Source organism: Polypterus senegalus, chromosome 2 (genome assembly GCF_016835505.1).
Source record: "Polypterus senegalus isolate Bchr_013 chromosome 2, ASM1683550v1, whole genome shotgun sequence".
Lineage (NCBI taxonomy): Eukaryota > Metazoa > Chordata > Cladistia > Polypteriformes > Polypteridae > Polypterus > Polypterus senegalus.
Window position 1 is genome coordinate 295,427,972 of NC_053155.1, and position 133,841 is coordinate 295,561,812.

At 38.9% G+C, this 133,841-nt stretch overlaps 1 protein-coding gene across 2 annotated transcripts; it reads right to left on the bottom strand.

The window, feature by feature from the left end:
• Positions 1–13,008: 13,008 nt before the first annotated feature.
• Positions 13,009–103,739, bottom strand: smad9 (SMAD family member 9). Of its 2 annotated transcripts, none has more exons than XM_039745810.1 (7): positions 103,622–103,739; positions 56,748–57,290; positions 43,924–44,181; positions 43,507–43,611; positions 39,329–39,550; positions 37,678–37,934; positions 13,009–18,340 (listed from the first exon to the last, which is right to left on the bottom strand). In XM_039745810.1, the coding sequence occupies exons 2-7, from the start codon at positions 57,157–57,159 to the stop codon at positions 18,197–18,199; spliced, it is 1,398 nt and encodes a 465-aa protein (XP_039601744.1). In that variant the 5' UTR covers positions 57,160–57,290; positions 103,622–103,739; the 3' UTR covers positions 13,009–18,196. The 2 variants fall into 2 exon arrangements, with proteins under 2 accessions (XP_039601744.1, XP_039601745.1); XM_039745811.1 differs by lacking the exon at positions 103,622–103,739 and adding an exon at positions 74,820–74,840.
• Positions 103,740–133,841: the final 30,102 nt, after the last annotated feature.

Below are 133,841 nucleotides of genomic sequence, written 5' to 3' on the forward strand. Positions count from 1 at the left end.
TGGCCCTTTTTCAAGTCCACTGCAATCCCCCCTGGCATACTGTCAATCGACTTCTGGACCAAATCCTGGCTGATGGCACCCCATTCTTACATAATGCTGTGTGCTGTCTGTCACAAATCACTCCTGACACTTCTCCATCCATTCCACCCTGCCTGCACTCTTTTTTTTTCTTTTTTTTTTCCCCCCCACATTTTCCACAATCCCTATTACTCTGTACTGTTGATCCCAAGTATTTAAACTCCTCCACCTTCGCCAACTCTATTCCCTGCATCCTCACCATTCCACAGACCTCCCTCTCATTTACACACATGTATTCTGTCTTGTTCCAACTGACCTTCATTCCTCTCTTCTCTGCAGTATATCTCCACCTCACCAAGGTCTCTTCAACCTGCTCCCTACTATCGCTACAGATTACAATGTCATTGGCAAACATCATAGTTCATGGGGATTCCTGTCTAATCTCCTCTGTCAACATGCCCATCACCATTGCAAATAAAGGGCTCAGAGAAGATCCCTGATGTAATTCTCCATGTTGAATGCATCCGTCACTCCTACCGCAGTCATCACCACTGTCACACTTCGCTCACATATATCCTGTACAACTCTTACATACGTCTCTGCCACTCCCCACTTCCTCATATAATACCACTGCTCCTCACGAGGCACCCTGTCATATGCTTTCTCCAGGTCCACAAAGACGAAATGCAACTCCTTCTGGCCTTCTCTATACTTCATCAACACCCTCCGAGCAAACATTGCATCTGTTGTGCTCTTACTTGGCATGAAACCATACTGCTGCTCACTTATCACCTCCCTTCTTAACGTAGCTTCCACTACTCTTTCCAATAACTTCATGCTGTGGCTCATCAGTTTTTTTCCTCTGTAGTTACTACAGCACTGCGCGTGCACACACACACACACCTTTCTTAAAAATCGGTACCAGTACACTTCTCCACTCCTCAGACATCCTCTCACTTTCCAAGATTCCATTAAACAATCTGGTTAAAAACTTCACTGCTATCTCTCCTAACCTGCTGCACATCTTTCCCAGCTTGGTCCCTTTGTCTAGCCAATCGGTACAGGTCCTTTTCTCCCTCCTTAGTGTCCAACCTCTAATACAACTCATCATACGCCTTTTCTTTAGCCTTCGCCACCTCTCTCTTCACCTTGCGCCTTATCTCCTTGTACTCTTGTGTACTTTCTGCATCTCTCTGACTATCCCACTTCTTCTTCACCATCCTCTTCCTCTATATACTATCCTGTACTTCCCCATTCCACCACCAGGTTTCCTTTTCCTCCTTCCTCTGTCCAGATGTCACACCAAAAATCCTACTTGCTGTCACCCTTACTACTTCTGCTGTAGTTGCCCAGGTGTCTGGTAATTCTTCACTGCCACCCAGTGCCTGTCTCACCTTCTCACTAAACTCAACCTTGCAGTCTTCCTTTCTCAACTTCCAGCATTTGATCCTTGGCTCTGCTCTCATTCTCTTCCTCTTCTTGATCTCCAATGTCATCCTACAGAACCCCATCCTATGCTGTCTAACTGCACTTTCCCCTGCCACCACTTTGCAGTCTTTAATTTCCTTCAAATTGACTCTTCTCCATGTGATGTAATCTACCTGTGTGCATTTTCCTCCACTCTTCCCGTCACCCTATGTCCCTCCCTATTCTTAAAATTTGTATTCACTACAGACATGCCAATCCTTTTTGCAAAATCCACTATCATCTGAACACCTTCATTTCTCTCCTTGACACCATACCTACCCATTGTCTCCTCATATTGATTTGGCAAAATTTTACACCGAATGCCCTTCCTGACATAACCCTCCCCATTTTTCCGGGCTTGTACAAAGAAACACACTGGTTTGTGCAACCCCTGTGGCTGGGTTTACTGTTCAAAATAATAATGGACATTATTTAATTGTTTCTACCTTCAGAAGGGGTGTTTATTTTATACATACAGTTGAATCAGAAAGAATTCAGATCCCTTCACTTCCTGCACAGCCCATCAATCTATTGTTAATAACCCCTAATGACAAAATAAAAATCTTGTTTTCAGAAAGATTTGCAAATGTATTAATATGAATAAAAGATTTTTTTTCTTTTTGATTTTTAAGTATTTGGAGCCTTTGCTCTGGCACTCCCAAATTGTGGTTGGGTGCATCCTGTTGGCTTTAATTCTCCTTGAAATGTTTATAGAACTTTATTGGAGTCCACCTGCGGCAAACTGACCTGTCTGGACATTGTTTAGAAAATTGTATATGATGAAGTCTCACAATTTACTCTGCATGTCAGGACAACAACCAAGGCATGAAGTTCAAGGGACTCCCTGTAGACCTCTGCGATCAAATTGTGGTGAGTAAATGATTGGCACCACAGCATTTTGCCACTACAGTCCTCACGAGGAACAATGGATGTGTAGGAAAGAAAAGAGAATACAGCAGACTAAAAATTTTCCATTTCAAACAATTTCTGAATTAGGAGGCATCTTTTATTAAAACTTTTCAATTATTAGATTTCTAGCTTAGCACTCTTTCAGTTATGCCATATCACTCAGTTTAAATTTTACTTCTTGCTTTGAAGCACAGTGGAGTTGTCAGCTTCTAATGCCACACAACAGGAGAGTCTTGGGTTCAAAACCCAGTCTAGGCCTCATCAGTGTACCGTCCGCACATTCTCCCAATTTACTTATGTCCATCTATCCATCCATTTTTCTAACCTGCATATCCAGGACAAGATCACAGGGGAGCTGGAGCCAATCATAGTAAACATTAAGTGTAAAGCAGGAACAATCCCCGGACAGGGCGCCAGTCCATCGTACAATGAACAAAAACACCCATTTAGCAATGCTAGTTCTTCATCACTTCATCTTCATATCTTTGGAAATATGGAGAACAAGCAAACTCCACACAGGGAGAAACGGGGATGTGAACCATGGTCTCTTAATTGCAATGCAGCAGTGCTACCTCTGCACAACCATGCCACCAGGTGTAGTTATGTTTTCTTTAACTTCTGTAATTCTATGTCACATGCCAGAACCATGTAGAATAATTTCATTAGTGACTCTGAACGGACCCATTGTAAGTGAGTGTGCACTGTGATGGACTGGTGCACAATTTAGTGTTACGCCATACTTATACCTGGCACTATCTGCACAGACCCTGTGCTGGAGTAAGCCAGCTTAGAGAATGATTCAAAGACATTCAGAAAGATGCTAATCACAGTCTCAATTATTGGAGTCCAGGAGCCTCATGTATAGTGGCGTATGTGAAATTCACATTAAAACATGGCGTATAGACAAGTGTTGAAATGTGTGTATGCACACAAAAAAAGTCAGATGCATAAAACCTTGTGTAAGCCAACTTACACGTACTTCTGCTCCATAAATTCCGGTCAGCGTGAAATGTAACACATGTGCACGTGCCTACCGCCCACCCCTCCCCCTCCCAGAATTACACCCCTTTGAATATGTAAATCAATATAAATAGCCCTTACATTCAGTGTTTTGTGAAAAGGCAATGGCAAAAGCACAGGTAAAAAAAAATTTCAGCAAATGCATAGTGGAGGCAAGGCAAAATATACTATTAGTTGGCTTAAGCAGTGGTATAAACAACAAAGGAAGTTGATCAAGTGATACTGAGTGGCGGAGACACTCGAAAGTTTAACTTCAGAAAGTTGCACAGTTTTCAAAATAAAAAAAGAAGTGGTCAGGTATCAAGTTCGCCATGAAAAGGCAATTCGTAGCCCCACTGTCTTGAGTGTTTTCTTACAGAAGTGTATTAGGATACAGGGAAAACAAAAACAAATAGAGACACGTGAAGAAAAAGAGGTCAAAATGTCATCTAATCCTAACCTTAATCTCGAAATTTCCACTTTAACAGGCGGAAAAATAAAACTATGAGATTATTGTACACCATCATGTATATGCATCTGTGGATCTGGAGAACTGTGATCGCTAACAATGTAATTGAAAAAAGAATGCTATATTAACTTTCCCTCACTCAACATACAACTTAACCGGAAAAAGCATCAGTAAAGCGGTTATTCATCTGTGCAGTGCGGAATAATAACAGCTTCTGATATGCTGGGGAAATTACTACAGGATATGAGATGAAGCTCTTATTAGTCTTTAATTAAGGATATATAAGCTGAAGTATGGAATATTGAAAGACATGATGTGTCTCACTTAAGCAACCTCAGGTCATTACAAAGTGAAATTATTTTAGTCTTTCACAATGCACAGAGATCAATAACCACTTCATTGATGCTTTAAAAGTGTTCTTAAGATGAAAAGAAGTTGTTTTTAAGTTACATAACATTATGTGATTCGTTGGTAACACTTTAGGTACTGCAAAAATGCATCTCATACTAATTAACTCTTGTTAATTGTGTGACAAGACCTTTACAAAGGTGTCTTTTGCTCTTCATCACACTTATCACACATCAGTGGATTGTTTATTCATCTCTGTGCTGTGCGCCATATTGACATGGTGGTAAAATGACTTGCTAATATGAAGGATTCACAGGTCTTATACTAAACATGTAATATCAAGAGAAATGTGTCTCAGATAAGCCCGCTCTGACCACACAAGAGTGAAGTTTTGTTAGTAGGTCACATTGCAGAGATGAAGAAACACATTACTGATGATTAGTAAATGTGATGAAGACCAACATGGCTTGCTACTCCACCTGCGGGCATGGAGAATACTGAAATGAACAGTCTGAGCTGAAGGTAACGATTGTCGCAATGACCACTGCAAAAAGTACCACACTCGGGGGAGACATAATTGAGAAAAAAAGTAATATAAAGAAGATTACAAAGGATGTAAGCATGAAAAATCAGAAGCTAATACAGGATATAAAAGACTATGAGAAACATTTAAGTAATTGCATTTAGGCAACCTTTAAAAGTATGTTGGAAAAAATGTAATGAAAAATACAGGAAATTGCAAGTAAGTTTGAAAATAAATTTAGAGCTCTTGGTGCTCAGCTTAATGATGTTAAGCAAATGCTCACAACTTGTATTGAAATAGTTGAACAATTGGCTTCCACTGCTGATGAAAATCCAAATGCAAAGTGCATGGAGACAGACAAGCTGCACTGGAAAATGGATTTAGAAGAAATAATATAAGAATTGAAGTTCTCCCTGAAAACCATGAAAGCCCAAAACCAGTGAATTACATTGCTGAACTATTTTCTCAAATAATTGGACAGGACTTCAAAACAGAAACTTGGATATCGCCAGCTTCCTGCATACATGGATTGAACACCTTAAAACCTAGAAGCCTTATTTATTGTACATTTTAACAAATTACAATCTAAAGTAAATCTGATGTCACTTCTCACACTGAAACAAGAAATTACGGTGTATCCACAAAGTATTCACAGCGCATCACTTTTTTCACATTTTGTTATGTTACAGCCTTATTCCAAAATTGATTAAATTCATTTTTTTCCCCCAGAATTCTACACACAACACCCTATAATGACAATGTGAAAAAAGTTTACTTGAGATTTTTGCAAATTTATTAAATATAAAAAAATTGAGAAATTACATGTACATAAGTATTTACAGCCTTTGCCATGAAGCTCAAAATTGAGCTCAGGTGCATCCTGTTTCCCCTGATCATCCTTGAGATGTTTCTGCAGCTTAATTGGAGTCAACCTGTGGCAAATTCAGTTGATTGGACATGATTTGGAAAGGCACACACCTGTCTATATAAGGTCCCACAGTTGACAGTTCATGTCAGAGCACAAACCAAGCATGAAGTCAAAGGAATTGTCTGTAGACCTCCAAGACAGGATTGTCTCGAGGTACAAATCTGGGGAAGGTTACAGAAAAATTTCTGCTGCTTTGAAGGTCCCAATGAGCACAGTGGCCTCCATCATCCGTAAGTGGAAGAAGTTCGAAACCACCAGGACTTTTCCTAGAGCTGGCTAGCCATCTAAACTGAGCGATCGGGGGAGAAGGGCCTTAGTCAGGGAGGTGACCAAGAACCCAATGGTCACTCTGTCAGAGCTCCAGAGGTCCTCTGTGGAGAGAGAACCTTCCAGAAGGACAACCATCTCTGCAGCAATCCACCAATCAGGCCTGTATGGTAGAGTGGCCAGACGGAAGCCACCCCTTAGTAAAAGGCACATGGCAGCCCAGCTGGAGTTTGCCAAAAGGCACCTGAAGGACTTTAAGAGCATGAAAAACAAAATTCTCTGGTCTGATGAGACAAAGATTGAACTCTTTGGTGTGAATGCCCGGCATCACATTTGGAGGAAACCAGACACTGCTCATCACCAGGCCAATACCATCCCTACAGTGAAGCATGGTGGTGGCAGCATCATGCTGTGGGGATGTTTTTCAGTGGCAGGAACTGGGAGACTAGTCAGGATAAAGGGAAAGATGACTGCAGCAATGTACAGAGACATCCTGGATGAAAACCTGCTCCAGCGCGCTCTTGACCTCAGACTGGGGCGACGGTTCATCTTTCAGCAGGACAACGACCCTAAGCACACAGCCAAGATATCAAAGGAGTGGCTTCAGGAAAACTCTGTGAATGTCCTTGAGTGGCCCAGCCAGAGCCCAGACTTGAATCCGATTGAACATCTCTGAAGAGATCTTAAAATGGCTCTGCACCGACGCTTCCCACCCAACCTGATGGAGCTTGAGAGGTGCTGCAAAGAGGAATGGGCGAAACTGGCCAAGGATAGGTGTGCCAAGCTTGTAGCATCATATTCAAAAAGACTTGAGGCTGTAATTGCTGCCAAAGGTGCATCGACAAAGTATTGAGCAAAGGCTGTGAATACTTATGTACATGTGATTTCTCAGTTTTTTAATTTTTAATAAATTTGCAAAAACCTCAAGTAAACTTTTTCATGTTGTCATTATGGGGTGTTGTGTGTAGAATTCTGAGGAAAAAAATGAATTTAATCCATTTTGGAATAAGGCTGTAACATAACAAAATGTGGAAAAAGTGATGCGCTGTGAATACTTTCCAGATGCACTGTATATTTGAAAATCACATTTTCCCTGATTTTTTCACCTTCCACGGCTGCTAAACGTGTTGCATTTTACAGCATTAAAGAGTGCTTACACCAAAGCCAAATTCAGATAAAGCCTCTTGTATCCTGCTAAATTGAGAGTGGACATTCAAGGCAAGTTTTACATTTTTAGTTCTCTGGTAAAGCAGAAAAAAAGTTAAAAATATAGATCCTGACACTTTTTGAAATACTATTGTGAGTCACATCGTCACCGGGTAAGGCAAAGAAGATTTTACCTGCAATTTGGCCTATTTGCAAAGAGATTTTTGCCGTAATTATACATTCTATTTCCTTCCCTGTTACTTTAATGTTTTAATTACAATTATAATTGTAAGTATATGTATATGTGTATGTACAGTATACATATATATACACATACTGCTCAAAAAAATTAAAGGAACACTTTGAAATCACATTAGATCTCAATGGACTGGTTAATGTGTTAGGAATGAAAGGAGACCACATCGTTGTCTGGAAATGAAAATTATCAATCTACAGAGGGCTGAATTCAAAGACACCCCAAAAATCAAAGTGAAAAAATGATGCGGCAGGCTCGTCCATTTTGCCGAAATTTCATTGCAGCAACTCAAAATCACACTCACTAGTTTGTATGGCCCCCACGTGCTTGTATGCATGCCTCTGTAGGGTCCAGGTATCGCCTCATGCTACCAGTAGTGACACTGACCATAGCCAAATGCAAAGCGAGTACATCAGCTACATGAGTGTGTTCAGCACTACAATCAACTGGGAACTGATCAGCTGATGCAAATACCTAACTTTCATTTTAGATTTCCAGATAATTTGCATTAAAATTGGAGTTTGATAAGTGACCGTGTAGTCTTCCCAGGTGAACGATGCCATAGGAATGTCAGCTGGTGACTGATCAGATGATGCAGTCACCTGACTTTCGTTTTCGATTTACAGATCAGTTGCATCAAAATCAGAGTTTGATAAGTCAGAGTCCAATTCAAAAAGAATACTAAATAAATAAATAAAATGCATGGCGCATTTTGCTTGGCGCATTCACTTTGCTCTCTCACCTGATGTTGATGCCATTCTAGACGTTGTTCACTCTGCGCTATGTACCCAGTCAGGGATTCTACACGAAGAGGGTCAATTCATAACATATTGGTATTTAGAGCTTTTATTGCCCTCTGCCTCTGGATGTCGACTTTAGTCGTTATCTTCCCTCATCTCCTTGTGTCTACGGCAGTCGACATTCACCCCAAAAGAGTTAATAAGAGCAGATACTGAAAATGGACGAAATGGACATTGGAATTAAGATTCTTTCTTTAATTTGCATATATTTTAGGCACAAAGTCCTGAACTTCATTTTAAATATTAAAAAGGTTGAAGAGTGTAATTGAAAGCTCCACCCTCATTAATTGAATCACACAATTGTTAAACTAGATCTTAAATATGGTGAGTAATTTTGATTAGGAGAAAACCAGAATTACACTTCAGTTACCGCTTTGATTTGGCAGGTAAATGGTCTGCGTGGAGGCCACACTAATACATCCAACAGAAAAAAGGAATCCAACTCGTACCTGTGCAGTGTGCTGTTCAAAAACTGGTAAAGCTGGAAAGAAAATCCAAGACAAAGTGCTGTTGCTCCGACTGATGTTGGATTGTGTCTTTCACCGTGCTTTAAGATTTACACAGAAAGGACTCATTTTAAGATTACATAATGTTTTGGTATTAGTATTTCATATTTTTATTTTTATTTATTCTTTTGAGATTTAATTAATTTCATGCCAAAAAAGCTAAGCTTTTTACATTATTTTTTGGAATAAAAGCCAATGCCAAGGAGATTAATGGTGTACAATAATGGGGTGGGATTTGTGTTTTTGTTACAGTAGATTAGTACACAAAACTAAATCTTGGCTGGTTGGAACAAAGAGCACCCCCTACCATATCCATAATACTTAAATGTTGACCTCTAAAATCCCTATGGCAAAAGCCATTTTAGCATTGTACTGTATATGGCATTCAAGTTTATTACTAATGCATGTGGCTTGTAGACTTGGTGATGAGCACAGCTGAAGGGGTTTAAACAGACACAACTATTTGACAGTAGGTTAATCTGGTCAACCTACTCTTGCTGCTCCTAATTTAACAGTTGTCTATGTGTAATCCAGCTGTTATTATATCCTTGAGCATGGATTTTAGAGCAACCTCTAGCAGGACAATATGTACATCTACAAGCTCACTGCTACCATAGGTGGCATGCTGGCAATTTCTCACCAATGTACTTATGCTTTGCTAAAATGTCCCTGGTGGATACAAGCTCTATATACACACAGTATTTTCCCTCCCTTCCAAAATGCATGCATCCTCTCAGGGAACCAACAGCCAGATAAAGAATGGGCAATCTGACCACCTCTGCTATGCTACTAGCAATTGGACAGACTGACTTTATACAGTCATGCATCAAAGTCAATAGTAACAACTGTAAATCCCACCCTTTGTCAGGTGCCACTGTAATAAGACAACGTTGTTCACTTCAACTAAAATTGTTTTTTGTGTAGTGGATGATCAATGTATATGCTCTTTACTTTTTCTGTTTTTATTTTATATAAATATATTTACTACAGAAATATTCTTGAAACAGTCAGTTATCGGACAATGAAACAGTTCCATTCCTGCAGTTAGCCTGTTTGGGTTTGCAAGTTCAAAGGTCTAATTGGGAAAATTATCAATTTTATTTAATTTTTTTTTTTTTAGAATGTAGAGCAATATTTAACAGTAATTTTAGTTTAAATCCCACAGTTTAAATTGTGGGCATGTATGTTAATTTGACAGATTATCAGGATATTTGTTGCAGCACCGAATTTATTTGGAAAAGCCAGAATGATGCCTTAATTCACTGAGGACTGGGAGACACTTACGGTCTCTGCTGGGAAATTATTGCAGATGTTGTTTCCGCATTATGGTAGCTTTACTGCTGGAGATATCACAGTTGGGCTGGTTACTTAGGATGCTGGAAATTACAAGCCATGGGTTCTACTGTTCAGCTAAACATCCAGCTGCATATTGTGCTTACCCCCGATACAGTCAGTGTTGTGTCTAAATAAAAGCACAAAATGACGGAAACTGGTGACCAAGGTAATACTGCATTACACTGTGGTGTAACTGACAGCTGAAATGCATTAATCTGTGTAAAACTGTTAGCTGGTTATGGTAGTATCTAGAAAATCTTTAGATGAATTTCAACTATTTTCCTGTATTTTCAGTTTGGAAAAAGATGTTGCTTGAAGGTAAAAAAGCAGCAGGAGAGAGTGTAGAGATGACAGAAGGCCAAGGACTTGGTAATTAAAGCGAAGTAACACAAAATGAGAAGATAGAGTTAAACGTCTGTTTATAACAACTGGGTTTTCTAATTCAAGTGAACATTTATAATTGGGAGAGCATTTTGCAACCAAAGCGGAACAAAGGTGTAAGCTGTCTCCATGCTCTGGTGGAAACTGCTGTCATGCAGCATTATGGCAGACATGTGGAAGGATGTCATCTTGAACAGAAGTTTCCTTACAATGGATATCCTTCAATGAATCATTAAAATTACTGCTATGTTTTCTGAATAAAACACCCACAGTTAGGGGATCACTTTAAATGCTATGAGTCTGAAGGAAGGTTGTGAGCAGGATGAGTAAAGTGCAAACAAATGAAGTTAGAAACAAAGTAATAAATCTGCAGAACATAGGAAAAGTGTACCAAACAGAATTCATATGTTTAGATCAGGGGTCTCCAACACGTTGCTAGTGAGCTACCAGTAGCTCACCAAAGGGTTAATGAATCCTACATAAATTTGAAAACTTGATTAGTCAAATTAGGGGTGGGAGATCTTTCCAAAAAATTATATCATGATCCTTTTAACAGAAAATCACGATTCCCAATCTGAATTGCAATCTATCTTTTCTATATGGCATACACTTAAGAGAATATCCGGACTCAAACTCATCAAGACCTAAGTAACACTTTATTTTAAATAACAAACAAAATTGAATTCAATTATTCTCCCGTTTGCTAGCTAAGCAGAGATAATGAACACACCCCGAAGCTGGTGAGTGATTGAGGAAATCCTCTCCCCTTGGCCCGCTGCATGTTTCTCGGATTCATGCAAATAAATCGGTACCGCAAGCGAACTATGGTACATAGCGAAAATGAGAGAAGTCGCAAAATCAACTAGAATGTTCAAGGAAATTATAGAAAAAACCAGATCTGTTCTCTTGTGAAAAACAGACAGACATACAGACAGAGAGACACTGGATTTTATATATTATATATCAAAATAATGTGCAGTTAAAGTCTTAACAGCATTCTTGGCATTTCTGAAGCTTAGTAGACCCACATAACTATAAGAATCTTCACTAAGCAGCTCTAAAAATGTCTGCTTTGTTTGGGTCTCCATACCTCTGCCTTTTCTGACATGAATGTCATGAAATCAAAGTTCAGAACAAGACTGACAGATGAACATTTAAATGACTCCATAAGAGTGAACCTTAGTGGCTCCAGTTCACTGTACACCTGCCTCTCTTGTTGACTCCATGCAGTGCCAGTCACCTCACTAACTACCTAAATAACACACCACACAGGCAACTGGACCTGTGAATAAAGTGAAACAGTGACATGTAACAAAATGACAAATAAATAAGTCATATCTGTGTATTTGGAATTGCATTGTTTTGTTTTGACATCATTCAAGTTTTAATTTAATAGTGTGAGATACACTAGAAAATTCATACAGACATACAAAATGCACTTGCAGGTGAACTAAATATTTTTTGTGATATTTTAATGCAAAATGTGAGTTGTGGACACCAACATTGTTCAGGCAAAATAAGCTTATTCAGTCTTTTTGGGTTGAAATAAGCTATGAGAATAAATGTTAGAAAACATGAGTAGCTCTCGGCCATTTTCATTTTGTAAAAGTAACTCTCAGGGAGAAAAAGGTTGGAGACCCCTGGTTTAGATGCTAATGCCTGAGCCACATTTAGTATAATAGGATCAGTATTGCTTAAGTTTCAGTGCAAGAAGACTGTGGGATGGCAATTAATGCATTACTGAATTTGGAGCTATACTTGCTGAATTAATATGCACTTAAGGATAAGATCAGTATTTTTCCAAATCAAAATTATATTTTCACAATTATGGTGTACATTAAATTTCTACAGGAAACTTAAGTGAAGCATTAATCATTTTTTAAAAGGCTGTGCCTATTCTTGCAGCTTAAGATGAGGTCTATGAAGCAACTACCCTTAAAACTCATGTCCAGTTTGAATACTTCAGTCTCCATTCTAATCTGCCCGGAAGAGGGAATGCCTTTTCCATGGATGAGAAATCTGATTCATGCTCACTGATTCTGTGGACTGAAGAGTATTAAGGAACTCAGCTAGGATGAAGAATATTTTAAGTATTTTTCCTTTAAATACATCACATTAGTGAACATGATGTTTGGTTGTATCTCTTCCTGTAGTCCACTGCACATATACTAGGCAAATTTAGAGAGGGCAAATGAGAGGCACATTTTGGAAATTCATTGAGGAGAGATACATGTGGATGCTAGCAGAACATATAAAGCCCATGCAAACGCTGGCCAGATTGAGATCTGATCTTCGTGGAGCTGGAAATGCTACTGGCCTTAGTGCTACCACAATAAAGAACCAGGCCTAAATATTTAACAATTAGCTGAAAAGATCAAATTACATCCATGCTACTGTTTTCCTTAAAAAAAAGAAAAAGCCTTTTAAAATGATCTTTGTTCACAATAGTGTGTTCATATCATTTATGAAGGAATCTACATATACTAACATTTCCAAAAAAGCATGATTTAGGTTTTGCCTACACTGGTAATGTATGCATTGGCCACAAAAATCTTTTCTATATGGCATAAACTTAAGAAAATATCCAGACTCAAACTCATCAAGACCTAAGTAACACTTTATTTTAAATAACAAACACAATTGAATTCAATTATTCTCTCGTTTGCTAGCTAAGCGGAGTTAATGAACACGCCCCGAAGCTGGTGAGTGAGTGAGGAAATCACCTCCCCTCGGCCCGTTGCGTGATTCTCGGATTCATACAAATAAGAGGGCAAATAATTTAGAGAGGGCAAATAACTTAACAGGCACATATTGGAAATTCATTGAGGAGAGATACATATAGATGCTAGCAGAACATATAAAGCCCATGCAAACACTGACCAGATTGAGATCTGATCTTCGTGGAGCTGGGAATGCTACTGGCCTTAGTGCTACCACAATAAAGAACCAGGCCTAAATATTTAACAATTAGCTGAAAAGATCAAATTACATCCATGCTACTGTTTTCCTTAAAAAAAAAAAAGAAAAAGCCCTTTAAAATGATCTTTGTTCATAATAGTGTGTTCATATCATTATTACACTGGTAATGTATGCATTGACCACAAAAATCCTTAAAGTTATGGTAACACTGCCAACCATGGGATTTATCATAAAACCTATAGTGGCCAGTAAATTATTTTCCCTTTGTGCAAGTATGCAGTATTAAGACTGTACAAAATGAAATTTAGATGCATAAAGGTAAGCGCCATGGACAGCAACTTTGCTGTTTCACACTGTTAGAAAACAGCTTTGTTCTGTCAAGGGTGACCAATCCGTGAATAAGAAATAGCAATGACAAGGGAAGGCTACTTGATAAGCACAAACAAATCAGGGCATGAATAGAGTTTGTGTTTTTTAGAAGTCTACATTTTTACCCATCTACATTGCAATGGCAAGCTGACGTTTTCTGGAGCACAAGGCTATGAGAGCATTTTCATTGTTTCCTTTGTTGGGGTTAAAAGCGCAAGCTAGTGTGAATGAAGGGTCAAAAACAGACAAATGTCTGCGTTTTTATACAAAAATAAAGAGGTGAGGACATGACCTGCGGTTCTCATGTTAGAAAAGTTGCTACATTGTTTCAAACATTTCACGAATAGTAGAACCTGGACTTGCATTCTCCCTTTAAAGCGCATGCTTATTCTTCCATACACAATCTACAGGATTATGGGATTCAGCATCATTCTTATGACCGAGCATGATAAACTGTGCCATGAGAGTGTTGATGAACCAAATCTCCATTTAGAGTGATTGTTCCACTGCTCACTGTCTAAGTTACTGGATGAATGATATTGTTGATATAAAGTAAGAGCTACTGACATGTAAATCTTGTGTATTAATGAGTATGTTTTTTTAAAAGAATTTTTATTTGCATTTACAGTATAAGTGGTCAGTACATTTGTTAGTTTAATGTTTACATATTTTTATAAAAATCCTTAAGGTACATACATGTCTGTCTACTTTCATGCAAATTGTTTTTTAGAAGTTATCATAGTTATGCGTGTATACACATGCAGTTCTTTGTTATTCAGAAAGTCAGTCATGCAAACATTATAAAAGAATAAGCACTAAACATAAAATAAGAATCGATAAAATGCATATAAGTATTAGATACAAAATTACATTTTAATCAAAATGCAAATGACTGTGAATTCAGAAGGAATTTGTTTAAGCTGATATTTTTATATCACAATTAATACAATCACAAAGCACTATATACAAACATAGGAACATACAGAAGCAGCAAAGCCATTATATGGGCAGACATTGAAAGGATAGGTGAATGGAGGCAGAATGGTCAGTCAGCATTCATGCTCTGTCAAATTTTACCCAAATTGTGTATGAATTAAAATAAAGCATCACACGTTTAAGGAAGTACTATAATCAATGGAGTTGTCAGGTCATACTCCACCACTGACTTGGTGTGTTACCCAAGTAATCTCATTTAACACACCACTATGTCAGGGGCAGGAATAAAGGACATGAACTCACATACCTGTAAACATGTCTTCAGACGGTGCCCACTTTGTTAAAATAACATTTGCTTGGAGATTACCTACCCAATGATTCAGTTCATTTCTACACACACAAAGTTATCATTTCTAGGGAGAACACCCGTGCTGCTCAAGATCTGAGAAAAAAAAAGGAGTTCTGTTTATAGGAAAAGTACAACACCTTTTGGACAAAAGCTCCAATTTTAATAATGCAACAACTGTCTGGCATTTGTTTACAATGAAATAAGATCATTCCGGTTTTTGTTTTAGCTTAATATGGGCAATTCGATGTTTTTTGACAAGGCAGTTCACTTGCACTTTCTTTTAATTCTAAATTATTTGTATAGCAACATCAAAGCATATGAAGAATAACGTGAGAAGCTGGCATTAGAACAACTCACATAATTCAGCTTTCTGATATGCCAGCAGATGGTATCTGAGCACTGTGGGTTACTGCTATAAAATACAAGCTCAAATATGCATGCTTAATGTAAAGGACATTTGTTTTTTGGTTTTCTGCATTTAGCACAGATTTTTGTCAGGACGATTGCCATTTTAATTATTTTGGCAGTGTGATGGTATTTAGATTTGGTGTTTTCAATAGAGAGCTCTTCTAATTGTTCTGTGTGATTGACTTCCATAAGGCCAAATGTTCCCTGGCAAATGCAAGGATGAGGCTTAGCTTATCTGTTAAAAATGCCGCTGTCTTTCATCTCCTGCGTTTTTCAGGTGTTTTGTTAGGCATACACACATTCTCAATCTACTGACTAGCAAGACTTTTTCCACTTGCAAGTTATTCTTATACAGTATAGTGTATTTAAATTAAACAGGCTCAGAGCACTGTATTCATTTACAAATGTACAGATTAAATAAAACATGCAATATGTACAAACAAATATACATATACAGTAAGTGTCATCTTATGGCTCCTAACACTGGTAATGAGAGTATAGGATAATACAGCGTAAAGTATTCAAGTAAGCAATGCCAAGGGTAGATGGTCATCTTAAAAGTATTATAAATACTAATAAGTTTTTATTAATGTATACTAACATCTGTTTCACAACACGTCTTCTTTAAGATATGTAGTGGACCTTTTAATGTCAGGTTTATTTGAAAATTATTTCAGATAAGCAAAAGTATAGTAGATTGATTTGAAAAGTGTCTTGAAATAGTGGGATCAATACTGTGATGTACTTTTGAATTAGCTATGGTGAGAAGGTTATGGGACAGTACAGTGGCACAGTACTTAGGGCTTCTGCCTCTTGCACTACTAACCTAGGCACAGATCCCAGCCTGGTCCCTGTCCCTGTCCTCAGATACTATGGTTTCTTTGATGTGCAGGTGTGGGGTCTCTAAAACAGACTGGCACCCATCTATGACTGATTGGCAGCAACATCGTTGTTACAATATGTGCCCAGCCACACAGTCATACTAAACTAGTTTGTGTCACCAATCTACATGCACGTGTAACACAGAAAAGCTGTGCTTATGGATTAAAATGAACCCAGATTCTTGGCACAATGAGGCAACAATATGGGGCCATTCAGTAACTATTTTAATATTCTCAATAATTAGGGAAAATGTATGATATCGGATAAGACGAGATATGCTTTTACTAATCCTGTGTGTCTCTTCATTTTGAGATAAATAACATTTATTTAAAGAACATAACAATTGCTAACTAAGTTCCCAGCATAATTCATCAAGAATGCGAACACTGATAATGTCTTTGATTATAAATCTGTCTTCCCAGTAAAGAATGAAGCCATACATTACATCTTGGAAAATTAAAATCATTTGTGTAGTTAACATCCAGCACATAAGGATCCCTGCCGCTGTGACTTTTATATTCATTACTGTACCTGGGCACACAAAATATCAATTTTAAGTTACTTGACAGAAATGGTTACTTTCACTTAATTATATTTACAATCTTTGTTTGGGATGTAAGCAGACATGAACATATATAACATATAACCAAATGTGTGACAAAGGGAGACAAAATATAGGAAGGCCATCAAGTATGTCTAGACCAGCTGCTCATCCCATTAAAACTCCCTCGTATCTCCTACAGACCCCCGTCACTAGTGAAATGTAGGAGTGGGCTAGAGCACAGCTGCTGAGTGTGTCCAGCACCCCACCGACTTGAAGTCCCATCTTTGAACCCCTAGCATAAGCAGTGTAAAGCAATAGTGTCAGACAAACCTCACCACAGTACATAACATATACCAATATGATTAAGATTTGTATAGCTTACAATAACTATTAAGAATATACTATAATGCTAATGCCAAGTGTGGCAAAATATATCAAGAGTAATAATAGTTGAGTGACTTTTTGGCAAATTTTTACAACTCAAAAACACTATATTAAACTCGTATAACATATACAAGTAACAATGAACATATTCTGTTTTTTGCTGTTGATTTCTTCTTTCTGAATAACAGAACTTTTTATCATTCACATATTTGCCCAACACCTTTATCCAAGGTAAATTATAAATATTTGAGATACAACAAGTTACATTTCTTTTGTTTTTCTAATTTAAGCACAAGCAGGTAAAGTGACATGCTCATGGTCATACAGTGTCAGTTGCAGGATTTGAAGTCCGAAGCCTTATCCTCTATACTATGAAGAACAGACAAGTGATTATTTGCACGTACCGCTCAGTTCACTGCAGACACATACATTATGTTTACTAGTGAATAAATTAAAGATGGGAGATTTGGTCACAGGAAATTCTCACATTTCCTTATGCATTAACCAAATATTGTATATATCACATACAAATTTTAAAAAGTAAGAAGGAATACTGTTTCTGTCTAGTGAGTGTTACGTTGAATAAAAAAATGAAAATGTTAATTTAAAAAAAAATGCTATTGAGTTCTTTTTGATGTTCTAAAACGTACATTTTGAAAAAAGGTAAAAACCTTGCAAGTATCCCATTGTCAACCACAATTTCCAAGCAACATAGATTCTGTAACTGAAAATAATTACACATGTCATCATCAAGTATAGGTCTGATTACCTCAACCAATATATTTACATTGTAACATTCTGTAGCATATTTAAATTTTTTTCATTGTTTTTTGTTTACATTCTTAGTGTAAAAGCAACTCCCTTCAAATGCAAATAATTGAAATTGCTAAAAAGCATATCTATAGCTTTCCAATTTTTTTTTTAAATGACACACATAGAGACATTACACACTGACTAACAAACTGACTCTAATGCTAAACATGTGTTATTGCTTGTCCTATAAGCCACTGCCTGCAATAGCATTTTATAGGTAAGTCTTGCGTATTTCTTCTTTCAAGAGACTGATGAGATGGGGTTATGAGGAGAGCCCATCTGAGTAAGCACTTTGTCCAGCCATTGAAGAGGTCCATGGAGGTGGATCTCAATCCAGCACGGAGTGCTCGTCACATCCTGCCGATGGTATTCTGCACCCCAGCCCTACAGGAAAACACAAGATTTTTAGATATTTTAGTTTTCAAATATGATTCCACATAGAAACTTTCATAGTGATGACAGATTTCTTGAAAATGTAAATAAAATGATTACAAATAGCTACATTGTAAGGACATTATCGATTTTATCATTCGGTAAATCTCCCAGATGTTTTTTCTTTTTTATATACTAGTTTTTGCCCCTACTAGCATGTAACATGATTCATTAAAAGTGCATGACCCCTGTATTGAATTTTGTGTGTTTTTCTTTTTTTTCAATCATCCTAAAAGAACATTTCTTAATGAAACAATGTTGTTGATGGGGGTAATGCAAGCTGGCATTGCAGTCTAATGTGCACTTATTAGCTGCTGCCTAATGCCAGCTTGGACCCCCTTTTGTCTCAGAAAAGCCTGAATTGTTCAAGACATGTCTTCAACAACCTGATAAAAACATTCTTTAGGGACTCTGGTTGATATTGACTTCAGTACCTCACACATTTATTTTCGATTATAAACTGCTCAAAAAAATTAAAGGAACACTTTGAAAACACATCAGATCTCAATGGGAAAAAGAAATCCTCCTGGATATCTATACTGATATAGACTGGGTAATGTGTTAGGAACGAAAGGATGCCACATCGTTTGATGGAAATGAAAATGATCAACCTACAGAGCCCTGAATTCAAAGACGCCCCAAAAATCAGAGTGAAAAAATTATGTGGCAGGCTAGTCCATTTTGCCAAAATTTAATTGCAGCAACTCAAAATTGTACGCAGCACTTTGTATGGCCCCTGTGTTCTTGTATACATGCCTGACAACATCGGTGCATGCTTCTAATGAGATGACAGATGGTGTTGTGGGGGATCTCCTCCCAGATCTGGACCAGGGCATCACTGAGCTCCTGGACAGTCTGAGGTGCAACCTGGTGGCATTGGATGGACCAAAACATAATGTCCCAGAGGTGTTCTATTGGATTTAGGTCAGGAAAGAATGGTGGCCAGTCAATGGTATCAATTCCTTCATCCTCCAGGAACTCCCTGCATACTCTCACCACATGAGGCCAGGAATTGTCGTGCACCAGGAGCCACTGTACCAGCATAGGGTCTGACAATGGGTCCAAGGGTTTCATCCTGATACCTAATGGCAGCCAAGTTGCCTTTGTCAAGCCTGTAGCGGTCTGTGTGACCCTCCATGGATATGCCTCCCCAGACAATCATTAACCCACCACCAAACCAGTCATGCTGAATGATGTTACAGGCAGCATAATGTTCTCCATGGCTTCTCCAGACCCTTTCACTTCTGTCACGTGCTCAGGGTGAACCTGCTCTCATCTGTTAAAAGCACAGGGCACCAGTGGTGCATCTGCCAATTCTGGTATTCTATGGCAAATGCCAATCGAGCTGCATGCTGCTGGGCAGTGAGCTCAGGGCCCATTAGAGGACATGGGGCCCTTGGGTCACCCTCATGAAGTCTTTCTGGTTGTTTGGTCAGAGACATTCACACCAGTGGCCTGCTGGAGGTCATTTTGTAGGGCTCTGGCAGTGCTCATCCTGTTCCTCCTTGCCCAAAGGAGCAGATACTGGTCCTGCTGATGGGTTATGGACCTTCTATGGCCCTCTCCAGCTCTCCTAGAGTAACTGCTTGTCTCCTAGAATCTCCTCCATGCCCTTGAGACTGTGCAGGGAGACACAGCAAACCTTCTGGCAATGACACGTATTGATGTGCCATCCTGGAGAAGTTGGACTACCTGTGCAACCTCTGTAGGGTCCAGGTATCGCCTCGTGCTACCAGTAGTGACACTGACTGTAGCCAAATGCAAAACTAGTGAAGAAACAGTCAGAAAAGATGAGGAGGGAAAAATGTCAGTGGCCTCCACCTGTTAAACCATTCCTGTTTTGGGGGTCATCTCATTGTTGCCCCTCTAGTGCATCTGTTGTTAATTTCATTAACACCACAGCAGCTGAAACTGATTAACAACCCCCTCTGCTACTTAACTGACCAGATTAATATCCCATAAGTTTCATTGACTTTATGCTATACTCTGATTAAAAAGTGTTCCTTTAATTCTTTTGAGCAGTATAGTATGTTGTCATATTTTCATGCTGCAAACTTCCTATTCTACCTTATACCTAAAGCTCTATACAGGATTGGGATCTGGGGATTTTCTTAGGCCATTCAAGTTAACTGTAACATGTTTGTGGTACTACCTTCAGATAATGTGCGCTACAAGAGTTGGCATATGATCACGCTGGAAGTATCCATTTGATAAAGGGTAGACTATAGCTTTAAAAAGATGCAAATAATCAGGAATAATGATCTGTGGCATACAAATGACATTCAACTAATATTAAGAGGTCTAATGTGTCCCAAGAAAACATTCCCTACACCATTACATTTTCTGAACCTACCATCTGGTTGTCATTGCAGAATTGAAATCTTTTAAACCTAAAAAAATATCCCAAGTCATCCAGTTTTGGTGAACATATACCTACCAAAACTTCATTTTCCTGTCAAAGCTGACGAGAATGGAACCCAGAATGGTCATCAGCTACTGAAGTCCACCCACCTGAAGGTCGGACAGTTCATATTCAAAGGTGGCCTACTGCCAACCACCATTGTAAAAAAATACTATTATTTGAGTATCTGTTTATTTTTAGTATTCTCCTCTGACCTATCCAGTGAAGAAGGTGCTTTCTAACACAGGACTGCTGCTCAAAGATATATTTTTTTAATTTCACCAATCTCTGTAAAATCTATAGGTTGCATTATGCAAACACTACCGGATGGCAGCTATTCCTGAAATGATGCAACCACTATATCTGGTACCAATAAACATTGGATGCTGCTTTGTTCACAAGTCTCATCCATTCTAACATTTGGCTGAATATCAAAGAAACCTTTTGATAATGTCTGCATATAGTATAATTAAGTTGTGGTCCTATGATTGACAATTAGGCGTAGCAGGCTGTTTCAGTCAATAAGCATGTGTACGGAATAAATAAAAATAATAAATTAAAAATACTTTTTAAAAACCATGCTTATATTAAGTTAAAAAGTGAACTAAAAAGTAAAAAATAACTCTCTTATACATCACTCCTAAAATAAAAGGAGGGAGCTTTTGCTAAGATTTTAAGAAGTGTGTTTTGAACGTTGATTGATGAAAAGCGCCCACGCTTTTATTTTACGAGTGATGTATGACAGAGTTATTTTTTACTTTTTAGTTCACTTTTAAACTTAATATAAGCATGGTTTTTAAAAAGTATTTTTCAAATATATATATTATTTTCAACTTTTTAGTCTTGGGTTTGTTTTAGTATAATTTTGCAATCGATATTTTAATACTTTCTTTGACATTGATATGCACACATCTTCATACAATATGCAAAAAGGACAGACCACATGGTCTATCTGTGGACTTTACCTTTATATTGCTATCAGTTACTAGCGCCATCTATTGGTGAAATCTTGAACTATTCTTCATATGAAAATTTCATTTCTTAACATGGATTAACTGATCAATTGGTGAAACTGATTATTGACTCATGTATCGTCATCCGAAGGTAATAAGAGTGCAAAATTTCAAGTAATTTGGACAATAGGAAGTGGGTTAAATATTGATTACAAGACTTGTACCAGACAATGTGGTAATAATGAGTATATACTGTAACAGCTGACTAATGTCAATAGTGTTAAGTCTACCGTCTGTCTCATTACATTACTTACGCTTGAGAGTTTAATAACATCACGTTGTTGACAAAATGTTCAAACAATGATTCACAAGTAAATAGTTTAGTTTAGTAGGTAAATGGGATGAAGTTAAAGTACATATAATATACTGTTAGCTTTTTAACAATATGGAATAAATCACACAAAACTATCAAATACAGAAGTATTAATTAAATACTATAATTTTTTGCTGTGTATGAATTACAATGTAATGTAACGTGGTACAGTGGTGCAGTGGTTAGTGCTACTGTGCTTTAGTTCTAATGAGTTCAAATCTCAGCTTGACCACCATCAGTGCAGTTTTGTGTCTTCTCACTTCAGAAATAGTTTCCTCCATCATTGCATAGATATACAGATTAGGTTGACTGGCATCTCTAAACTGATACTGTGATGGATAGGCACTCCAAAAGGAGTTGGCTATATCTTGCAGAAGCACTGTTTTGATAGGCATCAACAACCTATATCCCTGTTTTGAAAATAATTATTGAATGTCTTTCCATATGTATGTGCTTGTTTAGATTAATAAACAAAATCCAGCTTCTGAGGCCAAGGGTATACTTACTTTTTCCCGAGCAAATCATTACATCTGTTAATATTTTTGTTTAATAAATGATTTAAAAGGAAAATTTTCAATGTGTTTTTATTCAAATGTATCACATTTAGGCACTATTTGCATTAAGATCTGTTGCTTGCTAGTGCACATAAGTTCAAAAAGTCAACAATTTCCATAGGGTCAGCTTTTTAACACAACTGTATACATACATATAGCTGAGTGATTGTATAATGGGAATTAAATGTTTCAGTAGAAATACAGTTATATAAATTAAAATAATGTGTTATCCGGTTTATACATCAGTATGCTTACAAAAAAAATTGGATTATTTTATGACTGTTGTGTTTTCCTGCAACATGCATTGGTTAATTGATATTGCATATGGTACCCTGTTGCATATATTGTATGGCCGAGTGGTGGCTCTAAGGCTAGGGATCTACACTGGCAATTGAAAAGGTTGCCTGTTCGAATCCTGTAAATGCCAAAAGGGACTCTGCTCTGTTGGGCCCTTGAGCAAGGCCCTTAACCTGCAATTGCTGAGTGCTTTGAGTAGTGAGAAAAGTGCAGTATAAATGCAAAGAATTATTATTATCGTCTTTCATTAGTCATGTCCTACTTGTCGTTATTCTATTTTAGGGCCACAATGAGCCCAAGTATATCCTCACTTAATTGGGTGCAGTGCAGGACAACCCTGAAGGATACATTGGTCCTATTAGGGTACACTCAGCCCTCCGACACCTGGCTACGTCGGGCTCCAGCCGGACCGAGACTTGGGTTCCTTCCCCCAGCGGCCAGGACGCTCACACTGGGGCTCTACACACCCAAAGCCTCCACAACTGCCGCTGCCTTCTTGGCCTTACGCAGCGAGCCGTTCATGATCCTGATCACTCCTGCTCCTCTGAAAAGCTCAGCAGGAGTGACCCAATCCATCCTCTCTGAGTCTCGGACAAACATTCCCTCAGGGCTCTCCTTCCAGCTGCCTGCCTCTGTTCAAGTGAGCCTGCTGTTGCTTGCTCGTTCGCTCGCACCGGCTCCCCACTTCTCCAACCTTCTCCTCTCTCTTCCATCCATTTCTTTCTCTCATTTTTTTTCATTGTTTTATTTTCCGTCCCCCCTAGCCGCCTTGTGCTTCTGTTTATTACGGGGACGTGGATCAGATGTGGCAATTAACAGCTGCCGGTGCCAATTACAGATGCGGACAACTCCTCACCTGTGCACTTAAGTGAGGACCGTCCACATCGCGAATCACACGGGAACTGCTCCGGCCACACATACCACGCCCCCTCTCTAAGCCGCAAGTGCGGCGATTATTTATTTTAAAAAGTGGCCTTTTTGACATGAGCTGTGGACCCGCTACACCACACTATTCAAATAGAAATTGTCAGCAGGAGTGATGGGCAGAGTGCACAAAGACAAGCATTGACCAACACAGTGGGTGGATGAGTGAAGAGAGGAAGTTTCTCAAGACAGAAGCAGAAAGAGGATCAGGTGTGGCAGGTGAGTGAGCTGTGGAGTTGAAGTAGAAATGGACACAGAATCAGATAGTAGGCAGCGGTGAACAATAGCACTATGCAAAGTTTGAGTTGCTTCACCAAGTGCCAGTGAGAAGCAGAGGAGTAATCAATGTGTATTAGTCCAAAAAATACTAGAAAAGGCTACATCCTTTAGTCAGCTAAATGCTAGTTAAAAGCAGCTTCCACAGCCAGAATAGTGGAGAGTGTACAGTACATAGTTCACAACATTATTTCTTTTAATCTGCACTTTTCCAGCGCCATTCTTATTTCACTCCCGTTTTGAACCTCACACCCTAATAAACTGTTCTTTTCTCGGTTGGCAATATTTGTTGTCTCATGTTTCTTACTTTCCTTTGTTCACAAAGAGGTCACTAGAGTATATAGATTTATTCCTATGTAGTTTAGCTGGATTGGTTTAATTGATGCCAGGTTCAATACACCTGCCATTAAAATGCGTCTCAAGTCCAGACAGAGATCATATGGACTCCCCACATACGCACAGCAATGCTGGATCCAGTGCTTGCTGGCATTTACTTGTGTACCGCTGCACCCCACACCTAGTAAGCTGTTGCTAGAATGGAAATAGTCTACTCATATTTTGGTTACAGGTTATTATTTATTTTATAATTAAGAAAATCAGGCAGTAGTAAAAATAACTTAATTAATTAAAAAACATTTTTAATGGCCATTAAATTTTTTATTATGTTGTAACAAACTGGGGCAATGCAACAGCACTAACAGCCAATGTGTTTTTGCTAATAAAAATAAATTCAAAAACAAGCACAAATATCAGGGTCTGTGGAGATGAGTCTTCACCTGTTCTTCTGGTATACTGGGAGACCTTAGAGCAGTGGTTCTCAGTAATCTAACATGTATGTTTCTTAACAAAGAAAGTTGTAGGGATTATTTTAAGATATTCCACTAGATGGTGCCCTATGGTATTGCGAAAAAGGAATCAAAATTCAGCCTTAGCTGCATATTTTGTACCGTAAGTGTAATCTGAATGGCACTCTTATTTTATATACATATGTTTATTAGCCGGCCGTTTCGTATTTTGGCGGCGAGGTGTGGCCAAAGTCCGAATTACTAGAAATGACCAGCATATATGCTACTTTGGTCGGCCGTTTCGCGAAGTGGCAAGAACTTCTTGGCCAAAATCCGATATGCTAATGTAAGACTGTACGGGTGCAACGATGCTTAAAAACTTTCAGATGCAGATTCAGAAGTGAGTTTTCCATTCTGCCCGAGAAACTGCTCAAGGCAAGTCTTGTTCAGAAAACGGACACCACTTGAGACAGCCTTCCCCTCGCCTAAACACTAACCTTAAGGTCAATAAAATAGGTCCCTAATGTTAAGTCACTATTTTAGGGCTAAAATGATAACAGAAATGTGAAGCCTACTTATATACCTAATCTTAATTATTGTGAAACAACCCAGTGGAAATTGCTTCAGAACATCTGCATTTTATAACCTACTAGAAAAATACTCACGCTTCGCAGCAGAGAAGTAGTGTGTTAAAGAAGTTATGAAAAAGAAAAGGAAACATTTAAAAAAAAACGTAACATGATTGTCAATGTAATTGTTTTGTCACTGTTATGAGTGTTGCTGTCATATATATATATATATATATATATATACTGTATATGGCAAAATACCCGAGCTTCGCAGCAATGTCGTGTGTTAAAGAAGTTATGAAAAAGAAAAGGAAACATTTTAAAAATAACGTAACATGACTGTCAAAGTAATTGTTTTTGTGTATTTGGCCGCAGCGTCACAAAGTTGTTTTCGTCTAGCTGCATCAGAAAATGTACCACGACGTCTGACACGCCTCCTTTTTAGTGCTTTCTCACAGCTTGGATTGCTGCTGTTATAATCAGTTTGAGTCTACATATATATATATATATATATATATATATATATATATATATATATATATATATATATATTGTGGACTGGGACCCGGACACAGGCAGACAGACAACATAGTTTCACCACACACCGTTTATTTACACAAATTATTTACAAATAGTGCTCACGTGCACCCCCAGTGCCTCTTGCACCGTTCCCCCAAATGTCCAGGCCTCACAAGTCTAATGCCTCTCTTTTGGCAGCCTCCCGTCCTCTCTCCAGCTCTGTCCTCTTCCACCCGACATCCACTGCTGATTGGAGGGAGACGGCCCCTTATATGGGAACCCGGATGGGCTCCAGTTGCTTCCCGGCAATCAGTCCTAGGAAGTGCCAGTTGCTTCCCGGCAATCAGTCCGGCGGAAGTGCCGGCTGCGCACCTGGAAGCCGTCCGGGTGTCCCCTGTCGTCTTCCCCCCCAGCACTTCCTGGTGTGGCGGAAGTGCTGGGCTCCAGGGATATGCAGGCATTGAGGCTCCGCCTGGCGGTGGCCACAAGTCCCTACAGGGCTGGGCTTCCAAGCCCTGTACCGGAGGCCCCCAACATAACCAGGACGGACGCCACCTCGCGGTCTGGAGGAGGCACAAGCCCTCCTCTGGTCCTCCTGGGAGCCCGGCTGGGGACCACATACATATATATACACATACATATCTTCATATCTATATATATATACATATCTACTGTATATACATATCTACATATACACACATATATATACTGCTCAAAAGAATTAAAGGAACACTTTTTAATCAGAGTATAGCATTAAGTCAATGAAACTTATGGGATATTAATCTGGTCAGTTAAGTAGAAGAGGGGGTTGTTAATCAGTTTCAGCTGCTGTGGTGTTAATGAAATTAACAACAGATGCACTAGAGGGGCAACAATGAGATGACCCCCAAAACAGGAATGGTTTAACAGGTGGAGGCCACTGACATTTTTCCCTCCTCATCTTTTCTGACTGTTTCTTCACTAGTTTTGCATTTGGCTACAGTCAGTGTCACTCCTGGTAGCACGAGGTGATACCTGGACCCTACAGAGGTTGCACAGGTAGTCCAACTTCTCCAGGATGGCACATCAATACGTGTCATTGCCAGAAGGTTTGCTGTGTCTCCCTGCACAGTCTCAAGGGCATGGAGGAGATTCTAGGAGACAAGCAGTTACTCTAGGAGAGCTGGAGAGGGCCATAGAAGGTCCATAACCCATCAGCAGGACCAGTATCTGCTCCTTTGGGCAAGGAGGAACAGGATGAGCACTGCAAGAGCCCTACAAAATGACCTCCAGCAGGCCACTGGTGTGAATGTCTCTGACCAAACAATCAGAAACAGACTTCATGAGGGTTGCCTGAGGGCCCAAATGTCTACTGCGCCCTGTGCTCACTGCACAGCACCAGGGAGCTCAATTGGCATTTGCCATAGAATACCAGAATTGGCAGGTCCACCACTGGCGTCCTGTGCTTTTCACAGATGAGAGCAGGTTCACCCTGAGTATATGTGAAAGACGTGAAAGGGTCAGGAGAAGCCGTGGAGAATATTATGCTGCCTGTAACATCGTTTAGCATGACTGGTTTGGTGGTGGGTCAGTGATGATCTTGGAGGCATATCCATGGAGCGACTCACAGACTTCTACAGGCTAGACAACGGCATCTTGACTGCCATTAGGTATCAGGATGAAATCCTTGGACCCATTGTCAGACCCTACGCTGGTGCAGTAGGTCCTGGTTTCCTCCTAATGCACGACAATGCCCGGCCTCATGTGGCAAGAGTATGCAGGCAGTACCTGGAGGATGAAGGAATTGAAACAATTGAATGGCCTTCACGATCCCCTGACTTAAACCCAATAGAACATCTGTGGGACATTATGTTTCGGTCCATTAGGCGCCGCCAGGTTGCTCCTCAGACTGTACAACAGCTCAGGGATGCCCTCATACAGATCTGGGAGGAAATGCCACAAGACACCATCCGTCGTCTCATTAGGAGCATGCCCGACGTTGTCAAGCATGCATACAAGCTCGTGGGAGCCACACAAGATACTGAAAAGCATTTTGAGTAGCAGAAATTAAGTTTTTGAAAAAATGGACTAGCCTGCCACATCTTCATTTCACTCTGATTTTAGGGTGTCTACACAATTGAGCCCTCTGTAGGCAGAAAACTTTTATTTCCATTAAAAGACTTGGCATCCTTTTGTTCCTAAGACATTGCCCTGTCGTTATTTGTATAGATATCCAACTTCATATTGAGATCTGATGTATCTAATGTGTTTCTTTAAAGTGTTCCTTTAATTTTTGTGAGCAGTTTATATACATACCTATCTACATCATATATACACACATATACATACATACATACATAAATACACACAAATTATATATATGTGTGTGTGTGTGTGTGTGTGTATGTATGTATGTATGTATGTGTGTGTGTGTATATATACAATGTAGATAGGTGTGTGTGTGTGTATATATATATATATACATACATACAAACATACACACAGGTATATATAGGTGTATATATATGTATGTGTCTATATGTGTGTGTATAGCTTTGGTAACTGAGTGCAAGGGAAAAATAATTAAATGTAGTCTATAAGTTATTAAACAGTAAAACATTAACGTTTTAAGAAGTACAGGTACATTGAGCACTACTGGAGTGGTTATGGGTAAACTACATTTTAAAGACGGTGTAACAGAACAGGTAAGTAGTACTAACAGCAGCTAAAATGTATATGGATCATCTCTCGGTAGTTGATCCCTTTTGAAAGGCGCTACACGACGGCTGTGGTATAGAAATTACATTTTCTATGTGAACGTCCAAATTTCTGCCTCTGGTAATGTGCCTTACCGGCATTACCAGCAATTAAAGAAAATTAGTTTTGTGTCCTCTGCAGTGTTAAGAGAGAAAGGCTTTGGTTTGGGATAAAAAGAAAAAGGTGTAAAGAAAGGAAAGTTGCCTTTTTCTTTTATATAGTATAGAGAGATGTGTTCACTGACGATATGAGCGCCTTTTGGGGACAGTCGCGGTGGGTCTTGTGTAGACTGGTGAGACGCCCCTGCCGTTAATCGGCTGTGATGGCACTGTCAGTCCTCCACTCCTGTGCGTGTCGTCATAATCCGAGCTGACGACCTCATAATTGTATACGTGCAAAAGAAAGTGCGAATAACGCCTTAATATTAGTTTGCCGTGGTGTAGAAAAGGGGTCCCGTGTTTGCACTTGTCTGGACTATAGCGCAGGGGGAGGATGAAAAAAATTAAAAGTGCTCACTTTGACTTAAGGCAGAAGCGCACTCAGCGTCTCAAAGGCTGGCACAGCTATGCGCGCGCACCAGCTGCTCGACTTTCGCTGGGCAGGAGACCCCACTTTTTGCAGACATGTTCACGTGATCAAAAGTCTCCGCTCTCTTTGAAGGTCATTCATATATATATATATATATATATATATATATATATATATATATATATATATATATATATATATATATATATATAAATATAGCCTAGCGGAGAAGTAGTGTGTTAAAGAAGTAATGAAAAAGAAAAGGAAACATTTTAATAATAACGTAACATGATTGACATTGTCATGAGTGTTGCTGTCATATATATGCCTGCCTAAATAAGTCACCCTCACTTGGCTCTTACTTTTTAACCGTTCATTTAAACATGGCTATGTGGTGATATGGGTCCACAGCTCTTTGAGAAAAGGCCATTCATTTTAAATAAATAATCGATGTGCTCGCGGCTTAGTGAGGGGACGTTGGGCCATAGTGGGCCACGGGACGATCCGTAGGGTGTGGGCGTTTCTCACCTAGTGCACAGGTGAGGAACTGCCCACATTCATGATTGTCCCGTGGCTAATGCTGCAGCTGCTGTGGCCCTCGTCATTTTAAAAAGAAGCGCGAGTCGGTTTTAAAGGGGAGAAAAGCGTTCGGGAGAAACGATCGGAGAGTGAAAGGAAATGAGAGGACGGAGGTTATCGGGAGCAGTAGAGGAAGCAGGTCGGTGAGAGAGAGCCGCGAAGAGCGAGCGGACGGCGGCGAATGGCGCTTCGTGGGCAGCTGCGCAGAAGCTGGGTGTTAGGCCGACACCCACGTGTTTGTGTTGATGTCGCTCCGCTGGCGATCAGGTAGCGGAGTGACCAGGGAAGGCGACTGGCGCAGAGAGGCCATTGAAAGGCAGCGGAAGTCGGGAGACTTGGTGGTGGGAATCCCCAACGTGAGCGACCTGGCCGTTGTGGGAAACCAAGTTCTCCGGGACTGGGATGAGTGCCATACCGGAGCCAGGGATCGGGAGGTCTCCAGTCTCGAGCGTGTGATGTAGGAGGGCAGCTGCAGAGAGCGTCTTGCCTGCTGCTAAGCCCATACAGGATAAGCAGGTGAGACGCATACAGAAATTAGGCACCGGATTTGTTAGTGTTTTAAGACTGCTTCCATAAGAAGATTTAACCTCACGTTTTAAAGGATTGTGTTTTTTCTATTGATTTTTAACCTCCACGTGTTCTTTTTATGGGTTATTTATTTAACGAACTATGAAGAACTGCACTATTTATGGAACACTGTTTTTGTTTTGTTGATTTTTAATAAAAGCACTGTTGCACTTTTTGCACCACCCCTTGCTCAAGTGTTTATTTGCCTCCATTGACTAGCTAACTCGGTAACATTATCGACGGTGTTGGGTTCAAGGGTTCCCAAACAGCCAAAGGAGCGTGGAGCCAGAACCCACATCGTCACAGGCTAGTGCCGGAAAAATTATAAAATGGAAGGAGGATTACACTGAGTATGGCTTTACCAAAACAATTATTGATGGCGAATCGATTATTCATAAAGCTTAAATTGGTGATCTGTTTTTCTGTGTTAACCTCATATTTTTTCATACTTCTGCTCAAACCAAGGGGGTGCGAGGGTAAAATGAATCGAGAAGCGCTGATCAATGTAATCGGTGTACCAGGAAATCATGCATTGACAAAAGTTCCCCTTTGCTTGCAATGCAAAGTGTGATTAAATGCATTATTTTTTAACGCGTTATGGAGCACATGCATCGAAGCTTCTCAGCTGTGCTTGTGCTAAGAAAAAAGGAAACATTTTAAAAATAACGTAACACGATTGTCAATGTAACCTTTTGTAAATAGTGCCTGGAGGATTCAGTGTGGAGAAACTCTAGAGACAGCATGTGTATTAACTTGTGGATTTTTCTGTGAGTATTTGGTGGCAGTGTGACGAAGTTGCTTCGGAAGACGGCGTTAGCCGGAGCTCAGCTCAGAGCGAAATGAGGTGAATGGGAGGGGAGATGATGACGTCACTCCTCCACCTGCCTTAACTGTCAATCCCCCCACAAACACAGTCTCTCGGAATTTGCATAAGCACAGCCTTTGACCAGCAATTTGAACTTAGTTAGAAAGTGATCAAAACTGTCATTTATATCCTGCATCCTCTCATTAAACTTGTATCCCGCATTAGCCGTGGGCATGACAAATGCCAGCGGCAGCCTGTCTATGAACTTAATTTAAACTTTAGGTTTACACCATGCTTTGTTTCCGAAGTAGCTGCAGGCATGAATATGCTTGTACAGTACTGTATGTGTCACTCACTCGCTTCTTATTGTTTCGCTGCCTTCTCAATTGTATAATGCATGTTTTCTTTAGCGCTTTTTGGAGCTCTTCCTGGTTTTCTACGTAATGCGTTGACAGTCAGTTCACGTGATTACGTGGGAGGTGTGATGATGTCACACGAAACTCCGCCCCCCACAGCCATCGAGCTCAACTCCATTACATTAAATGGAGAAAAATGGCTTCCAGTTATGACCATTACGCGTAGAATTTCGAAATGAAACCTGCCCAACTTTTGTAAGTAAGCTGTAAGGAATGAGCCTGCCAAATTTCAGCCTTCCACCCACACGGGAAGTTGGAGAATTAGTGATGAGTCATTGAGTGAGTGAGTGAGTGAGTGAGTGAGTCAGTGAGGGCTTTGCCTTTTATTAGTATAGATTAATTGTTCCCTAACTTAACCTAAACTTTAAATTTAAACTTCTGACAGTTTACTGCTTACCTTTTTGCCACTATAGGTCTTTCTTTGCATTTCAACAGGGTAAAATTGAAGAAAAACTGGATTAAGCCGTTATAAAACTTTTGGCCAGAAGTGAATATATGTAGCCTATATATATTTTTAACACAACAAGCAATGCAAATACTCCTGGGGAGCCAGTGCCTAGACTAGTAGTATTTGACACAAAGCAGGAACCAAGTCTAGATGGAGTGCTGCTTTATCTCAGGACACACTCATGTACATGCCCATGGCCACACATACAGGGCCAATTTTAGAGTTTTCCATTAATCTAACACAGGATTCTGGAGCTGTGAGGCAGAAGTGCATTGTGTGATTCTGAGATGTCTAGAACTGACTCCTTTTACTGCCCAAAGACGTTATGTGCAATAAGCATTCTCTCCAAATATTAAAAAAATGAAGCTCCCCTTATCTATCCATGTTCTCAAGCTGCATTTTTCATTATATAGTCATGGAAAGCTGAAGGGGTACCCAAGCACGACCCAGCCCTGAATACAGTGACAGTCCATTACAGGGTGCACTGGGCCAAATTTCAGTTAATAATTCCCTAGCATGTACATCTTTAGGATGTGCAAAGAAACCAGCACAAACATTTAAGCCGTGTCTAGACTGGAATTCAAAATTGCATCGTAGAAACTAGAAACTTTCAACACTAAACACTTTGCAACCATGATGCCCATACAGTGTTTAGATTTACTACATGAGGAACACACTTTTTCTGCTTTAGAGTTGCATGCTTTGAATGCTTTGATCTTTTGAGCATTGGAAGAAGGCCTTGAGAAAGATTAATAAACTGTATATATTCCATCAAATTGTAGTATTTTTTGGCTGATAATAACTTGTTTATTCAACATTTGGTGAAGGTACCTATGTTGCTTCCACTCCTATTTTTTAGATAACTGTGTGCTCAGATGTTGCTAATTGTTTTGCACTTCATAGTACACATTCATTTGTATATGTCCTGCTTCTGATCACTAAGATTTTAAATGCATCAGCCTTTCTTTTTCCCATCTCAAAATGTCTCGCAGCCTATAAAAGGTCAGTCAACTGTATTAGACACTACTGGAATGTTTAAACATGTCACACTGTTAATATCCAAACAGTAATCAATGAGGATTCTAAGGAATCATGATATGTTAGTTCATTTGACTTAACACGTTTGCTAATCATTTCAGTGTGAAGCAGGTCAGGTCATGAACACCAATTATGCAGGAGTTACAACAACTTTCATAAAATAACTGTAGTGAAATGTCAAGTAAAATGACACCTTTTATCTATACTAATAAAAGGCAAAGCCGTCACTCACTCACTCATTCACTCACTGACTCACTTACTCACTCACTGACTCATCACTAATTCTCCAACTTCCCGTGTGGGTGGAAGGCTGAGATTTGGCAGGTTTATTCCTTACAGCTTCCTTACAAAAGTTGGGCAGGTTTTATATCGAAATTCTACGAGTAATGGTCATAACTGGAAGCTGTTTTTCTCCATTTACTGTAATGGAGATGAGCTTGAACGCCGTGGGGGCGGAGTTTCGTGTGACATCATCACGCCTCCCACGTAATCACGCAGTACATAGAAAACCAGGAAGACCTCCAAAAAGCACTGAAGAAAACATGCATTATATAATTGAGAAGGCAGCGAAACAATAAGAAGCGAGCGAGTGACATATACAACCATGTTCATGAGTTATGCTACTGAAACAAAGCACGATGTAAACCTACACTTTAAATTAAGTTCATAGACAGGCTGCCGCTGGCGTTTGTAATTTAGTGCCTGCCCATATAAGGCCGTCCGTCAGCGGCAATCCAATAGCAAACTACCACTAAATATTCACGGGTGAAGGACTGTGCTTATGGAGAGGAAGATGAGATGGTCAGGGTGGTGTTTGACACAAACTCAGCGAAACTGCGAGAGAAAGTTTTAAGTGCCAGGACTAAGGTAACATTAAATACAGCCATGGACATAGCACGAGATGGCACCAGCACAGCTGGGAACCTTCGATGCATGTACACCGAGCGGCTCACGTGAACTGACGCAGTGCACAGATAAAAGCAACAGTTCCAAAAGCTGAACAAAACCGAATTACACAATTGAAAAGGCAGCAAAAATATGAAGCGTCTGATAAGCATATTCATAAATCCAGCTACTGCGGAAACAAAGCACACGGTGGAAAAAGTCAATGTCCCGCTAAAGGAAGACAGTGTAAAAAAACCCGTGCATGCAGTGTGTCAGGTCTCAGATAAAGAAGAAGACGAGCTGTTTATTGATGCAGTAAGAAACGAATCGATGAAAGAAACCTGTCATCTTTACAGCGATTGACAAACACGGAATGTAACTTGAACACAACACATCCTACAAATACGAACCTGATTGAAAGAAATAATGATAATCAAATCCTTGATGACAGCAACACTCAGTAACACTCACAAAACAAATACTGTATATTGACAGTCATGTTACGTTATTTTTAAAATGTTCCCTTTTCTTTTCTAGCTTTTTAACACACTACTTCTCGCTGCGATACGCGGGTATATATATATGTATATATATATATATCCCGATCTACATACTCGAATAATGGATACTTTATTCGCCATCAATGATTGTTTTGGTAAAGCCATACTCGGTGTATTCATTAGATGAGCGGTAAAAAGTAAGAGCGAGGGAGGATGCAGGCTGTAGTGCGTCAACTCTATCTGAATTGCGCGATCACATTTGAAAAATATATCTTTTCAAGTTCTATTTAGTCCATATGTGTCAAACTCAAGGGCCACGGGCCACATCCGCCCGCGTGTAATTATATCCGCCCGAGATCATTTTATATACTGTATTATTGTTATTAATGGCCCAGGTATATGAAGCGCTGGTAACACAATAAACTACAGATCCCATAATGCAGCGCTTCAGCTGCCTTGCCGAACACTTACGCGTTAATCAAGTCTAGCTTATGATGCTGCAAGTTATTGCGAAGCTAGCTCACACGATGCTGAGAGAAAAGTTGATTCTGAAAATAGAGCCTTTAAAACCGATGGGAGGCTGAGTATATGTTTACTGAACCCGTGTGTCTCATTTGTGGAGCTAATGTGGCTGTAATTACAGAATTTAATCTAAGACGGCACTATGAGACAAAACATCAGGGTAACCTGAATGCAATGCAGAAGATACAGAAAGCAGAATAATTAAATAAGAATCTGACACTTCAGCGGACGTTTTACCCGTGCACAATCACAAAGTGATTTCAAGTGAAGCTGCTTTTATGGGAGACACAAATGCACCAGGGCACCTTGCCCCACTTTCCCTGTTGCCAAGTAATGTTAAACCAAGTCGTCACTACGGTGTTCCCAAATACGCACTTTGCTGATAAACTGGCGCGCACTGAGTTTGCACGGCGCTTTGGTGACTTTGAAGAACAAAAAGTCCGTCTACATGCGGCTCGAACCTTGTGCATGTTTGGTAGCACATATCTGTGTGAGAAGCTCTTCTCAGTGATAAAGACTAACAAAACAGCACACAGGAGTCGCCTCACTGATGAGCACCTGCAATCCATCCTGAGAATCTCCACAACACAGAACCTCACACCAAACAGAAACGAACCTGTGCCAAAAAGATGCCAGGCGTCCAGCTCTAAAATGACATATGAGCAAAGACAACTGAATGATTTGATTTGTTATTGCTGAAAGGAACACATTTTATTTATATTTCCAGGTTTTGTTATGCAGCATGTTCATATTTGAATTTGTATAATTTTGACAGGATATATTTTTATGGAGAGCAAAATCTTTTGGGATATTTAAAATCTAAGTTTATTTTTTATATAAAATTACATAAGAGTAAAGAAATTTGAATGTTTGTTCTTTTAATGTTTACTTTATTTCTAACTTGTATAATTTAGACAGGATATATTTTTATGGAGAGCAAAATATTATAAGTTGTTTAAGGTTTGAGTTGATTTATTCAGAATAATATTCCTGTCTGTTTTACCATTCCTACCAAAGATATTTCTGTCGACTAAATAAAAATTCCTTCTATTTAAAATTTAAATAGAACTTGAACAAATCGATAGTTCATAATATCCACGCAGACTTGCACGTAAGAGCGGAGTTATCCGTTTTAACAAGCAGCGTATTGCACTGATCTGAAATAGCTGTGTGTGTATATATGTAGATATGTATGTATATGTATATATATGTTTATATATGTGTGTGTGTATGTATGTATATATATATGTATTTATGTGTATATATGTGTGTGTGTATGTATGTATGTGTGTATGTATATGTATGTGTATATATGAATGACAACAACACTCATCACTCACAACAGTGACAAAACAATTACATTGACAATCATGTTACGTTATTTTCAAAATGTTTCCTTTTCTTTTTCATTGCTTCTTTAACACACTACTTCTCCGCTGCGAAGCGCGGGTATTTTGCTAGTTGGCTAAATAAAAAGATAACAATATTCAAGCTTTCGAGGCAACTTAGCCCCTTCTTCTGGCAAGGTGTTGAAAGCTTGCATATTGTAATCTTTTTAGTTAGCCAATAAAAGGAGTTATTTTGCTTGACTTCTCACTACATTCATAATGACTAACACGGTACAACACCCTAGTACTACAAAATAACTGACAAGTGTAAACATCTGTAACAAATGTATTACCCATTCATCCATATTTGAGCTCACTTGAGCTATTTTGGGGTGACAACAACTAGGAGTCAACCATTGATGCAAACATTCACTCTGAACCAATTTTATGTGTCCATTTAACCTAAAACATGCACATATATATATAAATCCAATGTCTGTATGTCTGTCCACTTTTCACAAGAGAACTACTTAACGGATTTAGATTTTTCCTATAATTTGCTTGAACATTACGGTTGATTATGTGATTTCTCTCATCGCAATATCAGTTCACTTGCGGCCCCAATTTATTTGCATGAAACGGAGAATGTTTGCGGGCCGAGGCCCTCCTCACTCACACACCAGCCTCCATTCGAGTCTGTCTACCTCTCGCCACGTGTTGGAGCATACCCTGCCTCCGCTTAGCTAGCAATACCTGTTTGTTCAATCGACATTATCATCTACCGATTGTTAAGAGTAATGTTTGACGTTTTTGAGAGACAGAGATCAGAGCTACGTGTTTTTTAGAGCGGAGCTGCTGATTACCAGAGATATCACAACCATGTGCTTTTCTCCCCACGTGGAAGATGCTCTGCTGTCAGAGCTGAACACGATCAGGTACAGTGCCAGTGTTTGATGATGGAGCATACCTACCTTCTGCTTGACCAGAATTAAATTTTTTTATTGATCTTTAAAGTTTGTTCTGTTTCACTATTACATGGGCAGAGCCGTGGGGGACAGCTAGTTTGCAATATGGGGAAGAATACCCACAGGGGATACCATGAACACAGCCTCACAGGGACTGAACTGGAATTCAAACCCAGGACTCAAGAGCCATCCTAAACACTACACCATCACATTACCCATGACAACTTTATTACTTTTGTGAATTTTGAAGATCGTGAGCAACTGTACAAATACTTCCTTTTCTGATGAAACTAAGACAAAAATAGTAAAAACCTGTTTTACCTTTACAAAGCTCATTCTGATGGTGCACATTTTTGTTAATTCGTAGACAACCTCAAAGCCATGGTTAACAGACTGAGCCAACAACTGAGCGAAGAGTTGATTGTTGAAGATCTTGAGACTGCAGCCACTCGGGATTTTGCAGACAGTAGTGGCATGGAAACCATGCTGATAGTTGCAATTACGACTCTGCACAAAAATGCTGCTGTCACTCAAGCATTCAGCATACACCTCTCCTCCGACATAGTACAAATGAACACCTACAGCAAAAGGAAGGATTTTTTTAGGTAATGTTATATTTGACTGATATGATTTAATGCTGTAAATAGAAAGCAGAAATACATTGGACAATATCTGTCATTTTAAGATGTGCATGTTCTAAAGAATGTCTCAGACTGGTGGTGACATTTATTGTACCAATACACTCATATGATTTTCTAAAGTCTCCAAAGCAAATGAAAGCCAAACCCTAGAATGCAAAAAAGAGACTAATTAATTTAAATTAGAAAAAGTTAACAAGGGCGGATGAAGTACTAAAGAATAAATCACCCTGTGAGCACCGCTACTTCTAATAATAATTCTTTGCATTTATATAGATAGCGCTTTTCTCACTACTCAAAGCACTCAGCAATTGCAGGTTAAGGGCCTTGCTCAACGGCCCAAAAGAGCAGAGTCCCTTTTGGCATTTACAGGATTCGAACCAGCAACTTTCTGATTGCCAGTGGTGATCCCTAGCCTCAGAGCTACCACTCCACCACTGCACCTACACAAAGTGGTGTCAGGTTCCTGCTCTAACAGTGAGTACAACATACCTGCTTTTCACGTGTTCACCAATGTGACATTAGGGTTCCATCTGGGCTCTGCTCCCATTACCCCTTCTGCCTCCTGAAATACTTTGCCATTCAGGCACATATATGACTCTGCTTAATCCAGTTCAGATTCATGAAAGGCTGGTGCCTCTCCTGTCACAGCTTGGCACAAAGCAAGAACTAATTCTGAACATAGCACCTGTCCATCGAAGAGTGCACTTACACACTCACCCAGGACCAGTCTTGAGTCACCATTTACCTGTTATGCATTTCTTTAGGAGAAAGCCGGAGTACTTGCAGAAGAAACCAAATAGACATGGGGAGAATACTAGATAGATAGATAGATAGATAGATAGATAGATAGATAGATAGATAGATAGATAGATAGATAGATAGATAGATAGATAGATAGATAGATAGATATGAAATGCACTATATAGATAGATAGATAGATAGATAGATAGATAGATAGATAGATAGATAGATAGATAGATAGATAGATAGATAGATAGATATAATAGATATGATAGATAGATAGATAGATAGATAGATAGATAGATAGATAGATAGATAGATAGATAGATAGATAGATAGATAGATGGGTACTTTATTGATCCCAAGGGGAAATTTACAATGACTATGCACGGACACTGACTGGACTCTAGTTCGGTGCTGACCACTGCACCTCCATGCTGCTCACATCACAAATTAGCTAATTTACTATACTGTGCATTAACTAATTTTTCTTAAATTATTAATCTGTTGCTGCTGAAAGCATACATTACATTAATTTTACACATTTTCTTTTTTTACTAACAATAATATAAGCAAGATGCTGAACAAACCTTTTCCGATGTGCCTCCTGGTGTGTTCAATTGTGGAGTTGCGGTTAACATTTGATAAGAGCCCAAGACAAAACCTGTTCTTGTTGTTGGATGGATCCGTGAAGCCATCTATAAGCATGCTACGAGAAGATGCGTGGAATGTTTCCCCAACTCTGTTGTTTAGTTCATAATAAGCAACTGAGCACCAGTACTCTGGCTCTTCATAACAAACAGGCCGTAAGTCTGCAAGAAAGGAGTAAATCACTTTTTATAAAGCGAGACTTGTTACACATTAACTCTGATAATGACACTAAAAAGGAATAATGTACATGTGAAAATTGTCAGAAATCTGCACTAGGGCTCAGAAATAAAAGATCACTCTTACTCTAGGCAAACCTAAAATAACAAGACGCATCATCCCCTAAAATAATTGACTATTTGTGACCATAATGCAAATCTAGAGATTGTCCTTGTGATTATGATTTATTTGGTGAGAACTGGAATATTACAAAAAATCTTTGGAGGAGAAACAGAACATTTTTTTTCAATATAACAAGTAAACTGCCATTTTAAAAGTCTGATTTTTTAAAATAAAAATTTAGGTATTTTAGGTATTGCTATTTAGGTATACTTTAAGTTATATTTACTCAATCTAATCCTTAAATCATTACATTTCACAAGAAAGAATTAAGCCATCATCTGTAGATTGGCTAATAAGACCTCAGTTGTCATGGCTCTAACAGAACAGTAAAGCACAAAGAGGTTCAGTGGCTTTTTCAAGGTTAAATACCGACTACCTGACCGAGTTGTAATTTAAAATGCAAACGTCTTGCTAAGAAGACCTTTTCTTTTAATTACTTGACCACACAACCCCATGTTAATGTAACATATTAAAAGTCATAGAGGACAAAAAAAAAACATTTCAAGAGCTCAGAATGAATGTCACCTCTGAAAGAGCATACAACTACCTTTACTTAGGCTACAATTTTTCCTGAATGAGTGTTCTTTGTTTAAAATAATGTATTACTTCCTAACAATGAAGTCCTTGCGAATAAACTGAATTATTTACAGTTCAAATGTATTTATTTAGGAAAATTTTATATAACAAAAGAAGTACAATTTTGGAAAGAAGAAGTATCTTGTATTTGATAATTAATTATTTTGTAAATAATTGTACTTCAAGCATGAAAGCACTCCAGTCTTTCTTTGATGTATCACATAATATACCAATCCATTTTCATAAATCACTTTATCTCTGGAGAGTCACAGTGAACTGGAGCTTATTCCAGTGGCAATAGAGCTCATACAAGGGGAATCAGCAGTGGACCCAAAGGCAAATTTAAAGGCTCTAATTAAGATAACTTTGAATAAGAGATGATAGTGGATACACCAAAAATGTGCAGGCTGGGAACCAACCCCATCAGCACCAAATGCTCCACTGCTGTGTTGTCTTGCGCTAGATAAAAAATAACCCATCGAGAACATGCATGGAATGTTTCACCAGTTCTGTTGTTTAATTCATAGTATGCAACGGAGCACCAGCACTCTGGCTTAGTGCAAAAGGTAAAGTTAAAAAAAATACTTATACTTAAATACAGAAAGAAGCTATCATGTTTTAAAAAATGGAAGCATGTAAATATAAACAGTTGGGCAGCTATAAAAGCAACCAAAGGCCGATAAAAAAATGATGCATACAGGACTCCAAAAAACATTTAACACTTTTCATTAAGTTTATCCTTCTTACACTATTGGCATTAGTGGCACAGTGGTAGTGCTGCTGCCTCGCAGTTAGGAGACCCAGGTTCACTTCCCAGGTCCTCCCTGCGTGGAGTTTGCATGTTCTCCCCGTGTCTGCTTGGGTTTCCTGCCACAGTCCAAAGACATGCAGGTTAGGTGCATTGGCAATCCTAAATTGTGTGTGTTTATTCCTGCCTTGTGCCCTGTGTTGACTGGGATTGGCTTCAGCAGACCCCCGTGACCCTGTGTTAGGATTCAGTGGGTTGGGAAATGACTGACTATTGGCATAATAATGAAAGGATTTTCTATTCTTAATTTGGGACACTCACATATATTTTAAGATTTGAACCTTTCACACTTACAAATATAAGATATGCTTAGAACATATTGAATTTTTTATTTTAAATTTTGTTATATGGAGGCACCCCCAGCCAATATCCCACCACTTTGGGCTCTTCATGAATGTGCTACAGCACAACTTTAGTAGCAGTGTTGTATTTCCGTGTATTATAGTAATAACAATAATAATACATTTTATTTATATGTCATAAGGGCAGCTGTGGTACAAGTGGTAAAATATAGGAGGAAGGTCCCATTGCTAATTTATTAGCATTGCAATGTCAAGGCTTGGTTTTAACAAAGAAAAGTCCTTTATTAGAAAAATAAATCACAAGAACAAACTATGCACTGTGCCAGTTTTACTGTTTTAGGGAAAAATATAGACTTTGTTTTTAAATGATTTTTATCTGTTTATTTTCCAATTTGTTTTTAAATGGGAAATGAGTATTTCATCAATGAAATGTGGATTTTCAAGTGTACATCTTCTTCTTCACAACCTTGTTAGTATACTGGAGCAGATCTACCAGTAGTGCTTCTCTTACTAATCCAAGATTCTTAGTGCCAGGTAAAGTAAAAATGATCCACCCATGTGAACCGCATTATGAATCTTTCTTAATTTCACCTCTGTTACATATCCCATGTTTGCTCATTCCTTGCCTTTTCTAATGCTGAAAAACTTGTCTATGGATTTATCACATCGCTCATCGATTATTGCAACTCCTTACTGGCAGGTGCCCTTTCAAATATTATATCACAGCTCTGGTTAATTCAAAACTCTGCTGCAAGATTCCTTACACAGACCAGCAACAGCAAGCACATCACACTCATCCTGCTTCACCTTCAATAGCTTCCTGTGACTTATGGGACTGAATATAACATTCTGTTAATAACCAGCAAAGCTTTAAATGGCCTTGCACTGGACTAAATCAGTGACCTTCTCCAACACTACAATCCTGTTCACCCACTAAGGTCCTCTGATTCTGACAATGTTGTTCTGCCCCACAATATCCTGAACTCTATGGATGACAGGGCCTTCAGCTGTATACTGTAGCTCCCAGACTTTGGAATGACCTCCCAAAATGAATTACATCAGCTGACTCAATTCATTCCTTTAAAAAAACAACTTAAAACTCTTTAGTTTAGGAAGGCTTTTAACTTAACCCAACATTCTGCCGGTATTTTCAGTTTACTTCTGTGTCCAGATGCTCTGGATAATTTGTGTGTATGTGTTATATCACAAATTATGTTATTTGTACAGGCTTTCTTTTAGTAATGAATTTAGTATTTTATTCTTCTGTTTATTGCTTTGTATATCCTGTATTCGTCAGTTCTAGTATTCTATGCAGAAAGTATTTGTATTCAATGTTTCATATACTCTGGTGTTCTTTTTGTGACTCTGTGAAGCACCTTGAGTATGGGAAAGGTACTATATAATTAAAATGTATAATAATAATAATAAATTATCTCATCTTTATATATAATACGCTGCTGTGGATGGTCATTTGTCTCTCCAGGATTTTAAATCACCTGTAGCTCGCAAACTGTTTGAACTATTGACCTGAAATTTGGTACACATATACATATACGTCTACTATCCGCTTTTGGGGTGATCTTTGACCCCCAAGGTTATTCCTCTTTTTATTTTTATTTTATTTTATTGTAGAATCAACACTCGGCAGCAGCTAGTAGGGCGCCCGTGCGGCACATGTGTACAGGTGCCGTTCTCATCCCTACCACCTTTGCCATCATTTCCCCTACCTCTTCATATCTTAAATTATTCTTAAGGCAGATTGAAGACTTAAGTGAAAAATTAAAGAAAATGTACTAAGTAATTGCAACACAAACACTGACTTACTCAGTTTTAAAGTGAAAAGATGCCGACGGAAGAAGAGAAGAAGCAGGCCGCTAGGGTGGAGAAAAGAAGAGCTGCTCAGGAAGCAGCAAGCGCATCAACCTCTGAGCAAACGAATGGTAAACGTACAGAGAAAGAGGATGAAAAGTAGGAATGCTCAAGTCAAGTGTATTCACTGCACGTTATCGTACAGTGCACCGTTACTAGTACAGTATAAATGCTAAAAACAAGAGCTATGCATAAATGAGCAAAACATAACATCTTTTCTTACCTTTATGATCTGAAAAGATTAACCTATTAGGGTTTGTTTCCATTGGCTTTACATCATCATTGACTGTTGACTCTGTCATGCTATAAGGAGGAGGTGGAGTTTCGGCTGGTGGTAAAGAATTTTAGACAAACTGTATTAAAATTACAAAATACAGAGATCATTTTTACAATAACATTCATACTCTTACAGTGCCTGTGCAATAACATCCCAAAATGTTCTTTTCTTTTTGCTATTAATATAACTCACTGCAAAAATAATCTGTCCATCCACCCATTTTGATGCCTGCTTAGTCCAGTTCTGAGTCACAAATAGCTGGAGCTTAAAGTAGAAGCTCAACTAAGATGACATAACAGATGAAGGGTTCTATGTTTAAAAAGAATTTACAGTTTTTAAAAATGACCTGCATTTATTTATTACCTGCTAGCTGATAAGGACTCCCAGGGTCTCTGGGACTCCCTGGAGAGCTAGGATAACTTATAGTTCTAGGAGACTGGGAGAAAGTGCTATCTGGAGATGAAGAAAAAGAGGTACATGCTGCTTGCTGGAAGGACTCTGGGTATGTTGCATTGTGTGGCATGAGGGGTTCACTCTGAAGAGAGGCATTCCGGAACTTAGCCAAGAGGCTGTGCTGAGGGTTGAATTCACTGTGACGAGGTACCAAAACAGGAGGAAGGACTAGAAAGGAAATAGAAAACTAATGAGCAATGAATAATGATGACTTAATGTCAAGAATTAAAGAGAAAATACACATAACAAATGGTATTGGACAAAGAAAATAGCAAAAGATTCAACAGAAATTTCAAATCATTTTTTTGACAACAGTCATAACATTCATTTACTGATTTATCAGAATGTTACATTATTCTGTCTGTTCATCAAAACAAAAAATAATCAGAATGTTGAATGTGTTAATGTTCATCTGTTTGTATGACTGATAGTTCTCAAATGTGTTAGTAATTATGGATCATGTAACAATATTTTAAATATACAGAGGGACTCAAAACTTTTATTTAACTTTTAACTTAAATTAATTTTATTTATTTTACATCTTACAATATACTAAGCTACTAAAACCTTCATTTATTTTTTCACTTGTTTGCTCTAGTCCAGGATCACGGGATGGCAGCGTCTAAACCAGCACAGATAGACGCAGTGCAGTACATTGCCAACCAAACTGAACTTTAGCCCAATGAAAGGGGTTAATGGTCAAATATATTGTCACTTATCAACATAGCTGCATATTTCACTAAAACACACACTTTCAGGATCAATTTTACACAAGCATTTGAAAAAATAATGTGAACATTGACAATAACATCTAAGGCTTATTATGAATCTGAGGCCCAAGAACAAAAATGAACCAATACTAACCACTATGCTAAATTTTTTTAATTTTACTGTTATTAAGCTTCAGCACACCACTCTGCTGGTTAATATGTTGGTTAACTTGAAATAGAGGTGTTGACCATTAACCACTGATAAATTATCTTATGTTAAAAGTTTAAAGTTATATGTCTTACTGATTATACACTTAGTTTAAATTTGAGTTGAAAACTGTAAGTGCCTTGTTGCACTATAACCACTAATATGGAATTATGTTTAGATGTTTTATTAATTTAAGTAAACACATTATGGCAGTTTTTTTACATGCAAAATCATTTTTCACCTAGATGCAGAAGAGATTTCTACAGCAAAAATGATGCATGATAACCACAGTTTGATTTAGGAGCACATCCCATGGTGTTTCAAAGTACTCATTCACAGCACAAAAAGGAGGTCTCACAGTAAACCAGTAGAAAGAGACCAAACCTTTTTTCCAGTTCAACATCTTAACCTATACTTCAAGCTGCTTGCCCATGCATAGAATTTACTGTCCTTCACACGTACACACACAGTTCAGGTCTGTTCTACCCCTCTTACAGTCAATCATCCCTCCCTTACACAAAAAATATTCACAAAAATGTGTTTTTACTTGTAAGTGATATTCATTTATGACTGCAAGTGGAAACTAATGAGAAGATGATTGCAGGCATAAGCTGAAAACAGTTTCAAATTCAAAATGTATCCGTATGAAGCAGAGGAGTGGCAGGTTAAGTTGATGAGCCTAACTACCCTTAGCTAGTTTTGCTTCGTATCAGCATGTAATTGTGAATGTGCAAGCGGTGAATATTCAGATTTTCTTGCAGCAAGAGAGAACTGTTTAAACATAACTGTTAAAAAAAAGGGAAAAAAAGTTCATGCTTTTATCAGCATTGTTTGCATCTACTATGATATTAAATATACAAAGTGGGTAATTCATAACAAATGTCAAAACGGCCTTAATTTTTCAGGGCCTAGACTTCAAAAAAGTATCAGAAGTACAGCACTAGGACACGGGTGCAGGTCAGCTTCAGCTGCTGGTGGCAGACCTCTATGCCAAACAGTTTTTTCATGCTTTCAGATTCTCAAATAATTGGGAAACTGGTTACTGGAGATGCCCTTGCATTATGATGAACTCAATTAAATGTTTCTAGAATAATTCTAGTACTTTACTGGAACTGTAGCATGGGCCGTTAGTCTACTGAAAAGAAAACTCCATTTCAGAGGAGTCCATTGTTGCACTGAAAAGGATGGATGCACCCAAATAAACAACAATTTTTAAATATTCTGCAGTATTACTTTATTAAGGGACCTAATATACTCTGTAAAACACACCACACCACTCTATCACCACCACCAGCCTGCCCTGTTGATATCCAGTCAATCTATTGCCAACATATAAAGTGCCTCCAATTAGTATGAAGCTGTAAGTTCTACTTATTTTTTAAAATCAGGAAATATTTTGGTGACCATCTAGTGTCTATGGAATGTGCTTCTTAGTGCACAATATCCATCTTCCTTTTTTTAACTAGGAGGAGTGTCACTTTGTTGTCAGTTGCCATACCCCATTTGTTACAACCTACAAATAAGCATGCATTCTTAAATTCTTCTATTAGCACCACTGCCATATTGCGATCTTAGCTAACTAAATGTGGACTGTCTGTTAATCTACAGATGCCGTGTTAGCCTCCATTGGCTCCTTCACCAGCATTCCTTTTCTGATCACATGTCATGCATTAGTTAAAATGTTATTTTGGGTGGTGGCCCATTGTCAAAAACACTATAGTTATGCATGAAAAACCCAAAATGCATTGCTTTTTATGATACAATCACAGTAGTGTGCCTATCTCTGACTTCCTTATTGCTTCCAAAGCCTGTTAAGTCTTTCACCTTGTTAATTTTCAGCTTAAATTGCATACATACTATTCTGTGGATGCTTGTATACCTGCTTTTTATCATCTTCTCTGCACACATTCCTTTGTCATTAAGCAGTCAGTTTATATGAGAATGACACATCAACAAGTTATACATTCTAACTCCTATTGAGTATGGGGTACTAACATATTTTATTCATAAATGATATAGTGAAATTCTCAGACAGACAGACAGACACACAGATAAGATAGATAGATAGATAGATAGTGTCAGGGATGCCAGGGGCCATGACCCGTCAGGGATGCCAGGGGCCATGAGGGACCGGATGAGTGACGGTCTGTGCCCACCCTGGATCACGTGGGGGTCGCCTTCCTGGTTGTTTTGGGGGCCACTGGTACAGGGCATGGAAACTCCACCCTGTAGGGGCCCGTGGTCACCGCCAATGCCTTGGGGACCTGTTACCCCAGCACTTCCGCCACACCAGGAAGTGCTGGGGGGAAGAATTAGGACGGCGCCCGGAGAGCTGCCGGGAGGACAGCCGGCACTTCCGCCACACTGGGGCGTGGCTAGAAGAGGAATGCCGGGAACACCTGGGGCTCATCTGGGGACTCTATAAAAGGGGCCGTCTACCATCATTCGAGGCTGGAGTCGGGAGGTGGAAGGACGAAGCTCAGGAGAGCTGTGGAGGCGGCCCGAAGAAAGGCATTGTGGCCAGGACTGTGTGTGATTGGGGTAATTGTGCACGTGACTGGGGTCTGAGTGACCAATGAACTGGGGTCTTTGTGACAAATTATTGTATATAGTGTAAATAAACATGTGGTGGTGTTTTAACAACATGTCCGACCTGTCTGTGTCCGGGCTGGGTTCACAATAGATAGATAGATAGACTTTATTTGTCCTTGGGTTATTTAAATCAAGTCAACTATTACCTTCATGCATTTTGATTATCTCAATGTACTACTGTAAGAATGGAGCATCTGTTTAAAAATGTAAAATCAGGTGAGAATGTCTATGTATAAGTTTAGCTTTCTGCATCATTACAATAGTACTGTAAGTGACACAAATGAAGAAGATTATTATTCTTTCGCTTTCACTCTGCAACTTTTTAAGAAAAATGCCAAACCCTAAACAATTAAAACATCAGATTCTTGATGACTATAAAAATGTTTTCACAGTACTCAATTTTGTTATTAATTTTTCATATAAAATATCATTTTGTCATGCCTTGTGAGCTTTCCAGTGATACAGAATTAGAGAAAACCAATAATATGTGTATTTAAGAGAGAGGTGTTTTTCAATCTTTAAAAAACATTTCATCCATGCTCGGTCAATTCAATTCTGGCTGAGAGTTCCCATGGAAAAAGCAAGAAAAAACAAATCACTTTAAGGCTGTTGCAGTCGATGTGAAACTTAATTCCACACTGAAGAAAAAAAATAACTTCTGCTGATCAGCCCTCATCAAGTTTATATATAGTGAGTCAGTCATTCATCGTCCAACCCGCTATATCCTAACACAGGGTCACAGGGGTCTGCTGGAGCCAATCCCAGCCAGCACAGGGCGCAAGGCAGGAATAAATCCCAGGCAGGGCACCAGCCCACCGCAGGACACACACACACACACACCAAGCGCACACACACTAGGGAGAATTTAGAATCGCCAATACATGCACCTAACCTGCATGTCTTTGGACTGTGGGAGGAAACCACGCACACACGGGGAGAACATGAAAACTCCACGCAGGTCTCCTTACTGCGAGGCAGCAGTGCTACCACTGCGCCACAATCCCACCCTAGTTTATATATATTCATGGTTTAAATTCAAAGCCTAATATGCATGTCTATTTTTAGCTTTTCTGTTTGTTATGTTGGTGACACAAAGTTACATTTTATATTCATTTTCACTGGATATTTCAGCACTGAAGAGTGTCGTCAATGTTTGATCCTTAAAAATGTGAGAAAACAAAAACCTTTGAAAACACAACTGCCTAAATGAATGAGACAATCAGCAAGCTTAGCAGCTCATTGTGCATTTTGATTTGTTATACAAGGTCACAATTAAAATTGAAGTAAATTATATTTATATTAAGGAAGCATGTTTGTGGAATTATATGCAATGTGTTTGTGGCATTACATTAACTGAATTACCTCAACTTGACAAATGCTGTCAAATAAAAGTGTGCATTTGTGGTTTACAATATGAAATGTAATTTGTGAGGCTCAGATAACTGCTAATAGCCAAGGTTTGTAAGCATCGAACTGTGTGCCAAGTATATTCCAGACTGCAATGTTTCAATCTCTTTGCCAACCGAAACACTAGGTTTATATTCATTAACAATTAAATCATTCCAATTTTTTCTTCACATGCCAAAAATGTCAAAAACAGCAGCTACAGTGTTTTATTCCAAAATTCAATTGAGGTCCTCAAATTTTCAGATACAAAATCATAAAAAAATGTAGGCTTTGATGAAGATAATTATGACACACAGCTGTTGTTGTGCCAGGGTGACATATAAAGCCCAGAAGGGGGGTGGGGGGTTATATCTGGTGTCAAAAGGGTGGCCCAGGAGTGTAGCTAACAAGGACTCTGGCTTAAATATGTGAACAGAAAAACACAGCAGATGTGTATGTAGTGTTCGCTTAGGATGCTGAGAGGCAGCTGCCTAGTTGACTAGATCTTATTTTAGGTGAAAGTAGTGACAGAAATGACAATATCATCTTGGGCACAAAGTCTCAGAAGTGTTTATATCACCATACATCCATTTTTCATTGTCAGGGAGATGCTTTGGAGTCATGACCCTATGGACTTATTTGTGGATCCAGGCTAGTAGGAAAATCATTTCATAACTTGAAAGTAGCTCCAGGAAAAACCACAAGTAATTCCAGAAGGGACTATTATCCTGCCTTAAAAGATAAGTCCAGAGGGTATGCAATCAGGAGCAGAGTTTGGAGTTAGCACTTAGATAGATGCCAGGAAGAAAAAGACCAAAAATATAAGATGAAATATGGATGAATCATACATAATTATGGATATTTCTTTTGTTCACCTTCCCCTTTGTATGAAATTTCCTTTGTTGTGTGGCATTTTAGTTACCCTAAAATTCTTGAAACAGAGTGACTCATGAATGTCCCTTACTTCTACACATTTGACCGTACGAGTGAAATACAGTGGTGTGAAAAACTATTTGCCCCCTTCCTGATTTCTTATTCTTTTGCATGTTTGTCACACAAAATGTTTCTGATCATCAAACACATTTAACCATTAGTCAAATATAACACAAGTAAACACAAAATGCAGTTTTTAAATGATGGTTTTATTATTTAGGGAGAAAAAATCCAAACCTACATGGCCCTGTGTGAAAAACTAATTGCCCCCTGAACCTAATAACTGGTTGGGCCACCCTTAGCAGCAATAACTGCAATCAAGCGTTTGCGATAACTTGCAATGAGTCTTTTACAGCGCTCTGGAGGAATTTTGGCCCACTCATCTTTGCAGAATTGTTGTAATTCAGCTTTATTTGAGGGTTTTCTAGCATGAACCGCCTTTTTAAGGTCATGCCATAGCATCTCAATTGGATTCAGGTCAGGACTTTGACTAGGCCACTCCAAAGTCTTAATTTTGTTTTTCTTCAGCCATTCAGAGGTGGATTTGCTGGTGTGTTTTGGGTCATTGTCCTGTTGCAGCACCCAAGATCGCTTCAGCTTGAGTTGACGAACAGATGGCCGGACATTCTCCTTCAGGATTTTTTGGTAGACAGTAGAATTCATGGTTCCATCTATCACAGCAAGCCTTCCAGGTCCTGAAGCAGCAAACAACCCCAGACCATCACACTACCACCACCATATTTTACTGTTGGTATGATGTTCTTTTTCTGAAATGCTGTGTTCCTTTTACGCCAGATGTAACGGGACATTTGCCTTCCAAACAGTTCAACTTTTGTCTCATCAGTCCACAAGGTATTTTCCCAAAAGTCTTGGCAATCATTGAGATGTTTCTTAGCAAAATTGAGACGAGCCCTAATGTTCTTTTGCTTAACAGTGGTTTGCGTCTTGGAAATCTTCCATGCAGGCCGTTTTTGCCCAGTCTCTTTCTTATGGTGGAGTCATGAACACTGACCTTAATTGAGGCAAGAGAGGCCTGCAGTTCTTTAGACGTTGTCCTGGGGTCTTTTGTGACCTCTCGGATGAGTCGCCTCTGCGCTCTTGAGGTAATTTTGGTCGGCCGGCCACTCCTGGGAAGGTTCACCAATGCTCCATGTTTTTGCCATTTGTGGATAATGGCTCTCACTGTGGTTCGCTGGAGTCCCAAAGCTTTAGAAATGGCTTTATAACCTTTACCACACTGATAGATCTCAATTACTTCTGTTCTCATTTGTTCCTGAATTTCTTTGGATCTTGGCATGATGTCTAGCTTTTGAGGTGCTTTTGGTCTACTTCTCTGTGTCAGGCAGCTCCTATTTAAGTAATTTCTTGATTGAAACAGGTGTGGCAGTAATCAGGCCTGGGGGTGGCTACGGAAATTGAACTCGGGTGTGATACACCACAGTTAGGTTATTTTTTAACAAGGGGGCAATTACTTTTTCACACAGGGCCATGTAGGTTTGAATTTTTTTTCTCCCTAAATAATAAAAACCATCATTTAAAAACTGCACTTTGTGTTTACTTGTGTTATATTTGACTAATGGTTAAATGTGTTTGATGATCAGAAACATTTTGTGTGACAAACATGCAAAAGAATAAGAAATCAGGAAGGGGGCAAATAGTTTTTCACACCACTGTATATCTCTTGATTAAACCACAGACAGTGTGAAAGATCTGCTACACTGTAAAGGATTATACTGCAAGATTAGTCCTCCAGCTCTGTCTCCTGCTTTCTGGTCAGTGCCACCGTCTGCAAACCATATAACATAGCTGGTCTCACTCTTTCCCTTGCCGCAGCCATTTACTCTCAGACAGAGCCCCGCATTTTCAATGATTCCTTTAGGCGTCACTCACTAAACTGAAAATGTAATGGAAATCACTATCGCAGGCTTGGTTTAGTAACTCTAACCTAGATGCGTTGGAGCTTTGGTTTTCTGATGTGCGCATCTATTTATCATTAATTTCACTCATCCATTGCCCACCATATGAAGTTATCAGTCATTAGTATTACAGCTATAAACATCGCTTGCTTGACCCAAGAGGGTACCAGAAAGTTATTATCACACTGAATTATAACACTGGACAACAGAACAGGCAGATAACAATAACAACAACATTTATTAATATAACACATTTTCATACAAATTGTGTAGCTCAAAGTGCTTTACAAGATGAAGATAGAAAAGAGAAAAATGTAAAAATAAAATTAGGCAATACTAAGTAACAAAGAATAAAGTAAGATCTGATGGCTAGGAGGACAGAAAAAAAAATAAACTCCAGAGGGCTGGCGAAAAAAAAAAACTAAATCTGCAGGGGTTCAGCAGCCACGAGACCACCCAGCCACCCCCACTGGACATTCTACCTAACATAAATGATTTCAATCAGTTCTCATGGTTTTCAGGCTTCACGTGGAAGAGTTAGATGATGATGGTTATCAATGTAAGGACTCTATGGTGATAATGATAACATTTATATATACTGTATATACACTGTATATACTGTATATACATGTGTGTATATATATATGTATATATATATAAAACTAAATATAATATAATGATGAGGCCAATGTGTTTATTTTTAGATGCTTACTCTGTATTTTTATTACCATTTGTGATTCTTTTTTTACCATTCTTTTACGTATTTTGCCTAATTTTTAATTTTTCTTTCTAACTGTATGTACTGGACGGAAACACAAACACATACACACACAGACACTTCTTTTATTAAGGTAGCTTCTGTATGCATGGCAGTACTACTACTACTACTAGTACTACTACTACTACTACTAGGGTACCAACAGGATGGCAAATGGGAATATTTGTTTGGGCCCCCTGGGCTACTGGGGGGCCCAGGATGGTGTGTGCACAAATTTGCTGTTTTTGCACCAGCAACATTTTTAACAATGTACAGTGATTTGATAACTGCATTGATGTCAAATTAAGCCTCTGATATACTTTAACTAGCCATGTGCGCCCAACTACGTTGCGCGTGTTAAAGTTGTCTGTGAAGGGCTCCCAGTTTAAACACGGCTACCAGTCGCACAGCATTATGATTTTTTATAAGGGAAACAAAATTACAAAAGAAAACCCTTGGACATTGATTTGATAGGAACGGCCTACTCTGAATCGCTGTCCGAATAGTAATTATGTGGTGGTGTAGGAGCATTTCTGCTTCTGTCCGTTCACAGTCCGTCTCGTTTTCACGACGCTGTCATTTCCTCTCACGATGTCTTCTCAACCTTTCTCCAATCTCGCAGGTTACTTTGTGGCAATCCAAAGAGTAAGGCAATATACATGGAACAATGGTTATAAAAAGGGGACACATAGGTATCCAGGCTCTTTAAAGCATAAATAGAGATCACTTCACTGACATGTAAGCAAGCCACGGTACAACTGTGAGACATGCAGCACTCGCCGGCTACAACGTAACAATAATAATTTCCGGAACGTGCTGTTACATTGTCATTCATTTTACCCACTGTCTTTCTTTCATTCATATGTTAAGTAGGCACGTACCTTTTATCTTCGTCAGTCTCATTCTCTAACCAGGCCTCAGGAGCAAACCAGCGTAACACTGTCCACCACGCCTTTCGTTATTCCGGCACATTGTTGACATCCGTAAGTAACAACAACGTACTAAACTGGAAGGTGGTCTACGCATGCGTGGAATTCGCGGACAAACAAAGATCAAGATCTAAATGAAGATCTCTGTAGTTAATTTAAAGCACAGCAATTTGTTTAGTTTAAATGCCTGTGTTTTGAGGTGTGACTGGAGTACTACAGTCTTCAGTAGTATAAGCCTGGGGGAAGATTCTTAATGCAATGCCTATGTTTTAGCTGTCTCTCTACTGCCATCTAGTGCTTCTTCTTCTAATTCATTTGTGGACAAACAAAGATCAAGATCCAAATGAAGATTATATATAGAGATAATGAACTGGAACATATTGCATTGCTTAAAGCACACACAGAATAATTTATCCAGAAGCGTACTTTGCACTGCATATTTTTTAAAAGTTACACTATGGCTATTTAAGTAAACTGAAATTGCCTAAAAATTAATTAAGAATGCACCAAGAAAGACTGATCAGTCTTGTAATCACGGTCCTTCAAATGAGAATTTTAGTGTCAAGTGAATTTTGCAGATGTTATAAATAACAACCATAACACAGAGATTCTGTAGAAATTAGTGCAGTAAGACATGACCTGTTATTTACTATGCTTGTTTTACATGATGTTAAGAGGTTATTATTTTATACTTGGTTCGTCATGTTAAAAAATATGCACTGAATCTTTTGAATTTTGCTTGAAATATTGAAAAAAGTGCTTGTAATGTTTGGTATTTGGGTTAAAATGTTACAAATATAAATTTATAATGGTGTGCTAGTAATTGCTTTGTCAAATGGCCACTACATTGTTAGGCTGAGGCTGAGGAGGGGCTAATTCGGGCAGCCATAACACGTATAATGACTCCCTTAACTACACCAATACTACTATTACTACTATCATAAAGATGAAATTTTGATAGCCATAGATAAATATTTTAAAATTTTAAAATCCTGCAAGATGTACTCATTTTCTAATTTTAAAATTGTATTAAAAATAAAAAATGTATTAATAACATTCATATGGTATAACAGTGCACTTCTATATTAGACTGGCGGAAAATATAATTGTGACCTTTATAAAAACTTGTTATCCTTCAGTTTAAAAAAATGTCAATCTCAAATTAAATCAGCATAATATCATCTCTTTCAAGTCAACAATAAAAAGCAACCAGATCATCTGAGGTGTAGCATTTAAGAAAACCACTAATGTGACTCTAAATTACCTATCAATTTAGGATGAGGTCAGCAAGACAAGCAAAGAAGCAGCAATTATGTACCTCAGCATTCACAAGCACCATCTAATCTTGAGGCACTTTGCTTTTAAATAAATCTAATTACAGTACCAACTAGGAAAATTCCATTCCTGCTACATATGCAGCAATTGAATTTAGAGGTCATTCTGCCAGGCGGCAAAATAAACTCTAAAATTAATTTAAAGAAAAACAAATGGCTCATTTGTATTTGTCAAACACAGAGGCTGTTCTATTATCTGAGAGGATTCAAATTTTGTTTTGAAAATGTAAAATTTATTGTCATTGAATAAGGCCAGTCAGTCGTCATGCCAGTTGGACCTTTCATTATGAGGTGTTATATTTTTCATGTCTTCTATTTGTTTACAGGGAAAAAATTTCATTACACTTTTCCTCCTCCATATTTTCCCAAGGAATAAAGAGGTGCATGTTTAATGACATCATTCACCTGTGATCCTAATTCCCATGGATCACATCCACTCAAAGATGTGGATGTGAGCCCAGCGTATAAGCGCCTAATGTCAGCCTTCTTTATTTATCTTTATCAATCTGTTCTCATTTTTTCTTAGTAGAAATCATTGAATTTTTATTGCCTTTTTTTAGCCTTTTATAAGGGTTCTCTTATTTTACAAGAGTGTAATAGGAGAACATTGTCCACATATCAACTGTTCATCCAGATAATGATAATAATAACAATAATATGTCTTATTTAGATAGTGTATCTTATTCAATGGCTTATATTAAACCACACACCTCTCTAACACTGTGCTCATAATTTCTTTCTGCCTGTGCCTCAGTTCTGTTCATAACTCCACAGTCAGGAGGTGTTGATATCATTTGTGATTAGGAGCTAAGGTGGCACTTAGTATGCCTCATTTTAACGAACTTTTTAAAAATTCAGTATACAATAATAATTAATTTATATTTTACTAAAGATTAACAACGAATCCTATTATCTAAACTTTGTAATCACTAGGCGGTGCTGTTGCAGCATCTTTTCACCTAGAGTAATGGTAAAGATGCTAACTGGCAGGTAACCGCCAAAAGAATCAGATTTCAGACATAAGAATGTAATACTCCAAACTTCACCCTATCAAATAAGTGAAGCAGCCGTGGTGGCGCAACATCAGAGGCTTCACCTCAGGCGCTGATATACGATGCAGAGTGGATGCAAAAGTGTCTACACCTGACAAGCCCCAATAAGGTAAAAATACATGTTGTGTACTCTTGTATTGTTTGGCAGGTACTGCATCACATATGTATGATCTATTTCTCTTAACTGAGAGGACAACTTGGATGTTTGCCGACCAGCCACAAATATTACCTGGTAGGTAACCACCCAAATTATCAGATTGCGATTCAGACCTAAGAATATATATATATATATACATGAAATTGTATTTAAAAGCTCAACATTAATTTCATGAAAGCCAAAGGAAATGTAAGTTTAAACATAACAAAGGAAAACAGTAACCCCTGTACCTGCACCTTGCCTACCTCAATGGTTTGAAGTCTCTAAGTGGAGTTCAGATGATTTGTCTCCTAGAAAGGCATGCCCTTTCTAAAATGACATCTCTTCCTCTCAGTCAGTGCTCACTTTCTCCCACATGTTTAGTACTTGCTCTACCAAACACCCAGGTCCCTCTAGTGTCCAGTAACGTCCCTGCCTACTGCTCTCCCTTGGACATAGCATGCATATAAGACACATCACATCCCAGTGGTGCCACTCTTCCAGTTAGAGCAGGACAACGTAGGTCATCCCTTTCAGTATCCACCTTTCTCATCTTCTTAGGGTCTTCCTTGGGCCTGCCCCTGAGGTGACCCCCTTTCCAGTATATATAAGTCTTTCTGTTTACTAGGACACCCATTACAACCCACATACACAGTAGGAGAACATGTAAAGACCGAACAGTAGATACACCACCCAAACTTCAGTCTTATAATGCAAGTTCTGTCAGTGCAATACTAAAAGCTAAATTAACATAATTCTCATGTGTATATAGTTTACTTACCTGGTGTTTCTACTCGTCGATAATGATAAGGGTTAATGCAGATGTCTTTCTGTTTTGATCCAAAAGGAAACTCGCAACATTCAAGAGCTTTAAGCTCATGGTGGGACTGCAGGTCTGGCCACCTCCACACCCTGCAATAGATGACATGAGGAAGACCTTTCCTGTGGGATACCTGCAACCTGCCATCAAGGGAGCGTGGGATGGTTACACATTTGCTGGGCTGACCGGGACAACTCAGTGCTTTCTCCAGCTCTTCCATTGCTCCTTTCTTCTTCTTCAGCTTTTTAACAAGTGAATCTACAGCTTTCTCTGCCCATTTTTCCTCCTCATCCCCTTGTTTCCAGCCCAGCAGTCTCTTTACTGCTGGGCTGGTGAAGGAAAAGAGAGATGTGATAGATGCGCTGGAGTACATGGGAGTTGTCAGGATTATTATAACTGGATGTCTTTTAGACAACTTTACAAATGTTCGTCTTACTCTTCATAGAAGGTTAGATCACTCTGCAGTCTAGATTTTGTTTTCCTTTTTAAAATAGTTGCTGATTTCTGTCAAATTAAGAACAAAATATCTTCGGTTAACATTATCATCATAAACATGTAAATCAATTAACCAATAACTTTACACTTTATTCAAAGCTGATCTAAAGGAGTCAAAGGGATTGAGGGATTCATATTTCTATTTGTCCTCAATGTGATGTGTAGAAGCAGTTTTAAAAAGTGACCAAAATATGCTATATTGCAATATCTTACTTCATTTTCCAACCATTTATTCGATTGAGGTATTGTGAGGATAGCAGTCTACCCTGGAAGCATCATGTTTAGGGGAGGAACCAATTATGGATAGACTGCCAGTCCATGATAAGGCACACTACCTCAAACATAAGAACATAAGTTTTACAAACAAGAGGGCATCACTCAACCTGTCAAGCTTATTTGGTTATTTAATAGCCAAGATGCTTATAAGTCATACCCAGGCACTTCTTTACAGCTACCAAATCTCTGATTTAATTCCATGATTTGCTATTACATTCCATATTCAGTAGTGTTTCATGGTTTCGATCTTCAATGCATTTCGCCCTAATTTCCACCGGTGTCCATATGATTCATTAATTATCTGTATATACTGTAATCTGACAGATGAACTTTATCAAAGTATTCTGCATTTGGACATTATGCTCTAGGGTATTAATAAATATTAGAGGTTTGATTCTCTGAGCCTTTCAGGGTAGGACATCCTCGTTAGGTGAAGGTTGGAGTTCATTGACAACTGGTTGTTTTTCTCTGCACAAATATTAGTGCTAGTGCATCTACCTTTTTAGAATTGTTTTGTCAAGAACTTCACATAGGACTCAATGTGTGGTCTCACTAGTTTATTTTACTTTCTAATTATAATGTTCCTTATATATAGATTACAGGTTATAGTTACAGTTGTTACTATTATGTGTGCAGAGTACAGTGAAATTCTTACTTGCATGAATCCTGAAATTTCTGAATTTCCCCATGAGATTAATAAAGTTTATCTAATCTCATGTGCTAATCAATATGCAACATTTACATTCATGTTTTATAGCTGTAGACACAAGGGGGCATCACAGGTCCCATCCTCAGACCACAACTTAACAGATAGACGTCCCATGTTCAAACAGACTCGTTTTTATTAAATAGGCTTCTGGGTCAGTAAACTTCACACAGAATAAACCTTTTTCTTCCCCAGTCTTCAATCCAGGCGAGTGTTGCCCTTCTCTACTTCTGACTCTGACTCACCTGGGTGAAGCGGAGGGCTCTGTTTTAAGCTTGACCTGGAAACACTTCTGGCAAATCAGTGTTGCAGCCAAACTGTACTTTCACACCTGTCGCAGCACTTCCCCACAGCTCCCTCCAGTGGCACCCATGGACCCCAGTAGGGTTGCTCTCTCAACAGTGTTGCTGGAATCTAAAGAGGAATTCTCTAAGACATGTGTTGGGGTGAATTCTCTAAAGAGGAGCCTCTATTCTCAGTCACTACTCGGGGAGTGGAAGTGGAGGGGCTATACTGCTAAAGTACTGTGGGGTCCACATCAATGGCAGGGTAGAGGAACTATATAAGAAAGGGCAGAGCGGGCTCTTTTCTTAGGAAACTGGGCTACTTCAACGTGGACAGTGACATGCTTTATTGTTCTACAACTCTATCCTGTAGTGTGTTGGGTCAGTAACATCACTCCAAGCCAGACCTGGCAATTTAACAAGTTAAGATGGAAGGCATAATTATTGGATGCTCTCTACTCCCCTGTACGTAGTAGTAGAGTAGAAAATGCAGAAGAAAATGATGTCCATTGTGAACAATGCTGCACAACCTCTTTTTGACACACCATCATTAAATACTTCCAGTCAACAAATTATTCAAAAGAGATTGGTCAAAAAACACTGCTGGGGCTTCTTCATACTCACGGCAATGTCTATACATATAATTCACTAAGGCAAGACAACCATGGAAAGCACGCCGGAAGGGGCGTGGATTCACTGAGCCGCTGACAAGTAAGATACCTATGGTGCACGCAAGAAGGAACCACGCCCACCAACTCCTGGCACCTCCGAGCCACATTGACTGTTCATAGAGGCATGTTTCTCGCGGAGGTGAGTCGCCATATGCAGCATGTAAAACGGTTTGCGAGGGGTATCCCATGGGATCCTTAAAACAATCCTTTCCAACTGAGGTTAAAACACAATGAAGTAAGCAGTCTTTAAAAACCGAGTTTTCGGTTACGACGCACGACCGCGTGCACCATAGCAAACTGTTTTACACGCTACATACAGCAATTCGCATCCGCGAAAAACATGCGTCTTCTTCACTCACGGACAATTATATGTTGCTCTCTCCAGAGTTCCATCTTTTCATTCACTTTCTGTTGTATCCTCAAACCCTCCCTTTTTTAGACAACTGTGTCTTTCCAGAAGTGTTCAATCATCAATAAATAATTATGCAGTCTTTGTTATGCCGCGGCTTCACTATTGTGTTGTATTTTGCTCTCTCCAGAGTTCCATCTTTTCATTCACTTACTGTTGTATTCTCACACCAACCTGTTTTAGACAACCGTGTCTTTCCAGAAGTGTTTAGCATTCAATTAATAATTATGCATGAGATTGAGCGTGTGTCTACCAGGCACAGAGAGGCGTGGGTAAGCCGTTGAACCCCATTCGGGCTGCAAACCATGGAATTCCCACTAGGTGCGACTCATACGCTCCCACTGGTTGCGTCCCTACCCTTTGTGCACTCGCGACTACCGTGGTCGGGTGTCTTGGTGGATTATATATACAAAACCGCACAGAGCAATGAAACATCTACGTGAGTCACAGATGCATCTGGAACTGTGTAAACACGACAGAGACTCCAGTGATGAGTTGGAGGTGGGCACATGAGCGGGTAGTGCATACTGAACGAGAAATCAGCAGACTAGCATGACGGAGGGAGCTGAGTGGACGTCCTTCTCCTCTCCTGCCGTTCCACACTCCGCGCCTGAGCACAGTGCACTCCTCCGTCTGGCAGGAGAAGGCACGATGAGGGTCCGCCAGTTTTCAGTCACGGACGATTGTGTGTTGGTTTGTTCCGTGCATTGTTACAATGTTGCTTTTCTTGCTGATTTATTACATTACCGATTTTTCAAATGTTAATTTTCTCCCTGTGCTTAAAAATCATTAAAAAAATCGGCCTGATTATGATTATGTATGGTACGCCGCGGGTTGGCTAGTACCTTTATAATGCCTCAATGTGACTTTTCTTTAGCCAAGTCAGAAATTTTTTGAAACTCTTTTGTGTTTTGAGAGGGGAGGATTGCTGCTATTGTTGTTTGGTGAATTTCTTGAGGTTTTATAGTGAAAAGTCAAGCAAAATGACACCTTTTATTGGCTAACTAAAATGTTTACAATATTTAAGCTTTTGAGGCAACCCAGGCCCCTTTTTCAGGCAAGATGTAAGGTTTTGTAAAAAGCTAAATTTTCTCCTTGAGACAAATAAAGATCTACCTATCATATAGTGCCTTTTCTATCTATCTATCTATCTATCTATCTATCTATCTATCTATCTATCTATCTATCTATCTATCTATCTATCTACTGCATTACTGTGTTACTATAAGTCATTTGCCAGTCAATCTTTAATTTTTCTCACAGGTCATTAGGTTTTAAAATAAGTCACCATTCTTTATTTCAAAACTGAAAATCAATCTTTTTCTTTTTTATTACAGAACACACTTCATCCATCCATTCATTCTCAAACCAACTTAATCCAGCTCATGAGTACAGGAGCTAGTGTCTGTTGCAAGGCAGGAACATAATAAGTGCAGGGCATTCTAACACACACTCACTCATTAATGTCACCAATTAATCTAACATCTTTATGTTGAGGAAGAAAGCCTAAATTATTATTGTATTACTGTTATTTCTTCGTTTTCATTGACCTTTTTTTTTTTCAAACTTAAAATCAAGTATAAAGTGATGAATGAGTGTAGTACAAGTATGATATGAGTAAGATCTAAGGTCATGACTGTTACAACATTACAACATTGTGTGTTCTTTAATTGACACCTTAATATACAGCTGAATCACTACTTGGATCTTTGATGTATCAGACATGAAAGAAAGTGATAAATCAAACTCTGAGAAGACAGAAAACAAACTTTGCATGCGAAAATTGATGGGTGAATGTTTAAAGAATGTAAAGCTTTTTAGTGTTTTTTGCACGTACGTTTTAAGAACAAGTTGGAGACTGGACTTTCCCTGCAGAGTCAGATGATAGTTTATTGTGAAGAAGCACAAAAGGGAGAATCACTGGTGTGTGTGATAACTATACACCAAGGAGTAGCCACCAGCTTGATTTCTGTCGACTACATGTTTTTTTTCTCTCAGTCTTGACTACTTAACATCTGCCTTTACTCAATGCAACTTACAATAAATCAGAATGCATACTGTACATTACATAAGAGTGCCTGGAAAGACAGCACAAAGTTAGCAGTCAATTGAATAGCAAAGTCTGGACAAGAATGATACAAGTAGTTTGACAAAGGACTATGCTCTGTTAGGGTGATAAAGAAAAAATATTTTTTATGGGTTTTTGCACTACATATTATAAAATAACATTGGTTTAGAATTAATAAAGCTGGGAAGAGCAATAAAACTCTTGGAATCTTTGCAGGCATTCACAATACAGTAATCCCTCGCTATATCGCACTTCGACTTTCGTGGCTTCATTCTATTGCGGATTTTATATGTAAGCATATCTAAATATATAATGCAGATTTTTCGCTGCTTCGCGGGTTCTGCGGACAATGGGTCTTTTCACTTCCTGTACATGCTTCCTCAGTTGGTTTGCCCAATTGATTTCATACAAGGGACGCTATTGGAGGATGGCTGAGAAGCTAACCAATCAGAGCACACAGTTAAGTTCCTGTGTGCTGAATAGCTCAGCAACGGAGCGCCAAATTCGATTCTGCTGCATTAACCAAGAAGTCTCATCTCACTCATTCAGTATCAACGTGTTTCGCTGTGTAAAGAGTTAACTTTTGTGCTCTTTTGTGTTTATCTTTCTGCATAGTCAAGCCCTTCATTATGGCTCCAAAACGATCTGCTACTGCTTCAGGGGCCGTGCCCAAGCGCCAATGGAAGATGTTAACGATTGCGAAAAGGTAAACGTTTTGGATATGTTGAAGGAAGGGAAAAGCTACACCGCTGTAGGACGCCATTATGGCATCAATGAGGCTACGATTCTTTTTATTTAAAAAGTAGGAAAGGAATATAAGATCTACGGCCGCAGTGTCCTTTTAACCAGGGTGCAAAATGAGTTGTAAGTGGATGTAATAAGGCAGTAGTCTGGATGGAATCTGCTTTAGGGATTTAGATTGAAGACTGCCAGAAGAAGAACAACGGCGGTGCTACACAGTCGCCTGAAGAGGCTCCTTTAGAAGAGCTGTAACGCTCTCCTTTGTTGTGCAGCAAAATTAAACTCATCGTTATCGGAAAAGTCATCGTGTCATTGTTGGTAAGTAACCATAATTAATTTTCTACTTACAGTACTTAGTACATGTACGTACGTTTAGTGTCACTGTACACACATTTACTGTATACAATTTTTCTTGCATTGTACGCATTTATTGCTGGTGGCCTGTCTATCGTAATGGCTGTAACATATATGATATCAGAGACGCTCGATATCTTTAAAATAATATTTAGGTTTTACTGTATATAAACAATGTGTTTACATACATAAGTTCAATTAATCTTACCTAATATCTAAGAGAATACAAAGGGTTTATGCTGTATAACTGTGCGGGGAATATTTATAAACAGTGTGGGAGAGTTTATAAGGGCTTAAAATATATAGAAATAACCATACAAACATATGGTTTCTACTTTGCGGATTTTCACCTATCGCGGGGGGGTCTGAAAAGCAACCCCCGCGATCGAGGAGGGATTATTGTATAATAAAAGCTTTCCATATCATGGCATTACAAAATCAGAAACCTGTAAAATATAATTTTAAAATAAATGCAGTGCAAAACAAGAGTAACTTCTTTCTTAAAATTAAGTAAACAAGTTATTGTTGGTAATTCATGATCCCAAATGTCTAAAAATGTTAATCAGTTTTAAACTGCAATGATCATAATGGTTGCTCTATTTCAATTCAATATATGTAATTTGAGCGAAGGAGAACAAGTGACAAAATAAATACTACAGGAATGCAGTGATATTACCAGGATAAAAGATACCTGCATAGAATGCATTTTGAAAAGAAGCAAATATTTTAAATACTGACCTTTTACATTTGAAATTCATTAGTAGGTATCATTTGCTGCGAAGCAACTTGTACCTCTTACTCAATAGTCTTATACCTGTACCAGTAACGGCACACTGCAGAATACACTTGACTTCAGCATTCCTAGTTTTCATCCTCTTTCTCTGTCTCTGTTTAGCATTCGTTTGCTCAGAGGTTAATGCGCTTGCTACTTCCTGAGCAGCTTTTCTTTCCTCCAACCTAACGGCCCGCTTCTTCTCTTCTTTCATTGGCATCTTTTCACGTTAAAACTGTCAGTGTTTGTGTTGCAATTACTTAGTATTTTTCCTTAATTTTTCACTTAAAAGTCTTCAATCTGCCTAAAGAATGATTTAAGATATGAAGAGTTAGGGGAAGTGACAGCGAAGGTGGTAGGAAGGAGAAAGGCGCCTGTACACATGTGCCGCACGGCCACCCTGTTGGCAGTTGCCGAGAGCTGATTCTACAATAAAATAGAATAAAAATAAAAAGATGAATATCCTTGGAGGTCAATCATCACCTCAAAAGTGGACAGTAGTACCGTAGTATATGTGTACCAAATTTCAGGACAATAGTTCAAACGATTTGCAAGCTACAGGTGATTTAAAAGTCTGGACAGACAAACGGACAGCCACGGTAGCTTATTATACTGTATAAGAAGATTAATTAATTTACAAAACACAATATAATTTTCTAAAACTACAGTATCTTAAACTCATTAAGAGTTTCAAAGGGCCCACACCTATTTCATTAGCAACAGGCTCAGGGCAGGAATCAACTCTGGACAGGATGCTAGTCAACATAACATGCATGATTTTATATCTACAGACATAAGGAGAAAATGCTAACTAAAGTGCTAACAGTGACTGGGAGATGGATCCATGAAGAAGCAGTGCTAACCACTGCATCACCTTTAATTGCTTTAATACATTATCAATACACTAGCCAATCTGCGGCGTACCATACTCTGCATAATCAGGCCATTTTTTAATGATTTTTAAGCACAGGGAGAAAATTAACATTTGAAAAATCGGAAATGTAATAAATCAGCAAGAAAAGCAACATTGTAACAATGCACGGAACGAACCAACACACAATCTTCCGTGCGGCGCTCAGGCGCGGAGGGTGGAACGGGAGGAGAGGAGAAGGACGTCCATTCCGTTCCCTCCGTCATGCTAGTGTGCTGATTTCTCGTTCAGTATGCACTGCCTGCTCATGTGCCCACCTCCAACTTGTCACTCGAGTCGTTGTTGTCTTTGCACAGTCCAGATGCACCTGTGACTCATGTAGACTTCATTGCTCTGTGCGGTTTTGGCTGCCTTTCTATATATAATCCACCAAAACACCTGACCACAGTAGTAGCGAGGTGGGAGGGGGGTGTGTACAAAGTGCAGGAGCATCTAAGAAGACGCATGTTTGTTGCGGATGCGAATTGCTGTATGTAGCGTGTAAAACAGTTTGCTATGGTGCACGCGGTCGTGCGTCGTAACCGAAAACTCGGTTTTTAAAGACTGCTTATTTCATTGTGTATATGACTGTAGGTGAATGAAAAGATGAAACTCTGGAGAGGGCAACATATAATACAGCATTTTAAACGCTGCATACAGCTATTCACATTCGCGACTTATTGTTTTACACGCTGCATACAGCGATTCACATCCGCGATAAATATGATTCTTCTTAGATGGTGCTGTCGCATCCACCCACGCTCTCGAAGCATACACACTGCCTGGTCATGTGCCTGCTTGCAACAGCAACTAACAGAGACTCGCCCACCAACTGTAACACCATGGGATACCCCTCGCAAACTGTTCTACACGCCGCATACAGCGATTCACATCTGCGACAAACAAACTGTTTTACACACTACATACAGCGATTCAGATCCGCGACATGATTTTTCTTAGATGGTCCTGTTGCGTCCACCCTCGCACTCGAAGCATACACACTGCCTGGTCATGTGCCCGGTCGCAAGAGCAACTGACAGAGACCCGGCCACCAAGTCTAAGACCATGGGAAACCCCTCGAAAACTGTTTTACACGCTGCATACAGCGATTCACATCCGCGACAAACAAACTGTTTTACACGCCGCATACAGCGATTTACCGTGACAAACATGCCTCTTCTTAGATAGTCCTGCCGTGTCCACCCTCATTCTCGAAGCATACACACCACCTGGTCATGTGGTGCCTCTGTGTGAACCAGTCAGGCACAGAGAAGGCCAGGTGCTGAGAGAGCGTCTCGACTGTTGCAGGGCCTGCATTGGTGAAGCAGGTGAGACGGTAATGAAACAGAGGCACAGGTCTTATTGGTTTTTAAAGACTGCTTCCTTCATTGTGTTTTAACCTCAGTTTTAAAGGATTGTTTTAAGGATCCCATGGGATAGCCCTTGCAAACTGTTTTACACGCTGCATATGGCGATTCACTTCCTCGAGAAACATGCCTCTATGAACAGTCAACGTGGCTCAGAGGTGCATGTGGACTATACAACAGACGAAACATAAATGACGGCATTTGTCCGAACGTTGGTGGGCATGGTTCGGCATTTTATCCAATGGTCTTAGATCCATGGGCGTCTTACTTGTTTTAGTGAATCCACGCCTCTTCCGGCGTGCTTTCCATGGGTGTCTTGCCTTTCCATGGGTGTCTTACCTTAGTGAATTATTATATAAATTATATGCTAATGATGAAAATGAAATGTAGGCCCCCATACATAGACTGCAATGCCATACATACTTTATTAAATCCAGTTAAGCCAATTCAGAGTTAAATCCAAAAAATCCAAAACACCACAACACCACAACACCAAAGGCCTAATACTCTACCCAGAGATCAGTTTTATTTGTGATATCACAAATTGGTGAACTGTTGGTAGATTTACTCCCATTTTTATAGTATTAGACCAATTTTCATAAACCCAGTTATTTACAGTATGGAATTACAGTCTGTTTACAAGAATAAGTAAACAACAAAATATGTAAACACAGATTTGTAAAAAATTCCAAAATAATAAATACATGATTGTGTAAAAGAAATCTTTAAACAAAACTGTCAGCATTGTGTATTTTCATCTGTTCACACATGTTTCTCCTGCTACACAAGACCCTATATCTTACCCTCACTCAATCTGCCACCTTTCACTCCTCTGCCTACACTACATTATCTAGTGGTACATCACTTATGAAGTTCACTTGATATTCAGCACTAAAGTCAATAATGGAAGGTATGTGCTACATGAATGCATTAAAATGCTATGTACCTTTAATTTTGCACTGCTGGCTTTACACAGTGTAGACCTCTCTGCTATGCACATGCTTCACCAGGCATGCATACAATTTAAGATGGACAAAGGACCCAGGAACATAACTCTCAAGCATCTTGTAAATATACTGAAGTGAAAAACAACTCACATTGGGATAGCTAAACCAAGTAAGCAGTATTCTGAAAATAAAAAAAAGACTAAATGGCTCCTAGAATTGTATTGATGGTCCTAAGAAACAAAAGAATCTTTTAGGTGCACAAGGCCTAATTACAAATTGTATATGAAGGTCCTTTCATAAAATGTCATGTCAAACTTACACTTATGGTTTATGTTAAAAACATGCACTAGTTTCACATAAGAACACATCTAAAACCACTGCGTCATGGGGTTTTCCTTCCCAACTCATTCATCAATTACTTAACAACTCAATTATAAGATTAAAATAAAGCTCTACGCAAACCCACAGAAGGCATTAAACTAAGAACAAGTACAGCTGACAAGATTTTAAAAGCACCAAATAAATGCAGCACAGTGGCGCCAGTTGATCAAATCAGCTCAGGTTCTCTTTTGTTTTTTCAATTCCTCCAGCCTTCTAAAAGAAAATAAAGGTAACTAAATATTGCATCACACATTGAAATGTTACTGAAAGCAATGGCGTCTATACCATTTTCTTTTGGCAATTGGAAATGAGCCGTAAACAGATTTGTGGTCCTATTTTCATAGTGTATCCTATCTTCTGACTATAAAAACATTAAACAAAAATGTCTTTTCTTTCTAAAATAAGATTTGCCAGAGAAAATATCTGGCACAAAGCCACTTAGTACAAGTAACCACTTTACTCATGGCCCTTCTTGTCAATGGAACATGTTGACAGCTTGGCAAAATAACCTTCAGGAAGCACAATGACAACAACAAATTTTAGTGCTTGTGAAAAGGAAAAAAAAATGTTCATTACGTACGAGCAAACTGTGATTTATGAGGTCTCAGCTCCTTTATTCAGCATTTTTACAAGGTCATTATTGCACTATTACAAAGCGTAAAGTTTAAACAAAGCGAGTCAAGTTCTGACAACTGTCGATACCGTTCCCTTTTCATAAATAAATGTCTTCTATTAGGAAAGCCAGTCAATGCTAAATATGACACAATTTCATTACACTGTAAAGTTATAGGAAGTAACTAAAACACATGTGCAGCTCATTAGCCATTTCCCAGATCTGCGTCCGTCCAAAATCAAATCTAATTTTTCTACCTTCCAGCTTGTGGGGATGGCAGTTTAATATTCATAGTCACTGGTGCCAGAATAACTTAAGAGTCTCCATTCACCCCAACACACATGTCTTTGGGTAGGTATGTGGAGTATGTGGAGAACAAATACATATATACCATCCAAGGCTGGCTTAAAAAGGAGCTAGCTGACACACTGAGTCAGAAGGCAGTGGGCAACACTTAGCAGAGGTGGAGGAGGAGGAAGAATTTGTGATTACTGTGACTGTAAAAGTCAAAAAAAGTGCCTTGAGGAATAAAAGTCCTTTATTTTATTCATATATTGTGTGCTATATTGCTGTGATTTGGGGCGCTCTGATGCCCCCTTGTGGTCACAGCTGATATGAATTTATAAGTACTTGACACTCTATGATGCACCAACACTGAACAGTCTTGTGATTCTGTGCATCAAATGGGAACTTACATGTTAAGTGTATTTTGCAGGTGATATTAATGACTTTGCAAAAGTGAAAGCATGGAGGTTGATTATGTAGAAATTAGAATTGGGTAGGACCTGTCATTTATTATATTCATTGAAGATAAAAAAATATTTGACTGTATTTGTTCTGCAGTGTTAAAATATATTCACTAATAATCTTTTGAATCTGTCTTGAATTAATAAAGCAAAACAAAACAAAACACAAAGCATTGGCTATGTTTTGCCTTTGGCTTGAAATGCAACAAAATACATATTGATATACAGTGCATCTGGAAAGTATTCACAGCGCATCACTTTTTCCACATTTTGTTATGTTACAGCCTTATTCCAAAATGGATTAAATTCATTTTTTTCCTCAGAATTCTACACACAACACCCCATAATGACAATGTGAAAAATGTTTACTTGAGGTTTTTGCAAATTTATTAAAAGTAAAAAACTGAGAAATCACATGTACATAAGTATTCACAGCCTTTGTTCAATACTTTGTCGATGCACCTTTGGCAGCAATTACAGCCTCAAGTCTTTTTGAATATGATGCCACAAGCTTGGCACACCTATCCTTGGCCAGTTTCGCCCATTCCTCTTTGCAGCACCTCTCAAGCTCCATCAGGTTGGATGGGAAGCGTCGGTGCACAGCCATTTTAAGATCTCTCCAGAGATGTTCAATCAGTTTCAAGTCTGAGCTCTGGCTGGGCCACTCAAGGACATTCACAGAGGTGTCCTGAAGCCACTCCTTTGATATCTTGGCTGTGTGCTTAGGGTCGTTGTCCTGCTGAAAGATGAACCGTCGCCCTAGTCTGAGGTCAAGAGCGCGCTGGAGCAGGTTTTCATCCAGGATGTCTCTGTACATTGCTGCAGTCATCTTTCCCTTTATCCTGACTAGTCTCCCGTTCCTGCCACTGTAAAACATCCCCACAGCATGATGCTGCCACCACCATGCTTCACTGTAGGGATGGTATTGGCCTGGTGATGAGCGGTGCCTGGTTTCCTCCAAAAGTGACGCCTGGCATTCACACCAAACAGTTCAATCTTTGTCTCAGTAGACCAGAGAATTTTGTTTCTCATGGTCTGAGAGTCCTTCAGGTGCCTTTTGGCAAACTCCAGGCGGGCTGCCATGTGCCTTTTACTAGGGAGTGGCTTCTGTCTGGCCACTCTACCATACAGACCTAATTGGTGGATTGCTGCAGAGATGGTTGTCCTTCTGGAAGGTTCTCCTCTCTCCACAGATGACCTCTGGAGCTCTGACAGAGTGACCATCGGGTTCTTGGTCACCTCCCTGACTAAGGCCGTTCTCCCTCGATCGCTCAGTTTAGATGGCCGGCCAGCTCTAGGAAGAGTCCTGGTGGTTTCAAACTTCTTCCACTTACGGATGATGGAGGCCACTGTGCTCATTGGGACCTTCAAAGCAGCAGACATGTTTCTGTAACCTTCCCCAGATTTGTGCCTCGAGACAATCCTGTCTCAGAGGTCTACAGACAATTCCTTTGACTTCATGCTTGGTTTGTGCTCTGACATGAACTGTCAACTATGGGACCTTATATAGACAGGTGTATGCCTTTCTAAATCATGTCCAATCAACTGAATTTACCACAGGTGGACTCCAATTAAGCTGCAGAAACATCTCAAGGATGATCAGGGGAAACAGGATACACCTGAACGCAATTTGGAGCTTCATGGCAAAGGCTGTGAATACTTATGTACATGTGCTTTCTCAATTTTTTTTATTTTTAATAAATTTGCAAAAATCTCAAGTAAACCTTTTTCACATTGTCATTATAGGGTGTTGTGTGTAGAATTCTGAGGGAAAAAATTAATTGAATCCATTTTGGAATAAGGCTGTAACATAACAAAATGTGGAAAAAGTGAAATACTTTCCAGATGCACTGTATTTCTCAGTTTTGTTAAATGGTTGTGAGGCTGATGCATTTAGGGCAGTACTGTCCCATGGCCTGATATTTATAACAGCTCACCTGCATGTAATCAATCAAATTTGATATGCAGCACAGTCAACAGCACTTGCAAAAGCACTTGGAAAATTTTGGTACTTTTAGAGTCAAAGTTGGAAATTCACAATTAAGGCACAGTCACGCACGTGTGCTTGGGAGACAGCTTAAGGGCTCTGATGATGGGAATTTTTATGCTGAACTAGTGATGGGTGCTGTCGTCTAATGCCTTCTCTCCTCATCCCTCTGCAGAACGGAGCAGTGACAGCCTTTCCACCGCTGACATCACTTCCATTGTCCACCTTCCTGGGTCGCAGACATGCCCCAAACCTTTCTCTGTGCCGTCTTTTTTTACAGCACATGTTAGTTTCCTACATGAAATTGTGTTCTTAAGTTAAGCATTTTTTTATTTAAAAAAATATAGCACATACGCAGGCTACTCTTGCATTTTATAATGGAGGAGAAGGGTACCGGGGTATACCTAAATTCCAGAATTTAGGTGGAATATGTTAGTCTCTGCCTTGCACCAGATGCCCTTAGGATAGGTTCTATAGCATGCAATAAATATAATTAATGATAAGTACAACACTGTAATTCGTTCTTTAAACGAATGGGTAGTGCAGCATACTGTAGCAGACTCAGGAGAAAGGTAAGAAATGGCCCTGAGTAAAGTACCAGTTCATCACAAGTTATTCCTACTCACATTGTGCCAATTAACTTAAACTGTAAATGTCTGAGATATGAGTTTCAGATGTCAAGGGGAAACTGAGAATCCAGAGAAAAAAAAAAACACATATGCATTGGAAAAACATGTAAACTGCAAACAGACACAGATCAAGCTGGGAACTGAAGTCAGGACTCTGAGGGCACGAGGCTTCAGTGTTAACACAGAGTGAGCGTTTAGCAACCATAAATCACCCATCCATCCATTATCCAACCCACTATATCCTAAGTACAGCGTCACAAGGGACTGCAGGAGCCAATCCCAGCCAAAACAGGGTGCAAGGCAGGAAACAAACCCTGGGCAGGGCGCCAGCCTACTGCAGACCATAAATCATATATTTTCTAAATTTTGTGATCATGCTAAACTTACTGCTTATTTGTTGACATTGATTAAAATAAAACCATTATTCTGGTTTCTGTTCATTGATTTTTAAGCATTGTTCCAATTCTTAATTATTAGTTTTTATTTTAATAATAAGCCTATCGCATCAGAAATGATAAGCATTAGTCATCCTAAGGTTTGATTTGGTCTCAGAAAAATACAGCACCTCATACTGCTTTCTGCTGGTCTGTAGGTTAGTACAATATGAGAATTTTAAAAGGAATACTTTATTTATGATGTTCAATGTAAAAGAGCAATTTCTTGGAATAAAAATCAATTTAATTTATTCTTATAAAGTGCAGCCAAAACAAGAACATAATGTTGAATGCAGAATGTAGAATGCAGCAATGGTGTGAGGCAGGCCCATTTTTATTTTTCCAGGCCAATATAAGTTTATGAGTATTGACACTAAAAGGGAATGATCACTCACTGGCATGTTGACTGGGATGTGTTTTTTTTTTCTTTTTTACAGCATGTGCATTTCCTGCCAAGAAAAACCATGAATGGATTTATGGGCTGGATACTGAAAAGCAAGGCGTACCGCATTGATCATGGACTGCACATTATGTCAACACAAATTCTTTTAAAGGACTTGCAGAGATATAGTGTAGTACAATCATAACAAATCTGTGGCTTCAGAAATACATCTTCTCTCAGGATGAGGACAAAGGTCACATTTCCTTAACAAGCATTATCCACCAGCATTAACAGCTAAGCAGTTCAACTATTCCATTAAACCTATCGGTATTATCAATTCAACAGTAAACAAAATGAAAATATAAAATGTTTCACATGCATATAAATAAATACACTGACTGTGAAGGTTACGGAATCAATGAAGTTATCTGTGGGTTCAAGTATCCTGCACCAAAGATGAATTAGGACTCTCAAGGGGAAAAGTGATATAAATATCTGATGTAACTAAATCAAACTTCAGCATTTAATAGAGGTCAGAATGTAAGATGAGCCCCCGAGGAATTACCTGCATGACACTTTAATGATCTGCAAAAGCAAGGACCATATCAATCTACAGTTGCTGATCTACTGCACTCTTATTTTTGATATTCTGTATAGTTCTAAATCATGACAGATACACGTTTGCTTCCAAATATATTTTTAGCATTGAATAAAACACAACACACTATGGAGGCTATGTTTATTCTGCTTATTCCATCTTTTTTTGACATGTCTGACAAAGACCTCACTTTTTTAAACACACACGCACACACACACATATATATATTGTAACAAAGGCACTATACAGCCGCCGACCCGACACAGATTAACACCGGAGGCACGTCATGTATAAAAGCAAAATAAACTTTTATTTTTCTTCACCTGTGGGGCACGTCTTCCCAAAGTCCCACAAGCAGTACACCGTCCCAAAAGCACAAACCAAAACAAAAGGCACGTTACTCTTTTCACCACCACTCCTCCCGGCAAACGTTCTCCTCCTCCTCCCAACATAGGCTCCTGGAGTGATGGCTGCTGGCCCCTTTTTTAGCTCACCCGGAAATGCTTCAGGTGCTTGACCACCTGCCCCCGATTGCAACTCCGGGTGTGGCTGAACTACGGCCCAGTCTGGCCCAGGAACCTCTGCATTGCCTCCTGGTGGCCAACCCAGATCCCAAAAGGGCTGAGGAGAAGTCCATTTCCAATGGAGCCCTGTGGGTATCTGAGGCACCACAGTCACCCAGGGGAGCTGCCACCAAGTGGTCCGGGGAAGGTACTGCACAGCCCATGCTTGCTCCCCTGCAACATATACAGAAGGGCATAGGCCCTGGCCATCCATCACAATATATATATATATATATATATACAGTAAACCCTCGTTTATCGTGTTTAATCCGTTCCAGACTCTGCTGCGATGAATTCTTCATTTATAAATCGAATATTTTCACAGTTAGAGCATAGAAAACCTGTTTACGACCTTCTAAATACATTTTCTAGCATTATTAGAGCCCCCTAGACATGAAATAACACCCTTTAGTCAAAAGTTTAAACTGTGCTCCATGACAAGACAAAGATGACAGTTCCGTCTCACAATTAAAACAATGCAAACATATCTTGCTCTTTAAAGGAGTGTGCGTCAGGAGCAGAGAATGTCAGAGAGAGAGAGAGACAGAAAAGAAAAGAATCAAAAATCAGTAGGGCTGTTTGGGCTTTTAAGTATGTGAGGCACCGCCGGTCAAAGCAGCTGCAAGGAAGGCAGCAATGTGAAGGTGTTCTTTCAGCATTTTTTAGAGGAGCGTCCATATCCTCCAGGCCAGTGTGCGAACAGCCCCTCTGCTCACACCCCTTCAGTCAAGAGCAGAGAATGTCAGAGAGAGAGAGAGAGAGAGGCAGAGACAAGCAAACAATCAAAAATCAAATCAGGCTGTTTAGGCTATCAAGTATGCGAAGCACCGCACGGGAAGCATATCGTATATCATGGAGGAGTTTTATTTAATACGTAATACATGCTCTGATTGGGTAGCTTCTCAGCCATCTGCCAATAGCGTCCCTTGTATGAAATCAACTGGGTAAACCAATTGAGGAAGCATGTACCATAAATTAAAAGACCCATTGTCCGCAGAAATCCAAGAACCAGCGAAAAATCCGTGATATATATTTAGATATGCTTACATTTAAAATCCGAAATGGAGTGAAGCCGCGAAAGTTGAAGCGCGATATAGCGAGGGATCACTATATACAGTATATATATATATACACTCACCTAAAGGATTATTAGGAACACCTGTTCAATTTCTCATTAATGCAATTATCTAATCAACCAATCACATGGCAGTTGCTTCAATGCATTTAGGGGTGTGGTCCTGGTCAAGACAATCTCCTGAACTCCAAACTGAATGTCAGAATGGGAAAGAAAGGTCATTTAAGCAATTTTGAGCGTGGCATGGTTGTTGGTGCCAGACGGGCTGGTCTGAGTATTTCACAATCTGCTCAGTTACTGGGATTTTCAAGCACAACCATTTCTAGGGTTTACAAAGAATGGTTGTGGAAAGGGAAAAACATCCAGTATGCGTCAGTCCTGTGGGCGAAAATGCCTTGTTGATGCTAGAAGTCAGAGGAGAATGGGCCGACTGATTCAAGCTGATAGAAGAGCAACTTTGACTGAAATAACCACTCGTTACAACCGAGGTATGCAGCAAAGCATTTGTGAAGCCACAACACACACAACCTTGAGGCGGATGGGCTACAACAGCAGAAGACCCCACCGGGTACCACTCATCTCCACTACAAATAGGAAAAAGAGGCTACAATTTGCACAAGCTCACCAAAATTGGACAGCTGAAGACTGGAAAAATGTTGCCTGGTCTGATGAGTCTTGATTTCTGTTGAGACATTCAAATGGTAGAGTCAAAATTTGGCGTAAACAGAATGAGAACATGGATCCATCATGCCTTGTTACCACTGTGCAGGCTGGTGGTGGTGGTGTGATGGTGTGGGGGATGTTTTCTTGGCACACTTTAGGCCCCTTAGTGCCAATTGGGCATCGTTTAAATGCCATGGGCTACCTGAGCATTGTTTCTGACCATGGCCATCCCTTCATGACCACCATGTACCCATCCTCTGATGGCTACTTCCAGCAGGATAATGCACCATGTCACAAAGCTCGAATCATTTCAATTTGGTTTCTTGAACATGACAATGAGTTCACTGTACTAAAATGGCCCCCACAGTCACCAGATCTCAACCCAATAGAGCATCTTTGGGATGTGGTGGAACGGGAGCTTCGTGCCCTGGGTGTGCATCCCACAAATCTCCATCAACTGCAAGATGCTATCCTATCAATATGGGCCAACATATCTAAAGAATGCTTTCAGCACCTTGTTGAATCAATGCCACATAGAATTAAGGCAGTTCTGAAGGCGAAAGGGGGTCAAACACCGTATTAGTATGGTGTTCCTAATAATCCTTTAGGTGAGTGTGTATATATATATATATATATATATATATATATATATATATATATATATATATATATATATATATATATATATAAACACCTTATTTTTGACAAAAAAACAAAACTACAGCTTCTTTAAGCAGTTAAACTGCATACATAATAAATAAAGTCCATTTTCAAACCAATTTAAGGTTGCAAGGTGCCAGACCCTACCCCAGCAACCTTGGGATTGCAAGGCATAAAAAAACTCATAGTGGGGTACCTGATCTACATATGCACCATCTCGCACAAACATGGATAATTTATAGTGTTTACTTAACCTAACAGAACATTTTTCAGAACTGGAACAAAAGCAATACTTTCCAGAGAAAAAAAAAATAGAGATAAGTAGTAATAACACCAAAAGTTTACTTTACTAGCCACACTGTAGGTTGACCAGAGTTAAACTGATCACTGTGTTTTAGCCATAAAGGAGACATAAAGCTTTTTAACCATACTAAAGCGAAGTACCTGGTATCGCCCAGGTATATTTGCAGAATGGGTTAAGGAAAGTAAGCAAAGTTTTATGTTTTTTAAATGGTGACCCCGATTGCTATTTCTAGCTGTTCTACATGTCATACACACTGCCTTTCTATCAATGTCTCTGCTCTCATAAGTTGAAAATTTATTTGTTTTGGATCTGACTGGTTTCCGTAAGTGTGGTAATTCCATGCTGGGTTGTAACCACAAACGCTATCATGTCTGACTTGTCCTATTAGTTCAAGGTGGGCAGTTCATAGTGCTTAAATTATGAAGAAAAACCAACAAAGCAGCAGCTAAGCAACAACTTTTTGATTTTCCTTTGTGTTGCGCTACAATTCCATTCTCGATAAAGCCTCACCCAACAGCTCCCTACAAAATGCATAATACTCCATTTTATGCTACAGTAGATAGAAGCAGCACATAGCATTGCCCAAGTAAACAATGTTAAGCTCTGGTCATTTTGTCTGCTAGTCTGGATTCATTGTTTTCGGATGCTTCAGTTGTTCTGAGCCAGATGGTGGCACTGGTGTGCATACTGTAGCACACGGGAAAAAAATCTACTGAGACTCCCAATTTTGGTTTTCAAAATCATATCCATATTGTCTATGAGAGTATTTATGTAAAATGTGGTCCAGATTGGTAAAAAGGTGTAGGATTGTATATGGAACAGACTGACATTCTGTTATGTATATTATAAGGTTTCTAAACTGTTTTGGGACTCCCCACAACGGGATGGCATGCCAAAGAGCGCCCAAAAGCGTGATCTCCGTGTCTGTGGAAGACAGCTTCTCCATTGCTGGGGAAACTACAGGCTCCCGGCGCTGCAGCGGCTCACCCTGAAAGCAATTCCAAGCTGACCACAGTCGCACTATAAGCACCTGTCGTTGACGGGTGATGTAATGAACATTATGAATGCAGGGGACAGTATTACTTGGTCCCGACCCTGCCCATTTGCTGTGTCTGTGTATAGCAGAGTGGTAGATCCCACTACAATAAATAACCGTGCGGTTCCTGTTTCAAGCTGAATAAAGGTAGTTTTGCTAAAGTACTGAGACTCAGCCACGTGTTTTGGGGTGCAAGACAGGGACTCACACGTCACTCACTATATATATATATAGATCATATTGTAAAAATATCTACCTGCATATCTAAAAGGAAACATAATAAAGCTAAAAGAATCCAAGTCATCTATAAAACAGGGATAAACTGAACTGAAATAAAAGCAATGTGGGCTATGTTAAAAACATACAGAATGTATAACTTTTCCCCCATATTAACAAAGAATCACAGAATTATTAACACAGAATATTAGCAAATTCAAATCAAATCAATAATATTGTTGTTATGGATTGAAGGTGGAGATGACTACCACCAAACCAGGAATTTTTGGCTATTTCCTTCCAAAATATGCATCCTGTTGGGCATTTGGAATAGCACATCAGGATGGATTTAAAGAGGGGATGGCCAGCACAAGACATCTTTAATTTACAAATTAGTGATTGAGATTGTCAATAAATAGTTGGTGATTGTCAAACAACAAATCAGTGATGAAAAATGGCAAAAAATAGAATAAGGCCAAAATCCGAACCTGTAAAGAAAATGAAAAGTACCTTAGTGAGTGGGAGGAGGTTGTTTAGGCGGGCTGTATTAATAACTTACGTGACTGTGAGATACTTGGCATGGCCACACAAAACAATTGTCGAAGACTGCATGCAGTATGATAAAAACAAGAAAAAAGTTTTACACAACTACAATAGCAGTCAGTACAGTTTTCCAACATATAGGGGTGGGCAAACGTAGGTTTACAGTTGTGAGTTTATTCTTGCATTATTATTTATTTATTTATTAATTATTGTATTATTTACTTGAATTATTTGTCTTTGTCTTCTTCTTATTATTATTGTTATTATTTTGCACTCTTACTTAGCAAGTAGACTAGAAGAATGAGTAAATAATGAAGGGCGGCAATCTGAGCACTTACGAGATTGTACCTAAGTGCACTATGCTATCGTAATAATCATAATTTGTATGTCTTTTACCATACGAACAACTGCAAATGTACTTTGGGCCACTCCTGTACAGAGTTTATGAGTACAACTGGAAGAATGAACTACTGAAAAATGTACAACAAAGTTTTTGATTATATTTTAGAATATTTGCATAATAAAATTCTGGTTGATTACAAATTCAAGGATTCAACTTCATTTTAGCAAAGCAAATATATTAATCAAAACGATAAAGTTTTTATGTTATTTTCTATCGTTTTTATGCAACAACATGAATATTTGGTAAAGTATAAGCATATTATTAAACACCAGTAACGGTGGACTGCATGATAACGTGCAGTGAATACACTTGACTTGAGTATCCCTAGTTTTCTACTCCTTCTCTGTACGTTTAGCATTCATTTGCTTAGAGGTTGATGCGCTCACTGCTTCCTGAGCAGTTCTTGTTTTGTCCACACTAGCGGCCTGCTTCTTCTCTTCTTTCGTTTGTATCTTTTTGCATTAAAACTGATCAGTGTTTATGCTGCAATTACTTGGTAACTTTTTCTTAATTTTTCACTTAAGCTGACACTTAAGTCTTCAATCTGCCTTAAGAGTGATTTAAGATATGAAGAGGTAGGGGAAGTGATGGCGAAGGTGGTAGGGATGAGAGCGGTGCCCTGCAGCCGAGAGTTGATTCTACAATAAAAAAAAAAATAAAAAGAGGAAGAAAAATCATCACCCCGAAAGCAGACAGTAGAGGTCACGTAGTATATCTGCACCAAATTTCAGGTGAATAGGTGAAACGGTTTGTGAGCTACAGGTGATGTAAAATCCTGGACAGACAAACAGACAGCCATTGTAGCGTATTATATAAGAAGATTCCATTTATTTTAGGTATAGGTCCATTTTCCACCAATTTAATTTCAGCTGGAATTAAGCAAGGTCCCCTGCACAACACAGAATCGTATAGTAAAATTTACTCCAATAAAGATTACAATATGAATATATAATTATAAATCTTATATTTTGTCTTAAATAGTGGCCAGCATACTTGGGTCATAATAATAATCTTAGCCTAATCATCTAAAGTAGGTCTTTTCAAACTCTCACATGATGGACCCTTGCAGTTACTCATTTATACTTCAACCAATTATCCTCTTCATTAGGCCATAGCATTCATTGAGCTGATCGGCTCATTTAATTAGAAAATGACTGCTTACAGTTGTTAAAAGGAGAAATATGGCATAATGCGTGTTTTACTCTCCTAAGTAATTGAGTAATCTATGCACTGCTGAGCTATTCTTTTTAGAACCTAAAGCATGTTTAGCTACTAACCCTTTAAGGTTGCTATTATTGTATCCTCTTTTTTTACTTCACTAACTTTCTCTTTTTATAGGTTCTTAATAACAAATTGATCTTGGAAAAAAATAAAGTCTTCCATAGAGGCACAGCTAAAATTGATGTCACAGCAGGGCACATTCCTCATAAAATGTCAGGATTAAAAATGTATGTATTGACTTACTGGCTGCATCACAATACCAGGGACCCAAATTCAGTTGTTAACCAGTTCACTGTTTGCATGGAATTTTGTTTAAGTGCCATAGTTTTCTTCCAATCCTGAAGATGTGTGTGTGAGACTTATAATTCTAAATTGCCGCTTAGGGTAATATAAATGCGCGCAGTGCTGAATAGTTCTCACATTGCGCCAAACAGGCTTGTATATGTATGCAACACTGATTGGAACAAGCATATCCAGAACTCAGATGTCTAGATACTGTATGTACAGTATAGACAGAATAAAAGGACAGAAAAATCCTACTGCTGCCGCACTTTTTCCTGTTTTCAAAATACATTTTTTTCCCAATTTCAGATTGAGAATATCTCATAGTATTTCAGAATATGTTCCATTTCCAAATACAGTACCATATTGCTGCAGACAATGTTAAATGATTGTGAAAAGTTTCAAGCTAGTTGCAAGGTTATATAGAATAGTGCTTTGTACCTTACATAAGGCTGTCTTGAACTTATGGGTGCTGGACCCTGAACTAGCACATCCAAACTGACTTCTGGTCCAATTATAACTAGTTTTTAGAACATTGTTACTGATTTACAAATCTATTTGTTCTAAAATACACTCTTTACACTATATACAGTAAAACAATCAAATAATTAAGATCTTTTGATGCTGGCCTTTTCCTCTTCTAACATTCCATCTAACAACACTGGGCAAATGTTCATTCAGAATGTTGTGACTCCTACACTCTGGAATACTTAAAAATTGAAATTCAAACTGAAGACCCACCTGTTCTCCCTGGCTTATTTTAACTGTTGAACCATTTTAATACCTTGCTGGGCAGTATTATCTGCTTGCCGGAAACTGCAGTGTTTTTTCAGTTTACCCTGTTGTATTACTTTGTACCCTATTTGGAAGTTTTGCTCTCTAGCTATACTTGATCTGTTTATTTCTGCATGCTACTTTTTCCATCACCAACTGCCACATTTTGAATTTTTATACCAACCTATCCTAGAATTGTACAGCTTTTCTCACCACCTACTAATTCAATGCAGTTATACATTTTACAAAGTCATCTTGATATTTACAAGTAAAATTCTTATATCAGCTACTGTATATGTGTATTTATTTCTAATATTTTACTGTTCAATTAAAAATCTGGATATAGTATTGTAATTGTATTAGGCCAGTAAAAAGCTTTCTTAAGGTGCACTTTGTTTATGATGCTATATAAATCAAAGACTGATTGATTGACTCAGTATTTTATAGCATCATTCATATATATATTGTGGCAGGAGGACCGGAGGAGGGCTTGCGCCTTCTCCAGACCATGAGGGGGCGACCGCCCTGGTTGCTTTGGGGGCCACGGGTGCAGTACTTTGAAGCTCAACCCTGTAAGGGCCTGTGGAAACCACCAGGGGGAGCCCCAATGCCTGGAGAGCCCTGGACCTCAGCACTTCCGCCACACCAGTAAGTGCTGGGGGGAAGAGGAGCAGGGACACCCGGAGTGCTTCTGGGAATACAGCCGGCACTTCTGCCACACTGGGGCGCTGCGGCACTTTGTTTGTGCACTAATTTATCTATACTAATAAAAGGCAAAGCCCTCACTCACTCACTGACTGACTGACTCACTCATCACTAATTCTCCAAGTTCCCGTGTAGGTGGAAGGCTGAAATTTGGCAGGCTCATTCCTTACATCTTACTTACAAAAGTTGGGCAGGTTTCATTTCGAAATTCTACACGTAATGGTCATAACTGGAAGCTATTTTTCTACATATACTGTAATGGAGTTGAGCTCGATGGCCGTGGGGGGCAGAGTTTCGTGTGACATCATCACACCTCCCATGTAATCACGTGAACTGACTGTTAACGCAGTACGTAGAAAACCAGGAAGAGCTCCAAAAAGCGCTCAAGAAAACATGCATTATACAATTGAGAAGGCAGCGAAACAATAAAAAGCGAGCGACTGACATTTACAACCATATTCATGAGTGCTGCTACTTCGGAAACAAAGCACGGTGTAAACCTAAAGTTTAAATTAAGTTCATAGACAGGCTGCTGCTGGCGTTTGTCATGCCCACGGGTAATGCGGGATACAAGTTTAATGAGAGGACGCAGGGCATAAACGAGAGTTTTGATCACTTTGTAACTAAGTTAAAATTGCTGGTGAGGGGCTGTGCCTATGCAAATTCTGAGAGACTGTGTTTGTGGGGGGATTGACAGTTAAGGTGGGTGGGGGAGTGACGTCATCATCTCCCCTCCCATTCACCTCATTTCGCTCTGAGCTGAGCTCCGCGGCTAATGCGGTCTTGGAAGCAACTTCGTCACGCTGCCACCAAATACAGAAAAATCCACAAGTTAATAAACACACTGTCCCTAGAGTTTCTCCACACTCAATGTATTCCTCGCGTACCCTTTATACCCTCTGATCTCCCATTTCAATTCAGATGCCTCCAATTTCCAGTAAGGCTCTGCTGCGCGATGACAAGTAATAAGTCTCAGGGACAGACCCTACAAAACGATGCCATTGATTTCAGGCAAGATTGCTTTTCTCCTGGACAACTATACGTTGCATTCTCAAGAGTGAGCTCGCGCAGCTTCGTCATATTACAACTGGAGTGCAGCCAGAAACTTTTAAGTGCCGGGTCTTAGCTAACATTAAATTAAGCCGTGGACATCGCAACATCACACAAAAGAGCAGCTCACGTGAACTTACTGAACACAGTACGAGTGATCGCTTCCATGAATCAATGTTTAAAAAACGCATTACACAATTGACAAGGTGATGGCTTTATATGTCGTTCGTTTATAAAAGAGCGGAGAAGCTGTGTAAAGGCTGTTTCACAAAAAACCAGCGGAGCGTCTTATATGAGCAGGCAGTCAGCTAAAGAAGGGAATCAATAAATATCTATATAATCGTAATATACGAACAAAAAATAACATACAAGCCGCGGATTAAATAAAGGAAATGGGTACCTGAACAGTAAAATAAGTCTCGAATAGCTACACAATAACTATAAGAATCGTAATAACCGCACAATAAAACAGTACAGAACCGCAAAGCAAGGAGAAACAACTTCCTTATATGGCGTTCATTTATAAAGCAGCGGAGAAGCTGTGTGAAGGCAGCTACACAAAAAAACAGCAGAGCGCCACACTCTGAATGTATTCCTGGCATCACCGTTATACTCTCTGATCTCCCATTTGAATTGAAATGCCTCAAATTTCCAGTAAGGCTCTGCTTTGCGATGACAATTAATAAGTCTCAGGGACAGACCCTACAAAAGGTTGCCATTGATTTGAGGCAACATTGCTTTCCTCCTGGACAAAACTATATATATATACACACAAGCACCCCGATCTACATACTGTCAAATAAACAAACCACACACCCTGGCGCTGACGTCCAAGGTTCGATTCCCGAGAGGGGGTGCAGTGAGTGTGTACTGCCTGATGAGCCCAGAATTAGGGCAAAACACGTGCCGCGTACTGTTTGCATTATTTGACAATAAAACTATTTCAATATATTCAATATATATATATCAGCGCTTCCCGATTCATTTTACCCTCGCACCCCCTTGGTTTCAGAAGAAGTATGAAAAAATATGAGGTTAACGCAGAAAAACAGATCACCAATTGAAGCTTTATGAATAATGGATACTTAATTCGCAATGAAAAATTGTTTTGGTAAAGCCATACTCAGTGTATTCCTCCTTCCATGTTATAATTTTTCCGCGACTAGCCATGATTAAATGAACGGTAAAAAAGTAAGAGCGCGAGGGTGACTTATTCGGGCAGGCAGGCGACAGCTCAATAGCTCAAATTTGGATATAAGTAGGTTCTATTTAGTCGCCAGAAATATCTTTGGTAGGAATGGAAGTTGAATATAGTCTTTAAATTTCTATGGTGAAGAAAAATTTATGCAATGATGACTACATTCCTACTAAACATATTTCTGTTGACCAAATAAAAATTACTTATATTTAAAATTTAAATAGAGCTTAAACAGATACGATAGTTCATAATACCCATGCAGCACTAAGTGCACGTAAGAGCAGGAGTCATCCATTTTAACAAACAGCTTATTGCACTCATACGAAATAGCCTGCACATTTAATTATTTAGGAATGGATAGATAAATTAAAATTTTGTACAAATAATGTTTTTAATTTTTCTTCCTCGATGGATTCTGGCACCCCCAGCTACAGCTGCTTGCACCCCAAAGGATATATATATATATATAGATATACATATACATAGATAGATAGATAGATAGATAGATAGATAGATAGATAGATAGATAGATAGATAGATAGATAGATAGATAGATAGATAGATAGATAGATGGATGTGTGTGTGTACATGTGTGTGTATATATGTAGATATGTATATATATATATATATATATATATATATATGCCAGCAACACTCATGACAATGACAAAACAATTACATTGTCAATCATGTTACGTTATTATTAGAGGGGACTGGGCAGTCTAATGGTCTGGAATACCTACAGATTTTATTTTTTCTCCAGCCGTCTGGAGTTTTTTTGTTTTTTCTGTCCCCCCTGGCCATTGAACCTTACTCTTATTCGATGTTAATTAATGTTGATTTATTTTGTTTTCTTATTGTGTCTTTTATTTTTCTATTCTTTATTATGTAAAGCACTTTGAGCTACTGTTTGTATGAAAATGTGCTATATAAATAAATATTGTTGTTGTTGTTATTATTAAAATGTTTCCTTTTCTTTTTCATTAATTCTTTAACACGCTACTTTTCCGCTGCGAAGTATTTTGCTAGTTGTGTAAATAAATGTTTGTTGGACTTGAAATGATGTCCGTCTGTGTCCGGGCTGCTTCCCACTATATATATATACTAGCAAAATACCCGCGCTTCGCAGCGGAGAAGTAGTGTGTTAAAGAAGTAATGAAAAAGAAAAGGAAACATTTTAATAATAACGTAACATGATTGACAATGTAATTGTGTTGTCATTGTCATGAGTGTTACATATATATATATATAAATATATATATATATATATATATATATATATATATATATACACACACATATAAACATATATATAAACATATCCATACATATATACATATACACATATACACATATATATATATACACACACACATATATTCAGTGTGGAGAAACTCTAGACACAGCGTGTGTATTAACTTGTGGATTTTTCTGTGAGTATTTGGTGGCAGCGTCACAAAGTCGTAACACTGCGTTAGCTGCGGAGCGCAGCTCAGCGAAATGAGGTGAATGGGAGATGATGACGTGACTCCCCCACCGCCTTAACTGTCAATCCCCCACAAACACAGTCTCTCGGAATTTGCATAAGCACAGCCCCTCACCTGCAATTTTAACTTAGTTACAAAGTGATCAAAACTCTCGTTTATATCCTGCGTCCTCTCATTAAACTTGTATCCTGCATTACCCGTGGGCATGACAAACACCAGCAGCAGCCTGTCTATGAACTTAATTTAAACTTTAGGTTTACAGCGTGCTTTGTTTCCGAAGTAGCAGCACTCATGAATATGGTTGTATATGTCACTCGCTCGCTTCTTATTGTTTCACTGCCTTGTGAATTATATAATGCATGTTTTCTTCAGCGCTTTTTGGAGCTCTTCCTGGTTTTCTACGTACTGCGTTGACAGTCAGTTCACGTGATTACGTGGGAGGCGTGATGATGTCACACGAAACTCCGCCCCCACGGCTTTCGAGCTCAACTCCATTACAGTATATGTAGAAAAATAGCTTCCAGTTATGACCATTACGCGTAGAATTTCGAAATGAAACCTGTACAACTTTTGTAAGTAAGCTGTTAGGAATGAGCCTGCCAAATTTCAGCCTTCTACCTACACGGGAAGTTGGAGAATTAGTGATGAGTGAGTGAGTGAGTGAGTGAGTGAGTGAGTGAGTGAGTGAGTGAGTGAGTCAGTCAGTCAGTGTCAGTCAGTCAGTCAGTCAGTCAGTGAGGGCTTTGCCTTTTATTAGTATATATATATATATATATATATATATATATATATATATATATATATTATATATATATATATATATAGCATCCGTAGTCTAAATCTCAATCTGATTGTATGAGTGGTGACCTACCAGGTATCGCATGTGGTTGGTCTGCCAGTCGGCAAACATCTGCCATGGGCCATCTCAGTTGCGAGAAGCAGATCATAGAATGTTACATAGTTTACTGTCAAATAATTCAAAGAGTACATGACATGTGTTTCACTCTTATTTGTATATATATCTATACTAATAAAGGGCAAAGCCCTCACTGACTGACTGACTCACTCACTGACTCATCACTAATTCTCCAACTTCCTGTGTAGGTAGAAGGCTGAAATTTGGCAGGCTTATTCCTTACAGCTTACTTACAAACGTTAAGCAGGTTTAATTTCGAAATTCTACACGTTACGGTCATAATGGTCGACAACATCCGCCATGTTGAACCTTCTTATTTATGGCCCCATCTTCACGAAATTTGGTAGGCGGCTTCCCTGCGCTAACCAAAACCGATGTATGTACTTATTTCGGTGGTATGACGCCACTGTCGGCCGCCATATTGAACTTTCCAATGTCACTAATTCTCCAACTTCCCGTGTAGGTAGAAGGCTGACCCCATCTTCACGAAATTTGGTAGGCGGCTTCCTTGTGCTAACCGAAACCTATGTACATACTGTGGACGCGGCCCGGACACAGACAGGCGGACATGTTGTTCAATACCACCACACGTGTTTATTTACAACTTATTTACAATTAAATGTCACAAAGACTCAGTTCATTAGTGCACAAACCCCAACTCTCAGTCCTGGCCACTCAAATGCCTTTCTTCGGGCCGCCTCCACTCTCCTCTCTTGCCTCGTCCTCTTCCACCCGACTCTAGCCTCGAATGAAGGGAGACGGCCCCTTTATATATGCTCCCAGATGAGCTCCAGGTGGTTCTGACATTCCCCCGTTGGCCACGCCCCAGCATGGCGGAAGTGCCGGCTGTTCTCCCGGCAGCTCTCCGGGTGTCCTCCTAAGTCTTCTCCCCAGCACTTCCGGGTATGGCGGAAGTGCTGAGGTACCAGGTCCCCAAGGCATTGGGGCGACTCCTGGCAGTGACCACGGGCCCCTACAGGGTGGAGCTTCCATGCTCTCAACCTGTGGCCCCCAAAGCAACCAGGAAGGCAGCCCCCACGTGATCCACGGTGGGCCTTGACCCTCTTCCGGTCCCTCACGGCGTCCTGGCCGGGTCGTTGCCCCTGGCATCCCTGACAATAATTATTTCAGTGGTATGACACCACTTTCGGCTGCCATATTGAACTTTCCAACGTCACTAATTCTCCAACTTCCCGTGTAGGTAGAAGGCTTAAATTTGGCAGACTCATTCCTTACATTTTACTTACAAAAGTTAAGCAGGTTTCATATCGAATTCTACATGTAACGGTCATAACGATCGACAACGTCCGCCATGTTGAACTTTCTTATTTATGGCCCCATCTTCACGAAATGTGGTAGGCAGGTTCCCTGCGCTAACCGAAACCAATGTACATGCTTATTTAGGTGGTTTTTATTTAATCCACGGCTTCTCCGCTGTTTTATTGTTCGTTTATTACGATTATAGTTATTGTGTAGGTATTTTAGACTTACTTTACATTGTTCAGGTACCCATTTCCTTTATCATTCCAACCATACCCCTATTAACATGTCTATCGAGGTGATCACCATCGATCAAAGAACTGTCACTTACCGAGTGGTTTCCATGCCCAGAGATGGCACCTACCTTTTCCATTCTCTTTGTTACATATTGCACGGCCATATCAGGCTCACTCTTGATACCCGGAGGAACATTGTGTCTTATGTATTGAATGACTAGGACAGGTTCAAGGTGTGGACTGATGACGGTACAGGAGATAATTATACTACACAGGAGCACTAGAAGAGTGAAATGCTTAAACCCTTCACCTATGGATCTGCATGAGAGTTGATGGCTGCCGCTGAATTGTACGGTTGTCGCTTTCAAGTGTACCGAAATGGCCAAATATTTTACACCTTTCAACAACCGCCAATGCCTCTTAAACATCTTAGATTCACAGGTGACGATTTCAGTAGTGGACACTTTGATGTTTATGAATGTTTAAACTCTCAACTGCTGGATGTGAAGTTATTGATGAAACCGGTTGTATGCTTACAACCCTTGACAGATGCCGAATGTCACTTCAACACAAGTCCTTCAAATACTGTTGTAATTGAAACAAACCATGAAACTCAAACCAATTATGACAGCAGCAATTCAAGCTGTGAGATTTGAAACAAGATTACTGTTCACATGGCCAACTGTACATTGCATGCTCAAGAGTAAGCTCAGCGCACAGTTTGGTCATATTACAACCAGAGGGCGAAATGACAATGTGGTATACAAAGAGATCCTTAACAAATAATTATTGGTATATTTTCCCTCAGTTTAAAAAGATTTAATTTTCTTCTTAATAAAAATTTTAAAGCAGTACTGCGCGGGTATTTTGCTAGTATACTGTATATATATATATATATATATATATATATATATATATATATATATATATATATATATATATATATATATATATATATATATATATATATATATATATATATATATATATATATATATATATGAAACTCAATGTTTGTATGTAAGTATGTATGATTGTCCGGTTTTGAAAAAGCAACTTCGAAATGGGTTAGAAAGTTGAAATTTGGAACATTGCTTTGTAATGCTAACACCTTTCTGGAAAAAATCCAAAACTACTACAGCTATGGCTTCTCTGAATCAGCTTATTTTATTCAATCGTTGGCTTCCGATAAGATTCAAATTGGTTTAGTTTAGTCATTTGTACAATTAATTCTTATTTTTAATTAAGTTCTTCCGTACCATTTTCCATCTCTTTCCAGCGTATTGTGCCGTGTATATCTCTTACTCTTTCTAAACACACCTATATTGCGCTTCAGAAAAATGTGAATTAAATACCAAAGTGCCAAATGTGCGTCATTTAGGTAAGTTTTTATTTAATTAATCCTATTCTTGGTTAAGTTTTTCCATACAGTTCATTTTCCGTTTTTTTTCCTAGTTTAGGAAGTTTGGAGTTATAATTGAATCCCATTATTCACATAGATATAGTATTTTTGTTTGTATATAAAATAAATCGATTATTGTTTAATTCTTTGTTCCATTACATTGTTACATTTTTTGTTAATATTTTTTATTTTATGTAGGTTAAATATTACCTTTATCAGAATCTGCAATTGATGAGATGATCAACAATGATTATTTGTCAACAGATTATATAAGTAAATTCAATGAAATATTAACTGCACATACTGGATTTATACCACAACAGGTGTTATTTATGTGAAATCTTAATGATATGGATATTAAACCAATTTCACAAAATCATAAACAAATATTGCCTTCTGCTTCTACAGAACATGACACCCACTAGATTTGTACCTGCTGCAGTGGTAGTATAATGTGTATGATAGCTCCAATGCTAATAAAAATTTTAATATTACTGATGAACAATCAAAGTTTCTTTGTGGTTTATTTCCATTCAAACCTCCCATTGTTTCCAACGATATTCAACAACAGTTAATTAGGACTGATTGTGGTGTCTTCTCAATTGCATTTGCAGTATGTATTGCCTTGAGTATTAACCCAAAGGTTAAACTTTTGACATATCTTTGATGCAAACTCATCTTAAACTCATTTTTGACTCATTTTTCCTTTGCAAAATCTTTTGTCTGATAAGTTTAGGAAATGAGGTAGACTAAGCAAGATCTAAAGAGGTACACCGAAAATCCATGAAAATGAAGCTGGCAGAAAGCTTTTGGACAGGCCTTTTGAAACAGAAGAACGTGCCCAAGAAAGACAAAATAAGGTTAGTGACAGGGTTTCTCAAATTAGAACAGCTAAGTCTGAGAAAAAATGGAATTCTAGATTGGTAACAATGTGATCAATCGCTAAAAAGAGACGATCAAAAGAATCTGAGGAGGAACAAGCAGCAAGATTGCAAAAAATGCAATCAAGTGCTAAAAGCAGGAGGTTAAATGAATCGCAAGAAGAGAGGAATGCCAGATTAGAAAGTTTACGCTCAGCCGCTAAAAAAAGACGATCGAAAGGATCTGAAGTGGATAGAACTGATAGATTAAAAAAATGCAATCAAGTGCTGAAAACACAAAGTTCAGCAAATCACAAGAAGAAAGAGCTTCAAGGTTGGAAACTACTGTATACATTCAAAAGCTACATCAATGTGGCAATTTTCCTGCAGTTGCAAGGAAAATTCTGGTTTTAAGTATAATCCAACTACATTGTACAAAGCAGACACTGATATAATGATTGGGTCCATGTCAATAATATGTAATCACTGTAAAGTGCTTGGATGGAAAGGAGAGAGTTCTGGCATATGCTGTAATAATGGTAAAGTCAAACTGGAATCATTTAAAGATCCTCCACAACCACTAAAAGGGCTTCTAATCAGCTCAGATTTTAAAACAAAAATACTTCTCTCCTCAGTTAGAAATTACAATAATGCCTTTCAAATGACTTCCTCTGGTGCAACAAATATTGTGTCTGATGGTAATTATATACCTACTTTTCAAATTCAGGGTCAGGTTTACCATTTAATTGGTTCACTTCTTCCTGAAAATAATGAGGAGTCGAAATTCCTCCAGCTATATTTTATGGGAGATGACAACACTGAAGTAACATTAAGAATACAATAACTATCCAGGTCTTAAAAGATGTTAAACTTGGAAAATACCTATGTCAATAGCTTTAAAACAGCATTAGAACAGCATACTGATGATGAAAATAACAATTTTAAACGTATTATTCTCACTGACAAAATACATTTTTGAAATCACAAGGAAAAGTACAACGCACCTGTTAATGATGACGTTGCTGTATTAATTGTGGATTTTGTGGATTTTGAAAAGAGAGACATTATTTTACATTCCAGAAGTAACCAACTTCAATGAATATCTGAGATTCATACATCGTACAATGCTTTTCAATATCCTCTGATGTTTCCTTAAGGGAAAGATGGTTACCATACTAATATAAAACAATCTAATTTATCTAAAAATGTTTCTGTAATGAATTTCTACAGTTATTGTGTCATGGCTAGAGAAAATAAATAAATTACTTACATTACTTTTGACAGCTTTACAATCAATATTTAGTTGATATGTATGTAAAAATAAAATCAGAGCATCTTGCTTTTACCCACAATAACCAAAACAAACAGAGTAGACAATTACATTCATCTTAAACATGCGATAAACAATGATGGAGACATTCGAAATTTAGGTTAAATAGTGATCTTGCCTTCATCGTTTACAGGAAGTCCCCATTATATGTACAAAAAGACTATGCTATGACATATATGAGGAAATTTGGCAGACTCGATTTATTTATAACTTTTACAATTACAGTGGACCCTTGACTTACGAACTCAATTCATTCGTGAGGGCTGGTTGTAACTCAACTTGGTTGTAAGTCAAGACTATTTTTCCCATAAGAAATAATAGAAATACCCATAATGCGTTTCGAACCTCCCACAGCAACACTTACTTAACCTTTTCATAATAAAAAAGGGTTGTAATGTGCATAATTTACCAAAACACCAATAATTTTTCTAATGTACTAACCAAAAAGTTATAAAAAGTGCCTAGCCTACCAGAAACAACAATTTCACACTGTACTCACCATTTAATTTTACATCTTTGGGCTGCAGGAAGCGAGGAGGAGGAGAATGAAACGGAAGTGGTTATTGTTTAGATGGAGCCTCCTTATGCAAATCTTTTCGTTGTAAAATTGTCAAGATGGTGAATTTTGACATGCTGTACATATTAGCGAGATCGGTCACACAAACACCACTCTCATATTTCCGCACAATTTCCTTTTTCGTTTCGATTGTGATCGATGTTTCTCAAGTTATTAATGACAGTAGTCGAGCACTCAGTTCAAAGCTGGTCGTGTTGTGAACTGCTGTAATAATACACTCCAAAGCAAGCCGGTGCTGACTCAGCCTGATGACATCATCAGGTGCCGTGCCAGCCCGCTAGCTAACATCCCTTAACAATCGCTTTCTTTACCTTTGTTACCTTGTCTTCCTTCCTTAGCAATTATGTGTCTTACTTGCCATGGTCTTAGTGAATTATATATATAGATAAATCACTGCACTGACTGAAATTATGTCCACAAACACATGTATCTGAGCTCTGACTGATGCCTACAAACGCTCTCGGCTGTTTGTTTACAATCGCACAAGCGGATACACGTGACCGCATTCGGGTCATAATGCAAGATGTTGGTCGTAAATCAAAACAAAAATTTTGGTCGTAAATCAAGTTGTCCGCATGTCAGGCCGGTCGTATATCAAGGGTCGACTGTAATCCAAAATGGCCAGAAATATCTGATTTGTTATTAGATGGTCAACAAGCTCACAACAGACATGTTATTATTTGCAGAGTTTTTAACTTGAAGGTTAAAAAACTAATGTATTTGTTTACAAGAGGGAAAATCTTTAGCATAACAATTTGTCATATGTATTCAATTGAATGGCAAAAACGAGGCTTACCGCATGTACACATATTACTGTGGTTGGACAAAAAAATTATTCCTAATGAAACAGATTCAATTATCAGTGCGGAATTTCCAGACAAGCATCAAGACCCATTATTGTTTTCTATTGTCATATCCAATATGGTTCATGATTCATGCGGGTTACTGAACCTTAAATCTCCTTGCATGAAAGATAGTAAGTGTACAAACAGATATCCAAGGCCTATTGTAAGTTAGACTGTGACTGGACAAGACGTATATACAACATACAAACAGCGATCACCTGAAGAAGGGGGATCAGTCACTGAAATTAAAGTGGGCAGAATGGCTTTGACAATTGACAATCGATGGGTAGTACCTTATTGTCCTCTTTTTTGTAAAACTTTTAACGCTCACATTAACGTTGAATTTTGCAATTCGGTTAATTGATTAAATATATCTGTAAATATATAAATAAAGGAACTGGTCAAGCTACTTTTGCTATTGTTAATAAAGAAAATGATGAGATGTACCATTTCCAATCAGGACACTATATAAGTTCTTCTGAACCGCCATGGAGGATTTTGTTCTTCCCTATATATGAGAGATATCCTCCTGTTATACACTTAGCCGTTCATTTAGAAAATGGTCAGTGTGTTTACTTTACAACAAGCAATATTTCAGAACAAATCAATGAACCACCTATTATCACTCTTACAGCATTTTTTGAATTGTGTTTGCAGGATGATTTTGCCAAGACTTTATTATACAACAAAGTACCATCTTATTATACATGGAATGGGAAAACATTTGAAGAAAGCAGGGATCACCTGTACAAGGTTTTCCAGATATCAGAAAAAGCAGTGCACTCTGTTGTGTGTATGCTGTCAATCCAAATAATAAAGAATGTTATTATTTATATATTCCATTACATAATGTTAGAGGGCCTACATTGTTCAATCAACTAAAACAAATCAGGAAAGGAGTATTCTACTTTTGAAGTAGCGTGTCATGCTCTACGTCTGATAGAAGATGACTCTCATTGGGACAAAACTATTGAAGAAGCTTCTTTGACAGATTCACCAAAAATACTGAGGGATTTGTTTGTTGTCATGTTAGCTTTTTGTAATCTTTCAGATCCTTTTGGTATGTGGCAAAAATATAAAAACAGTTTAACTGAAGACATTTACCGTACAGAACAAAGATTGTTGCCAGATCTTAACGTGACAAATAATGACTTCCTCTATAATGAAGTGCTAAAAAACTTCATGACAAATTACAATTACAGGCTATGTGTGAGAAAACTCTTGAGGATTCTGATCTCCCCACACCACATCTTCTTAATAATACTTCAATTAACACTATGTATACGAGACAAACACTGCGGTGGGCTGGCAACCTGCCCGGGGTTTGTTTCCTGCCTTGGGCCCTGTGTTGGCTGGGATTGGCTCCAGCAGACCCCTGTAGTTAGGATATAGTGGGTTGGATAATGGATGGATGGATGGATACAAGACAAACATCATATAACACAAACAGACTTCAAACTTATGTAAGAGACAATGAAATGCTGTTAGTGAATGATCAGAAAAAGGTTATAATGAAATTTTGAAAAGTATCTACAAGAATTATGGAAAAAATATGTTCTCTGGACACACCAGGGGGAACAGGCTAAACATTTGTAATCAATGTAATATTGGCTAAAATTAGATCAGATTATAAAATCACAATAGTTGTAGCATTGCTGCCACTTTATTGGAGGGAGGGAAAACCACTCATTCAGCTTTTAAGTTGCCATTAAACCTAACTTACAGTGAAGTTCCTGTTTGTAATATCAAGAAAAGGATTCCTTTAGCTCAACTGTTAAATTATTGTGTTGTTATTATTTGGGATGAGTGTACTATGTCTCATAAAGGAGGAATAGAAGCTCTGAGCAGAACACTTAAAGATGTAAGAAACAATGACAATTTAATGGCCGGAGTAACTGTTCTGTTTTCAGGCGATTTAAGACAAACTCTTCCAGTAATTCAAAGAGGTACTACAGGAGATATAGATATAGTATCAACAAAATCTTCCTTAATATGGAGCAAAATTCACAAATTAACGACTAACAAGAGAGTATTGTTGAAAGGAGATTGTTTAGCTGGAGAGTTTGCACAATTGCTTTTGAGAATAGATAATGAGCAAATAAAAGGGACTTCTAATGGAGATATTGAAATTCCGAACAATCTTGGAATCTTAGTTAAATCCATTAAAGAACTGGTTGGAAAAGTTTACACGATGTGATAAATTTATATGAAAAAAGTGATTCATGGTTGTGTGAAAGAGCAATACTGTCACCTAAAAATGATACTGCAGATTAAATAAATCATTATCTGCTTGATAAAATATATGGTGATAAAAAAACATACTCTTCTGTTGATTCTGTTTTGGATAATGAAGAAGCTGTGCACTTTCCCATTGAATTCCTACATTCTCTTAATCCTCCCGGAATGGCCCCTAATAAACTCAGTTGGTACACCAATCATGTTATTACGAAATCTAAATGCTCCTCAACTATGTAACAGTGACTGCATTGCAATCTAAATAATAACAGGCTGTGCAAAAGGTGAAAAAATATTCATTCCTCGGATTCCAATGCACTCCAGTAACTATTCTTTTGAGTTTAAAAGATTGCAATTCCCTATAAGAGTTTGCTTTCCTTTAACTATAAACAAAGCACAAGGGCAAACGCTATTGGTTGCTGGCATTGATTTGCACATGTCTTGGTTTTTGCATAGTCTGTTTTATGTTGCATGCTCCAGAGTCAGTCAAAGGGACAATTTGCATATTTTGAACTAGAAATGTAGTATAAAACGCATTTTTAAAATTTTAAAAGGATCCAGCAGACACCACTCTGGGAGCCAGAGTTGGGAGAAGGGAGATGAAGCTCACCTTGAGGAGTGGAAGAGAAAAAAGGAGAAAGAGGAAATGAATTGTGTTGTGTGCTGGGGATTGTGTTTGGCTTGTGGGAAATGGGGAAAGGTGTTTCCCACAAGAGAAAAAAGAAAATAAATATTGTGTGTGCTTTGAAGTTGTGTCCTATGCCTGACTGTGTCGGGGTGACAAGGTGACAGATTCCCAGACATCATAATTAGTCTTAAAATGAGAAATCACCACATTGACTTTCCCATAATATTGACACTAGCTTTCATTCACACACAGCTTTGACCCAATAATTTACTGGTAAATTTCTGGTACCGCCTACATGTTTGGAACGGACTCATACAACAACATACATCCACTGATGCCTCTCCACTTTATTTTGTGATGCACAGAAAAGTCACCATCACTAGATCTGTTCAACAACAATTTTTTTGGAGTTCTTACAAATATTTCATAGGCAAGGTCAATAACTTCAATATGTATAACACATGCAGTATAGAGTAAGAATGTTCATCCATCTATTTTTTGACGTAATTAGCCAGTTTAGATTCATGGGGAGCTGGCATCATGTGGAACGGGAGCCAATGCATTTACATCCACACACAAAATCAGTTTAAGGTAAGTAACTTGGTTATGGTTCTGGAATTTTTGTTTGGCAAAATCCTCCAATGTCATTAAACTACACAAAAGTTAAATGTCATCCTTAGCCACAGTGAATCTAAAAACAAGCACGAAGCATGTGATGATTTTCTTGTGTTTTAGAAAAACAAAACCTTTTTCTTGTGCTGTTAAGCAAATAACATCCATCCCATTTTAACATCCTTGATCTGAGCCACTGACAATTTGTGGTATAAACACTGGCCACTGTGTCATCCGATCACACTGTTTCAACATGTCCATAGCAAGCAGCTGGATAAAAATTAAACAAATTCTTTATTTATAAGTTTCTGTTGCTGGATTGCATGCAGCACACTCTTCTGCTTAGCTGTGCGATTGAGCCCTGCAACTCACTGGCATACCGGTGCGTGTGGTTCTTGCCTTACATCCAGTGCTGATGGAATAATTATAGTGCAGGTATTTTACTTCAGTAAAATAAGTATTGAATTAGGTTACTTGTTTCTTTAAAAAGTAATCTGATTACGTAACTTACATTACTTTTAACGTATTGCCCCAAATTCTGCTCCCGAGATTGTGCTGCTGAGCTAAGCACTGTATGTTTGTTCTTCAACGTAAATTTAACCATATCTCAAGAATAATGCAATTTTCCGAGTATTTTCCCAAAGAAATTTATCTTGTGGACGCTTTACCAGTGGCTGCTGAAAGCATGTGCAAAGGTAAGAAAGTGAACAGAGTAGACTACAAAAATCCTTAACTCAAACCTGGTTAAAGTTTTACTTGGCCACATAACCAGGTTACTCGTAGTGAAATCTGCCTCTGTTAACCAGAATTCTCTGAGAAGAATAACCCAGGGTTTACATGGCATTTTAGAAACCAGGCTTCTGTGAATAACCAGGAGCCTTAGGTATAACAGCATGCGTCGAATTAACAGTAAAACATGGCATACCGGACAAAAGCAGAAATGTGCGTACACACAAAAAAATCCAGATGCATAAATCTGTGCGAAAGCCAGCTTCCACGTTCTTCCGCTATGTAAATCCCAGTCAGCATGAAATGTAATGCATGTGCACACACCTGCCACACCACCCCGACTCCACCCAGATTTACACCTCTTTGAATATGCAAATCAATATAGCCTCTTAAGTTCAGCGTTCTGTGAAAAGACAATGGCAAAAGCAAGGGGCGAAAAAAGAATTTCAGTGAATACCAAGTGGAGGCAAGGAAAATGTACTATTTGTTGGTTTAAGCAGTGGTATAAACAAAAAAAGAAAGTTGATTGAGTGACATAGAGTGGTGAAAAAAATTGAAAGTTCAAGCTCAGAAAGTTACACAGTGCCCGAAATAAAAAGAAATGGTCAGATATCAAAATTGCCGAAAGGCAAGCAGTAGCCCACCATCTGAGTGTCATATGGAAGCATATTAGGGTACAGAGAAAAGAATAAAACAGGGACACACTGGAAAAAAAGGTAGAAATTTCTACTTAATAAAGTATCTATCTATCTATCTATCTATCTATCTATCGTAGTTCATTTTGTCATTAAAGTAGAACGTCATAAGCTTCATGTTAAAATAGTTTAATTTATAAGTTTCTCAAATCCCATCGTAACTAAAGTAGCATGTTAAGTGCTTCGTATTCTATGCGTTCTTCTATGTACTCTTTGTGTGTTAATCACTATATGCTTCTTAAACGGGCTTTCTCTTATGCCGACAGGACACAGAATACATTACATTCATGATATTACAGCTCTCTGAACAATTTAAACACTAAAATGTATACTTGATGTAATTTCATGATGATAGGAATTAAATCATGTATAAAACATGGGGGCACGGTGGCACATTGGTAGCGATGAGCTGACCGCCCTGTCCAGAGATTGTTCCTGCCTCACGCAAGATGCTTGCTGCGCTCTGTGCGACCCTCGATAAAATAATTTATTGCAGGAGTACTGTCTCTTTCAAACGTACTAACTCCCAATTCCTGTCCTTGCTTTTTTTTCTCCAAGTAACCAATCGCCACACAATCAGCTCTTTAGTAAATGTCAAGCCATCTGTAAGCTTAGAACGCAGATTCTTCAAAACCTTTTAGGAACACTGAAATATTTTATTATTTAATTATTCCATCCATCTGTCCATCCAGGGTCACACCTGTTCCAGCAAGCATACAGTGTGAGGCAGGAACAATCCCTGAATATGGCACCAGTTCATCGCTACCACTGTCCAACGTGTCCACATGTTTAATTATTTAAAGTATACATTATTTAAATGAAGTTAAAAATGTATCTGTATAATGTAATATACATATTTTACTGCATTTTATCTTAAAAATTATATCAAGAGCTCCAAGAAGACAGCGCCTGGAAATCTAAATTGACTTAGAAGCCAGTCGTCAACATCTGTAAATACACGCTCTCTTCTTTTGAATTGAATTGAATTCTTTTAATTGTTATTGTATGGTAAAATGAGATTCAATATGCAAATCCTCCAGAAACTTATTTTCCTATTAAATGGTACAATATCAACAACAACAACAATAATATTATAAAAAACAATGAAAAATACACAATATGAAAGCATAAGTGGCTCGGGTTGTGCAATATTATAACTATAATGCAAGTTTACAGTGAGGTAATTGTACTTATAAGTACAAACAGTTCTACAAGGAGCACTTGATAGACTGATTGAGTGTGTTTATAGCTCTTGGGATGAAACTGTTTCTGAACTGCGAGGTCCCTACAGGAAAAGCTCTGAAGCATTTGTGGAATGGGAGTAGTTCAAATAGACTGTGTCCATGGCTAAAGCAGCATGTGCCGAAGCTGTACCCCAATAATTCTCTCCGCTCTTGACACAATCTGCCGTAGAGCTTTCTGATCAGCTACTGTATATCTGTGATTCCACATTCAGATACAGTGGGCTAAAATACTTTTGAGTGGTGCACTGACAGTGACAACACTAAGGCAGCTATGGTATTTGGAATAGTTTGGCCATTCTGTGCACCATTATATTGTTATAGGTTGATTACAATCAGATGCCTTAAACTAAAAAATGATATGCGGTTAATTTCAGTTTATTTGATAAAGTCACATCAGGGATGTGAATTTAAAAAATAAAGGGAAACCTCACAGGAACAGTAGCACTGCTTTGATGCTGGGTGCTGCCAGTTTGCAAATCCAAGCTAAAAATTTGCGTACACCTGGGCCATTCTTAGCAGTTTGGGGGCCCTACGTGATTCAGAAATGTGCAATCCCCCCCAGAGCTCAGGAAGGTGTTCTAATAAAACGTCCAGAAAAGAATGATAAAAATTAGGATGAGGAGAGTATTGTGACACACAACGTGAGGGACTGGCACAGATGGCTGCAGTGCCAGGGGCATGACAGAGGCTCCAGGCCCACAGCCCAACAACAACAAAAAAAAAATTGTAAGTCGGTGCCAGGCCGGGGGCCCCCCTCACGGTCGGGGCCCTACGCGGATGCGTAGATCGCGTATGCCTAAGAACGTACCTGAGTACGTAATGGTCTGAGCTGGCATGAGAATGTGTGGGGTTTTACGCCAAGTTTAGTTTTTATACACAACTTTTTTGTGCGTACACACCATTTATACATGAGGCCCCAGGTTATTAAGGCACATGTACACACACTCAATGAGCCAATTTTGGGTGATCAATTAACTTCCTAAAATATGCAACCATTTGGTATACTGGAAGAAAACCAGATTACCCAGAGAAAAACTCATAAAGAAATGGGAAAATATGTAGGCAAATCTCATATTGACATTAACCCTCCCGGTGATTCCTTCAAGAATTTGTTTGCAGTAGAACTGATGTAGCAATTGTGATTTTGCTGTGCGGTACACACTGCATATGTTTCTTTTAACTATTATACCTGAAGTTTAGGTGCTTTCAGCCAATCTTACACTGACATTTCTGCTTTTTGAAGCATGGTCTAAATCTGCCTACAACAAGACCACATATGCACCAGCTCAAGATGTAATATAAATCTAACTACATAGAAGTAGTTAATGTTCCATTGTCAACAATTAATCTGTTACAAGTCATACTATATGATATCTTTGACACACATATACATTAGTATTAAAAATTTTCTTTCCTGAAACAAATCAATCAAGAGTGATTATTTGTTAAACAATCTTCTTCCATCCTAAATAAAAATAGCATGCTGTAGGTATTTCAAATAAAACTGCAAAGAAATTACACAAATGCTCAGTTTATGTAACCAGCCATATGTAAGACTACTACTAATCTACTACAGCACAATGTCAACATATTTATAAGAGTAAAATTTGACAAGATGAACAACACAGATCATTTTTTCTTTCAGTTATACTCTTCTACACCAGGCCTTTGCATGCTTTCCTCAGTGTGTGTGTATGTGTGCTTTTTTCAGGTTCTCATGTTTCCTCTCACACCCCAAAGACGTGCATGTTAGGCTAGCTGCCAGCTCTAATTTGGCTTCATGTGAGTATGAGAGAGAAAGTCTGTGTCCTATGATAGACTAGTATTGCTTCCAAGGATGATTTCTGTCTTGACACAAGGGCTGTCAGAAGACACTTAAGTTCTCATGGCCCTGTTCTGAAATAAGAAAGTGAACTGAAGGAATATCAAAATGTGAATATGAAAGTGGGGCTTGCTTGCGACCTTTGGGACTAAATTGAGCAGGCTGGCTTTTCCACTTCTAGTTTTGATTCCTTAGGTGTACTGCCTTTGTTAAACTGCTCTTTGAAATGACTAAAGAAAGAATTCTTGAAGAAAACATGAAACTTTGAAAGAAGTCTAAGGAAATACCCAAAAGAACATGCACCTGAAATAATTCTATTCCATTTCCACAAGAGAAAAAGGAAAGATGTAAAGTAGCCAGGCATGCCTTACTGGTTAGGATGCAGATGGAGTGTAATAATAATATAGAGGGTCTTGGAATGTGTGTAAGAAATGTAGAATTTCTTCATATACATTCCCATGTAAAACATGAGAATAGATGACACATTAATGGTATTTTTAAAAGAACTGACAGATATAGAGTTGGTACATACTGTATAGCAATAAAGATTTGTATACCTAAAGTTGTTCCAAGATGGTCTGTGAAACGTTCACCTTCAAGTATCACTTAATATCAGGAGAACGTAGAGAAAAGCCAAGCAAAATTACACCTTTTATTGGCTAACTAAAAATATTGCAATATGCAAGCTTTCAGGCCCCTTATTCAGGCAAGATGTAAGCTTGCATATTACAATCTTTTTAGTTAGCCATTAAAAGGTGTCATTTTGCTTGGTTTTTCTCTGCATTCATAATGGCTAGCACAGTACAACACCCTAGTACTATCAGGAGAATAGAAACAGTTTCGATAGTAATGGACATGTCCTTGTGCTATTTTGGGTGTAAGAAATCAAACAGCAAATATTTTTGGATTGTCTGAATAGTCTGAAAGGACATTTAGTAAGCAGGTTGAGAGTGCTGTCCCAAATATCATGGCTGAGTCATACATTTACTGGGTAGGTGCTGAAAAATCTGTGTTTCAAGCTTACTTTGCGTTTCTTACTCGATAATAGGTAGCAATTTTGAGATAAACAAACTGAATGAATTGAGTAGTATGTAATCCTGTACAACTGCAAACAGCAACTATCTGGTTTACAAAGAATCACAAAGAAGTCAAACATAATGGGGCTGTATTAAAAGGAAAACAGTGGAAACTGAAATTAGCTGTTCTCCAAGTTGGAGCCGTAATACGAGGCGCTGTGGTTTGAAAATTGGTCCGCCTCCGCATCCCCCTAGCAGACAGGCAACACGGCCACTTCTTCCTCCCTCTCACATTCTGTCTGTCGCTTTCGCTGCAATGAAACTGGCGTCACAAAGTCTCGTGGTCTTTGTAAATGCGTCTACTTTGTAATGTTTATTTTTTCCTGCCTTTTGCATATAATCACCTGCAATAAGAGTACTGTCTTGGTCAGGCAGGGGTCACTTATCCGTAACACCGCACTTGATCGAACGACCAAAGTACAACATCACAGGGTCGGCCAATCCCTAATAATTCCGCAAATATATCAAACTCACTCCGGTAAAATTAATTTATAAACGGGTGCACAAATAACCTTCTTTATAAATATTTAACTCGTTAGCTTAGATATTTCATACTTCTTGCATCTTGTTACACATTATATCCATCCTTATGTCGTCAATGGAGTCGTGGAGAAGATGCATCCCATGCTGACAGCGTCTGGCGGAAGACAGGAATCACACCAGATCAGATTCCCAATCCATTAAAGACATTTAACAGTCAAATGAGCTAATTTATTAGCCAATGGTATTTATTCATAAAGTCTGACTGTCGCGTGATGTCAAAGCCCATTGCTGAAGAAATTCTCCGCAAAAAAAAATCGCTCCGAACGATTCACTTTTTTAACACACCTGGGACTATATTCCGCATCCGTATCTGCTAGTCGAGTAAATTGGATTTGGAAAAAAAACCCGCCCAGATACGGGAAAAAGCTGCTAACTCCACACTCGAAAGGGCTCCAATACGGGTCCTGAAGCTTTGCGGTAACAGTACTAACCACTACGCCACCCACAATATAACAATTAGCGAGTTGTTCATTTCGTTCTTAAATAAAACATCGTTTTAAGTGGTTAAGTTTCTGAGTTTCTCTTTTGTACTCCGACTATACTCAGTACTGTAAACGTATTTATTCCATATAAACCCCAGTAAAATCTGCGCAAAAGACCGTTAAATGAATGAAGTGAAATCCCGCTACTACTACTACCACGTCTGCTGCTACTACTACTACTACAACTAATAATAATAATAATAATAATAATAATAATAATACAGGCATTACATAAGTTCATTTATTTTCGGAACCTTTTTTTCACTTGTCGCAAGGAACAGGAGCCTACATCTTCCAATACGAATTTCAGTTCCAATCGCCGATTATTTAAAATGCCTCTTATTGGAAAAAAGTAGGAAATCGATGCACCTTAAGGACACCAAAGGAACACGTGTATAATTTCTAAGCCTGTTTCGGTCTGCATCGACTTAAACATTTAAGTCCGTTATTAAAAGATAAATTGAAAACAGGATGAACAATTTATTTTATAATACCAAACAACGAACTGTTCTCGGTTGCTTTCTGTTGATTGTTATTATAGAAGCACAGTGAGCAGTTGTCGATGACCTGTGGGACTAGTGTTAAATTTAAAAAGGTCAAAGAAAGGGAAACGTCATTTACTGAAAGGGAAGTGCATTTCTGGAAAACAAGTCACTGGATAGTCTGGTGTATAAATAAGCCTGTGTAAGTACAGAAGTAACAATAAAGCATTACAGCTTCAAGTAAGTAATGTCTCATGCACTGCGGAATTTGTACAAAGCATACTTCACAATCACGCGCATTTACAGTACATGAAATGTTTCCAGTATGGACATCAAAACATTTTATTTAACTTTCATACGTTTTCTACACCCGTTTTCTACACCGTAGCCGTGTCGGGTGCTAATCAAAAACGGCCAACAACAACCATCACTTGTTGGGATGCCCGTGCATCTAAGGAAAAACATAAGAACAAACCGATGTTCAATCTAGTTACTCCAATTTTAAGTCACCAATTAAGTTTTTGTGCACCTTGTTATGTTGCGTGAGAAAAACAAATTAGCAAGTGACACTCCCCACAATCCGATGCATAAAGTCCACAAGGTCGTTTACTCAAGTTGGAATCGACCCCCATGTCTGTTATTGTACGACGCTAACCACTGCGTCATCGCGCTTCAAATATGTCTGTCTCAAAAGATTTGATGATTTCAAATCAATTTAGAACAGAAGAAAAGTTTCAGTTAACTTTTCACTATCCTGTGCATCCGTACACATACAATTACAATGAATCAAAAACTGTAGACAAAGCACCTGCATGTCACCTTGTGACCCACCTAATTCCAGTAAATAAATAAATAAATCAAAGACCCCCCAAAGCCACCGTCATAATCACAGACGTCGCGCTCTCCCTTACCTTGACAGACCGCGCGCTTCACTGTGTAGTGCGGAGGTGAGCCGCTGCTCTTCTCGGGCGGCGCAGCGGCTCAGTCTCGGCGTCAGTCAGGCTGGAGCCTCAGTGCCTCGGTGCTTGGATCCCTCCGCTGAGCTGGAACTCATCCAGGCATTCTGAATCAGTTACTACTACAAGTGCACTAAACCCCCAAGCGGGGCAGGGCGCAGACAGGAGACTTGACTAATTATTATTTGGGTTGGGAAATGGTGAACACAAATTCACAAGGCTAAAAAAAGCTGGGGAAGTAGGTGTTTTTATAATATTTTACATCTCTGTCAACTTAATGTTCACTAATGAGTTAAACTGGACTTTTGGAAAGGCTTCATTGTCGTGCAGATACATTTACTGTAATTTGTACAGTGTCCAAACGTGACTCCGAAAGATACAGTAACGTGCCCAGCTGCACCATAAATTCCAGGTCCATCATTAATTCATCAGTCAATGGAGACCTGCGCCAACCTCTCAGTTGTTCTAACGTCTTGAAGAAGCCGGTCCTCGACTCAATGTTGGCCGCTGCGTTCAGATATTTAGGACACCAATGATTTCTGGTGCTATGTAAACTCAGCGATGACGGGTATTTAGAAATCTAAACCGTGTGCTTCCCAGCTGCCTGACCCAAGCTATGTATTCCTAACATAACTGTGTCACTTATAAATTAGTGATATTTTTAAACGAAATTAGATCTTTAGAAGCGCTAAAGTGTTAAGCAATCTGTAGACATATACAATTACTATGTGGCTTGATCTTTTACCTCAATATGTTATAATCTGCTTTACTCAACATTTGCTTTCTAATAAAGGTATAAGTACTGATTAAGTGGTATAAGACAATCAAAGGGAAAAAAAAAAACAGTTTCCTGAAAAGATAGTACTCGCTACTAAGTCTATAGCTACACTTTCTCAAGCAATAAATGTTGCTATGTGCTGAACCCACCCAAGGTTACCATCTGTTCAACACTACACCTGCTCACACATTTGGTTTATATCCATATAATCTTACAAAGCATCGCTTCCATATATAAACTGATAATAAATTATAAATACAGCATACCAGGGAATAACATTTAATTATATACTCCATGTCAGAATTACTGGGTACATTAAAATGCTTCTAAAGTGGATTTTTTTTGTATTGATAATGTTTGCCAGTTTTGGATAGATACAGCTTTCAGTTTTAATTATGAATCCATTTTCTGTATAAAACATCTATATATTTATCCTTTGAGCATCCTCCTATCCTGAGGGCCATAGTAATTGAATGTTTATGCCAGGAACATTGGGAGAAAGCCTGGAACCAACTCTGATCAAAGTGCCACTCTACTGCAAACAGCCCAGTTTTTCAAAGGACACATAGTCCATGCTGATGTTGTTCACTACATAAAAGAACCAAATCTGGATGGGATGTAAGTCCATCACAGGGCAGGGAGGACATGCTTACACATACACACACAAACAAGGCTAATGTAGAGGTGCAGGTTAAGATAATGTGTGTCTTTGCAATGTGGGACAGAAAACTTACATGGACTGTGAAGCTGAAGCAGTAACTTTGGGCCACCATCTTTACCCATTTTCAAATTCTCTAGTCAAAAACAAGTGCAAAGCAGTGTGAAAAGGAACACACTCCGACACACGTAAAAAAAGTTTGAGGCAGCCTCCCGTATAATATTCCTGGCTGCAAATGTTTTTTTCAAATGATACAGAACAGTTGACAGTACCGAGTCCAAGACAGAACTGATGAGGGTTGGGAAAGACGTCAGCTTTAAGGGATCAGACCGGAAGTGATGTAGGGTAACTGGAAGTGATGTCCTTCTAACATCACTCTGTGCACCGGAAACGGAAGTGACATTCTTCTGGGCGCCAGAACCGGAAGTGTCATCACTGACTCAGATAGGTCTTCCCGCGGCTGGTCTGTAGAGATAACAGGAGAAGGTTTAGTGCACCCCGCCCTCCCCTGGCCTGGCGTGGAATTACCTTTACTCGGCCCACACAACGTCCCCCTACTCGCGTGTGTGTGACAGCAGTAACCAACCATGTATGAGATATTGGACCACACTCACACAAAAACAACCTCTCACTTGGTCATTTTCAGCTAGTAAATTAACCTAAAAAATACATTATATTCTTAGAATGCAGAAAGAAACTTGAGTACCTTGAAGCAGTGGCATAGCCAGAAATTGCAAAGTGGGAAGGCCTGGAAACAATTGGGCCAACAAGCCATAATCGGTTTTTACAATCAGAAACCTTTATCGGCTGGGGGTGAGTTCCTGGGGTGGTGTTAGGGAAGGATCTACTTGGAGATTAGTGGGGCTTGATGTATTGCCATTTGATCTAAGGTCCACTGTCTCCCTTGGACATGAGCTATGAGATAAGAGCACTATCTCACCTTCAAATATCCAACCAAAACCCCATGGACTGAACTTCTTTGTGTTCATTGCAGGATCAAAGAGAGAGCTAAAGCACACACTGGAGTTATAAGCCAGATGCCAGTCTATCATAGGACTGTTATACACACACAATCATATGACATAGAGCCATCAGTTAACAAAAGATGAACATCTTTGGGGTGTGTGGGAAGAAACCAGAATGTCTAAAGAAACTCCAATCTAACATTAGGTAGCATGTGTAGACTCCACGTCGATAAGAACAGGACTGAAAATTGAATCTGCAGCTACAGCATGAGGCAGTGGCCCGAACAACTTCAAAACTGTGTTGCGCCAGTATTTAATGTAATTAATCATTTTATTTCCGCCACAGTAATGCAGTTGGTAGGACTGCCACAGGACAGATACAGAGTCCTGGGTTTAAATCTTACATTTGGTCATTATTTGCGTGGAATTTGCACATTCTCAAGAGTGTGTGCATTTTCCTACCACATCCTTAAACACATACTGAATCAGTTAACTGGCAACTCAAAATTGGCCCTGTGTGTGTGTGGTTCTGGCATGAGTGAGCCTTGTGATGGACTGGTGCCCTGTCCAGTGCTGTATTCATGCCAAGTGCTGCCAATATAGGCTCCAGCATACTGAGAACATGAATGGGATTAAACAGGTTAGAATATGTTGCAAATGTTATTTTAGTTTCAGGTTTTTATGGACTTTTCATTCTCAAAACACAATAAATAATATTTTAAGTTTATTGGTTTGGAGAGCACAATGTTGATTAGGGCTGAGCAGGGAAAAAATGAAAAATGAATAGTGTAAAAAGTTGCTTTGGCCAAATACTTTGCTCCTGGAGAATATACTGTAGTTTTCTGACATGATAAGGCTACTGGAACTCTCTGGGCAAATTTGTTCATGCTAAATGGATTTGTGTTTCTTTCTGGGCATGGCATTTTATTTTCATGTAGTCTGTGAAGTTATTTTGCAGTGTTAAGCATTGTAGTGTGCGATATTCATTATTATAGAGTAACACTGATTTTATGCTTTAAATGATCATGTAGAAATAGAGTATATGTCATTTATCTGATATATTTACATGTATAGACATAGATTTTGCCTAGATATATACAGACACACATAATTTGTTTAAGGCTGTATTGGGAATATGAGACATTAAATGAGCTGCTGACCAAAGACCTTTTGTAACACAAACATTCAGAGACAAACTAGAAAACTGAATTACATATGAAGGCCAAGAAACTGCCAGAATATTTCTGATTATAGGGGGAACAGTAAGAGGAAAAGGCACATACTGTACAGAAGAGTATCATTTATTCAGAAAATGTTTTATATAATATTTCAATAAGAGAATTAAAAGCAGGCAGATACCACACACTGGTGCTGCTCTCTGTTTGTCATAATGGTATAACATCTTAGTGAAGACTTGTTAAAAATCATCAAGCCATCCCACCTTAGAAACATTTCACTAACTCAAGTCACCTGGACCCAGGTGGTTCCACAAAGCCTGGGTCTCTGACAAAATACTGGCCCTTCTTTTTGTTATGTGAGAGACACTTGCTGGATGACAATGATGTAGTGCCTTCACAGCTCTTTATTAAAACCTTAAATCAGCATTACAAATTTAGCTAAGTGGTAGTTTTTTCACTAACATTCTAGTATGTTGTGCTTTTCTGCCTGATTTGAGCTGTATGTGTGTTTTTGCAATAGCATTAGGCCACAATATTAAAATCTGTTTTACAGTGATTGTATGCCCATAGCAATGTGTAAATTGGACATGTAGGAGTAAGTGAGGACTTAGGTTAAAAACAAAAAAAGCTCCAAGTTAGAGTAGGTCTAAACCAGGGATCTTCTTTAAGCTCTTACCTACTAAATTTGGTTATGGATGTCAATGTTTTTTGCTAAAGACATTATTCTACATAACACAAAAAAGGAGCAAGTGGGGAGGCATTTGGAAGAATGGAAAAGAGCATTAGATGATAGAGGATTGAATAGAGGATTGAAGTTTTAATTTGGGTCAGGAATCAGAATTTTGCCTGCAGGGAAAACTATTGAAAAGAGTGGATACATTTGTATATGAAGGATCAGTGGTAGCCCAAGATGGAGAACTGGGTGCAGAGATAATTCTTACAGTGCAGTGTAGATTGCACAATTGTAGAAAGGTATCAGTAGTATTGTGCGATTGAAGAATTAAAGTGAATTTAAAAAATACAATTTTTTAGACACTGGTAAGACCAGCAATGATATATGGAGCTGAGACATAGCCAGTAAAGGGAAAGCAGGAGAAGAAACTGGATGTGGAAGAAATGACAATGTTGGGATGGATGTGTGCACTTACAGTGAAGGACAGAATAAGAAATGAGAAGGTTCAAAAAAAGTAGGAGAGATATCTAAAAGTACAGGAAAGTAGGTTGGAGTGCTATGAACATGTGATGAGGAGAGATAATGAATATTTAGGTAAAAGAGTAATGAAAATGGAAGTACAAGGGAGAGAATTAAATTAAGTTGAAGTGGAGGTGAATGGATAAAGTAAATGAATATTTGAAGAAAGCAGCTCTGGCTGGGGAGGATATGCAGGACTGAGCTGTATGGAGCGGATTGATCAAACACATCAACCCCACATAGAACTGGGAAAAGATGAAGAGGAAAAAAAGAAGAAGAAGAAGTATGCCATAGCAGAATACAAGTTTTTCATTATTTCTGAGATGAAGATTGCATTTGAAGTTTACTTGCCTTTACCACAAATGTCTGGTGTGTAATTTAGACAAACACAGAAATGATAAGCTGGAGAGCTTCATGTAAAGTTGTTATAATTCTCAATTTCAATAGTAACTGAAAGTCTCGCTTTTCAAAAATGTACTCTCATGTCAATTTTACTGGTATAGTCCAGAGAAAACAGTGCAAATTTGATTTTTAATAGAAAAACAAAAAAGACTGTCTAAAGAATGGAGAAAATGTGGCAAATTATTTGGGGTCTCAAAGACTGAACAAATCCTGCAGTGAAGATAAAACCAAAATGAGCTATGTCGTATGAGTGTGAAAACAAATGGTTGGACAGAGTGCCTTTTGACTTAATAAAGCTCCACTTACAGTACATGAGGCATGTTTTGACTGACAGCACTGGTGAAGGCAATCCTGCTGTTGTACTTCTGATGATGAGGTGGCCCAGGTGGGGTTCTGGAAAAGGAATACACAAAATGTAAATGGATGTGAAGAGGGCCTGCCAGAGTAAAAGAGCTGAATTGGAGCTAATTGAAAGACATTCACCTCCACTTAAAAGCCTTTTTAAACAGACATTTAAAACAATGGCAATTTCATTTATGGACACAAGATAAATATGGCTGTCTGGGTGCTATGTTTAACTGAAAATCAATGCAATTCCAGGACATAAGATTCAAAAGGCAATTACTGGCTGGGTAGAAGCAGCATTCAAGTGGGCACACTGTGGACTGCTATAGATGACACTGAAGGCAAGATCTGAGGCCACGATGTTCACACTAGTATTAATCATTTACTGCACAAAATACAAATATTGTGAAAAATCTAAAGGAAAAACACACAATATGTGATCTGCAGTTTTAAATTATTTGCATTTATATTCAATTAATTTTACATGCAATACTTACAATAATCAATTTTAATAATTCTTCTAAGCAAACTTCATTTACAAAGTAATATACACAAATATTAATTAGTCAAAAGTAAAAGAGAGACTTGCAGTAAAGTTAATTTGTCTGCCATCTTCTACATCAGTCAGTAACACTGTGGCCTGTAGCCACAGCACCAGTCTTTTAATATTATTGTCATACAAACCATTTTATATGGGATGCTGCGGTGGAAAGACCAGCAGGGGTCTGCGGTAGAGAAACAAGAAAGGCAGGATGTGGGGGGAGCTTTTACAGGGTGAGGTGTTACAGAGCGGGGAAGATGTTCCAACTTCATACTTTTCTTTGTATCTGCATATAATATGCAACAAGACACGGGTGATTGAATGCTTTTATTGCACTGAGCAGCAATAAACTAAAATAACGTTATCAGAAGATATGAAATCACCACAAGCTTTATTCTCCCTTCTCTTTAGAAAACGTATTGATGCTGAATCTTCAGAGTGTACATTGTGTTTAAAAGAGAATATCATTTTACACTTCAAAGTTAAGAAAATGTAACAACAGGCAGTGCCTTTAGCTACCAGGCTTTCCGATTTGGAGACAGTCTGTCTGCTATTATTGGAATGTCCCAATGGTCTGAGCATTTAAATTCAAGCTAATGTGCTATTACCTAAACATTGCATTCTTTTATCATAGCTTCAGCTCTATTAATTACTAGGCAAAACTAAAATATAACATTTGCAGCCATCAGGATTGGTTGTTCTTTTCCCATTTGGATTGCTTATTGCTATCTCACTGTAGCATATGGCACTACTCCTTCCTTGACCCCACTACCACCTTTACAAGGAATGAAATGTCAGAGTGATGGAGAAACAATGTCATCAATGGTGAAGATAATCATCAGACCAGTTTATGATGTAATCACAATTATGGAAACCAAAGTGTAGCATTGCATTCACAATGAGCTTTTAAACAATTTGGCCTAAATCAGCTAGATTTTGACTTTATTAAAATAATCTGAAAATATCTAGGACTCTAGAAGCTTATTACCTTCATGAATGGTTGAAAATGAATTTGAAAATGGTTATATCTTATAATTTATTCTATTAGTTTAAACTAACTTTCCTGGGAACATTATGAAAAAAGAATATTCAACTTTAAACTTTTGATTTGATTACTATCTATTTACATACAGTAGGTGTGTGTATATTGTGGCGGATGCCTGGACAGACCCCGAGAGGGACAATACCTCTCTTGGGCTATGAGAGGGCAGCTGCCCTGGTCTGCAGGGGGGCCACGGGAGCAGAGCTGGGAAGCTCATCCTTGTTGGGGCCAGTGGACACCGCTAGGGGGCGACCGGAGGATTAAGGAGCCCTGGAATACAGCACTTCCACCACAACCTGAAGTGCTGCCGGAAGTAATTCCAGGTACACCCGGAAGCTGGGTGCTTGTACTGCACTTCCGCCACCCCAGGAAGTGCCATCAGAAGACTATCAGGAAACACCTGGAGCACATCTGGGGCACTATAAAAGGGGCCGCCTCACTCCATTAGAGAAGCCGGATTCGGGAGGAAGGAGACGGAGCCTGTGAGGAGGGTGGTGGAGGTGAGAGAAGAGAAAGAGAATAGAGAGAGAAGAGAGACTATTGGGGTTTGTGCACTATATTGTGGGTGCAGACGTATTTAAAAGAAATAAACATGTGTGTTTCTGGACATTTGGTGTGTGTCTGTTTGTGCCCGGGGGCTGTCTTTCCACAGTATATATGCAGATATTCCATGGTGTTGTTTTTCATAGTATTTTTATAATTGTAAACCTTCAGTGTCTGGAGACTGTCATTTGAGGAATAGTGCTATATGCAGTAAGAATAAATTTAACTGAACTGAACTGAACTGGAACAATAATGCCAGGAAGAATTTCTGGATGAGACAAAAATAGAGTACAACTCTTTTGAAGCTGCTTTCATTTTTGCAAAACTAACATGTAAAAATGACATGTCCAGTGGGGAATTATAATTGTATTTTAGTGCTACATAAATGAGTGACCACTTAATTCATTCAGATAATTTTGTCATTCTCTTAAGCTTTAGCCACTACGCTGTCTCCTACAACATAAGCATAGGGATTCACACACACTTGTTTTGTCAAATAAAAGTCACAGTGCTGGACTTGATGGTAACCGTGGTCTGTGCCAACAAGTGAGAAAGGCAGCTGTAAGGTTTCTGAGGGAAGATAAGGAGGCATTTATTAAAGGAATTTGTGAGCAGGTAACACACCATCTATGGTCTAGTGACCCACGTCCTGCTAACAGAGGAATCAAAGCATTATGCACACCTGAATCTGTTCCTCAGAGAGGCACAGTCAGGACAGGTGATGGAATGTTTCTTATGGTGATGCTGCAATTGTGACCTGCTAGGCGACTACTTTGACCAGCTGTTTAAAGCTGATCCTCCAGCTAGGATGTTAGACATCTCTGGTTTCACAGTTCTTGAGGGTGATCCTCCAATTAGGGGTGAATCACACAGTTTCACTGAGATTGCACAGGTGGTGAACCAGCTGAAGGTAGGGAAGGCTGCAGGGATCTGTGGTAACTGGGGTGAACTTCTCCAGGCCCGTGGTAAGGTTGTCCTCCTTGGATTGCAAGCAATCTTTGCTTTCATTTGGGAAATAGGCATCATCCCAAATGACTATAAAACGGGACTTGTCATCCCTATCTGGAAACGGAAGGGTGATCGGCTGGATTGTGGCAACTACAGGGAGATAATACTGTTCTCGGTGCCAGGTAAGTTCCTTGCTAGGGTCATCCTCAATTGGATCCGTGATCACTTGCTCACCTACCAGCAATTGGAGAAGTCTGGTTTAACACCTAAAACACCTACTACTGACCACATCCTGGCACTGAGGGTTCTCATGGAGGGCAAATGCCAATATTAGCAGTATATCTTTACAGCCCTCGTTGATTTTCATAAAGCATTCAACTCACTTGATTGAGCTGCCCTATAGAACATCCTGAAACTTCACAGGATCTCCAGCCTGTACACTGGTACTGTGAATACTGTGCAGAGTGGAGGCAGAACCTCTGCATTTTTTCTCATTTGGTTCTGGAGTTCATCGGCGGGGTGTTCTTGATCAAACTCTGCTCAATGCTTGCATGAACTGGGTGTTGGGCAAGGTCATGGAGTCCAGCAGCTGTGGAACATCTGTCGGTGAAGATTCACTAATCTTGATTTTGTCAATGGTGCTTCGTGGAGTCCATGGAAGCTCTGATCGGACCACATGGAGCGAGGAGTCCGAGGGTCTGGGTTTGTGAATGTCCTGGATAAAAACCAATATCCAGGCCTTTAACGACCTCTTGGGCACCGCCACCAGCAGAAGGTCTGTCTGTGGAGAGAGTGTTGATTTTGTTGAGAGGTTTACTTACCTTGGCAGTGACATTCATGTCTCTGGTGACTCTTACTATGAAGTCAGTAGACGGAAGTTGGTCCAAGCCTTTAGAGTCCTAATGTTTACTGTTTTGCTATATGGTTGGGAGACATGGACGCTATCCAGTGACCTGAGACAAAGATTGGACTCCTTTGGTACTGTGTCAAAACAGAGAATCCTTGGGTACCGCTGGCTTGATTTTGTGTTGAACGAGCGGTTGTTCATAGAGTCTCGAATGAGGCCCATTACCTGCATTGTGAGGGAGCATCAGTTATGGCACTATGGCCATGTGGCACGATTACCGAAGTGTGATCAGGCTCACAGCATCCTCATTGTTGAGGACCTGAGTGGCTAGACCATCCCAAGGGGATGCCCATGTAATACCTGACTTAGGAAGATAAATCATAATTTCCTGACTTGGGGGTTGCCAACCAGGATCCCAAGCTGTTCCCATGAGGAGGGTGCAGCAACATGCTTTATTAGAGCATGCTCCCTAATTTCAATTGACTTGATTGTTTCTTCGATACACATTTTTTCAAATTAGGACTTGTGAAGTGATGCAAAGCAAAGAGTGTTGTGACCACAATGTAATGTTTAGCAACACATTTACCAGAAATATAACTATGAATCCACTTGAATTTTAAAAATAGTTTGACCTAAGGAGGTCACAGAAAGCCATCTTACAAGGAATGTGTTATGGCAAAACTTGCGCAGTTTGATCTGGCCAGACAAATATTGACAAGTGATTATTAGATACAGTTATCAAGTTGTTAAAAAGGACACTCCAGAATCCTCTTTTTGCAAATCCTCAGTCAAACAAATCTCAATAGCAATTGGAGGAGTTTGTAAAGAATTACTACAGTGCCCTACATTGTTTCCCTCAGAATGGTGAAGGAATAAATTGTCAAGTGGACTTTTACTCTTTGTAAGATTTCAATGAAACCTGGAAAGAAGAAAAATAAAGATAATCCCACCAGAGGCCTTTCAATTCCTGAGGAATCTGAGCACTTTATGCATCTTAAATTGTTGTTTCCATACCAACAAGGTTTTTCAAAGAAGTATCAGGCGTGCTAATTGATAATGTTCTGGACATAGTAAATTGTCACTAGATACTGGGGTCTTCCCAGACTGTCTTAAGACTGCTGTAGTTAAACCCCTACTTAAGAAACATAATCTCGACCCTCAGCTCTTGAAAATTTTAGACCCATCTCTAACCTGCCTTCTTAAGTAAAGTTCTGGAGAAGGCAGTCATTATGCAGTTAAATGACCACCTAAATAAACATGCTATTCTTGATAAATTTCAGTCGGGTTTTAGAACAAATCACAGCACAGAAACTGCACTCGTTAAAGTAGTAAATGACTTTGGGTAAATGCAGACAGAGGCCATTTATCTGTTCTCATCCTCTTAGATCTGAGTGCTGCATTTGACACCATTGATCACAACATTCTTAGAAATCGCCTTAGTCAATGGGTGGGCCTCTCTGGCAGTGTCTTAAATTGGTTTGAATCCTACCTGACAGGGAGAAAATATTTTGTTAGTTGTGGGAATTACAACTCAAGACACATGATATCCAATATGGTGTTCCACAAGGCTCTATCCTGGGTCCGCTGTTATTCTCAATCTACATGCTTCCGTTAGGTCAGATTATCTCAGGGCACAACGTGAGCTACCACAGCTATGCTGATGACACACAGCTGTACTTATCAATAGCACCTGATGACCCTGATTCTATTGATTCACTAACACAATGTCTGACTAGTATCTCAGAATGGATGAATAGTAATTTTCTCAAGTTAAATAAAGAGAAAACTGAAATTTTAGTGATCAGCAATAATGGATACAATGAGGCTATTAGAAATAAACTGGATACATTAGGATTAAAAATCAAGAAGGAGGTAAAAAGCTTAGGGTGATTGTTGACTGTAATCTGAATTTTAAATCACATATTAATCAGATCATTAGGACAGCATTTTTCACTTAAGAAACATAAGTAAAGTTAGACCTCTTATATCACTGAAAGATGCTGAGAAATTAGTTCACGCGCTTGTTTTCAGTCGACTAGATTACTGTAATGCACTCCTCTCAGGACTACCCAAAAAGATATAAATCGCTTGCAACTAGTGCAGAATGCAGCTGCTAGAATCCTAACTAGGAAAAGAAAATCAGAACACATCACACCAGTCTTATGTCACTACACTGGTTACCTGTGTCATTCAGGATTGACTTTAAAATTCTGCTTATGGTTTATAAAGCCTTAAATAATCTCGCCCCATCTTATATATCGGAATGTCTGACACCTTATATTCCAAATCGTAACCTCAGATCCTCAAATGAGTGTCTCCTTAGAATTCCAAGAACAAAACTTAAAAGAAGTGGTGAGGCGGCCTTCTGCTGTTATGCACCTAAAATCTGGAATAGCCTGCCAATAGGAATTCGCCAGGCTGATACAGTAGAGCACTTTAAAACACTGCTGAAAACACATTACTTTAACATGGCCTTTTATAACTTCACTTTAATCGTAATTTAACTTAATCCTGATACTCTGTATGTTCAATTCATCATAATAACTATTCATGGTGGCTCTAAAATCGGTACTGACCCCTACTCTCTTTTCTGTTTCTTTTTCCGTTTCTTTGTGGTGGTGGCCTGCGCCACCTCCACCTACTCAAAGCTTCATGATGCTCCAACAATGATGGACGGATTAAAAGGAAGAAGTCTACGTGACCATCATCATCATCAAGCCCTTCCGTGAGAACCCTAAATCCAAAGAGGACTGTTTCATTTATGTTAGGTAGAATGCCCAGAGGGGACTGGGCGGTATCATGGTCTGGAATCCCTACAGATTTTATTTTTATCCAGCCGCCTGGAGTTTTTGTTTTTCTGTCCCCTGGCCATTGAACCTTACTCTTATTCGATGTTAATGTTGATTTATTTTGTTTTATAATTGTGTCTTTCATTTTTCTATTCTTTAATATGTAAAGCACTTTGAGCTACTGTTTGTATGAAAATGTGCTATATAAATAAATGTTGTTGTTGTTGTTGTTGTTGTTTCAATACATGAGAACTACAAGATAAATGTGATAAAGCCTTGGAAAGAGAGATACAAAGCAAAGAAACAGCAGAACAGTATACATAGGGATGTCATATTGAATTGACAGAGCCACAACATGAGTTGCAAGATTTTGTAAAGCACTATCTGTTTCAGGCAGATTCACTATCGCAAAGGTTTATAGTCAGACTGTTCAAATCAATCATTTACTACTCTAAAGAAAATTCAAGTCATATAATTAAGAATAACCACTATATAATTTGACTTCTTTAAATATCATCACTACCTTAAATATCAAAACTATATTTAGAATTTTAAAATCTCATAAACAAATCCGTAAATATTTCAGCTCTCCACATCTTACAGAATTCCTCAGTTCCAGTACTCCCAGATGTACATGACAATCTGAAATTGCAGGTTTCCTTTATATGCCAATGATAAACTAATCTAGTGTAGGAGGTGTAGTCTTATCAGTAGGGCATTTAAACTCTGGAATGATTTACCTATGAATATTTTAGGTGCCACATCAGTATCATCATTTAAATCTAGTCTGAATTCTCATTATTTTAGCCAGTGGCGTAGCGGGGGTGTCAGCCGCCCGGGGCAGAGGAAAATTTTGCCGTCCCCTTATTTAGGTATTTCAGTTTAAAAGACTAAAATATACAGTAATTCTTTGCCGCCCCCTAAAAGTGCTTCCCGGGGCGGGCCGCCCCTGCCGCCCCCACTACGCTACGCCACTGATTTTAGCACAACATAATCTTGTTAGAGCTGCATGCTGCTGAGGTTACTTTATGTTACTCCTCTCTATTTCTTTTTAATTATTTGGAATACTTGTATTTGATTTGCCATTACTAATTGATTTCCATTTCCTTTCTCTTCTTGGTGTGTCATCATATATGACAGAGCTGTTTTCAGATCGTTTTGGTGTAAAATATCCTTTTCAGAATGCAACAGACATTGCAGACTTAAAATATCTCTCTCTCTCTCCATATGTAGGGTCAATATATAGCATATACATGTACAGTATATATTGTAAAGGAGGATATGGACGGATGGGCGAATCAGGTTGTTTACTGTTACCTTTTTCAACTGGGAGGCCATCACAGCAAAGGACAAAAGGCGACTGCCTTCTGGAGCCACGTGTTACCCCAAAACACTTGACGGCAGTTTCCCTCTGGTATGGCACCAGCTTGGACTCCTGTAGGGCTTCATGGGAGTGATAGTTCTGGTGGGCTGCCCTGTTACAGTCCTCGGGTGCTACTGTGGCCCAGAAGTGCTTCCAGGTGGCAATCTTGTTGCACTGGAAGTACTCCTGAGTTCAGGTTGAAAAGGAACCGGTCCCTCCCTCAAACCCCATGCCCGATACCCCACCCCCCAAGGTTGAGTCAGAGTTGGATGTGAAGTTATGCAAGGAGTGGAAGAGGGAAAAAAAGCTAAGAATACTTTTTAAAAAATGTTGGCTTTGTATTCTGGAATAAGAAGAACGTGTAAGAAGGTATTTGCTGAATAAATAAATACTTCATTGGCAATTGTGTTTGGGGCACAGTGACACCCTAGTGATGCTCTCTGCAGGCCAATATATATGTAAGTTTTAGTATATACTGCAAGATTGCTTTGTATTTGAGCTGTGATCCATTTTCATATAATATTTGTAAATATTATAGAGTCATGGACTCAGTAGTGGAAGTGTATTCAAATAAGTTTAATAATTGCTGGGCATTTTTAAGCACATGCATGACTTCTGGTAAGTATACAGTAGTATGGGTAATTCATTATTGTCTCTGAGGTGGCACAATGGTTAACGCTGCTGCAACACAGCTTCAGCAACTTGAATTCAGTTCCCAGTCAAAATAGCGACTGTGTGTTTCTAGCACATTCTCCCACTTTCCCTTTAGGGGCTAAATGTCTATAAATACTCAACTTACAACTAGTGTCTTAACCCCCTGTTATTAGAAGATAAAAATGAACAAAAAAAGAAATTATCTCCAATAAGATTGACTATTTTCTGGAGACAAATGAGATACTTGCAGAAAGGGTTAGGGTCCTCTTAAGAGGACAAATTAATTCATACCTCTATCATTAAAATAAACTAGAGACTAGGAAGGCATCAGAACTGACTACAGAGACTTCTAGAATAGATCACAAATATGCAAGATCTCATAGTGTAAGAAAAGACTGGTCTTACAATCAGAATGTATTCTCTTTTGACATTCAACTTAAAAGTCTTTCATCAGTCAGTCAGTCATTCTCCAACCCGTTATATCCTAACACAATCACATTTATCTCATTTACACATGTCCAAAATATATCTAGTGCAAGACCCAACTTTGGAGCGTTGCCATGTACATCACTAAGCCAAATGTTCTGGAAATGCACTAAATTAACATCATTTTAGACAAAAATCTATACATACTTCACAAACAGCCTCAGTGTTACAATTACTCTTAATCCATTAACAGGACAATTTATTGGACTCCTGGATGGCATTAAAGCACGTTGAGCTAAGGGGTTTGTAATAACCTATACTACACTAAAAGCACAGACTTACCTCACTTAACTAGAAAATACCAACCCACCATCTATAACTCAGAGGGTAAGGGATATTCTACATTGTATTGTATATTGTATTAAATTAGATAAAGTTAAATTCTCTCTTAGAGGATATGTACACAATGTTTTTTTTAAATAGTTCAATAGTTAAAAGAGTTCTTTAATGTTATTTTAGAACAAGCATGCTCAGTCTATGAATAATTGTCTCATGTTATGATTTGTTTAATCATATCAAAAAAAATTCTTGTTTTTTGCACTTGTCTCTCTTCTTTCACTTTCTCTTCGATAGGAGTTGATTATTTTGTACTTTATGTTTTTCATACTTTGCCTGTACAAGTAAACAGCTCTATCTGTTAAGTTATTGTTACTTGTTTGACTGAGTATCATAGCATTGTAAAGTTCTGTTTTTTGAAAATGCCTCAAACACTGAATTATCCTTTGGTTGTTTTTGTGTTTTTATCCATCCATTAATTTTCATAACTGCTTAACCCAGTTCACGATTACAAGATCTGAAAACCAATCAAGGAGATAATGGGAGCCATAGTTTAACTGGGCACACCTATCATAAAGCTTAAACTTTCTGATCAAACTTATTGGCTGTGTGCCTCATGTATAAACAGTGTGTGCGCACTAAAATGCTGCACACACCCTTTTCCAAACACACTTTGAGATGTATAAAAACTAAACTTGGCATAAAGCCACACACATTTTCACAGCAGAAACCCCCCTTTGCAAATGCAGATTTCTGCTTAATTTTGAAAACTGGAAGCACCCAGCATCAAAGCAGTGCTACTGTTTCTGTGTGGTCTCCCTTTTTTCAGATTCACATTAATGATGCAGGATTTATAAAATATATTGAAATTAATTGCATATTGTTTACAAGTTTAAGGCACTTGATTGTAATCATTCTGTATCAATATAAAGGTTCATGCAATGGCCAAACTATTCCAAATACCATAGCTGCTTTAGCGTTGTTACTTTCAGTACACCACTTAGAGCATTTTAACCCATTGTATCTGCTATACAGTACCTGATTGGAAAGTTCTGGAGGACAGTTACAGCATATGCTGCCTGAGGAAAGTCACCAGTATCTGCATAAATTCCACTCCGCCATGTGCACAACTTCTCCCATTTGGCAAACACTTCAGAGCTTTTTCTACACCGACTGTGAGGCTCAGAAATAGTTTCATCCCAAAAGCTATAAGCGCACTCAATCAGTCCATCAGGTGCTCCCAGTAGAATTGTTTGTACTTATTAGTATGTAAACTTGCACTACAGCTGTAATCTTGTACAACCTGAGCCATTTCACCATTTCATGAACCATCTGCACTATCTGCACTATATGTACATGTATATTGTACTTATGCTTTCATACCATATATTGTTCATTAGAACATTAGAACACTCTAGACTAGAACAGGCCATTCAGCCCAACAAAGGTCGGCAGTCCTATCCACTTGATTCTTCCAAATAATCATCAATTCGAGTTTTGAAAGTCCCTAAAGTCTTACTGTCTACCACACTACTTGGTAGCTTATTCCAAGTGTTTTCTTTGTGTAAAGAAAAACTCCCAAATGTTTGTGCGAAATTTACCCTTAACAAGTTTTCAACTGTGTCCACATGTTCTTGACGAACTAATTTTAAAATAACAGTCTCAACCCACTTGATTGACTGATTCCCTTCATAATTTAAAACACTTCAATCATGTCACCTCTTCTTTTGCTTAAACTGTATAGGCTCAGCTCTTTTAATCTTTCCTCATAATGCAACCCCTGTAGCCACTGAATCAGCCTAGTCGCTTTTCTCTGGACCTGTTCTAGCGCTGCTTTATGTCCTTTTTGTAGCCTGGAGAACAAAACTGCACACAGTACTCCAGATGAGGCCTCACCAGTGCATTATAAAGGCTGAGCATAACCTCCTTGGACTTGTACTCCACACATTGTGCTATATAACCTAACATTCTGTTTGCCTTCTTAATGGCTTCTGAACACTGTTGGGAAGTTGATAGCTTAGAGTCCACTATGACTCCTAAATCCTTCTCATAAGGTGTACTCTCGATTTTCTGACCACCCATTGTGTATTCAAACCTAACATTTTTACTTCTTATGTGTATAACTTTACATTAGAGTGGAGAAGTGGCTCTGAGGCTAAGGATCTGTGCTGGTATTCCAAAGGGTGCTGGTTCGAATCTCCGTCACTGCCAAAAGAGATCTTACTCTGCTGGGCCCTTGAGCAAGGCCCTTAACCTTCAACTGCTTCAGGGGCGTTGTACAATGGCTGACCCTGTGCTTTGACCTCAAGGGGTATGTGAAAACTAACAAATTCCTAATATGAGAAATTGTATAAGGCGAAATAAAGAACAAAAAAAAAATTTACTGACATTAAATTTCATCTGCCCTATAAAGCATTTTTTTCCTTTGCATCTTCTTTTTTAAATCTTTATTAATTCACTGAGGAGTTTTTTTTAATTTCCTATTAATTCCACATTTAGGCATGTATCTGTCCTGCATAACATGTAAAACAATTTTAAACCTGTTCCAAAGCTCCTGACTGTCTCCACACTTAAAAGCTTATCCCAGTGTATCCTGCTTAGTCTTTGTCGCATCTGGTCACTTGACTCTTGAGGGGTGATTCATCACCAGCCCACCTCGCAGTCACCTCCACTAAAGTATGCTGCCTGCAGCGTACGCCCACTGAGAATGAACACAGTGCGGCCAAAGGCAGATAGTGAATCACCCACCATCACCCCAATTCAACAGGCAGCCATCTGAGGCACACTACAATGCTACTCCCTGCAGCCCCATTCACCGTCAAAGGTCTCTGTTCAGCCACAACCGGGTCGCTGCTTGCAGTATTACCAGCCACCCACTGAGAATGAACCAGGCAGCCGTGTGTGGTGGGTGGGCAGTGAAACCGCTTGCCGCAGGAAGCCGCCCGAGAAACACTACACTGTGCGAGCAGCAAAGTTGCCGCCCTCTAGCCTCCGTCCAGCCACTGCTTGCAGCGTCCCCAGGCTGAAAATGATGGAGCGGCAGTTACTGAGGAGCATGTATCGCAGCTGCGGCCCCGTTCATAAGTCGTAGGTCGGATGTTCGTAACCTGGGGACTACCTTTATTTTCCAGGCAAAGTCACTTGTCCTCACTAAGATGGGGTTCATCGTCCAACTGAAGAGGTCTTACATTTAAATTCTGTTTGGTATAAACAGCAACCCCACCTCCTTTTCTGTTCTGTGTATTCTTCCTAAAAAATGTGTATCCTTCTATGGTACACTCATCCTCATCTTTGTTATTTAGCCAGGTTTCCGTTATTGCTATAATATCATACATACAACTTCAACTCACTTACCTTATTTTTGATACTTCTAGCGTTAAGGCAAACTATTTTTAATGTGTTACTCTTTCTACATTTAAATGTTTGCTTAGAATTTACATTTCTGCGCATTTTTATTTCTACACCATTGTTTGTACCTCCATGCATAGATCTAAACCTGGCCTGTCCTAAACTCTCTGCCCCCCCCCCATTCCCTAGTTTAAACAATCTTCGACTAGCCTACTCATACACCTCCCCAATACATTGGTACCCCTCTGGTTCAGATGTCACAGCAGAACAGGTCCCATCTGTTCCAAAAGGAGTCCAATGCCCCACAAACCTATACCCTTCTACCCTGCACTAAGATTTGAGCCACATGTTAAGCTTTCTAATCTCACTAATCTTAACTAGACTGCCGCGTGTCAGAGGCAGAACTTCGGAGAAGATTTTTTTGTGTTGTATTATTATTATTGTTATTATATAATTTTATAGGTAAAAAAGTTTATAATGGATTTGCATATTGAATCTCATTGTACCATACAATAACTCTAAAGGAGCGTATATTTACAGATGATGATAACTAGCTTTTAAGTTGATTTAGATTTCCAAGAGCTATCCTCATGGTACTGTGTGCTGTTAGAATATTAGGATGTATACTTGATGCCATTTTTATGATGAAATGCATTCAAGTACAGCATGTATATTACATTTTACAGATAAATTGTTAACTTAATTTAAATAATGTATACTGTTAATAATTAAACATGTGGGGGCACAGTGGCGCAGTGGTAGCAAATAGCTGGGTCACCATTCAGGGACTGTTCCTGCCTCATGCTGTATTGCTTGCTGGGACTGGCGCGACCCTGGACTGGTAGATGGATGGAATTAATTAAACATGTTGACGACGGGTGCCTTCCTGCTGTGATAGTGTGTACAGTGCTGTGCAGAAGAGCTCATCTTAACCTTTTGTCTTCACCCTTCAAGAATGTCTCTGAAACACAAATCTGATGCAAGTGCTGGTGATATAGTAAAGAAGAGAAAAACCAAAATAAAGTAGAAATAATAAAAAGGTCAGAGAGAGGTGAAACTCCATCATTCATTGGTAGAGCACGTGGGTTACAGTCGGTTAGATGTTATTATGTTTCTTAAACATTTTGAAGAATCTGCATTCTAAGCTTATAGCTGGTTTTACATTTATTACAGTGCTTATATTGTGGCGTTTGGCTATGTGGAGAAAGAAAATGGAAGGACAGGAATTGTGGGGTGGTACATTTGACAGACACAGTTCTGCTGCAGTAAATGATTTCATCATTTCGTAGGAGGCAGGAACAATCCCTGGACGGGGCTCCAGCTCATTGCTACCACTGGGCCATCGTGTCCCCATGTTCAATATATGCTTTAATGCATTTCATCATGAAAATTATATCAAATATACATTGTAGTATTCTAAAACATTCAGTGAGCTATTAATAACATGACTTTAATGTAGTCTGTGTGTCGAGCACTACTTGTACACTCCTGTCTGCGAAAAAGAAAGCCCATTTAAGAAGCAAATAGTAATTCACACACATAAAACACATAGAATACAAAGCATATAACATGCTACTTTAGTTAGGATGGGATTTGAGAAACTAATGACAAAATAAACTACAAGATTAAAGTGGAAATTTAGAGATTAAAGTCGACATTTCTGCCTTTTTTTTCTTCACTGTGTCCCTATTTTTCTTTCTTTTCTCTATGCTCTAACACACTTCCATATGACATTCAGATGGTGGGGTACGACTTGCGTTTTCATGTCGACTTTGACATCTGGCCAGTTCTTTATTTTGGGCACTGTGTGACCTTTTGAACTTTGAGTGTCATTTCATCAAGTTCCTTTTGTTGCTGACACCACTGCCTAAGCCACCAAAAAATACTTTTTTCCTTGCCTCCACTTCACTGAGTAGAACGTCCACTTCGCATTTGGTAAAATTTTTCTTTTTTATATGCGCTCTTGCCATTGTCTTTTAACAAAACACTAAACTAAAAGGGCTAGTTATATTGTTTTACATACAGTGGTGTGAAAAACTGTTTGCCCCCTTCCTGATTTCTTATTCTTTTGCATGTTTGTCACACAAAATGTTTCTGATCATCAAACACATTTAACCATTAGTCAAATATAACACAAGTAAACACAAAATGCAGTTTGTAAATTATGGTTTTTATTATTTAGGGAGAAAAAAAATCCAAACCCACATGGCCCTGTGTGAAAAAGTAATTGCCCCCTGAACCTAATAACTGGTTGGGCCACACTTAGCAGCAATAACTGCAATCAAGCATTTGTGATAACTTGCAATGAGTCTTTACAGCTCTGGAGGAATTTTGGCCCACTCATCTTTGCAGAATTGTTGTAATTCAGCTTTATTTGAGGGTTTTCTAGCATGAACTGCCTTTTTAAGGTCATGCCATAGCATCTCAATTGGATTCAGGTCAGGACTTTGACTAGGCCACTCCAAAGTCTTCATTTTGTTTTTCTTCAGCCATTCAGAGGTGGATTTGCTGGTGTGTTTTGGGTCATTGTCCTGTTGCAGCACCCAAGATCGCTTCAGCTTCAGTTGACGAACAGATGGCCGGACATTCTCCTTCAGGATTTTTTGGTAGACAGTAGAATTCATGGTTCCATCTATCACAGCAAGCCTTCCAGGTCCTGAAGCAGCAAAACAACCCCAGACCATCACACTACCTCCACCATATTTTACTGTTGGTATGATGTTCTTTTTCTGAAATGCTGTGTTCCTTTTACACCAGATGTAACGGACATTTGCCTTCCAAAAGTTCAACTTTTGTCTCATCAGTCCACAAGGTATTTTCCCAAAAGTCTTGGCAATCATTGAGATGTTTCTTAGCAAAATTGAGACGAGCCCTAATGTTCTTTTGCTTAACAGTGGTTTGCGTCTTGGAAATCTGCCATGCAGGCCATTTTTGCCCAGTCTCTTTCTTATGGTGGAGTCGTGAACACTGACCTTAATTGAGGCAAGTGAGGCCTGCAGTTCTTTAGACGTTGTCCTGGGGTCTTTTGTGACCTCTTGGATGAGTCGTCTCTGCGCTCTTGGGGTAATTTTGGTTGGCCCGCCACTCCTGGGAAGGTTCACCACTGTTCCATGTTTTGCCATTTGTGGATAATGGCTCTCACTGTGGTTCGCTGGAGTCCCAAAGCTTTAGAAATGGCTTTATAACCTTTACCAGACAGATAGATCTCAATTACTTCTGTTCTCATTTGTTCCTGAATTTCTTTGGATCTTGGCATGATGTCTAGCTTTTGAGGTGCTTTTGGTCTACTTCTCTGTGTCAGGCAGCTCCTATTTAAGTGATTTCTTGATTGAAACAGGTGTGGCAGTAATCAGGCCTGGGGGTGGCCACGGAAACTGAACTCAGGTGTGATACACCACAGTTAGGTTATTTTTTAATAAGGGGGCAATTACTTTTTCACACAAGGCCATGTAGGTTAGGATTTCTTTTCTCCCTAAATAATAAAAACCATCATTTAAAAACTGCATTTTGTGTTTACTTGTGTTATATTTGACTAATGGTTAAATGTTTGATGATCAGAAACATTTTGTGTGACAAACATGCAAAAGAATAAGAAATCAGGAAGGGGGCAAATAGCTTTTCACACCACTGTATTCAAACATGCAAAATTCTGGGAAGAGTCAAGGTGGGGTGGCAGGCACGTGCATGTGCATTGCATTTTATGCTGACCGGGATTTATGGAGTAGAAGTACGTGGAAGTTGGCTTACACACGGTTTTGTGCATCTGAATTTTTTTGTGTGTACGCACATTTCCACTATTGTCTGTACACCATGTTTAAGTGCGAATTCTACACACAGAATATATACATACATGAGCCCCCATCTCTTTGGAATATATGAGGAACTCAAGAGTACCTGCATGGAGACATGGGTACAAAACCTATATAGACAGTGACCTGGGCTGGGATTTGAATCCACCTCCTGACGTGAAGATGGCAGTACTAATTAATACACTACTGTGCCGATCGAAATTTGCTGCTAATGCATATTGTGACTGTGAAAATAAATATACAGTAGGCATCTATTGAAGTCTGAATCTTTACTTTCACTGCCAAATGAGTTTAAATCATTACTGTTTTACACATTTTTATCTTAGTTTTAACTGCTGAACAGCTTCTTGTGTGGCGAGAAGTTCGGGCCTGGTCTTCATACCATTCATGCATGTAGCGGTCTGATTGTGGCTTTGCTTTACTTCAGTTTTATGAATATTTCAAAAGTGCTTCACCACTTATAAGCCCCAGTTTGGATAAGGACAGACTATGACAGTAGAACATAAAAATGATATGCACTAAACTACGCCAGAAATAGCAATGCTACAGAAAAGATTAACACCATGAAACACATTATATGTGAACACATATACTGTATGTGTGTTGAACTTCATAAAGTAGTAAAATTTTGTCAATTACAAATTCCAACCTTCCATATCTGATGCACTCTAAGCTAGATCATACTGCTGTTAAACAATATTCAAAGCAGAATACTTGAAAGGTTGGATGATTAGTCTACAATAGGCAATGACACATCGAATGCAAAATGCCACCACGGAATAAAAAAACTGGGAGAGACTTATTACTATCAGAACAAAACAGATGCTATTATTAATAGAAAAAAAAAAATAAACGAAAAGACTTACCAGCTTTAACAAGAGTATACTAATCAAAAATAAAGATGTTGCACTGTTGTGACTGACAATGATTTTCTAATATTTATAGATAGGTCATTCCAGAATTTGGTGGCAATATAAACTGTAGTTTTATTTGTGCTTTGAACTGTATACACACCTTATTAAGTTATGTTAATGCACACAGGGAGCTAAACCACCTAGAACTTTATTTATGAAAAGGGGATCTTAAAATTATAATTAATCCAACTCTTTTATTAACACAGCAAGTCACAGAAAAGGATATTCCACAATTACACTTTACATACAATTTAGTTTTTCTTTAAAAATGAAAAAGTGATTTTCCTTATACTGTATGTATATAGAAAATACAGAAACATAAACATTAATTTAGTTTTTCATATAAATCATTTTGGGTGGCATGATGATGCAGTGGGTAGCGCTGCTGCCTCACAGTTAGGAGACCTGGGTTCACTTCCCGGGTCCTCCCTGTGTGGAGTTTGCATGTTCTCCCTGTGTCTGCGTGGGTTTCCTCCCACAGTCCAAAGACATGCAGGTTAGGTGCATTGGTGATTCTAAATTGTCCCTAGTGTGTGTGTGGTGCCCTGTCCGGAGTTTGTTTCCTGCCTTGCGCCCTGTGTTGGCTGGGATTGGCTCCAGCAGACCCGTGACCCTGTAGTTAGGATATAGCGAGTTGGATAATGGATGGATGGATAATTTTAGTCTAGTGTGAATTATTTTTCTAGATTGACATTTCACTGAAATCGGTGAATACTTTATTGCAACTAATAAGACACAAACTCCAATAAAGTATGAATTTTCTGATAAAAAAACTCAAATTATGCAGTCTGTTAACAAACTTTGAAGTATGTGAACTTAATATATATATATATATATATATATATATATATATATATATATATATATATATATATATATTACATACGCTGCTCGCTGCCTGTTGTAGAAGAGTACTGTTGTAAAGTAATTTGGAGATTGTTTCTGTGGTGCAATGAATGTTGATATTGTTTAATCGTCTCATTTAGTCCTAGACGTCGCCGCTTTGTTTTCCGCCAGTATTGAGTTTTTTCAAGTATTTGTCCAAAACATGTTTGAAAAAGTCTCACTCATTTTTGTCTTCACGAATAAAAATGTAAACGCTACATGATAAATATCGTTACCTGTCACTTGAAATAAAAGAGACACTTTCATCACCTTTACGCACATTAAGTGCATTTGGACAACATACATCTTGTATTACGCAAGAAAAACTGTTTGGACTGTGGCACCGCTTTTCTGAAACGTTATTTATTACCTCTGTTTTAAATGCTCTTTTTCCTTTTTTCTTAAAGACTATGAGCGCGAAAGCGGACAGACTCGCGACCACAACACTCTCCGGGTAACACTGCCTGTCACTGCCCGCACGCGGCACTTTTCTCCCTTTTTCTCACATCCGCAGAGAGGAGATGCGCGAGCACGAGGGCACCCAGGTCTACAGCCACGCCCACTGCACTTTCTCGAATCGCGTCTACAGCGAGGCGATGCGTGTTCACGGACGCGCTCTTTCTCTTATCCCTCTGCTCGCCACCACTCCCCCACCCCTCCTCACTCTCCTGCTCGGGGGTGTCTTTTACTTTGCGGATGAACACGGCTTGATATCCTACGCTGCGACTTGTCCAAATGATGACGCAAGTTTGTCTGGCGACAGAAAGTCTGGGAGTTTGACATTTTCACGGAGTTTACAGCGGCTGCAACATTAATGCCAGTGCGATGTGCTCCATAACAATACGCGTAATGCACAGCGTGTCCGTCGGAGAGTTCACATCAGATGCATTCTTCATGGAAACTGTCGGCCGCAAATTAGCCCGTCGCGTACTCGACATGTTCCCACATTAAAGTTAAAAGGTACCGTCAATGCCTTAACTGGCCTCTGCACCTGGTGGCTTAAAGGGGCGTGCGATGACTGGAAAATCTATGTGCGCTCTATTTTTATGCGCAATGAGACCAAGTAAAAGTCTTAGGCCTTATTATTCATAAATCCGTTAGCCTTTTGAAGTATTTTAGTTATTATGTCGTCTTGTTAATAGAAACTTTAACTGCTTAAGGTACATGAAGTATGCAAGGGCAACATTATGAAAGCCAAAAGAACAAAAGTTGCAAGCTTTGTTTCCTTTCATGTTTCTTCTAGGATTGTTTTCCCCAAAATGTAGATTAATATCAATGGCATTCAGTATGTGCGTAAATACCAAAAGTTAACAGGTTTCTTAGTAAGCAACAAAATGCAATTTATTCCAATTCCTATACTAATAAAAATGTAAAAACGATTTTACTTTTTTTTTTTTTAAATAATGCCTGGACATGTTATATATAAAGCATACTGCAAAGATCAAGGGTGCGTGACAGACGGAGGAATGCCATTAGCCTCTTTTCTCCGACTACTGGTAAGTGGCCCTAAAAGGACCGTTGGCATCTTCAGTGCCGCTTCCACTATGCCGCTAATATCTTCACTGGCAACCTGCTGCCTCATGCCTTTGTCCACTTACATATGCCATTCAGCTCTGTGTCACTCCACTCACTTGGGGTCAGAGGCAACCTGTATGCCACACTGTTCCAGACTCTGTGTGCCAACCCAAGGACAGAGTCCATATCTGAGACTTGTTGGCTGCTACACATCTGGGTCAATGGGCTTTGGCAGCAAGCAGACACAATCAAAGTGCTCTCTCAAGTGATGTGTCTACGCTCCCACTGTGCTGCATAAGGAGCTGCTTTTTATAGCCAGCTTCTCCGAGTATTCCCACCCCCTCACCTACCAGAGGAGGATGTACCTCTCTGGTCTGGAGTCTGGGGCGCTACAATACATTTATAGAATACTGATGGAAAAAGAATTGCAACCCTTTTTGCACTTCATTTTGTCTCATTTTCTGAAATAACAATCAACATAATCCATAGAAAACAGTACGGCGAAGAAAAAAAGGCAGAAAAATAGCTGTGACCATTAACAACAGTCTTCTTGAAGTATCTAGTGTAGGGATGTTCAATTCCAATCCTGGACGGTCACAGTGGCACTAATTAAGAAAATGGTTAGAATGAAAGCCTGCAGCACTCATTCTAACCATTTTCTTAATTAGTGCCACTGTAACCCTTCAGGATCGGAAGTTGAACATCCCTGATCTCGTGTGACTGCTTCTCACTGCTTCACACCAATGTTACTATTTATGTAGAAGGGCTCATTGAAGTTAAAGAACATTGGCAGGCAGAGGTTCCCACCACCAGATTTATGGGATTAAATTGCTCAGATGGAGCAATGTGTACCCTACTCAGGTGTGGTGTGGTCACCCAAGGGTGAACAGATCTTGAACAGTCACCTGTTCTGCCAGACTGTCGAATCCTTGCCTGCTAGTTTGTTTAGAGTAAAACAGCTTAATTCGTAACATCAAGTAGTATGCCAATGCTTCTGAAGATAATCAATGTATTATTGAATACACAGCACACTGGCCCAAGTGTGTCTTTTGTGTTGCTGTGACCAACAGTAAACCTTGAATTAGTGAATTTTTAAAAGTAACCAGATGATAAATTGTTCCCACTGAACCTATATTGGTAAAAGTGTACCAAATGATATTTGCGTGTCGGCCAAGTTGCAGTGCTTTGTTGCACATGATGTATTACTAATCAGTCTCTAAAACAAACTGACAACTTTTTGGGAAGTACACACACCATAACTAGAGTTTTTGTAACTCCAGAAACTTAATTCTTTTGTTTTGGAATAGTGTGCCATCTTGTAATATTGGACATATATTAATGCGAGTGTCCCATGCTCAACATTTATTTTTATGTAGTACCTTCAACATTAAAACATGCAGATTTTTAATTTTTCTCTGTAAACACATCTTTTATCAATCGGTTTTGCGTACATTACGTCTACATATTATTATAATGAAAGTAAAAAGAGACCACTTCGTAACTGAAGAATTACCAAAACTCAGTGTTTGCTCATTTTTAGGTATCTTTTTCTTCAATATCTATCTATCTTACAGTAAAGTGAAAAATATCTGCCCCCTTCCTGATCTCCTTTATTTCTGCTTATTTATAACACTTCATCATTACTAGTCTTTAAATAAATTTAGTATAATAGAAAAGATGACCTGAGTAAACCCAGTAAACAGCTTTTAAATGATCATTTTATTTATTGGAGGAAAAAATGTTTGCCAACACCTATATTACTTATACGAAAAAGAAGATGCCCTCTTAATCACCCAATTAACCAATATGCCAAGTTTAAATGACAATGGGTTAAATTAGATAAAACAAACCCATGGGTGATTGCTGCCAGCCCTATTGAATCTAAACATAACTTAAGTAGAACCTAAATTGTGATGTGATGTTGGCTAAAAGGTCTCAAAGAGCAGCACACCATGCCTCTATGAAAAGACCTGAGAAAGAAAGTTACTGAAGTTTATCACTGGGGAAAGAGTTACAAAGCAATCTAAAACCTTGGGACTCCAGCAAACCACTCTGACAGCTATCACCTCCAAGTGGAAAAAACTTGAAAAGGTGGTCAATCTTCTAAGGATTGGCCGACCCAGCAAAAGTACTCCAAGAACACATAGAAAACTTGTCCCAGAAGAACTTAAGACAAACATTTAAGGAACTGTAGGTCTCTCTCAGCTCAGTTAATGATTTCACCAGGGGGATAAAATTGATGAACCACAGCATGGTTATGGGAAAAAGTAGTGGAAGCTAGGTAGAAGTGAGGTGATGATTAGTGATCAGCTGTATGGTTTCATGCCAAGAAAGAGCACCACAGATGTGATGTTTGCTCTGAGGATGTTGATGGAGAAGTATATTCTGAAGGCCAGAAGGAGCTGCATTGCGTCTTTGTGGACCTGGAGAAAGCAAATGACAGGGTGTTTCGAGAGGAATTATGGTATTGTATGAGATATTGGTAGTGGCAGAGAAGTACATAAAAGTTCTACAGGATATGTGCGAAGGAAGTGTGACAGTGGTGAGGTCTGCGGTAGGAGTGATGGATGCATTCAGCGTGGAGGTGGGATTACATCAGGGATTGGCTATGAGCCCTTTCTTATTTGCAGTGGTGATGGGACAGGTTGACAGACGAGATTAGACAGGAGTCCCCGTGGACTATGATGTTTGCTGATGACATTGTGATCTGTAGTGATAGTAGGGAGCAGGTTGAGGAGACCCTGGAGAGGTTGAGATATGCTCTAGAGAGGAGAGGAAAGAAGGTCAGTAGGAACAAGACAGGATACATGTGTGTAAATGAGAGGGAGATCAGTAGAATGGTGAGGATGCAGGGAGTAGAGTTGGCGAAGGTGGATGAGTTTAAATACTTGGGATCAACAGTACAGAGTAATGAGGATTGTGGAAGAGAAGTGAAAAAGAGAATGCAGGCAGGGTGGAGAAGAGTGGTAGGAGTGATTTGTGACAGACAGATATCAGCAAGAGTGAAAGAGAAGGTCTACAGGACAGTAGTGAGACCAGCTATAATATACAGTATGGGCTGGAGACGGTGGCACTGACCAGAAAGCAGGAGACAGAGCTGGAGATGGCAAAGTTAAAGATGCTAAGATTTGCATTGGGTGTGACAAGGATGGACAGGATTAGAAATTAGTACATTAGAGGGTCAGATCAGGTTAGACGGTTGGGAGACAAAGTCAAAGAGGCGAGATTGCATTGGTTTGGACATGTGTAGAAAAGGGATGCTGGGTATGTAGGGAGAAGGATTCTAAGGATGCAACTGCCAGGTCAGAGGAAAAGAGGAAGGCCTAAGAGGAGGTTTATGGGTGTGGTGAGAGAGGACATGCAGGTGATGGGTGTAACAAAACAAGATGCAGAGGACAGAAAGAGATGGAAGAAGATCATCCGCTGTGGCAACCCCTAACGGGAGCAGCTGAATGAAGAAGAAGAAGAAGAAAGACACTGGACAAAAATGGTGTCCATGGGAGAGCTGCAAGGTGAAAACCATCGCTAAACAAGAGGAATATAAAGTCTTGTCTAAAATTAGCCAAAAAACTTTTGGGATAATGTTCTGTGGACTGATGAATCAAAAGTGAAATTTTTTAGAAGATATGGGTCCAATTACATTTGGTGTAAAGCTAACAGAGATTTCCAAAATAAGACCATCATGCCCAGAGTCAACCATAGTGGTGGTAATGTGATGATGTGAGAATTACAGTGGTGTGAAAAACTATTTGCCCCCTTCCCGATTTCTTATTCTTTTGCATGTTTGTCACACAAAATGTTTCTGATCATCAAACACATTTAACCATCAGTCAAATACTGAATAACACAAGTAAACACAAAATGCAGTTTTTAAATGATGGTTTTATTATTTAGGGAGAAAAAAAATCCAAACCTACATGACCCTGTGTGAAAAAGTAATTGCCCCCTGAACCTAATAACTGGTTGGGCCACCCTTAGCAGCAATAACTGCAATCAAGCGTTTGCGATAACTTGCAATGAGTCTTTTACAGCGCTCTGGAGGAATTTTGGCCCACTCATCTTTGCAGAATTGTTGTAATTCAGCTTTATTTGAGGGTTTTCTAGCATGAACCGCCTTTTTAAGGTCATGCCATAGCATCTCAATTGGATTCAGGTCAGGACTTTGACTAGGCCACTCCAAAGTCTTCATTTTGTTTTTCTTCAGCCATTCAGAGGTGGATTTGCTGGTGTGTTTCGGGTCATTGTCCTGTTGCAGCACCCAAGATCGCTTCAGCTTGAGTTGACAAACAGATGGCCGGACATTCTCCTTCAGGATTTTTGGTAGACAGTAGAATTCATGGTTCCATCTATCACAGCAAGCCTTCCAGGTCCTGAAGCAGCAAAACAACCCCAGACCATCACACTACCACCACCATATTTTACTGTTGGTATGATGTTCTTTTTCTGAAATGCTGTGTTCCTTTTACGCCAGATGTAACGGGACATTTGCCTTCAGAAAAGTTCAACGTTTGTCTCATCAGTCCACAAGGTATTTTCCCAAAAGTCTTGGCAATCATTGAGATGTTTCTTAGCAAAATTGAGACGAGCCCTAATGTTCTTTTGCTTAACAGTGGTTTGCGTCTTGGAAATCTGCCATGCAGGCCATTTTTGCCCAGTCTCTTTCTTATGGTGGAGTCGTGAACACTGACCTTGAGGCA

Coding starts and splice junctions, on each gene's coding strand:
- smad9 (XM_039745810.1), bottom strand. CDS start 57,159: ATGTACTCCAGCGCATCTATCACATCTCTCTTTTCCTTCACCAGCCCA. Junction 37,935..39,328: donor CAGGAGGCACATCGGAAAAG/GTTTGTTCAGCA, acceptor CTTTTGCTGTAG/GTGTTCATTTGTACTATGTC. Junction 18,341..37,677: donor TCAGAATGAGCTTTGTAAAG/GTAAAACAGGTT, acceptor GTTTTCCTGTAG/GGCTGGGGTGCAGAATACCA.